The 140,707-nt window shown below is 50.6% G+C and overlaps 5 protein-coding genes across 7 annotated transcripts; 3 read left to right on the top strand and 2 right to left on the bottom strand.

Moving 5' to 3' along the window:
• The first annotated feature begins 13,292 nt into the window (after positions 1-13,292).
• On the top strand, positions 13,293-33,998 carry LOC132671917 (phospholipase A2 group V). 3 transcript variants are annotated; one of them, XM_081796451.1, is made up of 5 exons: positions 13,293-13,693; positions 27,941-27,990; positions 29,218-29,362; positions 32,660-32,766; positions 33,464-33,998. In XM_081796451.1, the coding sequence occupies exons 1-5, from the start codon at positions 13,644-13,646 to the stop codon at positions 33,586-33,588; spliced, it is 477 nt and encodes a 158-aa protein (XP_081652577.1). In that variant the 5' UTR covers positions 13,293-13,643; the 3' UTR covers positions 33,589-33,998. The 3 variants fall into 3 exon arrangements, with proteins under 3 accessions (XP_081652577.1, XP_078308418.1, XP_078308419.1); XM_078452292.2 differs by lacking the exon at positions 13,293-13,693 and adding an exon at positions 24,238-24,685; XM_078452293.2 differs by lacking the exon at positions 13,293-13,693 and adding an exon at positions 26,254-26,691.
• Positions 33,999-49,860: 15,862 nt separating this feature from the next.
• On the bottom strand, positions 49,861-57,123 carry LOC132672652 (group IID secretory phospholipase A2). Its single transcript, XM_060624881.3, has 4 exons — positions 56,994-57,123; positions 53,666-53,810; positions 52,876-52,982; positions 49,861-51,468 (listed from the first exon to the last, which is right to left on the bottom strand). The coding sequence occupies exons 1-4, from the start codon at positions 57,031-57,033 to the stop codon at positions 51,323-51,325; spliced, it is 438 nt and encodes a 145-aa protein (XP_060480864.1). The 5' UTR covers positions 57,034-57,123; the 3' UTR covers positions 49,861-51,322.
• A 15,871-nt stretch (positions 57,124-72,994) lies between these two features.
• PLA2G2F (phospholipase A2 group IIF) lies at positions 72,995-82,626 on the top strand. The gene is made up of 5 exons (XM_060627466.3): positions 72,995-73,257; positions 73,889-73,941; positions 76,542-76,686; positions 77,589-77,698; positions 79,750-82,626. The coding sequence occupies exons 1-5, from the start codon at positions 73,142-73,144 to the stop codon at positions 79,959-79,961; spliced, it is 636 nt and encodes a 211-aa protein (XP_060483449.1). The 5' UTR covers positions 72,995-73,141; the 3' UTR covers positions 79,962-82,626.
• A 14,765-nt stretch (positions 82,627-97,391) lies between these two features.
• On the bottom strand, positions 97,392-111,525 carry PLA2G2C (phospholipase A2 group IIC). Its single transcript, XM_060624606.3, has 4 exons — positions 111,371-111,525; positions 109,175-109,319; positions 107,404-107,507; positions 97,392-99,528 (listed from the first exon to the last, which is right to left on the bottom strand). The coding sequence occupies exons 1-4, from the start codon at positions 111,420-111,422 to the stop codon at positions 99,362-99,364; spliced, it is 468 nt and encodes a 155-aa protein (XP_060480589.1). The 5' UTR covers positions 111,423-111,525; the 3' UTR covers positions 97,392-99,361.
• Positions 111,526-117,521: 5,996 nt separating this feature from the next.
• Positions 117,522-128,167, top strand: UBXN10 (UBX domain protein 10). The gene is made up of 2 exons (XM_060622054.3): positions 117,522-118,360; positions 123,024-128,167. Exon 2 carries the CDS (start codon positions 123,039-123,041, stop codon positions 123,885-123,887), a length of 849 nt encoding a protein of 282 aa, XP_060478037.1. The 5' UTR covers positions 117,522-118,360; positions 123,024-123,038; the 3' UTR covers positions 123,888-128,167.
• The last annotated feature ends 12,540 nt before the right edge of the window (positions 128,168-140,707 follow it).

Genomic DNA, 140,707 nt, shown 5'->3' with positions numbered 1-140,707 from the left:
CATAGAAGGCATAGCTGAGCACGGCTTCCTTTCTGTTGCCAATCCGATCGTTTCCCAGTCAGCCTGGAAGGAAATGGCCTGGTGATGGGGCCAGGCGCCCCGTGTCCCCCCTCTCTGCCTCTCTCTGCTACTCCCCTTCTCTCGCCTCTCTCTTTCTCCTGCAGAGAGAGGGCCTGCTGCCCTGGGACAGGAAACTGGGGGGTGAGGGCGCATCCCTCCCTGGGCCAGAGCTCGCGTCAGCTCTCACCAAAGGCCGTGATCTCTGCCAACTGCAGGAGGGCGTTCGTGTTGGGAGTTCTGTGTGGGAGAAATGCAGATGCACAGGCCTAGACTCCTCTCCCAGGTGATGCACCTTCTGCCCCGGCACCTGCTCACCCGCTCGTCCTCAGCAAGCCTGGAGAAGGGCGTCCTCAAGGTTCCCAGTCCCAGGTGGGGTCCAGGGTGACCACCCTCGTTTCACACAGAGCACACGAGGAGCACGCACACGCCTGACCTCCGAGCCCTTCCCAGCTCTGTGGACCACCTCACACACGTGCAGGCCTCAGACCCATCGAGACACCCCCATCCCTCAACCCCATGATGCACCAGTGAGACCTCCGTGCTCTTCATCTGACTGAAGTCTCCAGAAGTTTCCGACCAGGTCATCCCAACAGACTGGGGGTTCCCTGAGGTCGTTGGTGACGTGTCCCCCACTAGACATATCGTACTTGTCCCCATGCTGGATTCCCTCCGCGGAGCTGGATCCCGGCTGTCTTTCTTCACAACTAAAGCAGCCCCCTTCCTGTGCAAGGCTCTCCGACCCCTCACACGTGTACCCACGCACAGACAGGCACACGCACACACCCACATACATACACATGCATACACAGGCTCTGGAGCTCACCCACTAGTGCAGACATGCTTTCCTACAACATGCCCACATGCGCACACGACACACGTGTGCACACACGGCCTCTGGCACACACCAAGTCGTGTGCACGCCTGCTCGCGCTCATGTGTGCCCGCATACGCCCGTGCACACCCACGCACAACACGGCCCCTCTCAAAGGCAGCCAGTGAACAGGGACTCATACTCCTGGCAGAGCACTAATTTCTGGGCACTGACCCTCGGAGGATGCCAGAGTTGGTATCCCCGAGCGACTGTCTCATTTATTCTGGACTGTCTCCCCTTAAATAGCTGCTTGGAGCTTGGGGGTTGGGGGAGGGGTAGAAGAATGGGGCCGGGGTGTGGCCAGTGGCTGCATGCCCTATATAATCCCCTTTTATTTATTTATCTTTTATTATTTTTTTTATAAATTCTTTTTTTTTTTTTAACGTTTATTTTTGAGACAGAGAGACACAGAGCATGAACAGGGGAGGGTCAGAGAGAGAGGGAGACACAGAATCGGAAACAGGCTCCAGGCTCTGAGCTGTCAGCACGGAGCCCGATGCGGGGCTTGAACTCACGGACCGCGAGATCATGACCCGAGCCGAAGTCGGACGCTTAACCGACTGAGCCACTCAGGTGCCCCTATAATCCCCTTTTATAATGCCCTAGACGGCTCCCATGTAATCCCCTTTCCTTCCCCCCATCAGCTGGCCGGGCAAAGATAAGACTGGAAGAATTTTGCGTGCCCTTAGCTGACACCAACATTGTAGATGATTTTAGACAGTTCTATGGCCCTCACTCCTGACTGAGTGAATTCCCATGAGCGGCTTGGGGTGCGACTGACCGGCATCTCCCTGCCAGCCCTGCCGGGAGAGCACAGGGGCCGGCTGCCTTTACGGGGCCACCAGGGCCATCGACTGAGTGAGGATCACTCTTTTCTTCTGCCGAATGTGGCACTTGGCAACGGGAAACAGGGCATTTAGCGCTCTTCATTTCATCCAGCGTTCACGCACAGGAAGTACAGACTAAGCCTCTACAAAGCTCCTGTAGGCGGGCACCCGTGTGCAGATGAAGCGGATGCTTTCCGGATGGTTTGCTCTTTCTTCTTCAGCCTTCAGGGACACGGTGGCTCCCGCTCTCGTTTCTAAAGCAAGTATCTTTTTTCCCCACCCTGCAATGCTTGCTAAGAATTCAGTTTCCGCGCCTTAAACAAACATTCCCTGATACCAGTCCCAAAACAGTCAGTGTGGCGGAGGCTATGGAGTTCACGGACACTCCGTCGGCTCCCCGCGTTCTCCAGGCCGCCCCGCCACAGGCCCAGAGACGGGTTCTGGCTGTCAGAGCCTGAGCCTCGGTGCTGACGGCCCCATCCAGGCTGAAACGTTGTAAAAACCGTGTGCAAGCAACGTCTCAGCCTTCTTCCGCCCCCGTGGCAGAAGCAGAAGAAGAAAGCAGCTTGGATCCCTGAGTCGCGGCCCGGAGGCACCTGTCCTGGAGAGTCCCCCAGACCCTCAGTGGTCTTGGTGTGAGCGACATGGAGACCTTTGCTATCACTGAGGCTGGTAGTGGGTGCAGGTAGGTACCTGCTGTGTGCCCATCTCAGCCTCTGAATAAAAAATGTGGGCTGGACCAGCCCTTGTGGTTCTTATTGTGATTGCAGGATGTCCTTTAGCAGGGTGGGGCGCCTGGGTGGCTCAGTCGGCTGAGCGTCCGCCTCTAGATTTCGGCTCAGGTCGCGATCTCACGGTTCGTGAGTTCGAGTCCCACGTCGGGCTCCGTGCTGGCAGTGAAGATCCTGTTTGGGGTTCTCTCCTTCTTCCTCTCTCTGCCCCTCCCCAGCTTGCTCTCTCTCTCTGTCTCAAAGTAAATAGATAAACCAAACAAAAGTGATGCCCTTCAGCAATAGCCATCAGGGAACTTTTTAAAAATAAAGGTTTATTACTTATAGGACCTGGGACTTACATAGCACACCTGGGGCCACACAGAGAGTGTGTATCAGCCTGGGGTTCTGCTTTTCTTGGAGTGGGAGCCCAGGGTTTTGCGGACTCACTCTATTGGTGAGCTTAAACCGTAAGAGGGGAAATTTAAAGAGCAGGAAGAGATCTGGGATCGTCACTCAAAAAGCCGTTTATTTTAGGCCCAAGTCAAGGTGCAAAGGTGATGGGCTGTCACTGGGCCTTCTGTTATGCATCTCAGCCTTTGGGACACCCTTGGTTGTACAGTTGGCCAAGTGTCTCCTCCCGGGGTATCCTGGTGGCCTCTGCCATCGCGTCCAGGCCCCGATACTCAAGGACTCTGGATACATCACATGTTGCCTCTCCTTTCCTTTATTTTTAGGATTTTTCCTAAGAATTCAGCGTCTGTGATTTGTCCTTCTGCCCTTCATCCAAGGACTACTTTAAGCATTTGGAGTACATCAGGGAAGAAAATAAACATCACTACCCACGTGGGGGTTCCACTGTAGGGGAGAGACAGACAATAAACACAAGATACCTTAAGTCGGTTATATAGCACGTTGGGTCATGATAATGCAGTGTGGCAAGAAGCCATAGGGATGGTCAAGGGGTAGCAGGAACGCAAGGTGAAGGGTAGGTGGCAATTTTATGTAGGACGGATGTGCTCCAAGGGGACGCGCTTTGAGCACGGTCAGCACTCAGGAAAGTCTTCGTAAATTATTAAGAATTAAAAGAGTCAGCTTACTTGGACGTGGTTGTTTTCAGTATCAGCCTTATGGCTGAAATTTTTCTACTAACCTTTGCTGTTTCCTGATGTTTCCTTTATGAGGAAAGATTACTCATCGTTCTTTCTCAGTGGTAAGAAAGGCTTTGATTTTGAAATACATTCGCACTTCCAGAAAAGTTACAGAAGCACAGGTCCCGTATACTCCTCCCCCAGCTCCCCTGAACCTGAACCTCCTACGTGGAGCCGTGGTTCAATAGGGAACCCAGGAAATGAACATTATTCATTAATCTATAGACCATTTTTGAATGCCACCCATTTTCCTGTTAATGTCTTGTTCGGGGTCCAAGGTCCGGTCCGGGTTCCATGCATGTGGTTTTCACGTTTACTTAGCATTCTCAAATCTGTGATAGCTGCATTTTTCTTTGCTTTTCTTGACCTTGAGGTTTTGAAGAATACCTCTCAGGTTTTGGTAGGATGTCCCTCAGTTTGGGTTTGGTCTGATGCTTTCTCACGACCACAATGAGATGATGCATTTTTGGCCTGAATATCACAGAAGGGGTATTGTGCCTTTCTCGGGGAATGTTATCAATGGCACATGACATTCGTCACCTCAATCGCCTGGTTAAGGTGGTGTCTACCAGGTTTCTCCACTGGAAAGTGACGATTTTTCTCTTAGTAACTAGCGGGTATCTTGTGGGGAGATACCTTGAGACTATGCAAATATCCTTTTCCTCATTATACATCCATTCACTAATGTTAGCATGAATCCATGGCTCTCGCCTGCAACAATTAATGCTGGTGTTTTTTACTCCTCTCATTCCTTCTACATTAGGAATTCAAATTCTGCTAGAGGCAAAGGGTTTTCCTTGTATTTCCGTATTTAATTATTTATACTATACGCACTCGTTATTTTCATCTCTGGGTTATAGTTTAATGCCGTCATTATTTATTCTTTCTCTTAAATTAGGCCATCTTGGCCACGGAGAGCACATTCAAGTTGACACCTATGTCTTTTTTGACGTGCCTTCATTATTTTTTTTCTTAGCACCTCCCTGGTTTCTCACACCACAAGGTATCCTAAGCTTGTCCTGTATTGTATCTTTCCAAGCTCCGGAATCAGCCATTTCTTCTAAGAGTCCTGGTTCTTTTCCTCTCTCTATCTCTGGGAATAGTATTTAAAAATGGACATTTGGGGAGCGCCTGGGTGGCTCAGTCGGTTGAGCATCCAACTTCGGCTCAGGTCATAATCTCGCGGTTTGTGAGTTCGAGCCCCGCGTCGGGCTCTGTGCTGACGGCTCAGAGCCTGGAGCCTGCTTCGGATTCTGTGTCTCCCTCTCTCTCTGCCCCTCCCCTGCTCATGCTCTGTCTCTCTCTCTCTCTCTCAAAATAATAAATATATTTTAAAAAAATTTTTAAAAAAAGAAAAAGAGTTTGGTTTCCTCACAACAAGTAGGTGCTCTGGTCTGTGTTGGCTGCCTAATCATTGTCTTAGTTGGCTTTCGGAATCTGTTCAGTTTCTGCAGCAAGATCTTCTTTGGCTCCAGGACAGAGCTGGGAGCTTCTCCAGCCAGATGTCCCCAAGGCCATCTGCGGTCAGGGGAGCCTGTAGCCAGAGTCAGGGGGAAGAAGGTGTCCTACCTGTGCCCAGTGTCCTGGGGTTTCCAGCCTGCCCAGGAGACGCTGCCGTCCCGGAACAGGATTCTCCCTGAGCTTTGAGATGTGAAGTCAGGCAGCCAGATGGCTCTAGCCTCGTGTGACTGCTGCTCGATGGACCAAAGGAGAGATGGGCATGGGGTGGGAGGGATACAGCCAGAAATTTGAAACCCTTGCTCTGGGAAAAGAAGAGGCAAAGCCCTGGTTTGGAATGAACACGCTCAGAATAAATGTAAAGAACGCAGGGCTGGAAGGGCCCTTAATGAGGATGGGGCTCCATCATCTTTTGCAGATGGGGCTCAGTCCCCTCCCGGTGGTCGCATTGTGCCACGCCTCTCTGGGAACACGGACTTTGCACAGTACAACCACCTGCCTCTCACGGGGTTTACCACCTGACTCAAGAGGCTCCTTCCAGTAAGTAGGGTGTGCTTACTAACCTCAAAGTAGCCATTGTCTGGGCAGCCCCAGTAGTGACGGTCAAAGCCTCTAGAATGCTATACGCACTTCCCTTGCACACACACACATATCTGGTGGCCCTATGGGCTGCCATTAGAGTGTTATTGACCTTTTGTTGAGTTTCACTGAGACATATGAACTTCTGATCTCAGCTGCCTCATTTAGTCGAAACAAAAAGTTCCAATGCCTTTGGAAACAGAAAATAGATGTGATTCAGAAAGAAAAGGGCAAGGAAAATGGCCTTTCAAAGATGGCTTTGGGGGCACCTGGGTGGTTCAGGTGGTTGAGCATCTGCCTCTTGACTTGGGCTCAGGTCATGATCCCAGGGATGTGGATCGAGCCCCAAGTCAGTCTCTGTGCTGCTTTGCTCCATGGAGCAAAGTGGATTCTCTCTCTCTCTCTCTCTCTCTCTCCCTCTCCCTCTCCCTCTCCCTCTCCCTCTCCCTCTCCCTCTCCCTCTCCTTCTCTGCCCCTCTACTCCACTTGTGCACTCTCTCTCTCTCAAATTAAAAAAAAAGATAGATTTAGAAGTTATCTTGGTAAACACTGATTAGCATTTCCATGAAATTAGATTTTTCTTCCCCCTCATTTAGAAAACAGAATATGGAGGGTGGAGACTGGGTTTTCTGGTCCTGTTAGGTTGTCTGTTTACATGTCCTACTACTCTTTTTTTTTTTTTTTTTTTAATTTTTCAAATGTTGATTTTTTTTTGAGACAGAGAGAGACAGCATGAGCGGGGGAGGGGCAGAGAGAGAGAGAGAGAGGGAGACACAGAATCCGAAGCAGGTTCCAGCCGTGTCCTGCTACTCTTGACCACATACCAGCAGCATCGGGCTCTCCCGGGAGCTTGTTAGAAATGTAAAATCTCAGGGCTCACCCCAGACCTGTGGAGCAAAGTCTGTATCTGTAACAAGGTCCCCGGGTCATTTGTACGCACGGAAAGATTTGAGAAGCACTGCCTTAGAGCACGAAAGCCGGTGAAACACAAAACAGGCTCTGAACGAAGAAAGAAAATAAAATCTTTACCATGCACGTGTTGTCGTCAGGAATATACGTCATCATGTAAACGCACTTACTGCAACAATGGTTCTTTCAAAGAACCAGTTTTGGATTTGGACAGAAGTTCCATATGCCTCCTCCCAAGGCGGGCGCGCACAGAGCTTTGCCTGTTATTAACATCTCTTATCAGTGTTGTATGCTTGTTACAGTCAATGAATCAATACTGATACATTATTATCAGAGCCCATAGTTTATGTTAGGAGCGACTCCTTGTGTTGTATATTCTATGGGTTTTGACAAATGCATTATGTCATGTCTCTACCATCACCATGTCTTACAAAATAGTCTCATGGCCCTAAAACCACCCCGCACCCCATGTTTCACCATCCGTTCTCCCCATCGCCATCTCCTGGCAACCGCTGATCTTTTTACTGTGCCCATTGTTTTCGCTTGTTCCAGAACGTCAGATCGTTGATATCATATGGCATGGCGACTTTTCAGACTGGTTTCTTTCATTTAGTGATCTGCCTTTAAGATTCTGCCATATGTCTTTTCGTGGTTTGACGATTCATGTCTTTTGTCGCTGAGTAATATCCCACTGTATGGATGTACCATAGTCTGTTTACCCAATTACTACAGAAGGACATCTTGGTGGCTTCCAGTTGTTAGCAATTACGAATCAAGCTGCTGTCAACATTTATGTGCAGGTTTTTATGTGGGCGTAAGTTTTCAACTCAATTGAGTAAATATTGGGTGCAATTGTCAGATCATATAGTAAGACGATATTTAGCTTCGTAAGGAATTTTGGAAGCCAAACTATCTCCCAAAGTGGTTTTACCGTTTTGCATTTCCACCATCCTCACCAGCATTTGGTGCTGTCAGTGTTTTGGATTTTAGCATTTTCATAGGTGCGTCGCATTGTTGTTGTTTTACTCTGTGTTTCCCTGGTGACACACGGTGTGGGGCATCTTTTCACCTGCTTATTGGCCATCTGTATATCTTCTCTGGTGAGCTGTCTGCTCAGATCTTTTGCCCATTTTGTAACTGAGCTGTTTGTTTCCTTACCGTTGAGTTTCAGGGGTTCTTTGTATATTTTGGATACAAGCCCTTTACCAGATACATGTCTTCTAAGTATTGTCTTCCGGGCTGTGGCTTGCGTCTTTCACAGAGCAGAAGTTTTCCATTTTAATAAAGTCCAGCTTAACAACTCCTTCCCATTTCCACATCCGGTGCTGTCATGTCGGTAGCTTGAAATCAGTTGTAGTGGGAACACTTACACTTGGGAACTGGCAAACCCTACAAAGGAAGTTTTGCTTTGCTTTTTCCCTGCACACGAGAGTTGGTTGTAGAACGTTTGCCGACAGACCACAGCCTCCTGCCGTCTACCAGATCGTCCCAGCTGCTGTTACTTTCCTAATGATTTGTTTATATGTACAAGTGTTTTTATTTTGTGTACATAGGTAAAATATTGGCATTTTCTCTTTCTTTTTTTTTTTCTTTTTGTTTAACTGCTCTTAATTCTCATCTGTTCCCCACTAACACAGGAGCAATGGTTATAGTCATTTCTTACCTGGGGATATTTTCATGCTAAATAATACAAATTGATTTTTAGCCTCAATTTTTACTGTGCTATTTATTTATAGATGATTTTGATACATATATTTTTTATTTTAGAGTGAGAGAGAGAGCGAGTGGGGGAGAGGGACAGAGGGAGGGAGGGAGGTAGAGAGAGGTAGAGAGAGAGGGTGGGGGAGAATCTCAAGCAGGATCCACACTCAGCGCAGAGCCTGCTGTGGGACTCAATCCCATGACCCTGGGATCATCACCTGAGTCGAAATCAAGAGTCGGATGCTTAACTGACTAGGCCCCCCAGGTACCCCATAAATGACTCTGATATTAATCATTAGACCAAGTTCTGACTGCTGATGCAGTGTCATCACAAATAATTCTTTGAGAAACAAGTTTGGATCTGAAATGAATAATCCCAAATAATTTAGTGAAACTGATTCAATAAAGGAGACGAGGAGCTTTTATAACTTCAGATAACTGATTTTTTGAACATATCTAAAGTCATTCAAAGTGTAAGTAACGATCATACTTGCGAACTTTTCAGGATTTACAGAACTAAGAGCAGTTTGACATGACAAACCTATGTTGCTTTGCTGCAAGCTGGGCGAAGTGCCTGTCTCATAGTAGGCGTTCAACAGATATATGTGAAAATAACAATGAAAGTCAGGAGTAAGACACAGACACTCGCTCTCACACCTGGAATTCATTATTTTACTAGACGTCTTAGTCAATGGAATAAGACAGTAAAAATAAATAGGTATAAAATTTAGGGAAAGAATACAAAATTATCACTTGCAGACACTTCAGATTTTCTTTGCAGAAAATCCAGGAGACAATTAGCATTATAAACCAAGAAAATTTGACAAAGTTACTAAATATAAGCACAACATACAAAAAAAACCCCACAAAACAAAGTCATACTCACACACCACCAAAAATCAGTTAGAAATTGTAAGGAAAAAATTCCATTCACAGTAAGAACAAAATATATAGGATTTGTAGGAAAAAAATTAAATATACGCAAAAGCCTTTTTGAAGGAAAATAATAAAACTTTATTGAAGGACATTTAAGAAGACCTAAATAGTAAGACCATATCACGTTCAGAGTTGGCAAGAGTAAATATCATTGAACTATCTACAAAATTCAACGTAATTCCAATAAAACCCCAATGGAAGTTGCCATGGAGCTTGAAAAAACTGCTCCTAAAATTCATGTGGAGGAGTAAGGGTTCAACCAAACCCTTTGGGAATAACCAAAACCTTTCTTCTTCTTCTTTTTTTTAATTAAGTAGGCTTCATACCCAATGTGGGGCTCGAACCCATGACCCTGAGATCAAGAGTCACATGCTCCACGGACTGAGCCAGCCAAGTGCCCTGAAAACATTTCTGAAGAAGGAAGAGGAGAGATTTTCTTTAGTATGTGTGAAGACGTAAATGGTCCTACTCATCAGGCAGAGTGATACTAGGGCATGTGTGCACAGGTAGATGAACATCTAGACCAAAGCCTAGGTGGAAGCTTATGTCCTAGAGGAAATATTAAAATCGGGGAGCAACTGGGTGGCTCAGTTGGTTAAGCCTCCGACTTCGGCTCGGGTCATGATCTCGCATCTGTGGGTTCAAGCCCCACGTTGGGCTCTCTGCTGACAGCTCAGAGCCTGAAACCTGCTTTGGATTCTGTGTCTCCCTCTCTGTCTGCTCCTCCCCCACTCATGCTCTGTCTGTCTGTCTCTCTCAAAAATGAATAAACATTAAAAAAAAATCAGAGGGGAAAGGTTGGATCATTCAACCAAAGGTGTTGAAATAATTGACCTTTATGGAGATACGAAATTAAATTCCCGCCTCATGTCATACTCACAAGCAAACCCCCGACAGAAGAAAATGCAGAGAACGATTCTTTTGGCCTCAGAGTCATGAAGGACTTTGTGAATGAGATACCAAAGCAGACCAATAACTTATTCCATGAGAGTCAAACGTTATTCTACTACACAAGATGCCGTAAATAAAGTTGAAAGACAGTTGGCACGCTGAGAGCATGTATTTGCAACATACGTCGCAAAAGATTGATGGCTTGCCAGTCTTCTGCTTCCTGGAGGCAGCTGATACGTACCCCTCCCACCGCCCCACTGCCCCCAAATAAAGCTGAGCAGAGGAAGGACAGGGGTGGAGCTGGGGGCAGATGGGGTCAGAAGTGACACAGATACAGGCAGACCATTCATGAAAGAGGAAGTCCAAATGGCCGCCAAGGAGATGGAAACTGCTCTAACGGCTGGGGAGTCAAAACATGTTACAAGGACAATGATGTACCATTTCATATTCATCAGATGGGGAAAATTTGACAAAGGTGACATTATCAAGCGTTGGCCATGGCGCTGCTCTGGCTTGTAAACTGGTACAACCATTAAGGACAGTGTTTTGGGATAACTAGGAAAGTTGAAAATGCCCTCCGTCATCACTAAACATGTTTAACCTGATAACCATGAGGAAACAACCAGACCGATCAAACCAAAATCAAGTTTTGCTTTCAAATGGCCTAGATTAAAAAAGATCAATCATTAAAAGACTAAAAAAAATGATTGAGTATACAATGGAATCCTACTTGGCAATGAGAAAGAATGAAATCCTGCCATTTGCAGCAACGTGGCTGGAACTGGAGGGTATTATGCTAAGTGAAATAAGTCAGTCAGAGAAAGACAGATACCGTATGTTTTCACTCATATGTGGAACTTGAGGAACTTAACAGAAGACCATGGGGGAGGGGAAGGGAAAAAATAGTTTCAAACAAAGAGGGAGGCAAACCGTAAGAGATTCTTAAATACAGAGAACAAACTGAGGGTTGATGGAGGGGTGGGGGAGAGGGGAAAATGGGTGATGGGCATTGAGGAGGGCACTTGTTGGGATGAGCACAAGGTGTTGTATGTAAGCGATGAATCATGGGATCCTAACCCCCAAAACCAAGAGCACACTGTCTACACTGTATTTTAGCCAACTTGACAATAAATCATGTTAAAAAAACAGATTGAGGAATTTGGGAGATTATTAAAAGAGATTTAAAAAAACACAGCAGATTACAACTAAATGCAATGCTTGATTCTTGTTTGGATTCTGGATGGAAAAAAGCAAAAAAAAAAAAAAAAGGATATAAAGGACATTATTTTGGCAATAGGGGGAAATGTAACATTAGATATTTATAATGTCCACTAGATAAAGTATTATTGTATCAATGCTGAATTTCTTGAGTGCCATAATTGTATTGGGTTATGTAAGAGAATGCCTTGTCCTTAGATGGTAGATGCTGAATTCTTCAGGGTAAAGTATCTGTAACTTATCCTCAAATGCCTTCGTGTGTGTGAAACAGAAGTAGAGCAATTGTAGCAAAATGTGAACAGTTGGCGAATCAAGGGGTTTATGGGGTGTTTACTGGATAGGTTTTTCAACTATCCTGTGGATTTCAAATTTTTCAAAGTAGAATTTTAGGAAAAAAGGTGAATACTCTATGACCCAACATTGCCATTTCAGTACATACCTGAGGAAAAATATCAGTTCTGGAAGGACCAATATGGATCCAGGGATCAAGCAAATTGTGGAATGTGAAGTATCATTCCATTTGTGGAGGGAAAGAAAGAAAGAAAGAAAGAAAGAAAGAAAGAAAGAAAGAAAAAGAAAGAAAGAAATTAAGAAAGAAAGAAAGAGAAAGAAAGAAAGAAGCAAAAGAAAGGAAGGAGGGAAGGAAGGAAGGTAGGAAGGAAGAAAAGAAAGAAAGAAAAAGAAAGAAAAAAGAAATAAAGAAAGGGAAAGAAAGAAAAGAAGAAAAGGAAAGGAGGGAGGGAAGGAAGGAAGAAAAGGAAGAAAGAAAGAAAGAAAAACACATTGTTTTGGATACATGTATGCAGCAGGAGCATAAACTCTGGACTGGATACACATCAATTTCAGAATCTGGTTACCTGTCGGCAGAGAAGGAGCAGGGGAGGAAGGATGGAGACAGGACCAGAGAAGGGGCAATGAGGAATTTCCACTTAATCCATAAGGCTTTAATTCTTAAACAAACAAACAAATAACTAAACAAACTAAAAACAAACAAACAACAAAGACCTGAAACCACCAGAAAAGCCAATGTAGACAAAAACAAACAGAAAGAAAAAGAAACATTATTCTTACTAGTGATTAGCTTGGGTGAATATGGGGAAGTTTCACTTTTGACTTTACGCGTTTCTAGATTGTTATTCTAATGATTTTTTCCCTCCTCTCTGAACGTGAGGGAACAAAGATTTAATGTCTGTGTTGTGTCAGGGACTAGAGCAGTCAAGCTGGGAGTTGCCAGTCTGAACGAACAGAGACCTTCTAGGCTCGCGGGAGCCTCTGGTTGGTTAGCTGTGACCTTGGCCACCTTCCTGGGCCCCCTGTCTGAGTAGCACTTTTCCCCATGGAGTTGATGTCCGTATAAATGGGGGAAATCACGGGCTGCGCTCAGCACAGTGCCTGGCACACAGTAAGCACCCCGTAAGCGTTAACACCACCGCTGTGACTGCAGTGGCTGCTTTTACTGTCATTCCCCGGCCCCCACTGGCCAGGGCAGGGTGTCCCTGTCCACACCGCTGCTCTGGGCTTGTCCATCCCTACACTCCCGCCCTGCTTTTGGTGGCCTGCTCGTTCCTGTGCTGTCTCCAGCATTAAACTCCGAGCAAGGAGTCCCCTGCCCACGTTCGTCTCTGAACCTGGCGGCCGGCACAGAGTAGGAACTCGGGAGATTATTTTGAAGTGCCAACACCACCGCATTTCTGGCCACCAGTCCCCTCTCTGAGAGCTCACTTCCAGTACGTTTGCTCTCCCGGTGGCTCTAGCACCTTCCACTCTACCCTGCTCCCCCCACCCCCATCTGTGTTCCTGGACATCCCATCCCCCGGCTCTGTGTTCGTGCCCCTGTCTCAGCCAAGACCGAGGACCCCAGATGATCCGATAGCCACGTTAGTTAGCAGACTGTCAGATCCCTAAGAGAGTTCTGAGCTCAGGGCCGAGGTGGAGGCAATTCCTCCAGGCTGGGGGTGGGGTGTGTGTGTGGGATTAGCAAAGGCCCTGTCAAGCCGGGTAAGGCTGCGACCTGGATCATTCCGGACTCTAAGCCACCCCCGCTGGAATTCTCTGGGTGACCGCCCAGGCCCCTCGGGTAGGACCGCCAGCCTCAGGCTCCGGGTTTTTGCTGGACTTCCTGCATCTGTGGAGGCAGTTGGGGGTGAGCAGGGGAATGTCCCGCTGGGTGCAGGTGCGAGTTTCTCTCAACACCCCCAGGCCTGTCTTCACTTGCTCCCACTCATGCCTTTAAGATTCTGGAGAGGAAGAGTCCAAGAGAAGAGTTGAAGAGTCAGCCTGTGGGCCTCAATGTTGTGGCTGGGGGCAGGGAGCCAGCAGAGCCGGGAGCCCGATGAGAGCAGGCCCGGCCGCAGGAGCAGGAGCGGAGGCCGGGCCGGGAAGGTCAGTGACAGGCGTGAGGCTGCCTATCCTGGGAGGGGCAGGCCAGGTAGTGGGAGAGACGGGAGAAGGTGGGGTCTGGAGAGCCCGGGGGCAGGGTGGCGGGGGAGGGGGGGGGGGTCTCTGGGGAGTATGGGCCAGGCACAGGCCCTGCTGGAGGAGTCTCCCTGGGGCTCTGGAGTCCCTTTCCCTTAAGGTGGCAAACCTGGTGAGCCGTGCGGTTCTTAAGGAGGCAAGGCCGCGCCTGTAGGTGTTTCAGGAGGGGGCGGGGAGAGGCTGGCTCTTGTCTCGCGGGGTCCAAGAGTGAATCTCGCAGACAACAGAGAATAAGCAAAGTGATAGAGTTTATTGAGACAAAGTATAAACCTCTCAAGAGGGAGACGGGTCCTGACGGGGTAGCCGCCAAGGACTTTTGTCCCTGACTTTTTATTGGGATCTTATCAGAAAGTTCGTGAGACTCCCTTCATGGCACCTAGCCCAGGCAGGTCTGGAACATGTTTATCTTTTCCCCACCCCCCCCAAACCCCTCCACTTCTTCAGCCTCCCCCTCACAGCTGTGTCCTGACTCCCCGAGGGTCCCTTATCTCTCCCTGCATAATGTTAACCCTTTCCCCAATCAAAGGGGGCCGAAGGTGACCCTGGAAAGTGGTCCCTGAAAATGGAGGCAAAGCCAGGCACGGGTATGAAGAGGACTCTGTGTTTATGTCCGTCTGAGGCTTTGCCTGAATTTCTTTTTTAACTTAGACCACAAGAAAATGTTCCTCTTTGGGAAAAAGAATCATCAACGGTTCCTTAACCTTTTCTGAGCATCCGCCGTATGTGGACACTTTGGTCCCCACGGGAGGAAAAACAGAGCTGGGAAGGTGCCATCCAGGCCCTTACAGGGAGACCTCTCTGGCCTCTTCCTCGGTCCCTCCGTAGCCCTCCTTGCCCCCCCCCCCCCCCCCCCCCGTGCCTGGCCCCCTCTCTCTGGAAGGCAGCTGACCTGTGGGCTGGATTTCTGTAGCCTTGGGAGGTCAGACCTGTCAGGTTCAACTCAGGGCTTTCCTGCCTAGCAGCTGTGTGATTTTTCTTTCCCTTCGGGCCTCGGTGTCCTAATCCGCAAGTGGCCTATGATGGCAGTGCCCACCTCGTAGGATCGCTTTAAGGGTGAAATGGGATAAGCCGCATGAAGAGCTTAGCGGGGTAACTGCACTTGGTAAGCCTTGGCCATTTGTATCAGTCATTCCGCAAACTTCCTTCTCGCAGACCCAGCCTGTGCCAGTGTGCTATACGTGCTGCAAGTGTAGATGTGAATAATGCATCCTCACGGACTCCCGGTCTACTTCGTTCATTCATCCAAGGGTTCACTTGAGTCAATAGATGTGTATTAAACCCTATGCTGGGCACCGGGCATGGCAAAATAAAAGACACAGTCCCTGTCCCCAAGCTGCTCGCAGTCTTGAGGGGGAGACACTGAGATAGAATCTGATTGTCCAGTGATGAGTGAGCACACAGGGGTTCTGGGGACAGAGGGGGGAACCTATCGGTCCGAGTGGGGTGGTGGGTTCACAAGAAGGCTTTTTGGCAAAGGAAGACTTAATTTCCTTATTGTTTCTCCAACTCACAGCCATGCTTCTACCCCAGGACCTTTGTATATGTTCTCCTTTCTGTCTGCGATGCTCCTCTCCAGGATGTCCCCGTGGCCTACTCCCTCACCTCCTCCATCGCTTTGCTCCAATGTCACCTCTGCAGGGGGGGCCTTTCCTGGCCATGCTGTTTGTTTGTCTTATTATTATAATTTTTAATGCTTATTTATTTTTGAGACAGAGAGATAGAGCATGACCGGGGGAGGGGCAGAGAGAGAGAGAGAGAAAGAGAGAGAGAGAGAGGAAGAGAGACACAGAATCGGAAGCAGGCTCCAGGCTCCAAGCTGTCAGCACAGAGCCTGACATGGGACTCGAACTCACGGACTGTGAGATCATGACCTGAGTGGAAGTTGGGCGCTTAACCGACTGAGCCACCCAGGCGCCCCCCTGGCCACCCTCACCATCAAGCTCCCTCTCCCATACACACACACAGCACTCCCAGCCCCCTTCCCCGCTTTATTGTCCTCTGGAGTGTTTATCACCACCTGCCAAACTGTATATTCTGTGCGGTATATTCGGCGAACAAAAAGCGTTCTTTCCAGGAATGCACTGGGGAGCAGGGGGGATAGATAAGGCAAGGCTGGAAAGGGTGGTGGTGGGGCCAGATCATGAAGGGCCACAGGTCTATGGGGGGAGACAGGCACCTGTGACTCTGGCAGCAGGTGATACGTGCTGACCTAGAGGTTAAGCAGATTGAACCAGGAGCAGAGGAGGAAGCCAGCAACTCTGGCTGTGCAAGGAGGGCACGCTTCCTCTTAGGCCCGGGGAAGGAGTTCAAATGTTATTCGAGGGTTATGGGCATTCCAAAGGCCTGTTCTCATCTTCCCCCATCCTAACAGACAGGCGCTGGATTCTCAACTCTGGGGTGCAGAGGACGATGGGCTAAGCTTTGCACTTGTTTCCTGTAGTGCCCAGCTGGAGCTCTGCCCACAGGAATTTCTCCAGCAATAGCTGCTGGGTTGGACTGGGATTGGTGAGAAGTAGAAGCGCCTGGAACCGTGAGTGTCGGGACCATGAGCCTAGAGCCTTGGGCGCCATGTTGGATCTTCCCAATCAGAGCCTGCTCTAGGGTTTCTCCAAAAAAAAAAAAAAGAAGTGAACTTACACCGTGGAAAAACAAGCAGGTTTTCGCAATGCAAAAAAACAAAAAAGACAGTGAGAAACAGAGACAGAAGGGAAGGCTAGCTCAAAGTATGTTTCTTGAGAATGAACAGTTTGATTGGTTTTTCAAAGATAAAACAAAGCAGGCATTCGCTCCCAGGTGAGTGTTTGAATCTGCATTTCCAGCAAAGGTTTTTGGTGGAAGACAGATGAGTCTTACTGAAGAGTAGCTGTTACACGTGCAGGAACAGACTGAGCCCACGATAAGACGACCTGTGTGTCCCTTTATTTCATTTATTTTTATTTTTTTCAATTTTATGACTTTTTAGAAGTTATTTTTAAACACTTATTTGTTTAAATTCAAGTTAGTTAACATACCTTCATTTTAGTTTTACTTAAGTAATCTCACCATCCCACGTGGGGCTTGAACTCACGACCCCGAGATCAAGAGTCGCACGCTCTTGCGACTGAGCCAGCCGGGCACCCCCCGTGTATATCAGTAGAGCAGGCTGCTGACTTCTAGAATAGCTGAGATCTGGTGAGGCTGGCTACTCCCTTAAGTCTTGGCTCATTCACATCCTCCCCACCCCCAATTATTCTTTATTCCACAGATAAATATCAAACACCAAATATGTATTAGGCTATGTGTTAGCTGCTGAAAATATGGGGAACAAGACTGATGAGTTTCCTGGCCTGTAGTGGAAGGGGCAGGAGACAGAAGTCCTAAACAAGTCAAGAAATACATGAAAGAGAGTCCAAAATGACGGTGTCACCGAGGGGAAAAGCAATGATAGGAGCTTAAGTGGAGGAGGACGAACTAGCCTAGGGAGGTGGTCAGGGAAGGCTTCCCGGAAGAGGTGGCATTTGTGCTGAGACCTGGAGCTAATGCTAATGAGAAGTATTAGTATTCTAGGCCGGGGAAGCAGCAAGTCCCAAAGCCCTAGGTAGCAAAGCTTGGCATGCTTTTAATGTGAACGTGACAGCACGCACTGTCGCAGAATGTCAGAGCGGCGGGTACCCTGGAGCCCATCCAGTCAACACCCCACTCAACTGATGTTGCTTTTTGCCACAGCCCTGAACACAACAGTGGAGTGAGTCAAGGTTGGGGGTGGGGAGACCCACGAGGCAGAGGGCATGGAATATTTGACAGCTCTCCCCATGTCGTAGAATGCTGAAGGGCTCCTGGCTTTTCTCTGCGTGGTTTTGGTTTTTTTTGTTTTTTTTGTTTTTTTTTGCAATTTTGCTAAATTGTCATTTTTTTTTTTTTACCCTTTTACAGGCTAGAACTTCCACTCCAAAATTGACTTAAGCTCACTTCATGTGCTGTTGACAGGTCCCTCGTGTTCCTTTTCCAGAGAGGTTGAGGGGGGAGTGGGGCATGCCCTACCTCTTCAGTCCCCACCTTCTGCACTATATTTGTTCCTAAAATGCAGTAAATAAAAAGTGCGTCCGGGGACAGGAAGCTCGCCTCCCTCAAGACTGCTCATTCTATTCCTGGGACACTTGGGCTGCTAGAAAAGACATCCTGGGCTTGAACCCAAATCTGCCTCCGTGGGGCCTCCTCGTCTGGTCCTGCCTCCACAATCGGGAGCCACACGGGACAAGTAGGGTGCTTTTCACCCTCGGCAGCCCTTCAGAAATTTGGAGACAGAGACTGGGTGCCCCCAGCCCCCTTCCAAACACCAGTCAGCCCCTGATCCCTCCATCAGACAGGCATCCTGTGACCCAGACACCCCCTAGTCTTCCAGAAAGGCTCTCAGAATGGGGGTCAGGACCAGACAGACCCCTCCCGATGAGTCTGGCCAGGAGCCCTTCTCGTGGGCATCACGCTCCTGCCATCACCGCCAAGACGGACGCTGCCTCTGTGATCTGAGTGATAGCGGGCTTGGGGTCACAGGTCCTTGCGGGTTTCTGTTCGGGGGGATGTGGGGGTAGGACTTCTTCATCTCTTATTGGTGACCTACTCCGCTGTGTCTCTTCATCCAGCCCCTCCACCATTCCTCCGCGCCTGCTAAACACGTAGAGAAAGTTCCTTTTCTGAGAAATGACGCGGGAGGCCCGCCCCACTCTCCTGGGAAAAATTGCAAACATTTGCTGAGCCCCTACCATGTGGCAACTCAATTCTGAACGTCTGCCACGGATCAGCCTAGAACAGAGAGACGAGGCAGGTAACATGGTTGTCCCCATTACTGAGGTTGGTAAACCGAGGCACAGAGCAGCTGAGAAACTCACCTAAGGTCACACGGCTAACAAGCGGTGGGTCCAGAATGTGGGCACGTGCCGCAGTCAGTGACATGCTTTTTTCTGCACAGCAACTGGCAGATGTTAAAAATCAGGGCTTTTCTCCCCGCCCTCCCCCCCCCCCCCCCCGGAGAGCCGGTGATTACATATTTACTCGAATCCCGCTGCCTAATGCCCTCAGACACCTCATCTCTTTGTAGTTCCCCGAACGAGCCATCGTGACACATGCCTGTGAGCCCTACATAGGCTGTTCCTTCCCCTCGGGATGCCCTTCCTCGCATCCTAGCCTGGTGAACTCTGATCCATTCCCCTGTTTCTTCCCCGATTTTTTTATTGTGGTAAAATACACACAACCTAAAATTTACCACCTTAACCGCATTAAATGTATAGTTCATCGGTGTGAAATACGTTTATAATGTTGTGGAACCACCACTATCATCCGTCTCCAGAACTCTTCTCATCTTGTAAAACTGAGAGTCTGTTCCCACTAAACGCTAACTCCCTATCCTCCCTCCTCTCCCCTGGCAACTCCCAATCCAACTGGCTGTTTCTATGACTATGACTACTCTTAAGTGTGTCCTACAAGTGGGATCGCACGTGTTTGTGCGCTTGTGACTGGCTTATGTCACTTTGCGTAACGTCCTCAAGGTTCAACCCTGTTGTAGCGTTTTGCAGAATTTCTTTCCTTTTTAAGGCCGAATAGTATTCCACTGAATGTATAGCCTGCATTTGCTTTATCCGTTCGCCTATTGGTAGATCCTTGAGTTGCTCCCATGTTCAGGCTATTGCGAATAATGCTGTTATCAACATGGGTGTGCAGGGACCTCTTTGGGGCCCTGTTTCAATCCTTTTGGGCACATACCCAAAGGTGGGATTGCTGGGTCATATGGTAATTCTACATTGAATTTTTTTAAAGTTTATGTATTTATTTTGAGAGAGAGAGGAGAGCAAGTGAGCGAGCATGGGAGGGGCAGAGAGAGAGAGGGAGAAAGAGAGTATGTGCACAGGAGGGGCAGAGAGAGGGAGAGAGAGAATCCCATTGTCAGAGCGCGGAGCCTGATGCAGGGCTTGAATTCATGAACCATGACCTCATGATTTGAGCCGAAATCAAGAGTCGGTCGCTTAAGCGACTGAGCCACCCAGGCACCCCCACGACTTGGAATGTTTTAAGGAACTGCCATAGTGTCTTCCACAGCAACTGTACCATTTTACGTTCCCACTGACAGTGCACGAGGGTTCCGATTTCTCCAACCTACTTTAAAAGATTCAGTACAGGTGACTTTTCTCCTAGGAAGCCCTCAGTGATCTCCATGTCCTGGGATCAGTGCCCCCAGTACTGAGCAACAACCAGGTGCTTTGCTTTGAGCTCAGCACTCAAAACACAAGTTTATACTAGAGATGATCTCTGCTCTTAAGGCTGTCACTGTCCCATTACTGAGGGGCGGGCTGAGAGGGTAGGACTCAAGCCCAGTTCTATCACAGGCCACTAGAGAGCCCTCCAGGCAGGGAGTAGCAGTGTGACAGGTGGGGATGGGACAGTAAGGAATGACGGAGACCAGGGCAAAGCTAAACACGTGTCCAGTTGATGGGGTCTGGCCATTGTGGGTGTGTGGGGATCCAGAGCCAAGATTGCCAGGACTTTTTTTTTTTTAAATTTTTTTTTAACATTTATTTTTGAGAGACAGACTGAGACAAAGTGAGAGTGGGGGAGAGGCAGAGAGAGAGGGAGACACAGCATCAGAAGCAGGCTCCAGGCTCTGAGCTGTCAGCACCGAGCCCGATGTGGGGCTTGAACCCACAGACCGTGAGATCATGACCTGAGTCGAAGTCGGACGCTTAACTGACTGAGCCACCCAGGCGCCCCAGGATTGCCAGGACTTTTAAAGAGAAGCTGGAAATCTGGATTTCTGTCCGAGATCTCTTAACACTTACAAATTAGCAACTAATTCTAACGTTTTGAAAGGCCATGTAGCACTTCCTAGCACTGCCTGTAGCCCTGGGCTGGAAGTTTATAACCACAGACTGGGTTCCTCCCATCAAGCAATTATCAGGAATTATGAGCTCTATATCTCAAGCTTTTACTTCTCCACCTTGTTTATAAGGAAATCACGTGACACCGGTCAGATGTCCTGTGAAAATCATGACCATTAAGTCTTTATTGGGGGGTCTACCCCTTTGTGTAGCGGCAAGAACGTGGACTGGGGTGATCGGCCAGGCTTTAGATTTTTGGGTCAGGCTTTTGTAAGCGACCTAACATCTGCCCCCCAGTTTCCTTCCTTACAGAATGGGGTCCTAATGCCCCATGAGATATTGTGGGGATTCAAGATCCCGAATGCTGAACCTGTCTTCTGCTCGTGGCACGGTGGATGTCCGCTGAGGATTGAGTTCCTCTCTCATTCTTTCCTTTCATTTCATTTTATTTTATTTTATTTTATTTTATTTTATTTTATCCTCTTCTCTTCTCTTCTATTTAGAGAGAGAGGGCACAAGTGAGCAAAGGGCAGAGAGAGAGAGAGAGTGGGGCTTGTGCTCACCAATGCAGGGCTCAAACTCATGAACTGTGAGATCATAAGCTGAGCCAAGGTGAGATGCTTCATGACCAAGCCACCCAGGCACCCCCTCCTCCCTTCCTGAGTGATCAGCCTCGAAACCCCCTCCTTCCGATTGGAAGTGCCGAAGTAGGCAACGTGTGTGATGAGTTCTGCAACACTCCAGAGACAGGCAGCCCTCCTATGGAAGGCGCAATCAGGTATGACTCCCTGGAGGAGGAGGAGGACTCAGTGTGGACCGTCTGCCAGTGAGCTCCGGGCCATCCTGCTCTATATGCCAGCCTCCTGGGAGGCAGCAAGCCCTCTGATGAGGCCGAGGGCGTCTCGGCAGCTCTGGTCTCAGGATGAGACCGTGTCCAAGGGTCTCTGGCTGCCCTCAGTGGGGCTTCAGCCCTGGGACGAGTCCGCACAAGATCGACAGAGCAGGTGCCAGAGAACAGGCATGTTTATGAGATGTTTAATTTATCCCACAGGTATTTATTTTCTTTTTTCTTTTTTTTTTTTCTGTAATTTATTGTCAAGTTAGCTAACATACAGTGCATGCAGTGTGCTCTTGACTTCGGGAGTAGATTCCCGCGATTCATCCCTTACATACAACACCCAGTGCTCATCCCAGCAGGTGCCCTCCTCAATGTCCACGACCCATTTCCCCCTCCCTCTAGACCCCCATCTACCCTCAGTTTGTTCTCTGTATTTAACCGTGTCTTATGGTTTGCCTCCCTCCCTCTCTGTTTGTAACTATTTTTTCCCTTTCCCCTCCCTCATGGTCTTCCGTTAAGTTTCTCAAGTTCCAGTCTCCGACTGACTTATTTTACTCAGCATAATACCCTCCAGTTCCATCCACGTTGCTGCAAATGGAAACGTCTTTTTCATTGCTGAGCAGTATTCCATTGTGTATATAAACCACATCTTCTTTATCCATTTATCAGTTGATGGACATTCGGGCCTCTTGCATACTTTGGCCATTGTTGATGGCACCGCTATAAACATCGGGGTGCATGTGCCCCTATCCCACAGATAATTCTTGAGGACCTACCAGGCGTCAGATGTTGCTCGAGGTGCTGGGGTCAGAAATGAATCAGAGAAGGATCCTGCCCTCAAGAGTCTTCCACTCGACAGGGAGTGGAAATGGTTGGGACGGAGACATCCGGATTTGAACCCAGTTCTGTCTGACTCGAAGCTCAGATCCTTCCAGCTGACGTTGTGCTTTCTCCTCATCCCCATACTTAATCGTTTGTTCAGGGAGTGTCACTGGGTCACAGCTAGAGCCAGACACTGCTCGGCTGGGCTAGCTCCTGGACATCTGCGGAGAAATAAGACCTAAATCCCTGAACATGGATGAGCTCACCCCAGGAGAGGTGCAGACAGAGCGGAGCAGACTCCGAGGGCAGATCCCTTGAAAACACCTGCATTTGGGGGGCTGAGCAGCAGAGGGCAGATGGCTGAGAGTGGCCCTCTTAAGGCCAGAGAGAGGGAGGGCTGGGGGGTGAAGCCCAAGCTTGGGCAACACCAGGCTTTGGGGGGATCCCTGGGAGCCGGCTCAGGGACACAGCAGAGGGTTCAGGCAGCAAAGCGTTCAGACAGAAGTGGGTGTTGAACCGGTGGAGGCTTCTCAGTCCAGAAATTTGGCTTTTTAAAAAAAATATTGATTTTTGAGACAGAGAGAGAGAAAGACAGAGCACGAGCAGGGGTGGGGCAGAGAGAGAGGGAGACACAGAATCCAAAGCAGGCTCCAGGCTCCGAGCTGTCAGCACAGAGCCCGACACGGGGCTCGAACCCGCGAACCAGAGATCATGACCTGAGCCGAAGTCAGAGGCTCAACCTACTGAGCCACCAGGCGCCCCTGGAAGTCTGGCTTTTAGAATGGAAAACAAAACTGGAGAGACAGGTCTGCAGAGGCAAGGGATGTTTTCCTCTCTCTTGCTTCATTGTGTTTGGTTTGGGATGGTGAGGCCCGGGAGTGTCGGTAGGAGGAGGAGGGAACAGGGGAGCTGTCACCCCCTGACATACTGGCCCGTATTTATTTGATGCCTTTGCTATCTGTTCCCTCAAGCCGAAGGGAAGCTTGTGGGGGCTGGGCCTCGGTCTTGTTCACCGTGACCCCCCCACCCCCCCGCCCAGGGCCTTGCACGTGGCAGATGGTCAGTAAGCACTTTCTTGCATTGAACTGGATTCATAGGGTTCCGCGGGGTGCCCAGCGGTTAGGTCTCGGGAAGACAAGGGCCCTGAGGCCTGGAAGGAGGGGCTTCTCTCTGACGCAGCCGTGAGCGGAGGAAGAAGATCAAAGAAGGCAAGAGCGACGAGACAAAGGAACTCACACTCACGTCTTCTCAGAAAAGTGTGTGCACATGGGTCAGGGACCGGGCGGGGGCACGGATTAACAGAAGTGAACAGAGCATAGTAACAGCTACCCATGTTCGTCCAGAACACTCTAGAAGGCTACTCATCATTTGCTTACCAGCATTATTTGGCCACTGCTCTGTTATAAATGCATCCATTCACTTTGTCATCCTAACAAGGACACTGAGGCAGGCCAATTACAGTTGGCCCGAAGCAGCTGTGGCTCGTAGTGGGGAAGCCAGGATTTGAACCCAGGACTTGAAGTTGCTCTAGAGTCTGTGATGCCAACCCGTGAGCCGCACACCTCCCTACCCGGCCTTGTTTTATGTAGCTGGTTCGCCACGAGCCTCTGGGGCGGCAGGGCGGCATTATTCTCATAGTTCACAGCAACAAACAGAGAGGTGTGGTGACCTGGCTGGAGCCACACAGCTACTGAGCGGCCGAGCGGGGACGCCAGCTTGCCCGTCTCTAACTGCAAGCCTGGAGGGTTCTCCTTCCCAGGGAGAAAGAATGTGGGAATCCCGTGCCAGTCGGAGTCAGGTGCCAACAGGGAGGTGCCAGCTGGGCTCGAGGGACATTTTCCAGCATCTCCAGAGTGTGGCTTTCACGGGCTCCTGGGTCTCCTCGGCTCAGGAACAGGGTGAGGGTTGGCAAGTCAGCAACAACAAGAAGAGGACGAGGGCAGAGTCTGGGAGGGGTGCCTCCTGGCTGCCACGGCCGTCCCTGAGTTGAGGCCCAGCGAGACGGGATGAAATGTGAACAGGGGCCGTGGGCTGGAGGACTCCATACAGACGCAGCGTGGAGGGCGGAGGGGAGGCTGCCCCGGGAGGGGGATTCCAGCCTCCCCGCCCCCCGTGGAGAAGCCTGGACCGTGGGCGGCCCAAGCCAGACCCTCTCCAGCGTCTCTCCTGAAAGCCACCGAGGCACTGTGAACCCTTCAGGAAATAGCTGCTTCTGAACAGAGACGGACCAAGCCCCCGGGGGTCATGAGGGGAGAGGCAGGCCCTTCTAGGTGAGCCATCAGGTCCCAGAGCCGCCCGGTCAGGAGCGTGGGAGGCTGGCAGAGAGGCCTTTAAAACCCGCAGGCCCAGCCCCTGCCCCTGCTGCAGGCCTGACACAGAGAGAAGGTCTCCCTGGTGAGGAATCTCATTCTGAGGGCTGCCTCGCTTGGGGTGGGGTGGGCAGGGCGTAGGGAGGGAGAGGGGCTGCGAGAGGAGGCCCCTGATCCCCCGGTGCCTCCCCCACAGACCCGGGGGAGGTCTCTCACGTGCCTGCTGTGCCATGGGGCTTGGTGCTGTCTGTCCTTTCTAGTTTGAGACCCGACTGGGGGGTCCGGGAGAATGGTGGCGGGGGGGGGGGGCTGCTGCGTGTGGACTTGAGGGTCCGTCCCTCCGGTGACCCGGCCACTCCTCGGCCCCCACATTTTCATGCCGCCGTTAGGCTGTCTGTTTCCACTTCCTCCACTTCTCATGACCTCAGCTACCACTTTCCTCCTAAATTATCTTGTGGCTGTGCTCATTTTCCTCTGTGGTCGCTGGATGGAAATAGCCGAGCCCACATCCTTCTCCTGGGGGGCGGCTCTGGGCTCCACCGATGGGCCACTTTCCCGGCCCCTGGGGCAGCTATTTCGAAGCTTCTGCCGCCTCTTTGTTGTATTCTTTCAGGCCCCTTTCCATGGGGTCTCGTGCTGTTCCGTGGCACCAACAGCCCTGGGCCCAGCTGCTCTAAAATGTGCCTGGGATTTTGATCTGATTCAGGTATATGGTGAGGCCGACAGATCAAGAGCTGGTTGCCATTTAAAAGCTAGTCTGGGGGCACCTGGGTGGCTCAGTCTGTTGAATGACTTTGATTTTGGCGCAGGTCATGATCCCAGGGGCGTGGGATCGAGCCTCACGTAGGGCTCTGAGCCGAGCGTGGAGTCTGCTTAAGATTCTCTCTCTCCCCCTTCTGTCCCTCTCCCTTACTTGTGCTCTTTCTCCCCCCCCCTCAAAAAAAAAAAAAAGTCTGTTATTTACAGTTTCTGAGAGCAGGAGACACACCACACCATGCGGGGCCACGTGGGGAAGCATCAGGGTTGATCAGGAGGCAGAAGAAATGAGAGAAAGCTCAGCCCAGAGCCTTTCTTGTGTTTTCCACGGGAAAGGCAAAGGAGGGCAGGGTAAACGCTGTGAGATTGGCCAGCCCGAATGGTTTCAGCAGACTCTGGGCTGCAGGGGTGCAGGGTTGGTCCCTAGCTATCTGCTTCTGGCCCTGGGGTGAAAAAGAGCAGAGGAAACGCTGGCTGGGAGCGGGAGAGTTAGACGGAGAGGTTGGGGTGTGAGTTTCAGACTGGCTGGTTTGCCTATGACAGCCATGCTCAAGAGGAGTTTTATGTTACCTCTAGGAATTAGCTGGTCCTGGGAGGGGCTGTCCGTTCCCAGCCCAGCAAGGTCCCCAGGACTTCAAACATCATCCAGTATGGAAAAGGAACACAGGGAAGGGTACAGAGTTGCTGCTTGGAGGCAGCGAAGCAGAGTAGATTCCTGGGCTGGAGTACTGGGCACATCCCCTTCCAGAGCCTCGGTTTCCCCACCTGTAAAACCAACAGCTGCTATCCCCTCGTCCAACAAATGACTGCTGATGGGACAGACATTGAGCCTGTAGGTTTCACAATAGCCACCTGCCGGGGAGCTCACCAGGCTTTTAAAGAGCAGCGGACAGAACCTGGCACACTGTGGGTGCCTGTGCGCGGAGACTGGCACCTTTCTCCTGTTGTGGCTCTGGGAAGCAGCTGAGGAAGACTGGTGTGGAAACGTAGAGTCCAGGGCCATTTTCCTTGACTGGTCAGAGCCCTCAGGGTGGAGGTCATGGGTGGACAGAACCCTCAGGAATGTTCTTGGAACTCAGAGGAGTTACCAGACAAAGGATAGCATGGAGAGGCCAGCCCAGTAGCCAGGAGCCCTGGGGAGCCACAGCTTGTGTGTACGGAACCAGGCCTTGACAGGTGTCAGGGGCTCGGGGCAGAGGACTGCACAAGGGACCACTGAGCTCAGGGGTCAGAGGCACCGAAGGGGAAGTCCTGACGGACCACAGGCCAGCTGAACAGCTGTGGATAAACAAGGACTTTGGGATCCGGAGTAGGAAGGGAAACAGCCAGCCGCCGGTAAGAAACCTTTGAGGCCAAGTTAGAATCAGGCACTGGCCCAAGACACATGGAATTTCCTCTGCCTTCTGGGTGTGACTTTTTGGGACTCAAGGCCAGTGATTCATGTGTTTGCCGGAGACAGGCGTGGGGAGGGAAGCTGGGGCCTCCAGCTCCATGGCTCAAAGTGGAGCTTGTCCCTCTAGGAAGGGAGGCTGTGCGATGCCGTGAGAGGTGCACAGGCGTGGGTTTGAGCCCTTCTTCCACTTCCTACCACCTGTGTGACTTCTGGCAAGTTCCATGAGCTCCCCGAGCCTCGATTTCTCCACTGGCAAAATGGAAACAGTGATACCTACCCTTCGGAGCTCTCACGGGTACCCAGGGTCCACTTATTCTTGAGGTAGGCACAGTGCCTGAGGTCCGTGGAAAGGTCTTCAGTTTAATTCTTTTAGAATCAGGAGGAAAAGAAACACTGGATATAATAATAACGAATATACAATCACGCATCCAGCCTGGATTGTATTTGCTTCCATACCAACGTAGTTGGAAAATATAACTTAAAAGAATTTTTTTTTTTTTTTGGAGGAAGGGCCCCATGAAGGCAAAAGTGCGGGGGACTCACAAAGCCATCACGAGGCCCTGAAAGCTGGCCCATGCTTCCTCCCTGAGCACTCACTCGGGGCCACACATTATTCTCAGTGTTGGGAAAGAGGGCAAAGCCGCCCCGCTTCTGCCCTCAGACACCAGCAGGGAAGACATCCTTGAACACCGGCAACCAAGCACCATGAGGGGACTTAACACCATCCGCTCCCCTCCGTCTCCCACCCCTGCATCATCACTGCCCTTGTCCAGGTTTTGGGTTTTTTTTTTTCTCCCTGCCCGGTCCTTGTGTCCTTCACCAAGGGCCATGTCCAGCCTGTGTCAATTCCTGCCCCTTCCTCGTGCCACCAAATCTCCATTTAAGAAATCTGCCGCCTATTTCTTCGGTTGCTTTTAGCCATTTTCTGCAGAGGGGGCAATTGCATTGGGGCATTTGTGGTGGGAAAGCCCTTTCCTGCCTCCTTTGGGGCCACACCCCACAAATGCTCTTCTGCCCCCAGGAGCCTCTGGGATCAACTCCTTGAGGTCTTTGTCTCTTTTCCGGCTGAGGCGGCCCCGTGTGCTGCCCAACAGGAGAGGTGGGGCCTGGTGGGGACCGAGGGGGGAGGTCTGAATGCATCGTGGGGGCATCTCCTGAGACGTGTGCCATTGCATGTGTTTTCTTTTCCAGAACCCCAGAGATGAAAGGCCTTCTCACACTGGCTTGGTTCCTGGCTTGTAGTAAGTGCTGGCCCCATGACCTCTGAACCTGTGACCTTCCACCCTTAGGAATAATAGGGTAGTGGAGAGGAGGCCAGTCTTTGAGGTCATAGAGACTCGAGTTTGAACATCAGCTCTGCACTTACTGTATACTCGTCTGCAAGAGCCTTTTCCTCTCCAAGCCTCTGTTTCTTCCTCTGTGACATGGGATGATATTCAGCCGACTGGTGGGGGCTACTGTAGCATGATTCTAGGTGGTGATGCGTAAAGGTTGTGCTATGTGGACAATACGTGGCTTGCAAATGTGGGAGGCGTATTTTTTTTTTTAACGTTGGTCCAAAACAAAAGAAAATAAAGCCCAAATGAAAACAAGACCCTTATATAACAACTCCATCCCGTGGTTTCTGGGTCATTCTCTGCTGACGCCGGCCTGGGTTTTATGCACGCCCCACCTGCTGTCCCCTCCCAGCTGGAGGTGACCGCACAGCACAGGGGAGTCCCATAACCATGTCCACAGCCCCTGCCAGGCTGTCCTAATCTTTGACATCTTGCCAGATCCCTGGAGACCGAGGGAGGGCGGGAGGCCTAAAGCAGAGAGGGGAGGCCTCTGGTTCACTGTGAAACCCGAACCTTTCCCTCCAAACTACTGTTTCCCAATCCATAAGGCGAGGGAGCTGGCTTCAATGATCTCGGAGGATCCCACCCTGCTCTAAGGTTCTGTGCCTTACGTTCCAAATGGTGTTCTTTGCGGGGAGGGAGGTGTGCATCGGCAGGAGACACGGGAAGCACCTGTCTTCCCGCTTCGTACAGATACCATATTAATTACACCAGATATCTCTTAGTCACTCACTGTGTGTCTGCCACTGTGCTCATAACTTACATCCTTTCTCTCATTTGAATCCTCAGGATGACTCCAAAAGGTAGGCGTTTGCTTTAGTGTCCCCCTCCCCCCCGCAAATTTGCACACATGGAAGCTGAGGCTCGGAGAGATTAAGTGACACACTCAACATCACGCTGCGAGTGGCAGAGGCAGGATTGGAACTCACGTTTCCCATTCTCCAAGTCCAGACTTTTAGCTCTAGTACTTGACCTCCCCTTTCCTGTTCCTGTCTCACTAACAGGGAGAAGGAGAAGGAGATGCCTGGGTCCCCCCCAGTCCTAGGGCAGGACAAGGGGCGGGAGTCTGCAGGGCGAGCGGGCCTGGGGCAAGCGTGATGTGTTCACCTGGGGCTGGGGGCTGCCTTCCAGGTGTGCCTGCTGTGCCAGGGGGCTTGCTGGACCTCAAGTCCATGATTGAGAAGGTGACCGGAAAGAACGCCCTTACGAACTACGGCTTCTACGGCTGTTACTGTGGTTGGGGCGGTCGGGGGACCCCCAAGGATGGCACCGATTGGTGAGCTGGTTCTCATAATTCTCCTCTACACTTAAGCTCTACACCCCAAGTATCTCACTTAATTCCACGTCAGTTCTGGAAGATGAGTATTGAAGCACCATTTTGTTTTTCTTTTTTAACTTTAATGATTACATTTTTTAAATGATCTATTTATTTTTTAATTTACATCCAGGTTAGTTAGCATACAGTGCAATGATGATTTCAGGAGTAGATTCCTAATGTCCCTTACCCACTTAGCCCATCCCCCCTCCCTCAACCCCTCCAGTAACCCTCTGTTTGTTCTATTTAAGAGTCTCTTATGTTTTGTCCCCTCCCTGTTTTTATATTATTTTTGTTTCCCTTCCCTTATGTTCATCCGTTTTGTCTCTTAAAGTCCTCATATGAGTGAAGTCATATGATTTTTGTTTCTCTGACTGACTAATTTCGCTTAGCATAATACCCTCCATTTTCATCCACGTAGTTGCAAATGGCAAGATTTCATTCTTTTTGATTGCCGAGTGATACTCCATTGTATATATATCCCACATCTTCTTTATCCATTCATCCATTGATGGACGTTTGGGCTCCTTCCATACTTTGGCTATTGTTGATAGTGCTGCTATAAACATGGGGGTGCATGTGTCCCTTCGAAACAGCACACCTGCATCCTGTGGATAAATGCCTAGTAGTGCAATTGCTGGGTCGCTAGGTAGCTCTATTTTTAATTTTTTGAGGAACCTCCATACTGTCTTCCAGAGCAGCTGCACCAGTTTGCATTCCCACCAGCAGTTGAAACACCATTTTATAGGTGAGAAAGCTCCGTCTCAGAGAGGTTAACGGACTTGCTCGAGATACATCTAGTAATGTGTCACACATCTTGGAGACCTAGTCAGTTGGTCTATTGCTACATAACGTATCACCCTAAAATGTAGTGGCTTAAAGTGACCATGACGATTTATTTTGCTAAGAATCTGCCATTTGGGCTGGGCTTGGCAGGATGGCTTGTCTCAGCTCCACCCGGCCTCAGCTTGGGCAGCTCAGATGAGGCAGGACGATCCAGTTTCTGGATGGCTCCCTCCCATGGCTGGCATGCTATGGCTGGCTGCTGGCTGGGAGCTCAGCTGAGGCTGTGGGCCGGGGGCCTCCGCTCCTCTCACTTAGGCCTCTCCAAGGCTGTTTGGACTTCCCCACACAGCACAGTGACTGTTGGGTTCCAAGAGTGAGTGTCCCAAGACTGCAAGACAATAGGGTCTAGCCTCAGAAATTCTGTGGTATCAGTTGGTGGAGGCAATCTCAAAGACTCTCAGAGGGAGGAGAACTGGATTCCACTTCTCGATTGGGAAGTGTCAAAGTTCTAGAACTTTGAACGTGAGATAGAGAGATTGTTCTTTGGAAAATTCCAAGACACTTGGACCTGGATCATGGAAGGAGGCCATGAGGCAAATGGATGGCAGATGGTTGGAGCCAAGTTTCCCACTGCTGGAGGGGGAGTTCCCTCCCTGTGGTGACAGATTAGAGGTGGAGATGTCAGGACAAACTCCTGTTTGGCTTAATACAGATGCAGGTGGTTCCGCACAGAAATATGTACTGATGTGTGTACAAACGTGGGTTAATGTAGACATGTATTTTTTGCTCTGTCAGCTGGGAGGACCCAAAAGAAACATCCCACTAGCAATAGGCAACTTTTTAAAAAAGTTTATTTATTTTGAGAGAGACAAAGAGTGCAGGAAATCAGAGAGAAAGGTAGAGAATCCCAAGCAGGCTCCATGCTGTCAGCACAGAGCCCGATGTGGGGCTTGAACTCACGAACCGTGAGATCATGACCTGAGCCAAAACCAAGAGTTGGATGCTTAATTGACTGAGCCACCCAGGCGCCCCAATAAGCAAATTCCTATGCCCAGACTTGGTCTCTAATACCATTCTTAAAAAAAAAAAAAAAAAAAAAAAAAGAACTGGGGCGCCTGGGTGGTTCCATCGGTTAAGCGTCCAACTTCGGCTCAGGTCATGATCTCGAAGTTCGTGAGTTTGAGCCCCATGTCGGGCTCTGTGCTGACAGCTCAGGGCCTGGAGCCTGTTTTAGATTCTGTGTCTCTCTCTCTCTCTGTCCCTCCCCCTCTTGTGCTCTGTCTCTCAAAAATAAATGTAAAAAAAAAATTAAAAAAAAAACAACAAGACTCCTTGGAGACATGGCTGATTGTAAGACAAGGGCAGGAAATATACAGGATGAGCCTGGAGTCTCGTGTAAGGGCGAAAGTTAAGGAAGTGTTTAAAGAGAGCTACCTCCCACAATGCTAGGGATATATGTCAGGGAGCACAGGAGCTGACGGAAAGGACTCCCAACGGCCAAAGCTGGAATAATTAGACCATAGCCCCAGTCTTATCATAAGAACATCAGACAAATCCCATACAGGGGCATCCTACAAAACACCTGCCCAGTATGCCTCAAAACTGTCAAGGTCACCAAAAGCAAGGGAAGTGTGAGAAGCTGTCCCAGCCAAGAGGAGCCTAAGGACACGTGACAATGAAATGTAATGTGGGCATTAGGTAAATAGGCAGGAATGGAAATAGGACGTTAGGTAAATTAGGTAAAAAGTAAGGAAATCTAAATAAACGATGGAGTTTTTACAATTGATGAATCGATAAGGATGTATTATGATTTAGCGAATTAGCCTTTGAGTCAACGACGTCCATACTGGTTTGTTAACCGTAACAAGTGTATTGTACTAATAATATAAGATGTTAATGATAGGGGACGTTGGATGTGGGGCAAAAGGGAACACTGTACGACCTTCTCTATTTTTCCGTAAGTCAATTTTAAAAAACCGCAATCCGCCACACCCAACACACCAGAAGTTTATTGTTTGCTCATGTAAGAGTTCCATGTGAATCACATGTTACTTCCGGGACCCCCGGCTCCTTCCATCTTGTGGCTCTGCCTTCCCCTGTGGCCTCAGAGTCCTCTGCGGGGTCATCTCCATCCAGCTGAGAGATGGGAGAGAGAGAGAGAAAGAGGAGGACAGTGTGGGAGAGTTTCACGGGTAGGCCGGGAAGTGGTGTCCATGGCTTCTGCCCACGATCCCCTGGCCGGAATCTAACTGTGTGGCCACACCTACTTGCAGGGGAGGCTGGGAGATGTAGTCTCACCGTGAGCCTTGGAGGAAAAAGTGGGCCAGTGAACCGCTAGCCGGTGGCAGGCAGTCCCAGAGGAAGAGCAGAGAAGTACTCGGCCTCATCCCTAGATTCTTTCTTTGCCAGACCACACCCACCCAGCAGTGCTGTGCTCCGTCCGCTCGGGTTCTAGGTCCCTTGCATTGACAGGTGCTGCTGGGTGCATGATCACTGCTACGGGCGGCTGGAGGAGAAAGGCTGCCACATCCGGACACAGTCATACAAATACAGATTTGCACGGGGACTGGTCACCTGCGGTAAGGCTGGGGCTTCCCCTTTAGGCCACTGACAGAGCCTGGGTCTTTTCTGGCTCTGCGTTCAGCTGCCCCTAGAGGCCAGCCAGCCTGTAGCTTGGAGGGCGGAGCTGGGGACAAGAAGGGTAGGATTGCTGCAGTGAGGACCTCTGGGTAAGGGCTGAAACATCTCAGACTGAGCATTCACTAGGTGCCGAATGCTTTGCATGCTTCCTTTTTCTTGCGCCCCAAATGCCTTTTGGAGTGCGTTCAGTCTTCAGTCCCATTTTACACGTGAGGAAACTGAAACTCAAAAGGCTTGCCAGGGCACGCAGCTGGAGTTGGGATTCAAGCTCAGGTCCATCTGAGTTCAAAGCTAAGTCTGAGGGTGGTGTCTCCTCCAGAGCAGGGGCTGCCTCCACCGTCAGAATGGGAACTCTTAAGGGGAGAGACCGTGTCTCTACCGTCAGACTGGGAGCTCCCAGAGGGCAGGGGCTGTGTCTCCCTGGGCTGAAACCTCACCCTAGGCATCAGCTATGCCTCTTCCATCAGATCACACGTTCCCCAGTGTAGACGCTGTGCCTCCCTCATCAGACTGAGAGCTTGCTGGGGCAGGAAGCAGACTGGGGGGGCAGCTCAGGCTGGAAGCAAGCCCAGGAGGCAGCGTAGGTAGGGCCCACGTCTTCCCTTCCTCATTCTGCGTTTGGCGTCCTGTTTGCAGAGCTCGGGCCCCTCTGCCAAGTGCAGCTCTGTGCCTGTGACCAGAAGCTCGTCTACTGCCTGAAGAGGAATCTGAGGAGCTATAATCCTCGTTACCGATACTTTCCCAACATCCTCTGCTTCTAGTGGCCCTCAGTGAGCTCCTTGCTCCCTTCTCCTCCCACACGGAGCTCACCGACTCCCCTGGGTTCCCGAGAGAGGCTCGCAGTCCTGGACCTCCTTCTCTCTCCATGGTCCACGGGGCTTGGTGGAGCCCCACGGCCACACTCCACACTCCAGAGAGTCCCAGGAGAATGACTCTGGTCCCAGGACCCCGCAAGGTCCACTTGTGAGGTGGGCTCGCCCCAAGCTCCAGGCCGGCTGTCTTCCCGCTTGCCCTGAAGACAGCGCCCCTTCTCCAGGAAGATACATTTACTTTGCAGTTTCTGTAGTCGGACTATGACTACCACCCTCTAGAGAATTTTTACTCAAGGTAGAAGCAAAATTGACCCCCTAATTCTGCCATAGAGATGTTTGAAAACATTATTCTTTACAAAGATTTTTTAATGTTTGTTTATTTGGGGGGGTCGGGAGAGAGAGAGAGAGAATGAGCGGGAGACGGGGAGAGAGAGAAAAAGAGGGAGACACAGAATCCAAAGCAGGCTCCAGGCTCCGAGCTCTCAGCACAAAGCCCAACGCGGGGCTCGAACTCACAAACCACGAGATCATGACCTAAGCCAAAGTCGGATGCTTAACCAACTGAGCCACGCAGGCACCCCTAAATAAAATTTATTCTTAAGACAAATTAAACCACATGGGCATTTTCCTCTGCCCTGGAAACTCTCTGCCGCTGGGACACTCAACTCAAAGTTCACCACAGACTCTCAGGAACAGAAGGTTTTCTGGGATAAGATCCAAGCCTTTTTTGGGGTTCATCTCGTTAAACCTTGGGGTTCCTCCCTGGCCAAGCACTGGGTGTCTGTTTTCCTTGAGGAGGTGGGGAAAAGATAACTGGCGATCATGCCAGGCCAGAGAGGGCCACATGCAAATCGCAGCATTGGCTTCTCCAGCTGTGTGGTCTCAGGCTTGTTACCGAACCTCTCTGATTTCTAGCTTCTCTTAAAAAAACAAAACAACAACAACAACAACAACAACCAAAACAACTATCACATTTCTTGCGACGTAAAGTGGGAATCCCAAGGCCACTTTGAGCCTCAGCGGGAATGCTGAGGTTCTGGGATTTCACAGAGCAGGGCATTTAAAAAAATAGAGTTCAGCGGAAGGGCTTATTTTTACCAAGTGAGGATTCTAAAAAACCCACCTCATCTATCGGTTCATAAAAGGAAGGGCATCTGATACCGAGACTGCAGGAAGACAGGACACATTCCAAAGCAAAGGACAGTCCTTTCCAAGAAAGGACTTTTGGCTTCCTTATGCGGACAAACCCCAAAATAACCGCATGATATAATGGGATCTGTATTTTAAAAGCTCCAGTGCTGAACATTTTCAAGACAAAATTTAATTTTATGAGATGACTCTGAATGTCCCAGTGTCTTAGAGACATTTGACACGGACCCGGGTCTGTAGTTGACAGCGTTATACAGAATGGGGCTCAAATGACCAATTTACTCATCAGACTTTTTGATCGAAACTGTTTCCCAAATCCAATTTTAAATGGGTGTGTAGGATATTTGGAACTTTGCTTTAATGCCGTTTCTCTCCAACTGCGGTATCCTGGATGACGGAGAAGGGACCCCAGCCCCAGCTTCTCCCGTCTCCCATCAGGGTCAGGTGACAGGAAGGACTTGTCTTGCCACTAAGTTGTGCAAGACGGGCTGTGCACAGGCTGTTATCACTGGGCATCCTTGCTCAGAGTACCGGCTTCAGACAGGCGAGGCAGGCATTTGTGGACAAGGGCTGCTGTGAGGTTATGAAAGCAGCACCACGGGCTGAGATGGGCTTGAGCTGGAAGGGCCCCTCGGGGCGAGGGGGGGACTTTTATTTATCTACCAGGAAATGGAGGTCCAGAGAGGTTAGGAGACTTTCCCAAAGTCACACAGCACATCAACAGCAGAACTTAGAGTTAGACCTCAGATCCTGGTTCTAAACCCTGGGCTCTGATCACTATCCGGCCATCTTCAGCTCCAGCCCAGAGAGAGAGAAAACGGAATCTGGGGCAATTCAAGGACTCATCCACATTGGGTTCTTGGGAGGATCTTCTGGATTCCACGTTCTTTTTTTGTTTGTTTGTTTTTAAGTTTTTTTTTTTTTTAACGTTTGCTTATTTTTGAGAGAGAGAGAGATCGAGTAAGGGAGGGGCAGAGAGGGAGACACAGAATCCGAAGCAGGCTCCAGGCTCTGAGCTGTCGGCACAGAGCCCCATGCGGGGCTCAAACCCATGAGCTGTGAGATCATGACCTGAGCCGAAGTCGGACGCTCAACCGATGGAACGACCCAGGCGCCCCACGAGGGCCTTGAATAACAGAGGCCATCCCTGACTTGTTAGTCTGGTTGGGGCTCTGGCTTCATCCTCTGTAGAGGGGGACCCCATGAGGTCCTCCATCGTGGTGGCCCTGGACCCACTCTTACTACGTGGGCAGCTCTGGGGAAAAGATGAAATCCAGGGGTCGCTGAAACCTAGGAGGAGGCTTTGACTCTTATTTGACTATCTCTTGCATGACAAGCAAACCTTCAAGGAGGTCATCTCTCAAAGTTGCCATCGTCCCCTGAGGGGTGGACCGTCCTAGAACTGTACCGTGTCCCTTAGCTTTGCTGAACCTACGTTGCCCAGAAACGCTATCCTCACAGAATTCCGGATTCGTGCGGGTCCCTGGGGACGTTCTGCGTGAGATGTGGAGGCAGCCGTGGCACAGAGGTGGTAGGGTTTTTATGAGCGGAGTCGGAATCGGAGCGTGAGACGCTGTCACAGCTGACACGTGTTGTCCCCTATCTGTTGGCTCACCGCGTCGGGGTCGGGAGACTCTGGGGTGGCAGCAACTCCCGGCCCTGCCGGGTCACCAGCTTCAGCTTCTGTCCTTGGAGGTGGCGAGATGGCGAAGGGTGTTCTGGGCTGTCCTCATGGGTTCATCCTTGCTGGTCCAGTTTGCCCTGTCACTTGGGCCGCAGAACTTCAGGCGGCGGCACCAGCAGAAAAAGAAACCGCCTTTTACAGACTGTTTTACTGGCTCTCACGATCATGGGAGTCAACCCCCTGTGAAAAGTCCTTTATTTTATCTGTTGGTGCCTCCTGGCAGTTCTGAGGCTCCAATCAAGCCCTGGTGGATACAGCAGGCTTCCTGGTACCTAACAACCTGCTTGGCACGTAGCAGGTGCTTCGCAAGTGTCTGTTGAATGAATGAACCACTGGACGAACTGGGGAATGAACGAGACGCGGTCCCTGCCCTTAAGGTGTTCATGGACCAGGGTGGAGACAGAGAGAACTGAGGACCTGGGCAGGCGGTACAGTGGTGGGAGCATTTTGACCTCTCTGGTGGCACAGCCTGGACAGGTGTGGCTCACCTCCTGGTCACTCAGTCCCTGATGCCTCCCCGGTCGGGGCTTGTGCTGAGCGAGGGGACAGGCTGTTCCTCCACGCTGGGGCGGTGTCCTTAGGGGGCCATTGGAGAGAACTCAGTGCCCTAGCAGTGGGTGTGGACTTCCTGCAGTTGCTCCCGAAATGAGGTCCCAGCCTGTCCTGTGTGTCAAGAGCCTGATCAGACGCAAGTCAACTCCTGACCCCACTTGCACACCTGCTTCTGGACTTGCTCCCGGGACCCGTGCCAGCTGGGGAAGGTAACTGGAGTGCTCGCCTCTGGTGCGTCCCACTCAGGTGGCAAAAGCCTTCCTTGGGAGCCTCAGAAATCCTGCCACCTCTTGGAGGTCTCTCAGGATGGTGACAGAATCCCCTTTCCCGCTGAATTCGGAAAGCCCACGACTACAGCATAAGTAAAGCCCCCGCGGAGGTTTGCTGCTATCAGTCAGGGCTCCCCAATCATCTTTTCTTGCACCACTCCGTTCCTCTAAGGCCTTCAGTGGCTCCCCATTGCCTCTTCAGCCTGACGTTTAAGGTCTTTCCACTGCTGGCTGCACGGCCCTTCCATTTGGATCTCCCAATCATTCTCTTCTTCCCCAACGCTCCACTCCTCCCATTTCACCCTGTGTGTTCCACGCTGCCTCCGTTCTCTCTGTTTCTTCCCTTCTGGGCTGTGGCCCCCTCTCCTTACCTGTGAGTTGCTTTTTTTCTCTTATTGGTAATAATAATCGTAAAAGCTACCCCTTGCCGATTGCCTGCCACGTGCCGGGGACTTTCATACGGGTTATGTCACTTCATCCTCCCAACAACCTGATGGGCAGATGTAATTATCCCGCTTAACGGGTGAGTAACCTGAGGCTGAGTGTATAACCTGGGCCACACAACCAGAGAGAGGCAGAGTGGGGATTGGAGCCTGGGACGTGCAGATCCGGGGCCTGACCTCACCGGGGGCAGGTCTGTGCCTCACTGCGGCCAGCACCCCATACCTTGCTTGGCACACGGGGTCTGGCACAGAGGGGGTGCTCAGTAGACGTCCACCGACCAGGTCAGACCCCCTGCACCCAGAGACACCCAGAAGGCAGGGCTCACATCTGCATCTCAGGAACCCCACCGAGAAGTTGGAGTTAGGAACGCAATACAGAAACCTGGTTTTGGGGGAGGCTGGCCACGGAGATTCCCACAGGCTCAGTGAGAGCCAACAACCACAGCCGTGACCTAGAGGCACTTTGTGCTTTGCATGTGTCCCAAACGCTCTGAGAAGCACAGGATTAGACCCTGTCTAGCTGGTGGGGTCTCAAACCGTCCAAATACCTCCTCCACACTCAGTGGGGTTAACGTTCTATCAATCTGAATTTAATTTGGGGTAACGAGAAGAATCGGGAACCAGACACTGGGTTCTAGTTCTGACTTTGGATGAGTCTTGGGTGGTCTCGGGCAGACCCCTTCCCCTTCTTGACCTCAGCTTTCCCATTTTATAAGAGCAGGTGGGTTTTTTTGTTTGTTTGTTTATGTTTATGTTTGAGAGCGAGAGAGAGAGCAAGTGAGCAGGGGAGGGGCAGATACAGAGGGAGACAGAGGATCTGAAGCAGGCTCTGTGCTGATAGACGGCAGACTGATGTGGGGCTCGAACTCACAATGGTGAGATCACCACCTAAGCCAAAGGCAGCTGCCCAACTGACTGAGCCACCCAGGCGCCCCTATAAGAGCAGGCCTGACAGATAATTTAAACCGTAGCCCTGGTCCATTAGTGGATGATGAAATCAGTCCGGAGGGTTGCATCTGGTGCGTGTGCGTGTGTGCGTGTGTGCGTGTGTGCTTGTGCGTGTGTGTGTGCGTGTGCTTCTTGATGCATGTGTGACTATATCACAAGTGGTAAAGTGCTGCTTCAGCCAATTGTCCTCTGTTGTGGTGTGTGTGTGCGTGGGGGGGGGGGGTGTTGACTGGGTACAGGTGTAAATGTTATTACATTCTATGAGTTGCCATCAAAAGGATTTGAGAAACCCTTGTGCACATGACCTCTCAGGGCCTGCCTGGGACTGAAGCTGCCGGCATCTGTCTTAGCCTTAATTGCACAAACCCCTAAAGGCGCCCCTGGGGCCCGGTGCCCTGGACCACCTCATCCTTCTCCTCAGGCATTAGATCAGAACTGGGCTTCTTCTGGTCATGGATGTCCAAGCCTGTGATGGCATCAGTCCCTGAACATTCTGGAACCACCCAGCGGAGGAACTGGTCATAAACACAGGTGTTTGGCTCCTCACTGGGAAACAGAGAGCCAAGCCATGAGTTTAAATAAATCTTGGGGAGCCAGTGTTTAAGGGCTTTGGCCCAGACGGTGGCTCAGGAGGTATCTCTGTGTATTTCCTCGCCATGTGACCTCAGGCCTGTGACTCCAATTCTCTAAGCCTCAGTTTCCTCAGCTGCCAAACAGGCTAATAACACCTTCCTGCATAGGCTGTTGGGAATATTTGATGACATGATGCACATAAATTAGCCGGTGTGGTGCCTGACAAACAGTAGGCACTCAATAATGGCACCAATTATGGGAGAGGACCCCCAAACCCAAGCCCGAGAGTTTGACTCCAACCGGTTGGCTCTAAGCACAAACCCTATGGGTTAAGGTTGGCGACCAGGGCAGAAGGTGGCCCCAGGCTGCCCCTTACCACATTGGACGTGGCTGTCGGTGACGCTGTGGTTGTAGTGACCCCGTGGGGAGCACCACTGGTCGAGCTCTCAGGCGGGAGTAGCTGCGGTTGTAGGTGAGGCAGCGCCTGTAGGGAGCTCCACACTGGGCCTGGAGCAAGCAGGACCTGCAACCAGTCAGAGACCTCGAGTTTCTGCACTTCCAGCCTTTGCTGGATCATAACTTCCGGTCCGGGGACCAGAAAGCTGTATTTGCTTTATTTATTTATTTATTTATTTAAATGTTTTATTTATTTTTGAGAGAGAGAGAGAGAGAGAAAGACCGCGTGGGCGCGCGGGGGCACGCGCGCGCGCACACACACACACACACACAGACACACACGAGTGGGGGAGGGGCAGAGAAAGAGGGAGACACAGAATCTCAAGCAGGTTCCAGGCTCTGAACTGTCAGCACAGAGCCCGACACGAGGCTTGAACTCATGAACCGTAAGATCATGACCTGAGCCAAAGTCAGGCGCTTAACCGACCGAGCCATCCAGGCGCCCCCAGAAAACTAGATTTGTAAACAAGCTCTCGGGGTGAGGCAGAAAGCAGTAAGGTGTGGGGACACCAGGAGGCTGCATCGGTCACAAAAGATGAGCAGAGCTTACTTGATATACTCACATATACCCTTGGGTATAGCTTGTCAACATCCACAGACTCAGACGACCTGTGTTCCTGGCCCTAATTTTATACATCTCTAAATTTGGGACGGTGCCTCCGCGGTAAAGGTGTAGGGGGTGTGCCCTCCTAATAAACACGGATTTATATATTTCCATCCTCTTCACAAAACCTATGTACATTTTATAACTTTCCCTTTTAATGAAAACATTTGTTTGAAACATTTGTCATTTTTTACTATAGAACATTTTCTTACAATGTGTTATCTCTCCACCATTTAAACCCAGTACAACCCCTGTAACTTTGTTACCAATATAGGCTCTCCTTAACCAAACTTTACCCAGGCTCCTCTAAGCCTCGGTTTGACTGGGCCCTGTCCCTGACTCTTGTCCCCAAGAGCAAGAATCAGTTTAGGGAGGATCATTAGAACATGGCTAAGTCTTTAGTGTTCTACTTTCCAGATATCACAAGCTGCTTTTTCTTGTCTTGAAAGTTGTCTGTACTCATGACAATTTAGTAGACTATACTTTCGTAAACAGAAATGATATATTTATGTTTTCTCCTTACCCGCTCCCTTCAAAATTCAGAAACTTTTCTTGAGTATTCTTATTTCCATGGCAATATAATGATTTGCCTGAGTTTCATAAGCATCAGTCCTCCTTGTAACAGATCATCAGTGGAAATTTTGGCTATATAACCGGGACTCTGATGGGCATGTCATATTTGAGAATGATGTGCATAGAATCAGATATGACAAGACAGTTTTAAGAACCTAAGGTTGAATTTATGGAGCCAATGCTCATAAAGCTGTCTTGAAAAAAACTGGTTTGGTACCTGGATTTACTGGGATCCTAGCCTTACAGGTAAGGAAGATCACTTCCTGTCAGCCCCAGGGATCTTAGGGTATCTTGGGGACCTTGAGAAGAGAGGGATTCGCCCAAAACTATGGATACCGAAGACAAAGTCTGGTGGTGAGCTCCTGGCTTGGCTTCCTAGCTTCCAGAGGCTTCTATGTGTCTAAACTGATATTCCTCATGAAAGGTTCCAGGACAGCAAACTCAGAAAGTCCCATGTGGTCAATCACCATTTTTTGCTGCTCTTATGTAAATAACCATGCCAAATCTAATGAGGCCAGAATAATTTTGTAAACAAGAACAATCATGCTTTGATTATCTTTGGTCAAAATGGGGTGTAACCGTAGAAAGAAATTTCGTGTTTTAATGGAAAACTACAGCCCACCCTTGGGGGTTCTCCACTATGTGACTCTAATTCCCCAGATTCAAGTTTCCCATTGTTCTCCCACCTTCCTGCCCCGGCATCACGGAGAACTCAAACTGCCATTTTCCCTGATGTCCCGTCAACAGAAGCTGGGTGAATTGATATAAACTTCAGAGAAGTCACAATAGATGGTGTCTGGGCAAACTTCACGCCTGCTGTTGTGCCAGCTGCTCTGAGAGTTTACTGGAGCCCCCGAGGCCATCACCAACGACACTGGAAGTGAGAGCCGGGAAGTTTGTTGGGTTGACCTTGCTGTCCTCACTCCATCATGAACACACTTCCAGCCCAACATCTAGAAATCTTCCAGCTGGCTGCCTTCTGATCTCAGAAACTGGGTTCTCAACTACTAAGCTTTCTCTTCTTATAATTTTCATAGAAATTGCTCCCATTTAATACCAGACTGCTCACACCATCCAGCAAATAGCCTCTATGACCAAGTTCTAGCCGATGGGTTCACCGATCCTTCACGAACAAAAGGAGACCAAACAACAAAGTGACTCATGCAGTTCAGAGGAAAGAATCTCTTCTTGAACAGGAAGAGGGGCCAGATAACTTCACTCCTTGACCAAATTTAGTCAGGCTCCTCTGAGACCTTTTTTGCCTCGCTCTCATTCTCAGGAGCAAGAATCTTGTTAAGTAAGTTTAGCCAGAACCCTCACCCTCAATATCTGATCGCCTTGATATCTTATCAAATTTCTCACCACCCCCCCCCCCCCATCATCCTGCAGGTGATGTCTGATCACCCGGGCCTGCCCTCAGCAAGAATCCTATTGGGTCAGTTTAGCCAGAATCCCCCCTCGCCTCCTGATGGACCCTCTTAGCGATTCCACCCCCACCTGCTCCTTGACTGTACATCCCCACATGTCCGTACTGTATTCTGAACTGACCCCAGCCCAGATCTTGTCTCCCATTGGAACCGTTCCTGGTTAGAATCTGCCTTTACCCCTCTAAACACTGCCCAGCTCTGGCTTTCCTTTGACTTTACCCTTTTCTGGAAGATTCCTGGTTATTGTGTGAATTCCTCTGCACTGACTCTCCCACTCAACTTCAGTGCCCCATCCCTTTTCCAGCAAGGAGCTGGGGAGAATGGGAGACGGATCTTCTAGAAAGAAAAGTCACATCTCAAACTCATCCATCTGTCAATACCAAAATGATAGATTCTGGGAATTGGCAAAGAACTCATTTATCAAGTCGGAGAACCCCTGAGGTAGAGAATCAGGAAATTGTTTGGTTGCCATGCCCAAAATCTCTTTGAGTCATCGATTCTAAACAGCTGATTTAATAAATCTGGAATGTTGCACGATCGGTTTCCTATAAATCATAGTGAGCCAACTGTCAGACGCTGAGATTACTCAGGTTTCAAATAAACTTGTTGGTTGTAAACCTTAAACCTCTTATTATCTTCTCCAAGGATCTCTTTATCTAGAGACAGTTGTGTTATCATACTGAGCTTCCAATCAACATTCAAAGTTTTAGCTTACAGACTTCCTTTCTTGTTTTGTAGTTTTATTTATTTATTTTGAGAGAGACGGGGGAGTGTGAGCGGGGGAGGGGCAGAGAGAGAGAGGGAGAGAGAATCCCAAGCAGGCTTTGTGCTGTCAGCGCAGAGCCCAACGTGGGGCTCGAACTCGCAAGCCATGAGATCATGACCTGAGCTGAAATTGAGATTTGGACACTCAACCGACTGAGCCACCCAGGCACCCCCAGACTTCCTTTATATGTAGAATATTCTAGACTTTTTAATATTTAATGCTTTTCAAAGTGTTGCCAAATCCACGATCCAGAATAGGCTCAAAACATCCCATTTTACAGAGTGGGAAACAGAGACAGAGAGAAAGGTGTCCTGTTGGAGGCCCCACCCAAGTTAGTGGTGCCGCGACTTGAACCAGCTTCTCGGATCCTGAAGTTTGGGCGAGCCCCCCCCACCCCATGGCAACGGGGACCTCTTGAGGGCTGGGATTGGAACTTCTTTATGAGCCCCACTGACTCGCTTAATGCCTGATGTGATAGAGCAGATCCCAGTGTGGACTGTGTCCTAAGCGTGCTTCACCTCTTCATTCAGTTTCCACTGAATCCTCGTAAATGCACAAAGGAAGTACTATGAACACCCCATCCTGTGCGTGGAGATACTGAGGCACAAAGAGGCCAAGGAGCTTGCCCAGGAACCCCAGCTGGTAAGCAGAGCACAAAGGGATGAACCCCACCCTCTTTGCCCAGGAAAAGTGTGCTGAATCAATATGGCTGGTCCCTGCTCAAGATGATGCCCAGGCAAGGTTTCAGTTCAGACCTTGGCCAGCCTGCCTGCTGTCCCAGGAGGGGAGAGTTGCCAGTCACTGGCACCCATAGGCTGCCGGGGCCCCGCAAGCCCCAACGACAGTCATTGGTGAGGTGGCTGAGGAGGGGTCGCTTCCCCACAGCCCGCTGGCTAATGCCCTATATAGAGCTCCAACCAGCAGGCCTAGCTGAGGACAAGCCCTGGGGAGAAGGAAAGAAATGTCCACAACCTACCAATGTTGCTAACATTCCTTCAACAATGAGCAGGAACAACAACTGCTATGTGTTCCATGGGCTGGTCTCTACATGCCGGACAGGGTGCAAAGTGGCTTCCGGGGGTCTGTCATTTACCCCACAACACCTCATGTGGACAGTATGATAATTCCCATTTTATAGGTAAAGAAACAGGCTCCAAGAGGTTTGGTGACTTGTGCCTAAGATCCTACATCTCAGAGTGAGGAGACCCTAGAGCTGGCAGACCTTGTGTGTGGGACCCTGAGTCCATACTCTTGACTACTTAACTATGTTAGAGCATTTCTCCTGCTACCTTTTTCCATTTAACATGAGCTTTTTCACCCTGACCACTCTGGTGTCAATGGGGACTTGCCGGCCAATGTTGGTGAAGAAAACATTTCCCCTACCCTTTTAGGTTTTTCTCATGGGGGCCTGCAAATTAAACCAACAAAAGACCGGTTAACAGGAAAAAAGGTGCATGATATTTATTAATATTGACATGCATAGGAGTTCCCAGAAAAGAAAACTCAAAGAAGTTAGACTCAGAGGATTCCTTTTTAGCAAAGAAAAAAAGGTTTGGACTTCACGGGACGTAATAGTAAGTTGGGGGGAGATGACCAGACGCTATATGGAGGAACTAATGGAAGAAAGGCTATTTTAGAAAAGTCTGTTTATGCAAATCAATCTTGGTGGTGACTTCCCAGCTTTGATGATAAGAGCTGCTCTTCTCTCCAAGTAGGAGGGTTGGGGGCACCTTCCTCACAGGGAAATTTGTGTCCTGCTTTTAAGCAGATAAGGGACTGGCAGAGAACTCTTTCTGCATCTGTCAATTCTTAATTGCCTTCAGCTCAAAATAATTCTTATGCAAAGGGGCATATTCTGAACCCGTTTGAGGCCCCGGGACAAGAGAGCGATGGAAGCCGGCCTAGTGTGGGGGTCTCCCAGGCCAGTCCAGCCACACCATGACCACCTGCCCCTGGGCTCTGCCTGTGCTCCCCCAGAGCAGTCCCTGTGTTCTGCCTCCCTGGTCTCCAGGACCTTCTACAGCATCGCCCAGCTGGTGTCTCCCGCCCCACCCCCACCCACCTGGCTTGGGACTCCCCAAAGAGGACAAACTGTGCTGCTCACAGACTGCCTGACTTGTTCTCTCTCCAGCTCCTGCCAGTTCTTCAGAATGCATCAAGGCGAAGGTGGTCTCTGTGTGGAGGCTGGGCGTCCTCAGCACCTCTCCCGTGCGTGCCTAGTTCACCCAACTATTGACTGTGCACTTTTTCTCTCCAATAAGAGTTTAAAATTGTTTTTTAATTAATTTATTTATTTTGAGAGAGAGAGAGAGAGAGAGAGCAAGGGAGGGGCAGAGAGAGAGGGAGACACAGGATCCCAAGCAGGCTCTGTGCCCTCACGGCAGAGCCCCACCCCGGGCTCGATCTCAGGACCATGAGAACATGACCTGAACCGAAATCGAGAATCGGATGTTTACCCGACTGAGCCACCCAGGCACCCTTCCAATAAGAGTTTTATTTTCATGGTCACCGTCTGTTGATGACAAGTAATACTGGCTTTCCTTATACCAGAGTGGAATTAATTTCCTTCTCAGATAAATTTACTTAGGTTAGGAAAGGTTAAAAAACAAAGTAAATTGAAATATTAAACCAAGTGTCTGGAAGGAGGTGTGTCAAAGGCTGGGTTTGGGAAGCATAAGCCTCGCCATTATCCTATCTGGCAGTTTGGAGTAAACTCAGCAGAAAGAACGGTGCTTGCAAGGAGTCTGATCTAGCAGGTGGGACTTCAGGGGTGCCTGGGTGGCCTAGTCGGGTGAGCGTCCCACTCTTGATCTCGGCTCAGGTCATGATCTCACGACTGGTTTGTGAGTTCGAGCCCCACACCAGGCTCTGCACTGACAGCCCAAAGCCTGCTTGGGATTCTCTCTCTTTCCCTCTCTCTCTGCCCCACCCCTGCTCACTCACCCTCTCTCAAAATAAATAAAAATAAAAACTTAAAAAAAAAAAAAATAGAAGGTGGGTCTCCAATCTTTCAGCCCAGTGAGTTGCGCTGGCCCAGGATCGTTGGTTTATCAGGCTGGTCAGCCCTACGGTGGGACATGGGGACAGACGACCTGCATCCTTTTTGGAGTATGATCCTGAGCCAGAGACATCAGAATCTCCAGCAGCCCTGGTTAAAAATACAGGTTCCGTGGGGCGCCTGGGTGGCTCAGTCGGTTAAGCGTCCGACTTCGGCTCGGGTCATGATCTTACAGTCTGTGAGTTCGAGCCCCTCGTCGGGCTCTGTGCTGACAGCTCAGAGCCTGGAGCCAGTTTCAGATTCTGTGTCTCCCTCTCTCTGACCCTCCCCCGTTCATGCTCTGTCTCTCTCTGTCTCAAAAATAAATAAACGTTAAAAAAAAAATTAAAAAAAACATACAGGTTCCTGGGCCCCATCCTAGACTTGCAGAATCAGACCTTCTGGGGGTGGGGCCCAAGAACCTGCATTCTGAACACTCTCTGTGGGCGAGATATTTTACTTCTCAGAGCCTGTTTTCCTCCCCTGGAAAAGAAGGCCAGAAGCCCCACCTGGCAGGGGCACCTGTAATGAGGTGTAAATGAGAGAATGTATTAGCAGGTTCTTAGGAACTCCAAGCCAGCCAGGGAAGGGGCTCCAGAAGAGGCAGCCCACCTCCAGAAGGATCTTTGACCCCAGGGTCTCCTGGGAGTGGGGGAGTGTTCTTGGCAGAGGGAGGGGGACTGATTTCTGATAATTCTGAGGGAGGGGTTTTCCAATCTAAGGTCAACAAATGGCTGGATGAGTAAGTGATTAAGAAAACCAGCAGAAAAGGGGAGCAGAGAATGAAAACAAGGCAGGGAGACTATCAGGGTGGGAGGTGGTTGCTTTAGGTTGGGAGGGCAGGGACCTTTCTCTGAGGGAGTGACTGCCAGCTGAGCTCTGGATGACAGAAGGAGCCAGTCTTGCTAAGAGCTGGGGAAGAAGGCAGTCCTTCCAGGAGAGACCCCCAAAGCGAATGAGGCTTGGCCAGGAACCTAAAGCAGAGACAGAGAAAGGAATCTTTCTCTGACATGCTTCGCGTTTTCACAAACTATTTTAAAATCTCTTCTCTTTTTTTTCCCTCTAAGTTTATTTATTTTGAGAGAGTACAAGTGGGGGAGGGAAAGGGAGAGAGAATCCCAAGCAGGTTCTGCACTGTCAGCACAGAGCCCGACGCAGGGCTCGAACCCACAAACTGTGAGATCATGACCTGAACCGAAGTGGGATGTTTAACTGACTGAGCCACCCAGGGACCCCTAAAATCTCTTCTTTATTTCACCTGGGAAAAAAATAGAGGAGCCCCCCGCCCCCCAAGCTCTAGAGCCAGCCAGGCCCTCACTCCCATGTGTCTGGGCTGCCTGGGTGAGGTAGGCTCTAGACCTGACTTCAGTAGTGAGCAAGGATGCTGTGCACCCCAAGCCAACAACCCCCAACCCCCCTCCAGGGGGCACTGGCACAGGAAGCAGGGTGCAGAGGGGAGACAGGAGCCCCGGCCCCACCTGCACATCCCAGAGACAGGGAGGAGCTTGGGTATTTGGATAGAGGCTCCTGCTGGAAAAACAGGCAGAGTCGTGGAGAAAACAGCTGCCCATCGTGCCCCTGGGCTGGGCCCCCACCCACTGGAGGTGGCACCCTGGGTCTGGGTGGCCTGGGGGTCGGATCAGTGGGTGGTGGGATTAAGCACTCCCAATGGGAGGGCAGTATCTGAGTGTCACTGTTACTGTTGGTACAATTATCACTCACCAGCCCTCTCCCCAGGCTTCCTGCCTTGCCACCATCACCCTCACCTCCTCATCCCAGGGTGTGGCTCCTCCCCACCTAGGGCACCCAGGGCTGAGTCACCAAGCGTCCCAGTAAAGAGTGTGGGAGGTAGGGTGAGACGCGGCCCTGGAGCCAGAGAGGACTGGGTTCGAGTCCCGGCCCTGCCACTTATCAGCCAGTGACTCACCCTTCAGTTTCAGTTTCTGCACCTGGAAAATGCAGGTGACAATGCCCATGCCCCAGGGAGTTGAGGGAAGTGGGTGAGTGGGCACCACATGTGTTCAATGTCAGGTCTTGATGTTGGCTCCCCCTCCGCCCCACTCTGGGTTGTCCCTCTGTGATTCTGACCCTGGAGGGAACAGGAAGCACAGTGACTGTGTCCTCCTGTCTGCCTCCTACACCCAGGGCTGCTGGACAAATGCAGGTGGAGAACAGAAGCTGCTTGTGAGTCTCTCCTTCCTTTGTGCCTCTTACCCAATTCCGGGGATTGGAAATTGGCCCAGAATGAGAACCCACAGGGTGGGGGGTGGGGAGTCTTGCCTTACTCTGGGGACTCAGTCCTGCTGCCCTGAGACCCCATCTGTCCATCCCACCTCTTGGTTCAAGGTCCCAGGTCTTTACCAACCTGGGATTCATTCATTCATTCATTCATTCACTCATTCATTCATAACAAATGACTGTTGATCACCTGCTCTGGGACCACCAGGCCCTGTGCTAGGTGCTGAGCTCACACAGGGACAGCCCCATTCCTGACCCAGCCCTAGACTTGCCCACCCAACACTATGCTATTGACAACCCTAACAGCTCCCATTCTAGTGGCTATGTGACACTCGGGGGACGTTAACCCTGTCTCCTCTCAAGGGTACATAAATCCTGAGGAATCTAAACCGACCAGACTAATCCCATCACCTTGAGCCACTATGGCTTAGGGTGGCCAGTCCTGCTGGGAAAGTCTGCCGGGTGGTGGCGGTAAGGTTCATTGACAACAGACACGAAAGGGACAGCATATTCTCTGCTGGATGTCCTTGTGTCCAGGCATGAGGTCTGGACCACCGCTGCTGTTCTGAGCCACCCAGGGGGCAAAGCAACACAGTGAGAGTGGCCAGAGCAAGAAAGAAACCAGGTACTGAAGACATTACCAAGCCACTAAAGAGCCACCTTGCCCCTGGACTTCTTGTCATGTGAGGTCGTAAATGCCCTCATTGTTGAAGTTCATCGAGGCATAGGAAGCTTCCTGACCAGTACAAATGGGATGGGGAACCAGGGAGCGGGGTGGGGGAGTCTGGGCTGGAACCCGGCTGTGGGACCTCAGAGGTTGCTGTCTGTATTCTGAACCTCAGGTTGTAAAATGGGGATAATAATGGAAAATAACGCCCATCCTTTGCCAACACTGACGCTGTCACTATCACAGGGGCTCGGATCGACAAGGGGGGTCGCCAGCTCTTGAACAAAAGAACATTGCGAGTCAGGATCTAATGAAAAGGGCTGCACAGTCATGTAGACGGTGGAGAGGGGAGCTGGGTGGAAAGAAGGGGGACGTCGGTTAACATTTAAAGAGGCGTTACCGTGTGCCAGGGACCGTGCTCACCATTCATATGCATTAATCTAGTTTAATATGCTGACCTCTGACCTCATCTTATTTCCTCCTTAATTTAGCTCTACTTTGCATGTGAGGAAACCGGGATTCTGGAGGCGAGTCAGTGGTTATAACTGGAATTTGAACCCAGTGCCCATGGTTCCTAATTCCTATTACCCAGCCTCACATGAGACACTGAGCTTCATGTCGAAGGAAAATTGATCCGTCAAGCTGTTTCACTTATGTGTGTCACGGCTGGAGAATGTGGGTGGCTCCAGCCCTGTTGCTGGAGACACAGCTAATCACATACAAATGACAGATCGTGGATCCTTATATGAAGAAGGCCATCCATCCATCCATCCATCCATCCATCCATCCGTCTGTCCCAAGTCAGTTTCCCCAGAAAGCCGAGCCTGAGACAGGATTCTTGTGCAAGTGAGTGATTTACTGAGGGCCTGTTCTCAAGAGAAACCTGTAAGGCAACAAGGGGAACAGGCCAGGCCAGGGTACAAAGCTAAGCAAAGAGGTGTTCCAGACATCTGGCCTCAGCCGGATCCCACGAGGAGCTCTGGGGCATGCAGGTGGTCCTGCACAGAGGCGGGGTCGGGCAATGACACCCATCTGGCATCACACTCTCTAGTCACTGGTTAGAGGTGGGAAGGGCGTGAGGGGTGGTAGCTCCCAGCAGACAGGTAGGAGAAGGAGACAGATGTGAGCACAGAGCAGCCAAACATCTGGCTTAGCTGGGGGTTGGGAGCCTGGGCCGGGAGGGCATGTGGGTGAGGCACCAATAACACCTGCCATGACCTCCATCCATCCGTGATGGGCTCATTGGTCCATAAGCATTAATTGAGCACCTATTATGTCGGGGAGCAGAGGAAACAAAGATGACAGACATAGCCTCCGTCCTCCAGGAGCTCCAGTCTGGTTGGAGGGGTTCAGAAAAACCCAGATATTATATATCACTCAAGGTAAAGCTTGGTAAATTGCAGCCCCGTAAAGTGCTATGCGGGTTTGGAGGAGGGAGTGAGCCCTTGGAGCCGGGGAGGAGTCAGCCAGGGGACACTTCCGTCCCCAGTAGCCCTTGGACCCCGAGGAGCCTAGATGGGGATCAGCCACCTGGGGACAGCAGGTGGAGCATTCCGCAGAGGTCCCAGCCTGCGCAAGCACCTGGAAACAGGAAAGGACATGTGTGTGCAGACCTAGGCCTGGAACAAGAGGACCGGGTGGCTTCAGCAGGCCCTTTGCTCGAAAGGGATCCGGGGAGCCCCTTCTTGGTCCCGGGCACTGCTTTGGGCACAGGGATGCAACTGAATCCAAGATAGTCATGCGTCCTGCCCACGAGGACCTCCCAGCCTAGTTGGGGAGGGTGACGTATGCCAGAGAGCACAGGTCCCAAACTCCTCGACAGGCCCTCTCCCGGGGTGGTGGAGGGCTCTGGCGTTTTAAGACGTAGAGCCATGTGGACAGAAGGATCAACACTACCCTTTAGGCCACCCGGCTGCAGCTCGGACAGTGTGTCAGAGCGGGTAGGACTCAGACAGGAGGCCCGGTGGGTGGCAATGGCAGAGGGAACCTGCCACACCACGGTCCCCAAACCCCCACCCCTGACACCCGCCGCTTCGGCCCCAACACCATCCCCCAGGCGCCTCCTGGACGCGGCTTTTCCTCCGATCTTAATCCATCCTTGGAAGAGACAGCTGCCAACTTGGTCGGGAAGGTTTCGAGGGTCCAGGAGCAAGGTGGTGGGTGGGGCTAGGTTGAGACCCTCCCAGCCTGGTGCAGGGCGTTAGATACTGAGGGATGTCAGCAGTCCCACGGGACTTGCAGCGCTCAAGATGCTGAGGAACGGGGCAGGGGGCGAGGGACGGCCGGGAGGGCTCCTCCTAGCACGTAGGGGTCTGGCCTCTGCAGTGGGGCCGCCAGTAGTGACGCAGGTGTCTCTTGTAAGTCTCCAGGTTCCGCTTCAGGCAGAAAGCAACCTCCTTGTCGCAGGCACACAGCTGCTGCTCACACCAGCTGCCCTTGTCGGCTGTGGGGTGGAGGAGACGGGAGCTCAGTGTCTGTCCCTTCCCGAGGCAGAGGCGGGCGTGGGTCTAGGGTCCCTGCGGGGAGTTTCTGGAGGCCGCGCAGGGGTCGCTCAGCTTTAGTGTCCCATTCCCAGCCGCTTCCTAGGCGCGTGACCTTGGGCACAAACCGTGACCTCCCTGAGCTCCGTCACTCCATTAGTTATTCATTCATCCCTTTCATAAGCGATTGAGCGCCCAGCCGGTGGCAGGGCCCTGGAGGGACAGGACTGACCAGAATGGACACAAGGGGTTCACATTCCTGGGGGAGGGGGCAGCAGCAGGTATTAGAGGACCACAGAAAGGAATAATACATACTGTTCCTCTCGGAAGTAAGAAATGCTGCAGGGGCTCCAAGATGGCAAAGTAGGGGGATCGGACTCAGTGTCAGGAGCCATTTGAACTGAGATTGGAAGGGTCTGATCCCTGGGGAAAGCCAGGGTGGAAGGTGGCGGAGAGTGGGGGGGTGGGGCGTGTCCCAGGCCGATGGAACTGTACTCGCCGAGACAGAGGCCAAAGGGACCTTGGCGAACCAGTGTCATTATCTGTGCATGGGGGTGAGGGTAGGAGCTGCCTTGGGGCTGCTGGGAGTATTAGAGAAGGCAGAGCACTCAGGACACAGTAGGTGCTCAATAAATGTTGGCTATGATTGTTGTTGTTATTATTAAGACTTTAATGAGCGGGGACTCTGGTGTGATGAGCCCACGTGATTCCCAGCTCAGAGCGGCCGCCTCCCTCCAGGCGTGGACCCAGGGGTGGGGGTGGGGGGACCTGAAGTCTAGCCCAGGCTCTGTCACCTGCAGCAGGGTGACCCTGGGCCAGCACCTCTTCGCTCTGGTCTCACTTTCCTTGTGTGTAAATGGAGATCATCAGGGTGGCGCAGCTCCTGGCCGGGTTGCTCTGTCAACTCGCGATAACGACGTCAGTTGTAACAATGACATCAGTAGTCCGCGTGATTTATCGCGCACGCGCTGGGCAGCAGGCATGTGCGAGGCTCATTCTGTCTGCTGTCATTTTAGTTCTTGAGTTAAGTTTAGGGGGTAGCACACTGTTATCCGGAGTTTACAGAGGCGAATACTGACGTTCAGAGAGGTCACGCAATGTGTTCAAGGTCACACAGCTGGTTGATAGCGGCTCTGGGATCCCAGCTGAGACCTGCCAGCCTTCCAAATCCTAAAGGGGTCAAAGCCCTCATTGGACCTCTCCATACTCCCACCCCCGTTCCCCCACAGCCCAGCTACTATCACTGGACACATGAGAAAAACAGAGAGGGCGAGCAACTTGTGCCTTGTCACACAGCACACGAAGGCAGTTAAGTGCCAGAACTCCCTTCCTCAGCCTCTGACTCCAGCCCCGAGGCCCCGGGCACTCACAGCACTGGATGTCCCCCTGGGAAAAGGTGTAGTCATAGTTGTCTGTGTGGATACGGCATCGGTGCTGCCTCAGGTGAGCGTAGCAACAGTCATGGTTCTGACAGCACCTGGAGGGAGAGGACAGGGAACAGGACAGGCAGGGAACACAGCTGCCCCAAGAGTAGAAACCGAGTGCCCACCCAGGAAGAGTCAAGGCCTGCAGGGCTCCAGTCTTTATGACCACACAAGCTGACACTTAGTGGGTGCTTTCTAGGCACCAGGCATTTGTTTTATCCATGAATATTCTCTTAATCTCCGCCACCACCCTACGACAGAGGCACTGGTACAATGCCCATTTCACAGATGAGGAATCAGACTCAGGGAGGTCAAGCCACATGCCCAAGGTCACACAGCCTGTAAGTGGTGGGTCAGGGAAGTGACGCCCGGCCTGGATGGCTCTGGTCTCTCCTAGTTGATTCCTGGGGTTGTAGTGAAGCTTGAAGGAGATAATGGCAAAAAGAGGTAGGCATTTAAAAAAAAAAAAAAAAAACCAAACCAGCAGGGAGTGTGCGTGGGTGTTATCACTAGATCAGGGCTTGGAAGTACAAGGGGGGCCTTCAGAGACTCTGCAGAACCAGCTAGACGGCAAGGTCCAGGAAGGCTGGAGCCGTACCCGGCCTCAGCAGGGCTCCCAGAGCATGGCATAAAACGAAGTTGCAGAATGAATGCGTGAGGGAGCAGGAAAGGGGAGAGTCCCGGGGTGGGGGCAGGACAGGATTGCCACCCGCAGTCCTGTCTGGGAAGGGATTACCAGTCCGAGGCATCTTTGGGTTGGCCTTTGCCACCAGGTCCGCAGTGGCAGCCATAGGGCCAATAGGAGAAGATGGGTGTTTTTCTGGTCACTTGTTTGATCATCTTGTTCAGGTTCAAGATCCCGCCCTGGGTTGGAATCACACCTGCCAAAGAGCCCGGTAACAAGGAGAGGATATGAACGTCAGAGGAAGCCGGTGGGACACACGCCTGGCCCTTCTGCCCTGCTGGACCGAACCAGTGACATTGGATGAGAAAATGACAGGGGCGCCTGGGCGGCTCAGTCGGTTAAGCGGCCGACTTCAACTCAGGTCATGATCTCGCGGTCTGTGAGTTCGAGCCCCCCGTCGGGCTCTGTGCTGACGGCTCAGAGCCTGGAGCCTGTTTCAGATTCTGTGTCTCCCTCTCTCTGACCCTCCCCTGTTCGTGCTCTGTCTCTCCCTGTCTCAAAAATAAATGAAACTTAAAAAAAAAATAAAGAAAATAAGAAAAAGAAAAAAGAAAATGACAACAACCACTAGGTTTATTAAAAATATGGTGATGGTGGGGTGCCTGGGTGGCTCAGTCGGTTTAGCGTCCGAATCTCGGTTTCGGCTTAGGTCATGATCTCGCAGTTTGTGGGTTTGAGCCCCGAGTTGGGCTCTGTGCCGACAGGGCAAAGCCTGCTTGGGATTCTCTCTCCCCCTCTCTCTGCCCCTCCCCTGCTCGTGCTCTCTCTCTCTCAAAATAAACAAATAAACTTAAAAAAAAATATATATATATATACATATATATAAAATATAGTGATAACGAGGGCTTATTATGGGTCTTTTCATGTAGTAATTTATTGACTCTGTTCAACCCATGAGATAAATACTGTTTTTTTTCAATAAATAATTTTGGTATATTCTAGATGCACAGAAAAGTTGCAAAGAGCTACAGAGTGTTCTTATACACGCCTCACCCAGCACCCAGTTTCCTCTGATGTTATTATCAGCTTACATAATAATGGTGGATTTACAGGAACTGAGAAAGTGGCGTTGGTACAATGAGAACTACCTTTAATGCCCATTTTACAGATGAGCAGATTGAGGCTTAGTACCTTGCCCAGGTCACAGTGGCCGGTACATGGAGGAGCCAGCACTGAAACCCAGGGCAGTTTGGTTCCAGTCACTGAGTTCCCCATTCTGTAACAGGAAGACACCCTCCTCTCCGCACCCGCCCCTGCCCCGCACGTCCCTTCCAGAAAGCCGCACACTAACGCCCTCTCAAGGCTCACCTGGGAAGGCAATATGATTTAGAGATTAATGATTTTCACGGATATTTTTCATTTTAGTTCTAATTGCTGCTGGTTAGAATTGACCGCAAGGGGATTTTATTTTACTGGGGGAGACAAATGCATTATGTTGAGACAGGAGGAATAAAATACATTAAGTCGAAGGATTCAGGGGAGAGCCTGGGGAGGGGGGGGAACAGACGAGCTAAGGAGACTGAGGTATACATGTGTGCAACCTCGAGAGACAATTCAAGAAGACAGATGGGGCCGGGTCTCAGGGGGACCGGGCCCAGTGCACCCCTTCGAACGACCTCATTATGGACCTCCCCTCCATTCCCTGCTAAATGGTGCTATAATGAAAGCTGTGCGTGCAAATGAAGTAAATAATAAAGTGGGGGGGCAAACCCTAAGTTGGGGGAGGTAGAGGTGGGAAGAGGGGGTTTGGGAGGGGCTGGCGCAGTGGGCCAAGGGCGAGATCCCAAACCAGCTGCCTTGGGTTGCAGCCAAAGTGACTGGTGGGTATCTGGTCTATGCAGACCTGCTGTGTCCCCAGCGTGTCCCTCAATGCGCAGGAATCCACGTTGCCACTCCTGTCTGACATGGTGGCTCTGGCTGTACAAATGTTTAAGAGAAACCGCGTTAAGCTTTGGCGGAGCCAATGACTGATCTCGGGCCCACTGGAATCCCGGATGCCGTGCTAAGGAACCTGGAGGCAAACCGTTGCAAGGTGAGTGGCCACCCACCTTGTGGGCCAGCAGGGACCTGGCTTCAGAATCTTGCCTTTCTGGTGTCCCTCATCCCTCTTTCTGCCCTAAGCCTGGCCCTTTCCACATCAGCTTAGGAATAAACAAATAAACTCACGCCGGAATGGTGCATTTCTCCCATGCCAGGCCAGCAGTACATTTAGCTTTGATTCAGAAAGCTTTTGGATGGTAGTCTCATTGCTTCTGTAAGTGAGGCGGGCCCAGCCCGGAGACATGGCGGGACCCAATTTGCGGTTACGAGATCTTTGGCGAACTGGCTTAGCTTGTCAGGAATTCCTGTCCTGGTAGCTCTTTCTATCCTTAGCTGCCACCAAGAGGGCTGGCCCCTTTTCCCCCAGGAGTGAGCATGGCTAACGCCTCATCATGCACGCTCTGCGTGTTAAGCTGTTGCTTGCTTGCTGTTACTTACACCTGCTAAACATTTTGGATACATTTTCTCATTAGAGACCCAACAACCTTACAAAGAGGGTGCCATTATGTCCATTTTGCAGGTGAGGACATAGAGAGGTAAGGCGACGTGGCCAAGGTCAGACTGCCAGGAGACAGTGGGCCAACAGTTGAATGCGGGTTCATCTGTACATTTTGCCTCTACAGTGCATTGTTTCTTTATGTCGGACAGATGAGTTTCTGTAGCTTGATTGCAATTTTCCTAACGGTTTTCGCTGTAACCCTGGAGATGTGTTCCTCTAAAAACTTTGGGAGTCCCAGGATAACAGAAATCCACATTTTAAAGCACAAATCCTCTCCAACGCTACATACGTTGAGATGGTTCGAGAAACAAATACACCCAATTTGCTGGCAGCCACATTTTTACATTTGCTCTGCTGAAGATCGAATGGAAACCTCCCCCCATCTGCCACCACAGTCAACAGAGCCCTCTTCCCAGGTTCAAGGGAGACGATGAACGTGAAAGACAGGCACAGAGTGCTGTGCGTAAGCGAAACATTGCTATTATCTGGTCAAAGAGACAGAGGGAAGCAGGGTGGCCTGGGGAGATCCCTTTCTATAATTTGTGTCCAAAGGGCCCCAGGTGTCTGCTCACCTGGCCCCAGTGTCTGAGTCCCCAGCTGCTTGTCCTCACAGCAGACCAGAGTCACGCTGCACAGCGTGATAGCCCAGAGCTCCCTGGCCGAAGCCAGCATTCTAGGGGACCAGCCGCTGCTGCTGGCTCCTGGCAGGGATGGAAGGGTTGGGGACTGTGGGGGGGGACCAGGGCAGTGGGGATCAGAGCAGAGGACCAGTCTAGGAAAGAGATATCACCTAGTCATACCCCACCTTCCCTTCCCAGCTGTGGGTCCTGCCCTACTCACCAGCAAACACCAGCAGCGTGCACAGCAGGGCAAGTTTCATGGTCCCCGCACAGAGCAGTGGAAGCAGCTACTGGAAGTCCCCTTCCATGCAGGCAGCCTCTTAAATCAGGGTACCTGCCCCCGCCCCCCAGCCGAGCCCACCCGCGGCCCTCCCAGCTCTGGCTCTGGTGTATGCTCTTTCTGTTTCCTCTTTCTGGCCATGGGGAATATTATTTTTATTTTTAAGATCTGTTTTTTTTTTTTTTTTAAATCTGGGTTGCAAAAGGAACACATTCAGTGTAGGAGGTTTGAAAATCAAAGACAATAAAAAATTTTTAAATCATTTATGAATCCATTAAGCACCATTCACTTTTTTTGATTGAAATACATTTGACGTAAATCATTGTGTAAATTGAAGGTGTGCAACATGTTGAGTTGATACACTTATATATTATACCATGACTGCCAGTGTGGCCACAATTAGTACCTCTATCGAGCACATCACACAATTGTGATTTCTTTTTAGTGGCTGGAATGAAGGTCTAATGTCTTAGCAAGTTTGATACTTACAATGCAATATTGTTGTCTGTATTCGCTAGGCTGTGCATTAAATCCCCAGGACCTGTAAACAATATCTGTCCTATTTCCACTCTTCTCTGTCCCCTGGTGACTACCATTTTACTGTTTTTATGAGTTTGGCTTTTTTAAACTCCCCATATAAGTGAGATTATACAGTATTTGTCTTTGACTTCTCTCACTTAGCATAATGTCCATCTGTGTTGTCACAAATAGAGGCATGTCCTGTTCGTGGCTAAATAATATTCCATTTTAACATATACACCACATCTTCCTTATCTGTTCATCCACAGAGAGGGACTTGGGTTGTTTCCACCCTTAACATTCTGGCGTATCCTCTTCTGGTTCTATTGCTGTATGCACTTCTCCACACTTTTCACTGACCAAATTAGAAAAATGTTACAAGTAATGCTTTGTAGTCTGTCTTTTCACTTATCCCTATACGTTGAACATATTTCTATGTCATTAAGTATTTTTCTGCAGTAACAGTTTGCAAGGCGACTTCGCATTCTTTTATACATCTATGCTGCTTACTTAACGAATCCCCTTTTGATGGGCATATAGGTTGCTTCCAATAAATTTTTTATTGTTCTAGTCCATACAGTAGTGGTACAGTGAAAGAAATCCTTGACGCTAAATCTCAGTTTGTGTTCAGAATTCTTTCTGTACGACCTATTCCTTAAGTGAACTCTAGAGCCAAAGCACATGCACGATTTGAAGGCAACTGATGTGTGTTGACAACTCACTGTGCACGTCTGCCCCAGTTGGTGTATGAGTATCCTACTGAGGCAGATGGTGTGGACCCAGCCTAAGTAGGGTGGAGGTTTTGGTGACAGGACACACAGGCATTATAGAGACGATCTCCCACAAACGCTCCACTGGTAACCTTTCAAGATTTAAGGGAGGGTCCAATGGTGGCAAAAATTGGTCTTCTCCCATGCCCCTTGGGTGGCTGTCTGAGGACACAGAGCACAGATGGACTTCTTTGCTACCAGTTCACCCAAAAAAGTGTGCCAGCAAGAGTCACTGCTGAGAGTTCTTTCTCTCAACTCTACTTTTTCCTTTGTTCCTTGACTCAGTCACCAACTGACCACCTCGTCTGGGAGAAAACAGTCTGTACGCAAAATAATTAGCCAGCAAGCAAGCTATGTACGTCTCTGGCATATTCATTGACATGCCTCCCTCGTGCATGTTGCAATGGTCATTCCCTTACGCTCTTCCCAATGTGGGATCTCACTGTACAGGCTTCCAGATCTGGGCTCCTGATGGGGCATGTGGGTACCTCCCTGAGCCCCAGCTTCCCCTGATCTGGTTATCATTTGGGCAGGAGCAAAAGTAGCCAGGACCACAGGCCCTTTGTTGATTCCAGAAGGTTTTTTCCCTAACAGGAGAGAAGAGACACTATTGATGCCATGAAAAGGCCTCAGAACCGGCTGTCCCAGACGCCTCCTGAGGCCCCAGGGCACACCTGAAAGGCTACGTGTGGGGCCAGAGGACCTGCTTCAAACTCTGGCCCCTTCTCTTACTAGCTGTGGGACCCTGGGCCAATCACTCCCCTTCCATGGGCCTTGCTTTCCTCATTTGCAGATAAGGACAATATGGGGATGAGAGTCCCTCCCCCCTCTGACTGTTGTGGGGTTTAGAGGCTGCATGCATTCAGCACACTGTACCAAGTCCCACCCATGGAAAGAAAGCCACCACAGCGACCCCAGTGAGGGCCGTGTTGCATTCCGTGGAGGAGGAGAGGGTGGGAGGTGGTGTCCATACCCAGACCTCCCGGGCTAAGGCTGGCCTCCCTGGTGTTCCCGCTGCTTCTTCGCTTAGAGCAAGTTGCTCAACATCGTGTCTTCAACTTCCTCATGTGTAAATGGGGCGATGACAGTCCCCACTTCGTAGGCCTGTTGCGGGGATTTTTAAACAACATGGCGGGCGAACAGGACTTGGTCTGTAGCCAGAGATTAACAGACGGTAGGTATGGTTATTCCCACCATCATCGTCTTCACTGGCATGATCCCTGCTTAGGAGGACAAGAAAATATCTAGACTTTCCATCTGTATTGGCAAACCTGCTGTAGTCCTATCTACTGTTCCTTCCATAGGAGTGGTTTTTTCTTTCTCTAGAAATTTTGGTTTTTAAAAAAATATCTCCTATGTTTCTCTTCACCCTGCTCAAGCTTTCTTCTATCTTTTTTTTTTAATGTTTTTATTTATTTTTGAGACAGAGAGAGACAGAGCATGAGCAGGGAGGAGCAGAGAGAGAGGGAGACACAGAATCCATAGCAGGCTCCAGGCTCTGAGCTGTCAGCACAGACCCCGACGCGGGGCTCAAACTCACAGACCATGGGATCATGACCTGAGCTGAAGCCGGATGCTTAACCGACTGAGCCACCCAGACGCCCCAAGCTTTCTTCTATCTTAAACACACAATATAGTTATCGTGTTTTAATGGCTTTCTCTACTAATTCTATCACTTGGGTCATTTCTGGGGCTGTTTCTATCGATTGCTTTTTTGCTGATGGTGACTTCTGGGTCATTCCTGCTCATTATTATAGATAACACTGGGATGATAAAGCCTCGTCTATGTTTAAAGAGCGGTTTCTTGAAAATAGATGTCCAGAGGTGAAATTGCTGGGTTGGAACAGAGAAAGGTTTCAAGCCTCTTCCACTCTGTGAGGTCTGTAGGAATTTAGAACCTCTCTGGTCTCTGCTTCCAGCAGCACATATGAGTTCCCGTTAGGCCTGGTCACTCTTTGGGACTCGTCAGCGAGCCTGTGTGCTTTTTTACTTGCCTGGAAATGGCAAGAAAAACATTTGATGTTAGGCCACAATCCATCGAGGTCTCCAGGTGGAGGGTGCAAAGGAGCACGAGGGGCTTAGATGCTGGAGGGCAGTTTCTGTTAGGAATAGTTACCCCTGGCTAAGCCTGTACCAACCTAGACACTGGGTTGTTGTCTCCCTTAATTTTCACAGCCACACTATGAAGAAGATACTTTTATTTCCATTTTATTTATTTTTTAAAATGTTTATTTTGAGGCAGGGAGGGACAGAGAGAGAGAGAGAGAGAGAGGGAGGGAGAGACAGAGAATCCCAAGCAGGCTCCTTACTGCCAGCGCAGAGCCCAGCTCGGGTCTCAATCCCATAAACCACGAGATCAGGACCTGAGCCAAAATCAAGAGTCAGACGCTTAACCGACTGAGCCACCCAGGTGCCGCCCTGCTACTCCCATTTTACAGGTGCAGAAAGTGGGGGCTCAGAGAGGATAGAAACTTGCCCAGGGTCGCACAGCAGGTACGCGGTAGAATTTGGGTTTGAACACGGATCTGCCAGAGCCACGTTTACTCTGTGCTGCGCACTGCTCTAAGTGGTTCACACATGGTAACGTAAGGCAGGTCCTGCCCTGACCCCCATGGTACAGATGAGTCATTGCGCCGAGGGGCTCGGCCATACTTTCTTGCCCTCCGAATACAGATGAAGGTGGAAATGAGGAGAGCTAGCAGAGCCTGGAAACCTGATGCCTCAACCTCCCTGCAGAAGAGAAGAAAGTGGACCCCCATCTCCTAAGAGGTACCCCCGTGGGGTAGAGCGTGTCCTTCCAGCCAGTGATAGAGTCCTCCCCTACCCGTCCCTCCCTGCAAAGCCCCATTCACTGGGACGGTCCTGTGGCCTGGATCCCACGCATGGGGACCTGCACAGGATATTAGGAAGCTCAGAGTCCCCGAAGGTTTGCAGGCAGAGGCTGAAGTAGCAAAGGTGGCTTCCCCAGAGGCTCTGATACTCTGCGCAGGCAGGGGGTGAGAAGGGAGGGAGAGACCGAGCTTCCTTCATGGGAGAGTGACCACTTTCACCAGCCAGGACTGAGGGGCGTGGAGACTGGGAGCCATTCCCAAGAGGGCTGAGGGTCGTGCTTATGCTGTTCTTTTGGCTGGGTGTGGGTTATATTGGTATGTTCACATTGTGAACATTCATTCAACAGCAATCCACTTTCGATGTGTGTATTTCCCTGTATATATGTTATGCTTCAATATATTTGAGAGATGATGATGATGATGATGGTGATAAAATTAAATGGCCTCAAACTTCAGCAGGGAGTACATCAGGTATCTTTTAGATAATCCGGTATCTTCTAGATTATCCAGTATTCTTCTAGATTATCTGATATTCTGGATTATCAAGTGTCCTCTAGATTATCAGGTATCTTTAGATTATCAGATACCTTCTAGATTATCAGCTACCTCCTATATTATCAGCTACCTTCTAGATTATCCAATATTCTTCTAGATTGTTTGATATCTTCCAGATCATCAGGTATCTTCTAGAGTATCAGCTATCTTCTGGATTATCTGATATTCTTCTAGATTATCCAATATCTTCTAGATTATCAGGTATCGTCCAGATTATGGGCTGAGGTTGTGCAGTAGAAAGAAAACCCCAGTTTTGTATCAGCCAGACGTGGCTTCAAATTCTGTCTCAGCAATGGCATTACCTTGATTCCACTACTTTACCTCTCTGAGCCTCAGGTTTCAAATCTGAAAAATGGGGCCAATGACGCATCCCCTGCCGGCTTGCTGTCATGAGTACAAATGGAATGATGGGGGTCACAGGCACACAGTTGGTGATCAGTAAATGTATGGCACCAAGTGCCCCCTCCTCCCAGGAGGAAAGAGTCTAAACTTCTGACCAAAGCGAGGGGCTAGGCAAACTGACCTCCCCACAAGACTCAGGCCCAGAGTCTCTTGTCTCTAAATGATGTAGAGTTGGTGACACACGGGAGGGGGATTTCCACTTTGGCCTCTCAGTTCATTCAGAGTGACCTACACTTGGACTAGTGGCCGCAGAATGTACTTTCAGAATCACTCAAAATCCCCACAGCCAGGAAGCTTTGTGGTGGTCATTGCTGGAAGGTTCCTCCATTCTCAGACTGGGCCCAGCACCTGCTGACTTCCTCAAGGGCCACAATCAGGCTGGGAGGCGGCAGAGTCTGGGTGTTCAGAAAGAACCGGGGTCAGTCAGGCCTGCTGTGGATCCGGACATCCCGTCTGCTTCCTCATCTGTTAATGAGAATGAGGAAAATGAGAATGCCCCTCATCGGGGTTTTAGTGAGGATTCCCAGACACGGGGCATATATGCAGTGCTTGGCTCGCACACTCTAAGCACTCAATAGTGGTAGTTAGTGTTGTTATTAACATTAGCTTATGGGAGGCAAATGCCACACTTCCAAGAAATCCCACAGGAAGCCAGCAAATGATTCCACACAACAGGCATTTGCTGAGCACCTACTATGTGCCAGCCACCAGCAGGCCCAGCGCACTGTGTAGTGTGCAGACAGGAAGGAGTGAGGCAGGTCCCCGCTAGGGACTTATGATGTGCCTAGAGCAACCAGCCACTTTTGAGCTGGTTGGAACCCAGGCTGTGTAGAACCCCTGGCGGGCGGCCCCCATCTGGCGGGTGGGCGTGGGGGCCTCGCATGAATCTGCATGAGTTGATTTGCAGGGAGGTGGGCTGATCCTCCTGAAGAGTTGGAACAGGGAGATGACCGTGGACACCAAGATATATGTAGGGTGGATTTTGCCAAAGCCCCGTGGAGAGGACCATGTGGAAGCCCCAGGCATAGGTTATGGTCCCCAGGCAGGGCACAGGGGACACAGGGGAGAAACACGATACAGTTTGGGGCTGGAGGCATGGCCCCTGCTCTGCACAGGGCACAGTGTGGCCCTGAGGCTGGAAGGCAGGGCGGCCCCTCAGGGCAACCGAGAGCCTGCAGCTTTGGGGTGCTGAGGCCTCCACGAACAGCCGTGGTGGTCACATGGGGGAGCAGAGGAGAGCCACCCAACCTGTGGTACTTTGCTACGGCAGCCTGAGCAAAATAACACAGGTGTTAGGAGGGCCCAGAGAGGGCCACCTGGGTGGCTCAGTCGGTTAAGCATCTGACTTCCGCTCGGGTCACGATCTCACAGCTCGTGGGTTCAAGCCCTGGGTCAGGCTCTGTGCGGAGCCTGCTTGGAATTCTCTAGAATTCTCTCTCTTTGCCCCTCTCTGACTCGCACTTTCTCTCTCTCTCTCAAAATAAATAAATAAATTTAAAAAAGAGAGAGAGAGAGAGAGAGAGCCCAGAGAAAATAATAGGTGCACAGGCAGGCTCCCTGGAGGAGGTGAGCAGCTGCCCTCTTTCTTCTGCTTGCCTCCCCCAGTGTTCACACACACCATGCTTGCAGTACAGGGATCCGATGTGAGGGACTGGCCTGGTCCTGGGGGACGCTGTCTGTAGACGGGCCTTCCGTGACTCACCAGGCTGAGACACAAGGCTTTGCATGCAGCTCCCGGCCTCCGTTTCCACCTCCATAAAATGGGAACAATGCCCTTCGACACCTCACTCCACAGTCAACTGCTTAATGATTAGGAATGATTTGGCAAACCAATCATTACAGATATGTATATATAAACATTTTTGTTCTAAAAGTAGAAGCAATATGTTTTTCTCATAAACGTCTTTTGTTTCTCTTCAAATCAACTTTACCGAGGTACGATTTACATAAAACAAAATGTACTAATAAAATGTTTCAAGTTCAGCGAGTTTTTAAAAAATTTTTCTTAATGTTTCTATATTTTTGAAAGAGACAGAGAAACACAAAGTATGAGCCGGGTAGAGGCAGAGAGAAAGAGACACACACACACTGAATCGGAAGCAGGCTCCAGGCTCCAAGCTGTTAGCACAGAGCCCATATGGGGCTTGAACTCACTAAGCATGAGATCATGACCTGAGCCAAAGTCAGAGGCTCAACCGACTGAGCCACCCAGGCCCCCCACTGAGCACCTTTTCAATATGCTAATTTGTCAACCAATATCTTCCTTGGTGAAGTCTGTACAAATCTTCTACTTGTTAAAAAAAAATTGTATTATTGAGTTTTGAGAGCTCTTTACATATTTTGGATACAAGTCCCTTATCAGATATTTGCAAATATTTACTTCTGGTCTGTGATTTGTCTTTGCATTATCTTAACGGACTCTTTTAAAAAGCAGAAATTTAGGGGCGCCTGGGTGGCTCAGTCGGTTAAGCGGCCGACTTCGGCTCAGGTCATGATTTCACGGTCCGTGAGTTCGAGCCCCTCGTCGGGCTCTGTGCTGACAGCTCAGAGCCTGGAGCCTGTTTCAGATTCTGTGTCTCCCTCTCTCTGACCCTCCCCCGTTCATGCTCTGTCTCTCTCTGTCTCAAAAATAAATAAACGTTAAAAAATTTAAAAAAAAAAAGCAGAAATTTAATTTTCATGAAGTTCAATTTATTGTGTTTTTCTCCTATCTATTGTGCTTTTTTTTGTGCTGTACAAAGAACTCTGACTTATCTGACACAAAGATTTTCTCCTGTATGTTCTTCTAACAATTTTAGAAGCTTAAGTTTTACAACTAGGTCTATGATGCATTTTTTTTAATATTTATTTTTTAAATTTTGGTAAAATATACAAAACTGACATTTACTATCCTCATACCATTTTTGAACTCCCTGTCCTTTCCTCTTCCCAGTCCCTGGCCTCTAACATCCTGCTCTCTGTCTCTATGAATCTGACTACTCTAGGTACCCCGTATAAGTAGAATCATACAGTATTTGTCGTTTTTAGGACTGCCTCATTTTACCTAACATCATGTCCTCAAGGTTTATTCAGATGGCATGTATCAGAATTTCCTTCCCTTTTTAAAAGCTGAATAATATGATTCACTAAAAAAAATAGCTTTATTGAAATATAATTTGCATACCATACCATTCATTTATTTCAAGTGTATAATTCAATGTGGGGTTTTTTTTGTGTGTGTATATTCACAGTTATGCAGCCATCACTGCTACCTAATTTTCCACACCCTCCAAAGAAATTCTACTCCTTTGCAGTCACTCCCCAACCCACCCTGTCACACACTCCCTCCCCCCAGCCCTAGGCAGACACTAATCTACTTTCTGTCTCTATAGATTGGCCTATTCTGGGCATTTCATGTAACTGGAATCATATCATATGTGGCCTTTTGTAACTGGCTTCTTTAATTTCACATAATGTTTTCAAGGTTCATCCATGTTATAACATGGATCAATATTTTACTCCTTTTAATTGCTGAATAATATTCCATAATATAGACATGCCACATTTTACGTGTCTGTTCATCAGCCGATGGACATTTGGGGTTTTTTTCCTACTTTTTGGTTATTACAGATAATGCTGCTGTGAACATCTGTGTGCAATTTGTGTGTGTGGGCGTATGTTGTCATCTCTCCTGGGTATATACCAAGGAATGGGACTGCTTGGTCACGTGGGAACTCCATGTTTAGTACTCTGAGGAACTACCAAAGAATTTCCCAAAGTGGCTGCACGGTTTCACATTCCCACAAGCAATGTATGTGGGTTCCAATTTCTCTACACCCTCAACAATGCATTTTATTTGTCTTTTTTTTTAAGTTTGTCTATTTATTTTGAGAGCGAGTGAGAGTGAATGAGTGAGTGGGGGAGGAGCAGAGAGAAAGGGAGGGAGAGAGAGAATCCCAAGCAGGCTCCCTGCTCTAAGGGCTCCGTCCATGAACCTGTGAGATCACGACCTGAGCTGAAATCAAGAGCAGAACTGAGCCACCCAGGTGCCCCTTTGTCTTTTTAATTATAGCCATCTTAGTGGACATGAAATAGTGTCACATTCTGGTTTTTATTTGCATTTCCCTACTGACTAATGATGTTGAGCATCTTTTCATGGGATAATTGGCCATTTATTAATCTTCCCTGGAGAAATGTCTATTCAAATCCTTTGCCTATTTTCAAATTTGGCTGTTATCTTTTTATTGTTGAGTTGTAAGAGTTCTTTATATATTCTGGACACAAGTCCCTTATTAGACATATGATGTGCACATATTTTCTCCCATTCTTTGGGTTGTCCTTTTACTTCTTTGTGGTATGGTTTGCAGGAAAAAGTTTTAAATGTTAATTAAGTTCAGTGTATCTTTTTTTTTTTTTCACTTGTGCTTTTGCTGTAATATCTAAAACAACACCACATAACCCGAAGTCACAAAGGTTTAATCCTATGTTTTCTTCTAAGGAGTTTTATAGTTTTAACCATTCTTTTTAGATCTATCCATTTGGAGTTAACTTCTGTGTATGGTGTGAGGAAAGGACCCAACTCCATTCTTTTGCATGTGAATATCCAGTTGTCTCAGCACCATCTGCAGAAGAGTTTCCTTATTGAATTGTTTTGGCACCTCATTGGACTATGATCCATTCCAATAAGTTTTTGTATATGATGAGAGGTATGGATGGAAGGTCTTTTTTTTTTTCCTTTCTCTTTACTTCTCCCTCCCTCTCTTCCTCCCACTCTCCCTCTTTTCCTTCCTTCCTTTCTTCTTTCTTTCTCTCATTGATAGTCAATTGTTCTAGCATCATTGTTGAAAATCTATTCTTCCTCCATGGAATTACCTTTTCATCTTTGTCAAAATAAAATTTCCATAAATATGTAGGTCTAATTCTGGATCATCTGTTTTGTTCCATTGGTCTCTTTGTCTATCTTTATACCACTACACACTGTCTTGATTATAGTAATGCTATAAGCCTTAAAATCAGATAATGTAAGTCCAGCAAATTTGTTCTTCTTTTTGAAGTTGATTTGATATTCTAGTTTTTTTTTCATTTCCATATGGATTTTAGGATCAGCCTACCAATTGCTTTTTAAAAAAATTTTTTTTAAATGTTTATTTATTTTGAGATAGAGTATGAGAGGGGGATGGGCAGAGAGAGAGAAGACACAGTATCTGAAGTAGGCTACAGGCTCTGAGCTGTTGGCACAAAGCCTGATGCAGGGCTCAAACCAACGTGAGATCATGATGTGAGCCAAAGTCAGAGGCTTAACTGACTGAGCTATCCAGGTGCCCCATAGCATGTCAATTTCTATAAGAAAAGTCTATAGGATTTTAATTGGGAGTGTATTGACTCTATAGAGCAACTGGGGAGAACCGACATCTTTAATAACATGCAATCCTCTGGTTCATGAACATGGTATATCCCTGCATTTACTTTGGTCTTCCTTGATTTCCCTGAACATTGTTTTACCATTTTCTGTATACATGTCTTCCATATATTTTGTCAAAATTATTCCTAAATATTTCATATTTGGGGATATTATCATAAATGTTTTTTAATTTCCAGTTATTCATTGTTAATATATAGAAGTACAATTAATTTTCTTATATTTTCATCTTCTATTATGTAATCTGCTGAACTCATTTATTAGTTTTAGTACCTTTTTGAAAATTCTATGGTATTTTTTACGTGGATGACGATGTTTATGCCAGTAGAGACAATCTTACTTCTTCCTTTCCAATATGAATGCCTTTTATTTGTTTTCTTGCCTGGCTAAAATCACCAGTACATGGTTGAGTAGAAGTGGTGACAGTAGATATCCTTGCTTTGTTCCTAATCTTAGGGGGAAAAGCAGTTATTCACTATTAACTATGATGTTAGCTGCAAGGTTTTTGTAGATGTTCTCTTTCAAGTTAACAAATTTCTCTTCTATTTCAGTTTGTTGACAGCTTTTTTTTTTTTTTAAATCAGGAATGGATGTCAGATTTTGTCAAATGGGCAATTTCTTTGCATTTAATTTTTTTTTTCTTTTTTCAACGTTTTTTATTTATTTTTGGGACAGAGAGAGACAGAGCATGAAGGGGGGAGGGGCAGAGAGAGAGGGAGACACAGAATTGGAAACAGGCTCCAGGCTCCGAGCCATCAGCCCAGAGCCTGACGCGGGGCTCGAACTCACGGACCGCGAGATCGTGACCTGGCTGAAGTCGGACGCTTAACCGACTGCGCCACCCAGGCGCCCCTCTTTGCATTTATTAAGAAGATCATAGGGGCACCCGGGTGGCTCAGTTGGTTGAGTGCCTGACTTTGGCTCAGGTCATGATCTTGAGGTTCATGGGTTCGAGCCCTGTGTCAGGCTCTGTGCTGCCAGCATAGAGCCTGGAGCCTGCTTCAAATTCTGTGTCTCCTTCTCTCTCTGCTCCTCCCCGACTCATGCTCTGTCTCTCTCTCCTTCAAAAATAATAAATAAAAAAACATTTTAAAAAATTGAAAAAAAAAGATCATATAGTTTTTCTTCTTTAGTCTGTTAATATGGTCTACTATGTTGATTTTTAATGTAAAATCAACATTTCATTTCTGGGATAAACCCCACTTGCTCATGCTATATTTTCCTTTTTTATAATGTTAGGCTCTTAGCTAACATTTTTTTCTTTTTCATTAGCATGTTAAAATTTTTTTTTAATGTTTATTCATTTTTGAGAGAGAGAGACAGAGTGTGAGTGGGGCAGAAAGAGAGGGAGACAAAGAATCTGAAGCAGGCTCCAGGCTCTGAGCTGTCAGCACAGAGCCCGACGCGGGGCTTGAACCCATGAACCGGGAGATCATGGCCTGAGCTGAAGTTGGATGCTTAACCGCTTAACTTACTGAGCCAACTGAGTCACCCAGGTGCCCTTTCATTAGCATGTTTAAACTTGATTACAACTGGTATTAATGTGTAGTTTTGTTCCTGCTATATTCTTCCCTTTACATCAAGAAATTTCTCACTGTTGAGGCACCTGGGTGGCTCAGTAGGTTGAGCATCCAACTCTTAATTCTGGCTCAGGTCATGATCTCATGGTTTTGTGAGTTCAAGCCCTGCATTGGGCTCTATGCATTGACTGCAGAGCCTGTTTGGGATTCTCCCTCCCCCTCTCTCTCTCTCTCTCCCTGCCCTTCCCCTGCTCACATTCTCTCTGTCTCTTCCAAAAATAAATAAATAAACTTAAAAAAATTTTTTTCTCATTGTTGCTACTGAGTCCCCATAACAGTTATTGACCGCTGTAGACACCCTTTTCTGTTACCTCCATCTTCTTGCCCATAGTTTCCTCAATATTTGGAGGATCTCACACATTTTAGAGTATCTCTTTCAAATAAATGTAAAGAAATACTGCGTCACATTCTTGGGAGCCTCGGTTGTTTATAATCTTATGTAACATTTTGTTAAGAGTTTCTGCATCTATGTTTATGAAGGATATTAATCTGTAGTTTTATTTTCTTGTAATGTCTTTATCTGGTTCTGATATCAGAATAATGGTGAGTTAAGTAGAAGCATTTCCTCCACTCTAATTTTCTGGAAGAATTTATTAATAATTGGTGTTATGAGCTGAATTGTGTCCTCCCATTCATATGTTGAAGCTAACCCCCAGTATCTTAGAAAGGGGCTGTATTTGGAGATACGACTTTGAAGGGGTGATTAAGTTAAGATGAGATCATTAGGGTGGTCCCTAATCCAACTGGACTGGCATCTTTGTAAGAAGAGGAAATTTGGACACACAAAGAGACCAGAGGGATGTACATGTAGAGAGAAAAGACCTTGTGAGGGCCCAGAAAGAAGATGGCTATCTGTAAGTCAAGGAGAGAGACCCTCAGAAAGAAACCAGTCCTCCCAATGCCTTGATTTTGGATTTCAACCTCCAGAGCTATGAGAAGGTAAATTTCTGTTTCTCAGAAATTTAAGCCACTCAGCCCATAGTAGTTTGCTATGGTAGCTCTATCAGTCTAATACAACTGGTATCATTTCCTTAAGTATTTGGTCAAATTTACCAGTGAAGTCATCGGAATCTGGAGTTTATTTATGAAAATGTTTTTAATCTACATACTCACTTTCTTTAATAGATATAGGACTATTTCCAGTTGTATGAGCTTGTGACTTTCAAGGAAATTGGCTGTTCCATCTTGGTTATTGAATATATTGTCTTACATTCATCTTAATAAAAAAAATGCAAGAAAATATAACTACCAGTGACCCTACTGTCTAAAATTAGCCATTACTCCTGTTTTGCTATTTACTTTTCCGGATGATTTTTATACATGTGCACACCAATTTCCTTACTTCCCCCTGTCCCCCACTGCCATATTTTACAAAATTGCTATTACCCTTAATGTCCAGGGGTTTTGTTTTTTATATCATCAGATCTTTGAAGACATGATTATGGATGGATGCTTAATAATTTGCTTAACTCATCCCCTAACTTATGTGGCCTCTGATTGTGGAGGGAGCATCGCAGAGAATGCCGTAGTCAGCACCTTTCGCATCTGTCGCTGAGAACAACTCAGGTGTGCATCTTGGTTTACAGGCTTAGAAGTGGAATTACTGGGTCTGCCAGTTTATTATTGACTTCTCGTGTTGAACAACCTGTGCTGGAGGGGAGGTGGGGGAGGGAAGAGCCCGTCTCCTCCCCCCCCCCCCCCCCCCCCCGTTCTCTAGTCTCTGGAGAACAGCCTGACCAGCACAGCCGGTGGGGCATGAGATGAGAAAATGGCAAAAAGGCAGTTCAGGGGGTCTCAGGGGTCCCCCACCCTGGCTGTGGCCTCTTGGCATAGATTGGCAGGGTGGAGGCTGTATCTTCCGTGTGTGGACTATACCTTACTTTTTGGTTCTTCCTCTTTTGGACTGAGTGATATCATTAAGAGGTGTTGGCACAAATCAAAGCAACAACTGAAGCCATGCTTTGTGCAGACGTGTGAAGACAGAGACCAGCCTCATCCTCCTTTCTCTCTTGGTCCTCAAGGAGCTCCCTGTCTGCTGGGGTGGATACAGCCTCCACTCCACAGGGAACCCCCAGGTTTTGGGATAAAATTATAGGGTTTTTTTTTCTCTGGGATTCCCAGTCTGAGTGAAGTATCAAGATTGACAAAAGCAGATACCTACAAAGGAATGGAGAAGCAAGTGTCCCTTCGTGCCTCCTGTGCAGGGATGGGGTGGGGTGGTTGTAGGGTAACTTCTTGGGAAAGAGGAGGCCCTGGTTCCATAGAGAGGAAGTTGGGACAGGAAAGGTGGAGGCTGGGAGAAGGCGGAATGACGGGCACTTGGTTTGGTAGAGCGGGAAGAGGAAGTTGGATGGGCCCAGGGTAGGAAGAGAAACCTCAGGGCATTACTTCTGTCCCTTGTCAGCAAGTCTGGGGACACCGGGCAGATGTGAAGGTGGGGTGTTGTTTGGGGTTAATGTCCAAGAGTGCTCTTCTCTCCCCTTCCCTGTTTCTCCTCAGGGCTAGAGAACAGGCTTCTGCTCTGCAGCAGTCAGATCTTTAACTGGGCACTTGCCACGGGCCCAGATGACTCAACAGGGTCATCTGTTAGCAAGATCCTTGCTCCGTGAAGCCTGGTTGTATCCATTCTACAGCTGAGAACTCCGAGGCCAGGCGAGGGCTCTCTCCAGCCGGGATCTCAGAGCCAAGAAGCAGGGGTGCTGGGGTGGGACCCCCTATTGGTACAATTGCCCAAACCTCCAGGGGCTCAGGGGCCTCAGCCCCAATCTGCTTCTCTCCTGTCCATCTCCACCCCCCTCCAATGCCACCCCCACAAGAGGAACATGGCAGCGACTCGCAGGCCACCAGACTTTCAACCAGAGACGGCTACGCGCCCCAAGGTTACGTCTAGAAATGTCTGGAGACATTTCTGGTTGTTCCACCTAGGCAAGGTTAGTGGAGAGGAGTGTGGGGAGGGGACCCCGACCCCCGCCACAGAGAGGTGCCGGGCTGCACACCACAGTGGCGCTGTGGCAGAGAGGTCCTGCTCCAGGGTCAGATGAGCTCGCCCTTTCAGATGTGAGCTGGGCGCCTCCTCCAGTCTTAGCCAGGTGTGGACACCGACGTGCTTGCAGATGTGGGTAGAGAGTTCTCTGCAGACTCTGGACAATGGTCCTTCCAGCTCTGGGAGGCCCTGGGCATATCCACACAGAGAGCTCCCGACAAAGACTTTCTCTTTGACCAAACCCTGCTCGGGCTTCACTTGAGCTCTTTTTCAAGAGGTGTGGGCTTTCGGACTCCTCGTCTATCTCTGCGCTGTCCTGTTCTCTGCAAGAACCTCGCTCAGCCAGCTCAGCCAGGAACCGTCACCCTCCATGTGTGATCGCCCCTGATGTCTGATGGGGTTCCTCTGCCCCTGCCACCCCCCTCCCCCATGATGTCTGGCCTGCCTTCTGCCAGAGTCCTGCTAGGTGGCTTTAGCCAGAATCCTCTTACCACAGCCCCCACATAGTAATTTTCCATCTGTGGACCCCCGTCCTGCTCCTTGGCTACAAACTCCCCTTTCCTTTGTTGTGTCTGGCGTTGAGCACAGCCTCTGTCCCCCACTGCAAAACTCCGCTGTAGAGGTCCCACGCCTCTCCGATGCCCCCTTGAGTCAAGCCCACAGCGCTGTTCAGTTACAAATGTGACTGAATAATGTTTTGTTTCACATCCTTTTGGGTGGGAACAGAGAGAAACCTTTGGGCGAACTTCCTTTCAGATGTACAGGGAAGGGCCAGCTCTTGGTCAGGTGTGGAAACCCCCACCTGCACATGCGCCCGAGGGCGGGAACTGGACGGGGAGGCTGTGGGCAGGGCGGTAGCTGTGGGAGGGAGGGGGTGGAGCCTCCTTTTTCTAGGGCGTGTGTCACCTGCCTCCCGCCCAGGGGCATTGCCCTGGCGCTACCCTGCCCGCGTGCGTGTGGCAGTGTGACACTGGGGCCTGCTCCCCGGAGCCTTCAGAGCGATCACGGACCTTACGAGCCCTATGTTGCTGGACCCCCAGAACACAGAACATGGCGGATGGGGCACAGGCCAACCCCAAAGTGTTGAGGAAGAAGGTGCTGGTTAGGCACCCCTCCAGGTGGAGGGGCCCAAGTCTCAGGGCCTCTTTTCCTTGGAGAACCTCGAGGTATGTGCCTGCTACCCTGGGATAGAATCCTCCACAGAGAGGAGCAGGGATGGGCTGGGGGAACTGGCTCCTAGAATCCGTGTCTCCAGAAAAAAGAGCTCTAAGTCTCTGAGTGAAGGCTGAGATATGTCAGTACATTTTCAGCACCAGAAGACTTTAGAGATCACCCAGTCAATCCTCATGAGGTACTTGAGGCCCAGAGAGGCTATGGGATCTACCTGAGGTCACACGGCATTTTGGCAGAAGAGCCGGGACTAGAACCTGGGGACCCAGGTCTCTTGGCTCCAAGTGCAAGACCCAGCCACCGGGTTGGGTCATGTGACTTCCTGGAGTGCCTATGGAAGGGGGGTTCGTTCTGATCTGTGACAGTGGCCCGACCCCATGAGGCGGTGAGCTTCCTGTCTCAGAAGCCTGCTCGGGGTAAAAGGGGGAAGGAGGCTCCCGGTGCCTCCTGGCTCTGCCATCCAGGGGACGGTCCGTTCAGGGGGTGGGGAGCAGGCGGGAGGAGCTCATCCCAGACCTGTGGCAGCAGGAGCGGGGGCCCGGGGGGATGACATTGTCGGGGCCTCAGAAGGGAGCTGTGGGAGCCTGGAAGGGACGGGCTCAGGGCTTGGATGTTCTCCTCTCTCAGGTCCAGCTTGGGTATGAAGAAATTCTTCACCATGGTCGTCCTGGCCGGCAGCGGTGAGTAAAGGCTCTGGGGAGACTCCTCTCTCTCCCCCCCTCCCCCACTTGCTCCTGTGACCTTGGGCCCCTAGGTTCTCCATCCACTGACTGGCTCTCTCTGGGCCCCTGCTTCCCAGCTCGGGCCCCTGTCAGGCCCTCACTGACCTGGGGCTGTTTGCCGACTATAAACACACCAAGGGCCGTGGGCATTTACGAGCCTCCCAGGCGGCAGGGCCCCGGGCTGAGCAAGCATCGTAAAATGGTAGTGTTTGCTGGGCGTCTGGCCGCCCCCGGGAAAACCTGGGTGTTTGTGTAAATAAGAGTATTTGTGTACATGTGTACCTAAGACAAGAGCTAATGGGTTTGGGTGTGGATATACACATGTATCTGTGTGTGGGGGGGGGTTGTGTCTCAGCACAGTGATGTCTGTGTGTCCTCCACACGTCAAAAAATGTGTAAGTGTGTACTAACTGCAGGTGCACGTGCGTGTGTGTGTGTGTGTGTGTGTGTGTGTACCAGGGCCGTCTGTGTGAGTGTGCGAGAAGTTGGCAAGGAAGGTCTGGGGGCTCCTTTCCCAGGGCTGGTGCTCCCGGGGAACACCGGTCGGGGACAGCTGAGGCTCCTGACACAGATGTGACCCCATCACACATCCAGGTGTTCTGGCGGCAGGTGCCTCCGGGAGGTGGAAGCTGGGCTAGAGGTGTCACTGACTCTTCATCCGGCCCGTTGCATATCACCAGAGTGCAGCCTGCTCTGGGGCAAAGAAAGAACCGCTGGGCACAAAATAAGGGTTAAACGTGGCCAGAGGTGACAACGGTTGGCTGACCTGACCGCTGAAGTGAGTGTTGAGACAGCAAGCTTCTGAGTTCCGCCCGAACTGCTGGCCGCTAAGGCGTCTGCCCGACTCGCTTTCTTCTGCTTGGAGTGCGAGTGTGGACGTGGCCTCGGCTCCCTGGGTTCCCCGTGGGCGCCGCACGCGTGAGTGTGGTTCCACTGGCGGGTGTGTGGTGTGCGGGCGTGCGAGGCCTCTGTGGGCGAGTGTGTGTCCCCGTGTGTGAGTGTGGAGGGCTCGCGTGGTAACATCCCACCCTGCGTGCAGCTGCTGGTCAGAGGGCCCTGGTGGGGGAAGCTGTCCCCCAGGGGAAACACCTGCAGAGCTGGGCTGCGGGAGGCCAGAGCTCACAGAGGGTGCTCCCTCCTCACAGCCTCTGCTCACAGTGCCCAGCAGGAGAGCAGCGTCGTCCCCGTCCCCGTCCCCGTCCCCGGTTTGACAGTTGAGGTCAAGGAGCTTATGCAACCTGCCCGCGTGGTCATCGCAGGCCTCGTGGAGAGACCTGTTTGCGGACCCAGGGCTGTCTGCGTTTGACTCCCAAGGTCTGATTCCAGATCTGACTCCCAAGCTGCTTGACATTTCCCTCTGGCCGCAGGACCCAGCACAGGGTGGGGGAAGGGTCGGGGGACACACCTAAGGTCCCCTTTGTCCTACTCCCACCGACGGCCCTCACGTCCCTTGTGCAGCTCAGGGATGGGCTTGGGTCCACTGGACACAGGGTCCTCCCTCTCCCTGCCTCAGACCCCACCTGAGACATGTGCCTCTCTCTCCATCATCCTCTTAGAGTCGCCTGTCATTTGTCCCACCTCCTTCCCTGTTGCCTCTCTCATTTGCTCCTTATTTTCTGTAATGATGAAAGTCACAAAGCCAATAAACGGGAAGGCTCAGGTGGAGCGGGATTCCCAAGGCCCATTAAGTGGGGCTAGAGCGGCTCTCCCGTGTGCGGGTTGGCCTCACCCAGTACGGACTGGAGCCCCAGGCTCCGGAGTGACTCAGCCGGGAGCCAGGAGCAGATGTAGAGTCAGCACAGGCCGGGGTGAAGAGGCAGGGAGGAGGGGAGAGGAGGGTATGTCACTGGGGCAGACCCACCTGGCAGGTGTGCAGAGGCTGCTGATTTTGCTGGTGTGGGAAGGGGGTCATTGACCTATTGCTTCCGGTGAGACATGGCCAAAGGGAAAGGGTGTGTGTGTGTGTGTGTGTGTGTGTGTGTGTGTCTGTCTTCGCCGAATGACCAGACCACCGCATTGTCTCTGGATTCATCGTGAGATGCCCGAGCCCCAGGACCGTGCTGGGGACACTGAGTTCCTACTGGGGGCAGAGGAGCCAGACCAAGCCCAGGACCCAGAATCAAACCCCTGTGTTCACAAGAGCACGTGGCATTTGTGAAGCCCCTTACGGTGGACCGGTCACTTGGGGCCTCACTGCCTGGGTGCAAATTCCACCCCTAACACTTTTTTGATGATGTTCTTGGGGAAGTTACTTGGGTAAGCTCTGGGATTCAGTCTTCTCATCTGTAAAGTGGGGGCAACAACAGCACTCCATGAGTTAATGCCTGGAAGGGGCTCAGGACAGCACCTGGCACAGAGAAGCCCTCAGTAAATACTAATAGCTATTTCCTTCTAAGGGCCGTCAGACATCATGGCTTTTTATACATTGCTTCCTTCCTCCCTCTCTGCCCACCCTCTCTCCTCCTTTCCCTGGCCTTGGGGTGTGGGGGGGACAGTCAGACAGGAGGGGGCCCCCCACCAGGTAGGGAGCTCACAGCACCCCCTTGGTTCTCTTGCAGTCCTGCCCACGGCCCGCAGCAGCCTGCTTAACCTGAAGTCCATGGTGGAAACCATCACGGGGAGGAGTGCCATCTTGTCCTTCGTGGGCTACGGCTGCTACTGTGGACTAGGAGGGCACGGGCTGCCCATGGATGAGGTGGACTGGTAGGTTCCGGAGTGCCTGGGCCACTGTCAGGCCTGGGAGGGGGGCAGTGAGGGTCAGACTGGTCTCCATTTCTGAGACATGGGAGAGGGTCCTTTCCCCAAAGGATGAGGCTGGTTCAATGAGTTTGTGACCAAGAGCCTGACCTTGACCCATATCCTCCTCTACTATCTTGGGTGGTTTCTACTGTGCATCTCCAAGTCTTGGGCTTGGAGGCGTTTGAACTCCCAGTCTCGCCAAGAAGGAAACTTTGACCTGCCCCCACACACGTGAGAGCAACAGACGCACAGCTCATGCTCAATACAAGCAAGGGCTGTGACCCCTCTCACTCCCATCACCCTAGAGGCCCTGATGGAGGGCTGCGTTTCTTCCATCAGACTGAAGACTGAAGCCATGGCTTAACTTTCTGCTCCTATCTCCCCCAAAGCAGCCAGCGTTAAGTCTGGTAACCCGGGGGGCTTAATAAATGCATGTTAACTAATTGCCTTCCTCCACCAGAGGGGATGGGGATGGCCACACTACACTTGCTTCCTGTCTCCCACCACCAATGCCCACTCAACCCTCCAGACTTTTGTCTCTCCCTGGCCATCGTGCCCAGCCGGGCATGGCCTCCTCATAGGCTCAGGCTCCTTTGACACCAACTTAGTCCTAACCCTCCTTCCCATCCTGACCACATCATCGGACAGCCTGACGCCTCCTGCCTCCTGCCTCCTGCGGCCAGGGCTCCAAGGGGGAAAGCTGGGCTCTCCCTGGCTATGTGACCTCAGACGAGTAACTGCCCCTCTCTGGGCCTCAGTCTGAAGGTCTGATCCACGAGGAACTGAAACAGACGACTGGGGTCTCTGCCGGTGGGAGATGGGCCAAGCTTGGCTATGTGGGCCTGCTGTCCTCTACCTGCCCCTAGGTGCTGCCACGCCCATGACTGCTGCTACCAGAAGCTCTTCGACCTGGGCTGCCACCCCTATGTGGACCACTATGAATACACCATTGAGAACAATACTTCCATCATCTGCAGTGAGTCCCTCCCCTGCCGTTCCTCCCTCCCCCACCCAGGAGAAGGGCTTAGACTGCCAGTGCCCCCAGGCTGCTCGGGGGGCCCGTGCACGGGGTTGCCAGGTGAAATACAGGATGCCCACTTACGTTTGCATTTCAGGTAAACGAAACATGTTTTCACATAAGTATATCCTGAATATTGCACGAGACATACTCATACTAAAAATTAAATGCTAGCATAAAAACAATGACTATTGTCATGAAAATAAGAATTAGCATAAGTATATCCCATGTAGTACTGGGACATACTTATACTAGAATATTTACTGTTTGAAACTCAAATTAGCCAGGCCTCTTGTTTTTGTTTGTTTGTTTGTTAACTCTGAGAACCCTAGCCGTGGCCCTAGCACGTCTCTCTGATGTGCTCTGATCCCCCCAAGCCCGAATCAGCAGGCTGCTGCCTTAGTTCTTGATTCTTAAGCTTCGGAGGGCTTAGGGAGTGGTTCCGATTCAGTGGGCCTGGGTGAGGGCCCAGGAATCTGTTTTTAACCAGATCATCAGGCGATGGGAAGACTTGGTGACACATGGGTCTGGGTTTAAACCTGGATTCTGCCAGCATCTCCTGCGGTGTAACCCTATATAGGGTGCTTCCCTACCTGGCCTCAGTCTCCCCGTGGATATATGGAAGGGTTTGGATCAGAGCAGACATGTTCCCTTCTAGTTCTGTCCTTGGGACCCTACCAGAAGGTGGCCTCATCCCAAGACCCTCAGTGTTTCTAGGAATTCAAGCTATGGGAACCAGGCCCTGTGGGGTTACCATGGACGCTCTGGGCCATTCCTCAACTGAGAGGTGCGGATCCACGTTAATGGCCCAGGTGTCCCCGTGTGCCTCCTCTTAGGTGGCGGGTGTCCCCTGGCCCAGTCCCACGGGCAGCCCCTGGCTCCCTTTGTTTCCTTGTCTTCACCAGGTTCTGTTCACTACCCCTCACTAAAAGCAAGCAAGCCCAGCTTTGCAAAAAAAGAAAAAAAAAATCCCAAGTCTTCTGTTCTCTGGGGAAGAGTCCTGGTGGTGAACTGGGTGCATCTGGGGCCCCCTGGGAACCCAGGGCACTGTGGTTCACATATTCTGCTGTTCAAACGTGGGGTGGAGGGGCTGGCTTGGGAGAGGAGGTGTCCCCTCATTAATGCATTTCGAGGATCCTCAAAGGGCAGTGAGCGAACCCAAGTGGGGGTTTTCACATTGGGTTCTGGGGGTTCCTGGACTCAGGTGATGGGTGGGGGTGTTCCTGAGTGGTCCAGCTGGTCCCATTAACCCATTTCACAGCTTAAGTGGCTTCTCTTTTGGCCGCTTGATATGTTGGCCTTCTGCAAAGAGTTTCATTTGAGAGAAAGTATTCTGCTGATAGAAAGTTTGAAAAGTCTGCCGACCACCGAGCTAGTGAGCGGTTCTCAGAGGGTGTTCCCTGAATCTGCAGTATCGGCATCCCCTAGGAATTTACTAGCAATGCAGATTAGCAGGCCCCACCCAGACCTACTGAATCTGAAGCTGTGGTCCTGGGGCCCAGCCGTCTTTGTCTCAGCAAGCCACCCAGTGGCTCCTAATGAGGCCCCTAAGGTTGACAGCTATCAGGGTAGACGATTTTGGGCAGCTTCAGCACTCGCTCGTGGGAAAGGCCCTGAGCTAAGCTCTTAGGAGTCCTTCCTCAGTGGCTCCTCACCACGAGCTCCCTCCAGGGTGGGTGTCCCGCGATTCTGTGATGGAAGGGGGAGGCCTAGGGTGGGGAGTCCCCGACACCCGAGTGTCTATCTCGGGTCCACCTTGGGTTTGCTGTGTGACCTAGGTAAACTCGTCCCCGGGGCCTCCGTTTCCCCAACTATAAGACGACAGGTTGGACTTCCGGGGTCTTCTGATGGAAACATGCTCCAGAGCCACCCGGATGACGGATCATGCCAACTGCAGGGCCCGGCCCAGAGCTTCTGAGCCTGCAGGCCTGGGGCGAACTGCCAGCACGTTAGTGCTGCCCACCAGGGGACCATATTCCGAGACCCACCAGAACCTCTCCCCCGCGTAGGTGAGCTCAACGAGACCGAGTGTGACAAGCAGACCTGTGAGTGTGACAAGAACGTGGTTCTGTGCCTCCGGAACCAGACATACAATGAGAAGCATCGCAACTACCTCAACATCTACTGTCAGGGCCCCACGCCCAACTGCAGCATCTACGAGCCGCCCCTGGAGGAGGCGGCCTACAGGCACATCTCCCCCACTGCCCCTGCACCTCCCTAGTGCCCCCCGGGGCTGACGGGCAAGAGGGATGGAGGTTCTGGCTCTGGGGACCAGACAGGCAGACCAGGTGGAGATGGGGGAAGACTGAGAGCCCAGGGCTTTCTGGCTGCTTCCTCCCTGGAACTCTCCAGGGGACTGGCCCCAGAGGACTCAGGGAGGCCTGGGTCCTGACTGTGGCTCCCAGGCCCCTCCAGCCCAGCACTGGGCGTGGCCATGTCCTACCGCTGATCCCAGACTTGGCAGGAAACATGTAGCCTGTTGGGGTCTCTCTTGAGTGTGGAGGGCAAGGCCTGAGGAAAAGAGGTGGCTCCTCTGAGTGGTCTCTGCCACGGGCCCCAGCCTGACTTCCTCGGCTTGACCGTCAAGGTTAGAGACCAAGATCCTGAGCTGCCAGTACAGCCCCAGAGCTTGTTGTGTCCTCAGACAGGTTCCCAGACAGAGTGCTGGTCCCGAAGCCTGGGTTCTGGGGGCCTCTTGGCTGCCCCTAGGGGACAACCCTGGGCGCTCCTTGCTTTGAGGGCCTAGTGGCTCTCTAGAGCCCCCTTAAGGGCAGGGTGGCCCATGAGTCCAGGCCCAGACATCACAGGAGGGCCACAGGGCTAGTGTCTCAGCCACAAGGTCTGGCCTCAGATCAGGCTCCGGGGCGCTGACAGAACCCCCATGCCCAGTGGCACTCCCTTAGGTGCATGGGGACCAAGACAGGGCCACAAATATGTCTCCAGCACCCTCACGTCTCCCCCTACCTCCCTGCTAACCCGGCCCAGCCATACGGCACTGCTCTGAGGTGCACCGGACCCCACCCCCGTGCCTCTCCTCCTGCACCAGCCGGGCCGGTGGGTGGGAGGACCCCAGACCCCTCTCTGCCTGCCAAGGAGACACAAGGCTGCACTCTGGTCTCAGAAGCCCTGTCAGTGGGGAGGAGGCCAAGGGCTGGGACCCACCTCCCTGAAGGGGTAAGAAAGGCAGGAGGGTCCAGGTCCAGGCAGGAGGCTTGGAGAAGATTCCAGAAGGCAGTGGGGAGGGAACTGCATGAAGACAGAAGGGAGGGGAGACGGTGGGAGAGAAGCGGGACAAGGCGAGACGCCCAGACCAGAGGGGTCTCCGCAGGAGAAGTGGGGTGAAGGAGCCTTGGGGTGCAGGGACCCCCTTGGGCCCAGGTTCCTGTTGAGGGTTGTGGGCAGAGATGGAAGAGAGTCAGCCCCCGCGGGGCCAGCTTCCTGACTCTGTGCCAGCACTGCTCTCTCTCCAGGTGCACCTGCCCCTTTCCTGCCTTGCCTCACCTCTCGACCTCAAGGTCAGCGGCCTCCAAGTAGCCAGCGTGCCCTGCCTCACCCCGAGGACACACTGACACAGCGCTGAGACCCGCCCAGACACCCTCAGCCATCAGGAAGTTTGGCCCGCCCTGCGAGGGGCCTGTAGATCTACTGTCACTAGGGCCAGTCATGAAAGGCGGAGGCAGCAGAGGAGTCGGGGTGGGGAGAGAACATCTCCCCCCTGAATAGCAGGACTGGGAAGAAGCCTCACCTTGCTGCAGCTTCTAGAATGCTAGCCCTGGGGACTGAGGATGAATTTGGTGGTTGGAGTCAGCTGTCACTATGTGTGAGAGAAGGCCCTTCCAACCATTCACCTCCTTCTGGACCTGGTGTGGTGGTTGTGGTCCCCAGTGTGTCTCATCACTCATATCTTTCTTTTTTTTTAATGCTTTATTTATTTTTGAGAGAGAGACAGAGACAGAGACAGAGACAGAGAGACAGAGTGTGAGCAGGGGAGGGGCAGAGAGAGAGGGAGACACAGAATCCGAAGGAGGTTCCAGGCTCCGAGCTGTCAGCCCAGAGTCCGACGAGGGGCTCGAACTCACGAGTCATGAGATCATGACCTGAGCCAAAGTTGGCCGTTTAACCGACTGAGCCACCCAGGCACCTGCTGACATCTTCTTCTACCCTGGCTAACTAACTAACCTCTCCTGGCCATCTTGGGCTGGTCCCTTATCTCTGAGCTGAAGCCCCCCTAAGCCAGGGTGGAGCCAGGATGGGGCAGCCACAGTCCACTAGAAGATGGGGTCTGCAGAGGCCCCGGCCCCTCACCTGTGGGAGCCCAGGTTTCTGCCTGCGCCCCTCTACCTTGCACACACCTCCATTCCAGAGAGTCTGGGCCAGTGTGTTGGGATGAGATTCTGCGGCCGAGGAGTCTCGCCTCCCCCTGCCCCCCTCACCTTGCCCCAACCTGTCCAAGATGCTGCGACCCCAGAGGTCCTCCACAGGACTTGGTGCCCCATCGTCAATCTCATAAAGGCCTCCTGCCTCAGCTCCCTCTTGTTGGTCCTCCTTGGCCGGGCGTCAGGGGAGGGCACAGAGACTCCCTCCAGGGTCTCCAGCTCAGGGGGAAGCAGAATCCCTTCCTGCCCCCCACCTGGGCAAAGTGGCCCTGCTCCAGCAGAGAGACAAGCATCAGGAAAGTGGTGTGGGTCAGCAGATGGACAATGATAACTGTTAGGCTGGGTGGGTGCTTGTCAGGCATCAATCTCCACCCCAGCCTTTTCTGTTGAACATCCGAGGCCCGGAGAGGAACAGGAACTTGCCCAGAGTGACACAGGTTGTAAGTGATGGGGCTGTGTCTGAATCCTCAGCATCTGACTTGTAACTATTCCTCCTTGCACCTTTTTTTTTTTTTAATTTTTAAAATGTTTTTATTTATTTTTGAGGCAGAGAGAGACAGAGCATGAGCAGGGGAGGGGAAGAGAGAAAGGGAGACACAGAATCCGAAACAGGCTCCAGGCTCTGAGCTGTCAGCCCAGAGCCCGACATGGGGCTCAAACTCACGAACCATGAGATCTTGACCTGAGCTGAAGTCAGACGCTCAACCAACTGAGCCACCCAGGCACCCCATCTCCTTGCACCTTCTTAACGATGATGCGGGTGCAGCTGGAGACAGTGGGACCAGTGACCGAGAATCCAGCAGGCACCATGTCCTGGTCTTACCACGTTCTCTGACTTATGTCCCTTCTCTGTTGTGGGCATCAGTTTCCCCATGTGTAGAGGGACCAGAATAGCTGTTTCAGGTGCTCCCCAAAGCCATGTGCTTTCCTGGACACATCTGGGATGATCCCTGGGACTCTGCTCCCCCTCCCCACCTCAATCTTCAATTAAGCAGCTCTGCTTTTCCTGTATTATTTACTGAGCTTTCACCTGAGCTACTGTAAGAAGAAAAGACATTCTTCAGTAATTTTTTTAAAAAGCTTGAAAACTCTGGGACAAGATCATCCATTGGTTCATTCATTCAATGGACCTATACTGATGGTCTTCTATGGACCAGGCATGGTGCAGGGGGTTTGGTGGGGATACCTTTAATCAGACACAGACTCTACCTGCAGGAATCCCTTAGGCTGGTAGGGGGAGGCAGACATGTGATAACCTTGACATATGGTGCCAAGCAGTGTCATGGGGAGCACGGAGGATGAAGCCCCAAGTGTGTCCTTGGTAGTCCTGAAAGGGCCCCCAAGGGGATAAGGTGTGGGGCTGGGATGGCCTGTTCAAGGTCCTTGGAGGTGGAGAAGAGGGGCGGGTCACATGTTTTGAGGAGGGGGCCCTTGCTTCCGTAATCTGGGTGGCTCTTTGCTTCTTCAGGACTCCTTCCAAGTTAATGAGATCTTTTAGGCTAAGCCTTGAGGAAGGATTGTACTTGGCTTCCACTGGTCTGGAGCTGCCATTGACAAAGACTCTGTCTTTGACCAAACTTTAGTTAGGATCCTCTGAGACCTTTCCCAACCAGGCTTACACCTTAGGGTTTCCGCATCCATCTGAGCACTGCCCAGTTTTAGCAAGAATCCCCTCCTGCCCTCAATATCTGGTCAAGTTCGTCACCCTCCACCATTTCCCAGGTGGTTCCTGATCACCCGGGCCTGCCTTTAGCAAGAATCTTGTTAGGGTCAGTTTAACAAGAATCATCCAACCCTCTTAGCAATCTTCCATCCACCAGCTCCCCTCCCCGCTCCTTGGCTATAAACCCTCACCTAAGAAAAGTGAGGATTCATAACTGTATTCAGAATTGAGCCCAGTTCTATCCTGGCCCCTGCTGTGATCATTCTTGAATAAAACCTGTTTTTACCACTTAAACTGCTGCCTGGGTCTTGTTTTCTAATAGCCACGGTGCTATGACTTGCACGAGATCAGATTCATCATTGGACCCTGGTCGTTTCACCCCGGGACCCCAGGTGGACATCTGGGAGCCTTTGTCTTCAGTCCTGAGTGATTGACCGGGGATCTCTTGTGAGCCCAACTCCTGAGTCAGCGCTCCAGGTAAATGTCCACTGAAGTACAGCAAAGACAAGGCTTTGGTTCTTAAGGTTCCGAGTTTGCTCTGTGAAGCTGGATGACAGTACTTTGTTTGACAGATACCTACCGGGCTCAAAGTCTTTCTTCCTGGCTTTCTTTTGAGTGGGGATTCCCTCCCTGACTCCCGAGACTGGAATATCTTTCCTGGCTCTTTGGGAAGCCTCTCTATTCTATTTGATCCTGCTTCTTCCAAGGAAACTTCTCAGTCGCCTGAAGCCCCTCATTCCAAACCTCTGCCGAATTTGTGACTTCACTGCTCCCTCTAAGACCTCGCTTCTCCCTTCTCCCCTCCTACAGCCTTTGATTCTCCCTTCAGGTAGGTCCCTTGAATCTGCTGATGGGACCCCTTCAAACCTCTGCCTCCTCCCTCCCTCTGTCTCCTTTTGCCAGAATTTTCCCCTGCCTATTCCACTCCTTTGGGCATTTGAATATTCAGCTCCCTTCCCCCATCGTGGGTTCTCAAGGGACTCTCAAGCAACTACTTGAAACTAAGAAGGAAAATGCTCTTTGGAAATAGTTGGGATATTTTATCCACTTATGGCCTTTGGAGACATCCAGGTGGCTGCTGATGTCCCCTCAATGTCTCCCCTAAAATATATTCCATGGCCTCCTGAGAAGTACACATCAGGGCAACTGAAAAGCTTAAAAGTCTCCTCCACAAACATTGGTAAAAAGCTTCAGCTCTCATTGAATAAACAACCTTAACGTCCCATCTGCCAGAAACCCAATTCAGATAAAAAATATAAAATGGAGGGGCTCCTGGGTGGCTTAGTTGGTTGAGAGTCCGACTTCGGCTCAGGTCATGATCTCACAATTCGTGGTTTCGAGCCCCACATAGGGCTCTGTGCTGACAGCTCAGGGCCTGGAGCCTGCTTCGGATTCTGTGTCTCCCTCTCTCCCTGCTCCTCCCCTGCTCACACTCTGTCTCTCTCTCAAAAATAAATAAAGTTATATATATATATTATATTTTATATATTTATATTTATATATTTTATATTTATTTATATTTATTTATATTTATATTTTATATTTATATATATATTTATATATTTATATTTATATATTTTATATTTATTTATATTTATATTTTATATATATATTATATTATATTTTATATATATATTATAATTTATATTTTATATATATATAATTTTATATATATATATTTATATATATTTTTATATTTATTTATATTTATTTATATTTATATTTTATATTTATATATATTTATATATTTATATTTATATATTTTATATTTATTTATATTTATATTTTATATATATATATTATATTATATATTATATATATTATAATTTATATTTTATATATATATAATTATATATATATTTATATATATTTTTATTTATATATATAATATATATTATATATATATAATTTATATATTATATTATATTTTATATATATTATATTTTATATATTTATATTTATATATTTTATATTTATTTATATTTATATTTTATATTTATATATATATTTATATATTTATATTTATATATTTTATATTTATTTATATTTATATTTTATATATATATATATATATATATATATATATATATAAAACTTTATTTATTTTTGAGAGAGAGACAGAGTGTGAGCAGGGGAGGAGCAGAGAGAGAGGGAGACACAGAATCCGAAGCAGGCTCCAGGCCCTGAGCTGTCAGCACAGAGCCCTATGTGGGGCTCGAAACCACGAATTGTGAGATCATGACCTGAGCCGAAGTCGGACTCTCAACAAACTAAGCCACCCAGGAGCTTATATGTATATAAGCTTACATATATACATATATACATATACATATATACATATATATGTATAGCTTATTATATATGTATAATATATATTATATATATAATATAATATATATTATATTATATATATTATATTATATATATTATATTATATATATTATATTATATATATAATATATATAATATATATTATATTATATAATTATATATATATTATATATATTTAATATATATATTATATATATATTATATATATATAATATATATTATATATATTATATAATATATATAATTATATTATATAATATATATAATATATTAATATTAATATTAATAATATTATATATTATATATATTATATATAATATATATTATATAATATATATATTATATATATAATTAATATATATATTATATATATAATATATATTATATAATATTATATAATATATATAATTATATATATAATATATATAATTATATATATAATATATATAATATATTAATATTAATATATTATATATATTATATATGGAATAAAGAGGAGATCTAACTATTTTATATCAACCAGGGAGTTTGCGTCACTATGTTTTACTGATTCATGGCTAAAATTTTAGAGTGAAACCCAGAAGATCTGTGTGTCATGTCAGTTTGTGTGTGTGTGATGTGGTATTTTTCTACTCAAGATGGCATTATCAAATTAATTTATGAAATCCCTTAATGGAGTTCTATTCAAAATGGCTTAGATATAAATCAGCACTTCTATAAATTAAGTATTCTGGGGTGCTTGGGTGGCTCAGTCGGTTAAGTGTCCAGCTCTTGATTTTGGCTCAGGGTTCCTGAGTTCGAGCCCTGCATCTGGCTCTGTGCTGACGGCTTGGAGCCAGCTTCAGATCCTCTGTCCCCCTCTCTGTCTGTCCCTCCCCATCTCACGCTCTCCCTCTCTTTCTCAAAAATAGATAAATATTAAAAAATACATATTCCTAGAGGGACACCTGGTTGGCTCAGTTGGTAGAGTATGTTACTCTTGATCTTGGGGTTGTGAATTCAAGCCCCACGTTGGGTGTAGAAACTACTTAAAGAAAACCAAACCATTAAAATGAAATTAAGTATTCCTAAAACACCCCGAAATATAGAAACTAACCCACATATTTTTCAAGCTCATATGATTTGAACAAATCTTTTTTTAAAGTTTATTAATTTAAGTATTTATTTATTATTTTTTAAATATAATTTATCGTCAAATTGGCTAACATACAGTGTGTAAAATATGCACTTGGTTTTGGGGGTAGATTTCCATGGTTCATCACTTACATACAACACCCTGTGATTATCTCAACTTGGGTCTAGCAGTTAAATAAGGGACTGTCATACCTACTAGATGTTCAAGATTATACAAATTATAAATTGAACCTAAGAACAAATGTATAAGTAAACGCGCTGTCAAGATGAATTGCTTCATATCCATTACTTCATGTAGATCAAGCATAGCAGTAAAAGAAAACTTGCGTCTTTAACTTTTTTAGGCTTTTGTTTTTATGATCCTTGTCTAGCTTGCATGGGCTGTCAAAATAGTTAACAGGGAAATAGCTCGAAATGCTAGCTAGTTTTGCATAATGTTAGAATATGCCCACCTAAAAACAGTGTCCAGATTTTTTTTTTTAGTAGTTTGCAATCTTAAGAGTTATGCTAAATTAAATTAAGCAGCAGGTATTCATTAAATACCTAAATGATTTCTCAGCCAGATAAACCACGAAGACGTTATTTACTAAACACAAGTTTTGGCTCATATATTTTGGCTTTTTATTTTTATCTGGTATAAAGAAAATATCTTTGAGTCCATTAATAAACATGAAAGGTCATACTAGAAGAAGCAAATGTTTCTAGAAATTGTAAGACGGTATATTCACAAAGTTTACTGACTTAATAGAATGTTGCTCTATAGCAAATGGTAAGCAGTTGTCTATTTCCTTGTTTTTACTGGAACTTAAGATTACTAACAGTTAAGAATTTGAATCAATATCTATAAATGACTGATAGAAATTTCTAGGAATAATAAGGGTGAAGAAAAAAACTATATAAAATATGGAAGAATGTGGGATATATTTCTGTTAAGGAAAAAGGAGAGAAATTCTCTCTTCAATGTACAAACTGTTCAGAGATTGCTTGAAAGTTGTTCTAGAATGAGAAAGAGGAAAATATAGGACAAAAACAAACAAAACAAAACAAAAAACAAAACATTTGAGTGACTACAGAAAGTTGTGGAGGGTTTGTGGAAAAGGAATTTAATGTGTGGTCAAGCTGGCTTAGATTGAACTGATTTATTTATAAGGCTTTAAAAATGAGACTCATAGTACAGATGCAGAATTAGAATTTGGCTTTCTTTCTTTTGAAACAACAATGTTTTCTTGGATTATCGGTCTGATCTCTGTTAAGATACTACAGAAGATTTTTCTTCTCCTTTTAGGTAAAGCTACCTAGGACACAAAGGTTTTGTTTTATCAGAATCATTTCGTGGGCTTACACTAACCATGTCATGTTATTGATTATTGAAGAGAATATAGGCTTCTCACTTTTAAAAAAGCTAGGTTTTTTTTTTGTTTTGTGTTGTGTTGTTTTTACGTGGTTGACAATTTTGTCTTCCCCCAAAATCAACTCCTAAATGAAATCTTGATCTTAAACTGACCTCGAACTGGGTCCCTGGAAAATCTCCAAGGATTTGATGTTTCCCCTTGTAAAAAGACAGATGTGGAAAATAATTTGGTTTCCTTGACATGTTGAATTGTACAGCAGGCATTGTCAAATCAGAAGTGCTTTAACCAGAGTGCTTGGGTGGCTCTGTGGTTAACCATCGGACTCTTGATCTCACAGTTTATGGGATCAAGCCCCACGTCAGGCTCTGCACTAACAGCCAGAGCCTGCTTGGAATTCTCTCTCTTCCTCTCTCTCTGCCCCTTCCCTGCTCACACTCTCATGCCTGCGTTCATGCTCTTTCTCTCTCAAAATAAATAAACATTAAAAAGATATTTCAGAAATTTCATGAAGTACATGAAAATTTGTCAGTGCTTTGCTGCTTATGAGATGTCCTGGCATAACATCATCCATCATCATTCTAGTTATTATCTTCTTGTGTCCTATGGCCCAGAGAAAAGTACATTCCTTTGTCAGTTAATTGCATTATAATGAACTCTCATCAGATCTTTAACAGTGGCCATTTTAAGCCTTTTGTCATTTACAGAGAGTAAGTTTTTCTCTGATGCTTTCTTGAAAGCTCACACAATCAGCTGGCAGGCAAAATCTTCATTAGTGAGAGCTCCTTCAGAAACTCTTGGAAGAGACTAGGACAGGTTTTCTGGGAAACAGGCTTCTGATGACATCGAATAACTTTTAGATCACATCACTGATCTGAGTAAGGGTTTCCAGAACTAGCGGAGAAGTTAATGAGTTCATCAAATTGTTAACACAAGATCAAGGAGAACAAGAATTAATTACATGGGACTGAATTAACCATTGAAGGAAGATTTCAGTTTTCTCTTAGAACAGTACTGTTTTGTTTTGTTTTTTAATGTTCTACTTTTCTAGATTTAAAGAACTCATTTCCCTCTTATTTCAAGCTATCTATAAGTCATGGCAATTTAGTGCATGGTAATTTTGCAAACAGAAACAACATGTATCTTTTCTCCCTACCTGATCCCTCGAGAATATAGAAACTCGTATTGAGTATTCTTATTTTTGTGGCAATATAATTATTTGCATAAGTTCAGTAGGAATCAGTTTCCTTATGATGGAACATCATTGGAAACTGGCTATATTCCCAAGGCCTTGGCTGGAATGTCATATTTGAGAATTAGGTGCATGAAACACAATGTAAGCAGCTAGAGTTGATTTATGGAGCCAATGCTTACAAAGCTCTCCTGGAAAAACGAGCCTTGTACCTGGCTTTACAGGCTCCCAGCATTGAGGGGGGAAGGAGGGTCACTTCCTTGCCACCCAGGAATCTTGGAATATATTTGAGACCTTGAGAGGAGTGGAATTCACCCAAATCTGTAGGTATTGCCAGAAAAGTCTGGCTGTGAGTTCTTAGCTTTGCTTCCTAGCCTTGAGAAGCTTTTAAAGGTCTAGTCTGAGATTCCCTTATGAAAGATTCCAACAAAGCAAAGTCAAAAAGGCCTATGTGGTCAATTGCCACTCTTGCTGCCCTTGCATGAAAACTCATGCCAAATCTAATGGGATCAGACATATTGTGTGAACAGGAATCAAAAAGAAGGGTGACTATAGTGATGGGTTTTCAATGTTTCACTGGGAAACCATGGCACATACTTGTGGGTTATTAAATTATAGTTCTGTTCATTGCCTTTGAGTTGTTTTTACCCCCCCCCCCCCCTTGGTGAAACTCCATTTTTCTGTCTACTTTGTTACCTACCTGTAAGCCGGGCTGGATCCTGCCAAGTACATATTCTGTCAATTTTTCTAGTTTCCTCTGAGATCTAACCACAACTCTCCAAACTGACATTTCTTGCTGACCTGGAGTCACTGAGAACTAAACCCCATGCCCAGATTGGGGTACTTATTGGGAGTAATCTAGAGAGGCCCTGTGAGCAGAGGCTGGACGCTTCCATGTTCTTCTGGAAGAAATAGGTGTGACCGGAACACTGATGAGCACGCCATCACCAGTGACATTCCAGCCACAAACCAGGAAGTCCTTGGGATTGCCTCTGTTGTCCTCACTTCAACCATCTGAAGATGCTCCAGGTTCAGCATCTAGAAATCTCGACCAGCTGCTTTCTGGATGTAGAGATGGGGTTTCGTCTCCTCCGGCCATTTGGTTTTCTTTGATGTGCATAGAAATCTCCCTCATTTAAATGGCTGGTACTTTGCAGGGTCTAGCAAACATCCACTAAGACCAAGTCTAACAGATGGTTCTGCTGGTCACTTCTGAGCAAAGAGACTGATGAGAAACGGACTCATGCTGTTCAGAAAGGAGAATGTCTTTTCTTTCCTTGAACAAAAATGGGGACTGATCAAGACCCTCTCCTTGACCAGACCTTAGTCAGGGTCCTCTGAGACCTCTCCTCAACTTGACCTTTGGGCTTCTGAGTCCATCTCCTGCACTGCCACCATGTAGCAAGAACTCTGCTGTGTCGGGGCGCCTGGGTGGCTCAGTTGGTTAAGCGTCCGACTTCAGCTCACGTCATGATCTCTAAGTCCATGGGTTAGAGCCCCGCGTTGGGCTCTGTGCTGACAGCTCGGAGACTGGAGCCTGCTTCGGATTCTGTGTCTCCCTCTCTCTCTGCCCCTACCCTGCTCATGGTCTGTCTCTCTCTGTCTCAAAAATTAAAAAAAAAAAAGAACTCTGCTGTGTCACTTTAGCAAGAACCCCCACCCAACCCTCAATATCTGGTCAAATTCCTCACCCTCCCCTCCACCCCCCCACCCCCCTGCCCAGGTGATGTCTGGTCACCAGGCCTGCCTTCAGCAAGAACCCGTTAGGTCACTTTAGCAAGAACCCCTCCACCATCTTAACAATTCTCCATCCACTGAACCCCCAACCCCCCGACCCTGTCCTTGGCTGTACATCCCGACTTTCCTTTGTTGGCTTCAGCGGAGCCCAGTTCTATACTGAGCTCTCTTTCCCCTTATTGCGATAGTTCTTGAAGGAAGTCTGTTTTCACTTGAACTTCTCTCCAGTTCTGATTTTCCACATCAGCATCTCTGCCCAGATCTAGGTCAGAATTCTGCATTTTCCGGAAGCACTGCTCCCCCTACCCCATTCTTCAGAGCCCTCCAGGGAGGGGTTGCCGACTCTTTTCTAGACCTCGAGTGACACCTAGTGGTCATTCTAGGTCACTGCCCATGCCGCACTCCACACCCCCTGCCCCTCTGCTAAGGGACCCAGACCAGCGATGCCCAGGAGGGCACAGGACATGCTCAGCATCACTCTGCCATCCTTTAGTGCCATCAATGCCATCTCCCACAAAGAGCAGACTGGGGGCATCCCTGGCTCTGCCACTCACAGGCCACATGGCCCTGAGCGCATCACCTCCCAACACACACACACATACACACACACACACACACACACACAGCTTCCATTTCTCTTTCCTGTAAAATGCGGATCATGATGAAGAGCACATTGTAGGGTTTGAGGATGAAATGAGGCCACGGATGCACCAGCACAGGGCCTGGCGTGGGGAATGGAAACTGCCAGCACTGGTGACTGGTGCCCTTGGCTGGTGGGTGAGACCAAAAGTCCTTGGGGCCAGATGGGCAAAAAGCAGTAAGTAGAAGGAAGAAGGAGCTAGTGAACATTCATGGGGGACATCCTCCCCAAAATGGAAACCTGGCCAAAGTGAAGCGGTGGCTTAGCAAGAAAATCTGGCTCCCTGTTTATGGGTGTGAGGTGGGGAGGGAGAGAGGCAGAGAGGGAGGAGGGGACAGAGGCAGTAGGAAGGTTCTGGGTAGCACTTCTAACCCCAAACCCACATCCAGGCACCTGGCACCTGCCCAGCCTTGGTCTCAGCGGGGCCTGGGAGCCGCCACCCCTGCATGCCCAGGACCGGACTGTGCATGCAGACAGGCGGCCCTTTCCTCCCCAGGGGTTGGCACAGCAGCACTGGCTGTCTGTTACCCAGCTGTGGCTTTCTAACAAGAAGCTGATGCCACCAACGGTGACAACAAGCCAAGTTCAGGACGTGGAGGCTCATAGGCGCCGGGCCCTGCCGACAGCCACACGGCTGGAACACCCACCTCTGCCTGGGCAGGCTGTCCAGGCTCTCAGGATGTCAGGGCCCAGTATGGAGAGTGGGGGTTTATTAAGCACTTACTGTATGCCAAGCACTGTGCTTAGAGCTTTGTGTGTGCTATCTCATTCAATCCTCTGAGCTACCCTGTGGGGTGGGGGCCGGTAATAGCTTTGCTTATAAAAGGAGAGGTTCAAGGTCATGCAGAGGAAGCAGGGTTTGAACCCTGACTTCGGAGCAGCATCCGGGCAGCCCCCTCCTCTTGAGAACTGGAATGGGAAATAAGAGATTTGAATCAGAAAACATGGGTTCGAGCTCCAGCCTACCTGCCCTCTTGGAAGTTCTGTTGTAGTCTGTGAAATGGGGATGAATAACTCCTGGGACCCCTCTGATGACCAGTAAGACAATGGACGAGAGGCAGGCACCTGTGACTTCGGCCCAGATCATGATCTCTCAGTTCGTGAGTTTGAGCCCTGAGTCAGGCTCTGTGCTGACAGCTCGGAGCCTGGAGCCTGCTTCGGATCCTGTGTCTCCCTCTCTCTCTGCCCTTCCCCCCGCTCACACTCTGTCTCTCTCTCTCAAAAATAAATAAACATTAAAAAAAATTTTAAATAAGACAGTGGATGAGAAAGAGCCTCTGGAAGGGGCAGATGTACCCTAATTTGGGTTTTCGATACCCTGAGGAAATCAGACCCAGAAAGAAGAGGGTCTTGTGTGAGGGTGAGGTCATCCTTCCTCCAGCTTCCTTCCAGTTCCCTAGACGGGAACTTTCTCTCCAGCCTCATGGTTCGCTGTCCCCCTCGTCTCCCCCACCCCCGGCCTCCTCCAGCTTCATGCCTGCTCTGCACTTACCTCTGCTCCCGTCCTCCCAGCACCAGCCTCCCTCCTGGCCTCTGCTCAGACGGGTCCCTCTGCCTGGAGCCCCCTCCCCTCCTCCCTGCCTTGCCTGGCTAACTCCCACTTCTGGTAGGTCCAAAGGCTTCACTGACCAGCCGGTCTGGATGGGGTGCCCCCAGGTGTGCCTGAATCTGGGCTCCCCGCCCCTCACTGTCCTCTTATCACCCGTGTGACCCCATCTGGGCTGTGAGAGCTCATTGAGGAGAAACTCCTCCTACTCCAACAGGATCCACAGTGCTCAGCCCAGTCTCCCACGCTGGATATCCGTGCAGGGGATGAAAGAATGAATGAAACTGCACGACAAACCAGAACCCAGGCCTCCCTCTAGGGCAAGTACTTAACCCCTTGCAGCAGCCTCCTTGGCTACTGCCCCTCCTCTAAGTTGCTCCAGTTCTGGATTCCTTCTGGGACAAGCCTACTGAGGGGAGCCTTCGGCTGGAGGGGAGGGGACGGAATCTGGCTGCACTGGGCTCAAGTCCCCTGCTCTGGACCTGTTAGCTGTGTGGTCTTGAGACAAATTGGAGTTTTGCACAGCAGCTGCCTGAAGTTGCGTCGGGTGTTCTGTGTTTGAGGGTAGCTACCCGGAGACTGCTTGGGCGGGCAGGGGGGCGCATTCTCCCCACTCAGGGTCCCGGGGCTTGGGCCATGCCCCTGCTTCGTTCTCCCAGCTAGATGTGACTCCACTTCCCAGGGAGCTCAGTAGTGCCTGACCCATCCCAGCCGGGGCACTCGCTGACCCAGAAACCCAGTCACCTCGCTCGCCACCCGGCCCGCTGCCCCCCTCTAAGACCTACAGCCACGCCCACGCGGCCATATGCCTCACTCTCCACATCTGCTCGTCCCTATGCCTTTCACAGTTTCACAGACACCCCAGGAGCGGGAATGGGGGACAGTGACTCCACAGACTCAGCCCACACGCGCACAGTGGGCCCAAAGCAGTGACAGCTTCTCCCCAGTAGGGCACGGAGCCCAACGCCTGCCCAAGGCGGAGAGTGTGTCCCCTACCCCACCTCCCTCACCGGCTGACAGCTTCACCAGACAACAAGAGACAGCCAGGGAAAAGCTATAGAGAGCTGTTGTAAAAATACAACTACATTCAGAGCCTGTCCCCTTCGAGGCGGGGCGCTCCCTCCAACAGGGCCAAGTGGCTAAGGGAAGGAATGTCACTGAACCCTTGCCAGCTCCACGTGTGCCCTCCCTGTTGCCACCTGCCACAGTCTCAGGCGTCTAGGTTGCCCATGAGGACTCTGGGGCTCAAGATGCTTGAGCTGCCGAGGTTCATGCAGGGGGGCGGAAGTGGTTTGGGTTGCAGAGAACGTGGGGACCCCCGTTACTCCCAGGGTTGGGCCCGGACTTCTCAGGGGGACCATAAGGCTCGCCTTAGCCCAGCCCTCCCACCTCCTCACTTTCGTTGGCTCTGGAAAACCACTCCCCACATTCCACGCTCCCCACTCTGAGAGACTTGTAATTCCTTTGCATTCCACATTCTTTCTTGACCACTTGTCCCTCTCAACATAGACATCAATGATTAAAAAAAAAAAAAAGAACAAAGATTCTTGCCCTCATGAGCTTCCATTCTAGCGGGGCGGACAAACAAGCATAGGAGACTGTGTGGTGCACTGAGTAACAGAGAAGAGGACTGGAAGGGCAGGGCAAGGGAGATGAGAAATGCCAATGGGGAGTGGGAGGTATTAGACTGGGTGGTTGGCGTCAGCTTTATGAAGAAGGTAGGATTCCAGCAAAGTTGGGGGAGATAGGGAGGGAGCTGTATGGGAAGCAACTTCCAGGCAGAGGGCAGAGTCCTCGGGAGGGAGGGTGATGAGTGTGTTCAAGGAACAGCATGGAGGCCAGAGTAGTTCACGTGGTGTGGGGAGAGAGTATAGGCGGTGAGTCAAGAAGTAGGGGGCGTGGGGACCTCCCGAGCACCGGGAGGACGTTGGCTCTTGGAGGGAAATGAGAAGCCACTGGAGGACGTGAGTAGGGCAGGGACATGGCCAGAGGCCAGGCTCTGTGCAGACCAGCTGCTGTGTGAAGAGATCCCAGAGGCCAAGGGTGGAGGCAGAGAGAATGAGGAAGAGCATTTGCCATGGCCCAGGTAATGTTCGCCCAGACCAACATGGCAGCCGTGAAGGTGGTGGGAAGTGGTCAGATGCTAGATGTTTCCTCTCTCGTTTTATGTTTTTTTTAATGTGTGCATTTTACTAAGTATTTTATAAATACATACAGAGTCTAGGTTTATTTTGAAAGGAGAGCCAACAGATTGGATGTGGGATGTGAGATATGAGAGAAAGAATTTGACATGCAGATTTTTGGCCTGTGCGGGGCGGGGGGTTGGGGGGGCCCGAGATGGAGGAGGGGCCCCTCCGCGGAGATGGGGAGAGGCAGGTGGCAGAGGCGCTCGCTTGCACGCATGTTGATTACCTGCCATCCATCTGCCCGGAGTTCCTCTTCATGTCTCGGCTTGCAGATGAGATGTCAGACCCCCAGCGTTCCCCTGGGAAGCCTGGCCTGGCCTCCCCGGATGGTGTCCTTGCACCCCGCGCTGACCCCGTTCCAACATTCCCCAGCCTGCTTTGTGATTGTCTGTTGACTTGTGTTCCCCTGATCTGAGAGCCACTTGGAGTCTGACGCATCTTTCCTTCTCTGCTCTTAGCACAGGGCCTGGCTTGGAGTAGGCCCTGAGAGTGTACTTGTTGATGGGTGAGTGATTGTCCTTCCAAGAGAGCAGGCTTTCCCGGTGAAAGTCAATGACATCCCTTTGCAGTCGCACCTTGCGCCTCTCAGAACTGAGTGGGGCTTGGATGCCAGCACAGGCCCATTCCCTCGATTTTAGACATTAGGAGTCATGCCCAGGGAGAAGAAGGCAGCCTGGATCTCTCACTGGATCCCCCGTGCCCCATGCTGAAGGCAGCCTTGGCTCTCTTCCTCCTCCGTGGCACATGGCTAGATACATCTAGAGTCCTGAGCTGGCCTCTGCTGTGGCCAGAACCCCTCTAGGAGGGGAGGGGCCTGGCTTGGACCCGGCCCCACTAGTTGCACACCCGCCCTTCTGCAACCACCTCCCTTTAAGTTGACCAATGCCCGTCAATCTCAAGCTCCTCTTGTTGCAATCACTACAGCACGTGCAGGGAAGGAAAGAAGGAAGGAAGGAAGGAAGGAAGGAAGGAAGGAAGGGGGGGAGGGAAAGAGGGAGGAAGGAAGGGAGGGATGAAGGGAGAAAGGAAGGCAGAAAGGAGGGAGGAAGGAAGGAAGGGAGGAGGGAGAGAGGAAGGGAGGGAGGGAGGGAGGAAGGGAAGAAGGAAGGAAGGAAGGAAGGAAGGGATGAAGGGAGAAAGGAAGGAAGGGAGGGAAGAAGGAAGGGAGGAAGGGAGGAGGGAGGAGGGAGGGAGGAAGGGAGGAAGGGAAGAAGGAAGGAAGGAAGGAAGGAAGGAAGGAAGGAAGGGAGGGAGGAGGGAGGGAGGAAGGGAAGGATGAAGGGAGGAAGGAAGGAAGGGAGGGAGGAAGGAAGGAAGGGAGGAGGGAGGGAGGAAGGGAAGAAGGAAGGAAGGAAGGAAGGAAGGAAGGAAGGCAGGGATGAAGGGAGAAAGGAAGGAAGGGAGGGAAGAAAGAAGGGAGGAAGGGAGGAGGGAGGAGGGAGGGAGGAAGGGAGGAAGGGAAGAAGGAAGGAAGGAAAGAAGGAAGGAAGGAAGGAAGGAAGGAAGGAAGGGAGGAGGGAGGGAGGAAGGGAGTAAGGGAAGAAGGAAGGAAGGAAGGAAGGAAGGAAGGAAGGAAGGAAGGAAGGGGGGAGGAAGGAAGGAAGGGAGGAGGGAGGGAGGAAGGGAAGAAGGAAGGAAGGAAGGGAGAGAGGAGGGAGGGAGGGAGGAAGGAAAGGCAGACGAATTTACCACTGGACTCTGCCAGCTGAGCAAAGCAGAGCCCAGGAGCCATGGCTCCCAGACCCTCTGCTGACCACCTGCCCGTGGCTTCCCTTTCTGTCCTCACATCAGTGACAGCATCACCCAATCCAGATTGTAAGTGTCTGAACTTGAACTTCTAAAAGCTGCTATGGCTCTCGAAGTTCTCCCCAGGATATTCAGACCTGATGTGGTTTGTTTTCTTTAAATCTCTGAATCGTTACTGCCTAGCACTGTGTCTGACACGTAGTGGGGGCTCAATAAACGTCTGTTGGATGACTGTGTGATTACAGCCCTTTGTGCGTTCGTCTTTATTATATTTGATCACAGCCTTTCTCCTCCCAGACCTACAAGGTGAGGGGCAGGGGCCACGTGCACAACGTTTTGTGGCCTCCCCGTGCAGCGCAGTGCGGAGAACTGGTCACAGTTCTCAGCGAGCCGTGAACGAAGACTGGCGAGTACTAACTGTATAACAGACCACACCACAACTGAGTGACTTAAAACGGCAGCCTTTATGCAGCTCACAGTTCGGCAATCGGCCACTTAGCCTGGGGTCAGCTGGGCGGTTGCCTTGGTTCCAGCTAGCTTCTCTCGTGGGTCATGGTCGGCAATGAGTGGGCGTGCCTGACCTTGGCTGGGTGCTTTTACACGTCTGAGGTCTGAGCTGAGACAGCCGGACTGACACTCTCGCCCCCGTCTGCCAGCGGGCCAGCCCAGGCTTGTTCTCAGCAGCGCCAGATGTCCTGAGACCTGGGCTGAGGCCTGGGCTCGGGAACTGGCAGACCGACCATTCATACGTTCCACTACGTTCCGTCGACCAAAGTAATTCACGAGGTCAGCGCAGAGTTTAGATTCAACCACTGGGAGGAGCAGACTCTACTTCCTGATGGGAAACGCCGAGCGTTCCTTTCACGAGAGGCGAGGATACAGAGAGGCATAGCCTCCAGAGAGGACAACTGTGCGGCTGATTTTGCAACCTACCACGCCACGTGGGCGTGACAAAGAACAGAATCCGCCCACATCAGGTGACTTTGGTGTTCGTTAGCATCGAAGTCTGATATCTCCAGGGCCTCCTGAACTCAGATGGAAATTTCGGGTCCCTCTGACGCACTCTTCCGAGGCCATCTTTCTCCAATTTTTTGACGTCTTCCTGGCCCCGACATCCACGTGGAGTGGATGTGGCTGTTCTCACGCTCCGTCTCTTGAGAGGTGAAAGTGGCCTTAATTTTTGCCACCGGAGGGATTTCAGAGAGCAGAACCCAAGCAAATGAGAAAAAAGTCCAAAGCATGCTTCTCGGATCCTTGGCTGGATCCCTGTTTTGCAGGGTCCCTGCTCTGTCCCCGGCTGGATCTGGGTCGTGTGCCCCATTCCCAAGTCTGCCCTGCATCCTGATTTTGGGGTGGGGGCGGAGGGGGAGTTTAGGGCAGATCCTGAGTCCTCTGCCCTCCTGGGAATTCCCAGATGGGGGTTGGGAACGTCTCTCTACCCTGTCACCTTGCTGTACTGCTTCTTAGCACTTACTACCAGCAGAAAGCATCATTTATTTGTGTACATGTGAACGGGCAGTCTCCCTCCCTCGCGTGCCAGGGTCTTATCTTTTCCATTGCTGGTCTGCAGCCCTCTGGTGTCGAGTGACGAAGGAGTACCCTAGGCCCTGTGCTGAATGGTGGCTGCAGCCACCATTGGAGCCTGTTGGGGACGGCATGAGAAGGCTTCCCGGGAGGGTGACTCCGGAACACATGCTGACCGGCCAGGGGCCTGTGGCTGCCTAGCACTGGAGTTTACGCCTCCCACAGTGGGGCCGGGTGGAGAACTGCTTGAAGGTTTTCTCGTAGGTGGGCAGGCTCTCTCTGAAGCAGTACGCAGACTCCTTGTCACACTCGCATGCCCGCAGCCCACAGAGACAGCTGACGCCGGGACTGAGGGCACATGTACCTGCAGAGAGACAGAGAGCCACCGGGGCGGGGGGGGGGGGGTTCCGTTTGGTCCTAAGGTTGGGGAGAACAGGGGGCTTGCTACAAGGGGTCGGGGGTTGAAAATAGGGAAGAAACGGGGAGTCCTTTTCTTTCGTCCTTTCCCTGTGTCCCCAGTCACACCTGGACATGCCACGAGGACGGGAGGGAAGAGAAGCCTGGAAGGAAATGAGGAGGGCAGGGGGAGGGGGCTGCACGGAGGGGCGCCCTGAGTTAGCGCGCAGGCCAAGGGCACGGGACCCCCTCTCTCAGGACTCACTATGTCCAGCTGCTTGCTGGCCATCTCTCTCGGACGCCTTAGGCATCTCCAACTTAAGACGTTCAAAAAGGAACACTTGAAGTAGCATTCCCCCCACCCACCAACCCGGCCTTCACCCACGCTCAAAGCTCGCAGACGGCACCACCTCCCACTCGAGCCAGAAAGCGAGCAGCAGCCTGGGCTCCCCCCACCCGCCTTCCAACTTTTCACATCCTGTCCACAGCCAGCGCCGCTGATTTCTCTGTTTAAAATACTTCGCTCTCCGCCCTCTTGTCTCCACCTTCTTGGCCGCTACCCCCCTCCCCCCGTCCCTATCACCACCTTCCTCCCTAATGGGAAGAAACAAACAGGGACTTTCTTAAACTGCAGCCTGGATCAGGGCCACTCTCCTGCTTCAAGCCCCTGGATTTCCTAGTATTTGGGGAAGGACGTCCAAATCCTCACCGGGGTCTCCAGGGCAGCCTTGCTATGATCCGGCCTCCCCAACTGGTCCGTCGCCATTGCCTTTTGCTCTGCTCCAGGCACACTGGCCACTTTGTCACAGGTCTGGCTCGGTCTTGTCCTGGGACTCTGCTCTCACCGTTCTCCTTGTCTAAAACACTTCTCACCAGGATCTCATCATTTGGGATGAGATGTCCCCTCCTCAGACAGGCTCTCCCTGACCCCTGATCAGGAGCCCCCCTCCCGCGCATCCCCGTTTATTGCCTTCATCGTGCTTTGCACAACCCGCACATCTCTTGAGTATTCACTTGCTTCCGTCTATCCCTCCTCAACGGAGTGTGAGCTCTGTGAAGCTGGGGCTTTGCCCGTCTCGTCCGTCACAGTATGCCCAGCATGCGGAGCAAATGCTCCTTACGTCATAGGTGCTCAACCGACAGTCCCTGATAAGCGAATGAAGCCCCTCCGGGCCTTTGGGATTGAGTGTCTGCCCTTTGGCCGAGCTACCACTAGATGGGGATCTTTTATTTAGTTACTGGAGCTGAAGAGTGTGTGTGTGTGTGTGTGTGTGTGTGTGTGTGTGTGTATGTGTGTGTGTGTGAGTGTGTGTGTGTGTGTGTGTGTGGTTGTGGCTTCCCCTTTCTAGAGAACTGCACCCCAGTTCCCTGTTTACAGGGAGAGTGGTTTGGCTGCAGCATGCACGGAGTGCTCCCTACGAGCTTTTCTGGTGATGGCAGTGGTGCATCCGGGAAGAAGAGCCCTTTGAAGTTGGATCCAGTGCTGACTGTCCTCTGTTTGTTTGCCTTTCTCCCTCCAAAGTCCAACTCCTGCAGCAAGCTGTCCTCCCACGTCTCCCTGGAGACTTGATTTCTCAAGGCACGTCGACACCCACCCCATGCTTCAGCTGCGCCCTCCACTCACCCACTGGAAATGGGCCAGGAATGCTCGCGCCCCTGGCTCTGGGCTCCCGCCGCTCCCATCCTCCCTGACACCTGGGTCACCTTTGCCCTCGTGTTCCCCCTTTCCATCTGTGAGCATCCTCCAGGATCCTCCAGGCCCCAGCTCCCCCGGGAGCCCCTCCCAAGCCACGCCCCATCCCCTCTGGGTCTCTCGCCTCTACTGCCTCGCGCATGCCCCTTGCTTCCCTCCCAGGTGGCCGCCACAGTCTGCAGGGGCCAAGGGTCCGCCACTTGGTCTCGTGGCTGGTGTTCTCAGGGTGCAGGGCCCTGCCCCCTTCAGCCTGGCTCTCCTCCGGAAAGGGCCTGGCACCCTGTGCTGTCACTCACCCCGGCGCTGTCTTTCTGGAAGCCTGAATTGAGACACCTTTCTCACTCTGCCTTGGCCTCCTGGTTATCTCTGTCTTCTGTTCCTCTCTTCTTCTTTACCGTCTCACTTCTCCACACCTCCTTTGTCTTTTCACTCACTTTCCCGTCCCTTTCTCACTTTGTCCTGTCCTTGCCGATGCACGGAGTAGGACCCTCTCCTGACGCGCAGTGTGACCTCTGATGCTCCCCCGGGCCCCAGGCCTGCTGGAACTGATCCCAAGCAGGGGTCGACGGCATGGACTCTCATTCCTGGGGCATCCCACAGCCGTGGCAGGACCAGGCCTGTTAAGACCCGGAAGGAGAGGCAGCCCCAAGGCGAGAAATGCCCTGTTTGCAAGCCATCTTTTCAAAAGACAAACCCGAATCTGTTCCTGCATCTCCTAGTTTGCTAGCAGGGAAACTGAGGCATGAGAGAGGAACATGGCTTCAGGGCATTCTTATTCCACAACAGACTCCCATAAATAGGATGAAGCAGGACGCTCCACATCGCTGCCCTCCGTGAACTCAGCCTCCTGCCGAGGCCGCCACCTGCCTGCGTCCCAGGCCTCCTCCCTGCTCTCCAAATTCTCTCCCTGAGTCTCTGGTTCGATCTCAGGGCCTTCAATACCGATCACAGTGCCGATGACTCTCGGGTTCTCTTCCCAGCCCAGTGTCCCCCCTGAGCTCAATACTCCAATGTGCTCGGGTCCACCCGACTTCCCTCGCTGGTGGGTATCTGATTCGCATCTTGAACTCCTTGCTGTGTTCTCACAGCTGTTTCTTCCCCATTTGCAGAAGCTCAATAGACGACACTTTACGTGTGGCCGCCCCGGCCCAGAACCTTGGATTCAGTCTCTTTTTCCTTCCCACCCCACATCCAGCCCATCAGCAGGCCCTGACAATTTACCTCCGTGACGCACAGCATCTGACACTTCTCCCCTCCACTTTACTATCCGTGGTAGCTTCTCCCCGGTGCTCCTGAAGCAGCTCACTGACACCACCCCACCTTTCCTCCCTTGCTCCCCAACCACCCCGGACAGTGGTCAGAGTGATCTTTCTAGAGCAACATTAGAGCTATCATTTCCCGCTTCAAATGCTCTGGCAGCCTCCCCTGCCACTGGAGGAGGCGGTGAGCTCCTTCCCTGTCTGCCCCTCCCCCAAGCCCCACGAAGGAACCCGTTCCCCTGTGCGACACCAGCCCCGGCCGTCTGCCGCCTCTGCTCCTGCCACACTAGCCAAAGGCCACCTGGAGTAGCCAGCCTTCCCTCCTTCTGTTGTCATCATTCTGTAGCCTGTCACCTTGTCATAGCACTGGTCAACACCTGAGTGTACTTTGCTTCTGAATATTTTGTGAGCTGGACTCCTCCCAGAAGGCAGGCTCTTTCTGCCCAGGGAGTTTGTGTTTTCATCGTACGTCTTCAGCTCTGAACATGCAATGAACACTCCATCGCTATGTGCTACAGCTTGCCTGCCTGGACGCTCACGGTCTGTGGGTCAGGGAAAGGGTCCCTGTCCCAGGACCCGGGACGCCCGGTTCTCGGGCCAGACCCACCACCTGTGTGCGCTTTAGAACCTCAGGCAAGTTGCGTGTCCCCAAGCCTGTGTCCTCCGCTTTCAAATCAGGAAACAGATACTTATGTTAACTATCTCATGAGGTTTTCGTTCATTCACTCATCAAACCGACAGGTCCTGAGTTCTTAACATGTGCCTGGCTTTTGGCTAGGACCTGGGGGTACAGGTCTGAGCAAGCAGACCCCACATCACTTAGCTCCAAGGGCGTCCCTCTCTATGGGTTCCATTGAGGATGAGTGCCCCCACGCCCCCACAGGACAGGCTTGTTCCTTGCTCTCCGGAACTCACATTTGGGTTGGCGGGAGAGGGGAAGCCTAAGTAAACAAGGTAATTTCAGGTGGAGACCAATGCTAGGAGAGGAAAAGGGGTGATGTGTCAGGGATGGAAGTGTTGTGAGGGATCAATTCAGCAGTGATGGAGAAAGATCTTTGCAAACTGCAAATTCCAGTGGTTCTCATGTTCACCTTCCCTCTTTGGCAGAGGGAGAAGGGCGGAGGCTCCGACATGCCTCCGGCTGGAACCTGGCTGGCCTCCCACGGCCCCTGCACAAGCCACACAAGCATGTGTGGGTGGAGGAGGGGGCGCCTCCGCGGGCTAATCTTAAAGTCCCTTGCAAATTCCAAGTGCTTATGTAAGCCCTTTCAAAGGAGGGATAATGACCTCCCTGGTTGCCTGAGGGCAGCCTTCCCCACCTGGCAAATTGGCCCCAGGGCTTGGGTTCCAGGCCTTTCTCTGCACGGATCTTCCGGTGACATTTAAAGACACGGACAGGCCAAGTTGTTTTTCTCCTTTCCCCTTCCCTGCTCACCAACTACATCCCAGATCAGCCCTTGGTTGCTAGGCAACCCGGGACCAGTCTCCGGTACAGGATTTCAGAACTTGGAGGCTGGGGGGAGGGGAGGGGCATTAACCCTTGCAAGGCAGCTCTTTGAACTGCAGCGTAACCCGGAGTGGGGGGAGAGCTTTTCTTCTCTAGGGAGTTAATGACGTTAGCGCAAGGGGATGCAGGTGCAGAGGAAATGCTTCAGAGCAACCTCCTAACAGTGATGAAGAAAATCCCAGTGCTTTTCCACCAAAGCGAAGGGGAAAAGAAAACTTTGATGCAAAAAGAAGTCTCAGCTTCTAAAAGGAAAGGCACTAACTAAGCACCTGCTATGGGTCAGCCCCTTCAGCGGGGTTACTTTAGCAACCTTAGGAAGGGCAGGCTCTTATCCCCATTTTACAGACGAGGAGACTGAGGCCCAGGGTGGTTGTGTAATTACCCAGCTAGAAGGAGTGCAGCTGGGGTTCAGACCCAGCTCTGCCAGACCCCGAAGTATGTGCTCTCTCTGGGCCTCTTAGCAGGGTCCATAACGCTAGAACAGAAAGATCTGGGGCGTTATAGATGAGCCGAGACCATCTGCCTTTCTCTGCCCCCTCACGAGCATGCTGCCCACAGGACAACAAGACTTGCATCTGTGTGAGCCCTCCAACCAAGTGTGTCCCCGCCGCCACCCTCCTGGCAGCCCCATGCTGCTGGGGAGGGCAGTGTAAGGCAGGGACGCTGGTTCTGGGAGCAGACGGCCTAGGTCGGGATCGTGACTCTTCTTTTCCTGGCTGCGTGACCTCGGCCATCTCCGCTAACCTCTCTGAGCCTCAGGGTCCTTCCTGATAATCATGCCCACCCCAGGGGTGTATCACAGGGGTCCAAGGTGCGGTATGTAATGCACATGTCACAGATGCTCAGAGACCGCAGCTGCTGCTATTATACCTATTTCATGGATAAAGAAACTGAGGCCCAGAAAACTCAGGCCAAGCAGTGTGTTCCAGAGCACTGGAAAGGCTCCAGACACATGCGTGTTAATGTTGCCTGTTACTTGGATCACACTCTTGCCCTCTCTGGGCCTTAGTCTCCCTGTCACTACCATAAGGTGTGGGTCTAGAGGGTCTCTAAGGGCGCTTTCAGCTCTGGAGCGTGCCAGGAGAGCAGGACCCAAGGCTGCCTTGCTCTGCGCCCGGCCCCCACACAGCGCTGGCCTTGGAGGGGCACCCAGCAGGCGCTCAAGCAATGCTGGGCAAGTAAGTGAATGTACCTGTGTCTGGTTTGTGGGCTCAGCACGTATCAGCAGCAGACCCGGGATCAGAACCCAGATCACTCAGCTCCCGGCCCCACTCTTGGGAGCAGGGGCTTGGCAAGGTGGGGTGGGGAGGACAGCGGGTCAACCTGGCACTCACCGGCTGGGTCAGCTGAGGCGGGGGATACTGATGTCCCCCCATCCCACCCCAGTGCTAACTCCCTAAGCGGGGCTCTGGACTGCGGGGGCCCTGCTCAAGCTTCAGGAGCCGCTAACTGCCTGGCGGCATCTCTGGAAAGCACAGCCCAGACCCTAAACTTCCCAGCCCAGTGCCCAGTCCCTGCCCACACCGCCTACCGCGGCCCAGCATGTGCCAAGCAGATGTTCCTGTGTGCCACCTCGGGGGAAGGGGCTCCGGGCTCTCCCCCAGGTCACTCTTCTCCGTCTCCTGGGCTCCCAGGCTGCGGCTCTGGCCTCACGGGGGAGGGGGAAGAGAGGTGCTAAAGAAGATGCTAAAAAAAAAAAAAAAGAACGCAGCAGCAGCAGGTGCAAAGGGCTGAGGCTTCCTCCAGGGCTGCGACCACAGCGCGCACAGGCTGCACCTGCTGAAAATCCACTTCCCTCCTCAGGGCATCTTTTCCCTTCTTTCCTGGTATTTGCACTTTATGGGGGCATCAGAAGACAGAGCTCTTCAAATGTCTTTCCTCTAAAAGGGAGAACTTTTCAACCACTTTAAGATAACACTTGACATGACAGATATTATGATCAAGACGAAAAGAGATGAGAAGGAACCATATGAAAGCAGGACCATGTGCCAGGCTGAGAAGAGTCAGGGGCACCTTTTCTGTGTGTGCCCCCCTACAGCCAATGGCCAGGCTTGTCCCGCCCCCAATCCCACCAAGTGGGGCCCAGAGGGGTGGGGAGAGGTGGTCAGAAACTCTGTCCCTCCCTCCGAGGGCATCGTGAGCCAAAGCAAACAACACTTCCAGGGCAATCTCCTCCAGCCCCCTCTCCTTGCCCCTCCACTAGGTCCTGACCCTGTCCCATCTCCTGTACGTGGCCTTGGGGACCTCCCAGAAGAGACACTGCTTTAGGTGTGAGCACAGTCATGGCCAGAGAGCTCCAACACAGAAGTCTCCTTGAGCTCATGCTGGAAAGAGGGTTCTCCCCATCAACAGTGTGTCTGGGGCCAGAGGCTGTGAAGGCTGAGAAACAGACCAGGCTGTATCTGGCCTCAGATGGCAGGGATCTGAGCCACCAGCAGCCTCCCATGGCTCAGGTCTCACCACTGGACCAGGGAGACCGTGTAGCTGTATTGCTCGGTCAATCTGGGTGTGTCCTGAGCTGGGGCCCTGGGTTGGGGGGGGGGGTGCTGGGGAGCCCTAGGGTCTAGGCGCTGAGCACCCTCTCTAAGGGGGAGATGAAGGGAAGGGAGGTGGTGGTTCCCCGACCTCGGGAGGAGACAGGTGGACTTCAACACACAGCTGAGCACGAATACACACGGGGAGGAAAGCAGTTCATGCAACTCCACAAGGCGGGGTAGGAGGCCAGTCGCCCTAAGGGGCACTCAAACCACTGGTTCCACCAGAATGAACGGCATTCGCGAGAAGGCTACAGCCCAGTGACTTCAAATGGGCTTGCTCTTCAAACTTGCCCTACACAAACCCCACACCCCGGTAGCCCCAGAACATGCCCCGGGATATTAGGGGCCACGCCCCACGTGCGGGACACTCGGTACTTGCCCACCCTTGTCCTTTGCTCTCCTCCCTGAATGGCCTCAACGACATGTGAGTTCTCTTCCCCGTCCCCCTCCTATTTACTTTTGTGTCCCCCGTGGCACCTACTAGTGCTTGGCGTGGAGTCGCCCTTAACAAATATTTGTTCAACTGAAAGACAGCCGAGCTGCTTTGTTAACACAAGACAGACATAAGAAGGAATGTTCTCAACAGCAACAGTTGCCAGGCGAAGCTGCAAGATTCCATGTCGTCTCAAGTCAGCCACTATTTATTGAGCAGGTACTATACCCCAGGCACCTGCTCCATGCTCCCAGAGGATGCTGGACGGGAGAGACCAGAGACCAAGCAAAGACTCCCGAGAAGCTTTGACTCCTAGAATGGTCACTTTCCGTCTCAAAGCACTCTTCTGCCGGGAGGCAGACATTAGGAAAGGCCCAGGTTCAAAGCCATTTCCCTACAGAGAAGGCTACTCACAGGCCACAGACCCATTGGCGATGTGGAACTGGTAGCTGTTCAGCACAGGCTGGCAGCCGAATCGCTTCAGCTTCTCATAGCAGCAGTCATGTGCCAGGCAGCATCTGGGGGCCAGAGCAGAGGAGAGGTGAGGGGCTTCCCTGGCGGGGGGGCCCTGGGGAATCAGCGGGAAGACCATAGGTGGAAACTGGAAAGTACTCCCCTGCCTCCTCCCCTGCGTGAGAAGGCGTTGAAGGGTAAGGAGGTAAGTTCCTGAAAATATTAAAACTACAAAAATAACTACTAACATCTATGAGCTCTTTCTGGCACCTTCTGCTATCCCATTAGCTCCTCAGCATAACCCTGTGAAGGGTGATCATTGTCCCCATTTCATAGAGGAGGTGACAGAATTCCAAGAGGGGAATTTCCCAAAACTGTACAGCTGGCAAATGATAGACACGGGGCTCAAATCTAGGTCCGTGTGGCTCAGTCATTCATGTAATGACTTTTTCCTGAGCATCTACCATGTGCCAAGCTCTGTGACAGTCCCTGAGGAGACAGGTGTCAGCAAAAACACCCATAACTCTTTAGTCCTTGTTCTCACCGTGCTGAGAGCGGCCGGGGACAGGAAGGGAGAAGATCCACAAAGAGAAAACAGCTCGGCATGCCTCAACCAGAGCATGAGGGGCGGGAAAGCAGAGACCGGGGACTGGATTCTAAGACACAGAAAAGAAGATGCTCTGGGCCAGACGCTTCGGTCCTTCCTCTCGCCACCCCCACCTGCAAGTGGGCTCTCTGCTGTTTGTCGTCGTTGTCTAACGGTGGTAAAATTCTCGCCAGCCTTTGGTCTCGGAAGGGGAGGCACAGAGTGTCAAAGAGCCGGGACTTTGAACCAGGCAAGTTCTTGTTCAAATCCTGACCTAGCCACTCAGGGGCTGCTGTGTCTTCGGCTTTGCCACGTTGGTTTAGTGGGTGCTCACAGTCGCCATCTGTAGGATGCAAACGTTCACACTGCCTTGGCCACTGGATGCAAGGCTTAAAGGTAGGCCCTGTGTGCGAATCACCAATCCCCGTGCTCGGCCCATGATGGGCACTTCATCGGTGTCAGTGCCCCCGCAGGGCTCTGGGGTCCCTCCAGCTGGACTATTCCATGCCCGGCCCGGAGGACTCAAGCTCCAGGAGCGACATTTGAGGCCCCGCTGCAGGGACGTATTTATCCACGTGGGGTTGAAAGTGGCAAGAAACACCTCGCTTCTTATTTCTTCAGACACACGACGTGCAAACTATCCTGGTTCCTGTCTCCCCGTACCCTCTCCAGGTCACCCCAACCTCCGCTTTTTCTTGGGGCTCGCGCTCCCCACCCCCACGCCGAGGAGTAGGCCTGGCAGCCACGTTGGGCCATGTGGCCTCGCCCAGATGGACAACTTTTGCAAACTGGGCCACTGGGATTCTCTCTCCCCGAATGTGGAATTAGGCCCGGGAGACAGCAGGGCAGTCTTGCTGTGCTCTAAGCCTAAAAAACTGGGTTGCTGAGAGAAGACCATGTTTGCCGTGACGTCTGAGAACTGAAAACGTTTCTGGAGCTCTGGGCAGGACTGACTAGATAATTTTCGAGGTCTGGTGCAAAACGGGAATCCAGGGCACGTTGTTCAGACACGAGGATTTCAAGATGGCGGCTACAGGACAGCCAACCATCCATGGGCTTCTGTTACTTACAACACAAGCGTCCTAACCTCCTGCCTCCCTTCGGGCACCGGTTTCAGTGCAAATCCAATGAGCTCTTTGGACTCACCTGTCAGTGTCATCCACGGGGGTCCCTTTGCCCCCAAGGCCACAGTAGCAGCCATATCCGTAATATGAGAAGAAGGCGCTCCGCCCCGTGATGTACTTGACCATCCTCTGAAACTGCCAGAAGCTGCTGTGGGCAGGGGCCATCACTGGAGGGCAGGAAGTAAGAAAGAAGGCGGGGTGCAGTGAGAACAATACCAGTAACTAGAGGGCTTGCATCCGGGACCTCAGGAGACCCCCAAACATGCTGCCTGAGCATGGCTGGGATCACCAGCCCCTGTCGTGGGGAAGACAATCTGGCTGGAACACTGTGTCCCATGGCCAGTTTCTTGCTAGTCCGGGATGAGAACCCAGCTTCCACGATGTTCAGGACAATACTGTCAACTAGGTCTTCCCCCCACCCCCTACCCCCAGCGGAAAAAACCAAACAAACCCCAAATCCACCACCCTAGGCAGAAACACCCTTAGGTCTAATGCAACATTAACGGGAAAAGTTCAAAGCTAGAGACACCAGTTTCTCCAAATATCATCAGGCATTTACAATCTCGCAGGAGAAACAAAATACTTGAGAGGCAGAAAAGATGCCCTCAGTCTATTTTTTTTTTAATGGCAAATACACATGGACCCAGCAATTTTTTGCTTCTACAGAATGTTTACAAAAGTGGGGAAAGAATATATATATTCTGGGGGATGTTTGCTGCAGCGCGTCCCCTGTGGTATGAAAAAAATTGAACACCACCTACATATCCACTGACGGGGGAGATGTCTTGAAAACATCTACTTTTAATAGCAATATCTCCGGGCAGTGAGATTGAGGAAGTAGGCGGAGAAAAAGATAGGCACTGTTTATATACTTTTATGCTGTCTTTTTTTTTTTATAATGAGCATGTATTACTTTTGTATTAAAATGTTCAAAATGTGTGTGTGGAAAAGCCTAGAAGGTTGTATATCAAACTCTTAAGAGTGGTTAGTTACATCTGGGTGTAGGAGAAGGACTGGAGTCTGGAAGGGATGCGATGTGGCTTCTTTTTAAATGTTTATTTACTTTTGAGAGGGAGGGAGGGGCGGGGTGGGGGACAGAGGATCCGAAGCGGGTTCTGAACTGACAGCAGTGAGCCGGATGCGGGGCTCGAACTTGAGAACCGTGAGATCATGACCTGAGCCAAAGCTGGACACTTAACTAACTGAGCCGCCTAGGCGCCCCAAGAAGTGGCTTCATCTTGGTATTCTACACTCACTCATTTTACTTCTTAATTACCTGCATATATTAATTTTGCCATACAATAACATAAAAACATGAACTTGAAGAAAACGGAGATGGAGATGCAGGGTTTTGGGAAGCGTTCACAGGAGACTTCCTGTGGTTTTGTTGTCCCAAAGCAGAAGCACTGCGGAGGGGGTAGGAAGCTCCTGTGGTCAGGGGTGCCTCAGGCGCTGATGGGGTGGGGGACACCAAGGAGGGAACTGGTTTTCCCTGCGTGGGCCCCCCCACCCCCCACCATGGTCTTGAAAACAGCAAATTCCACCACTGACTGAGGGAAAATGGGAACTCCATTTTTGACATCTTTCGACTTAGGGACCCGAAAGCTACACTGTTGAAGCAGCAAAACGGATTTGGAGACATCTCTACTAATCAAACTAACCAGAGCAGAGTCAAAGAATTTTCCAACAACTGTTTCCAACACTGTTTCCTGTGAAGCTCTTTTTCACTTTGCGGAGTTGTGTTATCTGATCTCCTGGTAGCAATGACCTATAATCACCCATGATTCCATAAGTCACCACAAGAGAGCCTTTCTGATGAGAACTAATTGTCCCTAAACTAGCTAGATACAGGTCTGCGTTTTTGTTCTGGCATCTACAAGACTTTAAATAAAGGCAACTGGCATCCAAAGGAAAATAAAAAAGGGTCCCAGAGGGGGCGTGTGGTAAAACAGTAGTCAAAGGCCCTTTTTCAAGCAAATAGTTAGCAACTTTTGATTTTCTAGAAGTTTTGTGAGGTCCTAAGGCTGGGACCACCCCCTTTTGTAGAAGAAACAGAAGCAGAAGGAGTTTGGTGGGAACCTATCCCGCTCCTGAGTCTCTTCTGAATGACACCTGATTTCCCCTCACCCGATGCCACCTCAGGAGGGACCACCCCAAGACACAGACACCCAGACACGAGGACAGCACCCCGGAGCTCTCCCAGCTCCTTACTACTTACGGCAGGAGGCAAAGACCACGAGAACCCCAATGGCCTTCATTCCCGAGGACATCTGGGGGTCGGAGGCACCACAGTCACACCTTCCTCTGCTCACGAGGAGTTTGCCAGATGAACTCCTGAACGTGACCAAGAAGAGGGGAGGCCATGTGGGTGCGAAACCCCAATCACAGCGCAGGGCTCAGAGCAAAAGGATTTTTTTTTTTTTTGGCAACCTCATCTCCCCACCCCACCCCCCCGCTTCTCTTTTTGATATTGAGAAGTCAGCATTTCCTCTGTTCCCAAGTTTAAAGTCATATTTAGGGTCCATGATGGAAATCCAGTGCCAGGAAGTCTAGCCGCATTTGCATGGTGCCCCCTTCCCCCCAGCCCGTGTCTGCCTTCCTTGAGACTCAGGGATCTTATTCGTGAACTTAGCCCCTCGGAACCTCGGCTGCCCCTCCTACAGAGTGAGTGTCAGGTACCTATCAGTAATTTGAAACGTTTATTAAGAAGTTACTAAATGCCAGCTGCTGTTTTCTATAAGGTCTTCATGGTGTTTCATTATTTGATCCCCACAACTTGAGAGTCTCTGTGATTGTTGCAGAGATGGAGAAACAGAGTCAGAACAGTTTCCTCGAGCCCAGACAGCCCCCAGTGTCACATACTTGCGGGGCCCTACGCACACAAAGCAAATAAACCCACTTAGCGCAGTCAAATGCCAGGATGGCGAAACACACCCCTCTTGTTACTATGAGCAACGGTGAGGGTGCCTATCTGTGGCCCATTTCCCACAGGACAACAGAGGAGGACGTGGGCTCAGGGTCCCCCGTCATTCTGTGGAGCCCCCACTGCTCAGTCAACAGCTCTCTTTAAATACCCATGGTCTTTCTCATTAGAAATCAGGCTAAATCTGATACTTGGAGGATGAACAATAGCTCCGTTGAGCCCAGAGAATTTGGCAGGTTCTTTGGTTAGATTTACTCTTTGTGACCAAGTTTCCCAGGAAAACTTCAAAGTGAGCGTCCTCCTGCAGAGCCCTGGCGGGGGAGGGGTCATCAGGCGCCTTTGCTACTTTTGACCCTCTTTGGCAAGATTCTGGTGGATGCTGGAAGGCCTGGCCCTGACCAGCCCTGGTCCCAGCCGGCCTCTGTTTCAAGTGCTGCATGGATGTTTTTAAATTAGGTTCCATCTCTACAGTCTGGCTCCCTTTCCTCCTCTGAGTCTGCAAAAATAACCGTGCGAGGGTTTAGTCCATGAAGAAGGCACGCACGTCTTTTACACGAGCAGGTGATGATGCTTTGGAGAGACAAAGAAAGAGACCTGGATGCATTACCGACAGTGAAATCAGTGTCTGTGTGTCAACTCCTCCTTCCCTCCAATCTTGCCCTGTTCACTTCCCGACACGTGTCTTTCTTGGGAGCCTCCTGGGAATGCACTTCTCTGTCGCAGAGTCTGTGTCCAGGGACGCCAGTCTAAGCCCATGGAGAGTGAGAAGCAGTGAGCCCAGCTCCAAAAGGAGGAGTTTGAGGGGGCCTTGAACTTCCTTAAATTTGCATTCTGCTCCTATTTGCTCCTCATACAACCCTACCAGAAACAGCCTCTCGCTTTCTCACTTGGTAGCTGTGGAGAGCAAGCGCTCAGAGACAAGTGACACACAGCTGCCAAGTGGCAGGACCAGGACTTCACCTCTGGTCCCAACCTCCAAATCCAGTGCTCTTTCCACCTCACCAGGCTCGCGGCCTAGAGCTCTCGCCCGTGTGGCATTTTGAGGGTTACAGGGCATTTTCACAGACACCCGCCTTCACGGCCGTGACTTGGGCAAGACGGCCATGGTTCTCTCCTTTGGACTGATTATTTGCAGGTGCTTTGGATTGTGCCGAACTAAAACCAAGAGCACAGGGCCAGAGGCCCAGGGACTTGATGGAGGGTGAGAACACAGGAGAGGGCCTGTCAGGGACTCCAGTGCCAGCCTCTAGGACAGCAGCCGGCAAGCTGGTGGGTCTCTGTGAGCTATGCTCTCAGACCCGTCAACTCGTCTTACGTAGACAGTGATGAAACATGGCTCGGCTTTTTTCCCCCATGGAGACAATAAGGAGGAAGGAACCTGCACATTGCATAAGTCAAAGATCATTCCATTTTGCTCCCCTCTTTGTCCCTGGTGCCTGACTGGCCCGCACAGGCCCCAGTGCACACTAGTACTGACGGTGAGGATGGTAACATTTGTGTCACACTTATTCTCCCCCCTGCGTGGCTTCTGAGCACTTCATGTCTATTTACCCATTAAGTCCTCATGTCCCCCGGCTGGAGAAGTGTTGCCATGACCCTCCTTGTGCGGATAAGGAGACCAGGCACGGATAGATGGGAAGTAAACAAGCATTTAAGGAATGAATGAATGAATGAATGATCAGAGTCTGATCATGCTTCGAGTTACAGACACGGAAGCAAAACTACAACCTGCTGAGGGCCAGCACAGGGCTAAAGCATGGGTTGTGGACTATCTCCTAAAATCCTCTTTCAGCACTCCCGATGAGGCTTAGAAGATCAACCCCAGTTTTTCCACCAGGGAATAGAGCCCGGCGAAGGTATCGGGCCCCGCAAATTGAGAGAGCCGGGACTCACCCCAGGTGTGTCCACTCCAAAGGCGGCGTCCCTAACACTTAGCTGTTCTCCTGTTTCCCTGTGGGTCCTCGAGCTAAGGGCTGTACGTACCCAAAACACAGAGGAGAAAACAAAACTAAAACGACCCGAGTGTCCAAGCAGCTGCCACAAACGATCTTATTTTAGACACCATTCCAGCAAAAGGTGTCAGCTTCTGTTTTCTCAGACCCAGCAGTTGAACGGGAAGGGAGTTACAGCAGCGGCCGTTACTGGCAAGGCAAGGGAGAGAGAGGAATGATCACAACGATAAATGACCAGGCCTACGAACCCAGGGCCATTGAGTGTAGGGACAGACGGCTCTAGCCGCATCAACACTAGTGCACCTGAAGTAGTTATTGGCTTCCGGTCGCCAAGAAAAGGCTGCATCGTGGAAGGGACCGTGAAGGTGCAGAGCAAAGAACTCGAGATTCTAGGTCAGAGAAGGGGGTCGGAGCAAGCCTCCACCACTCCCTAGCAGAGCCCTTTAAGCTCCTGGAACCTTGGCTTCATTATCTGTGAGGTGGAGACAATGACCTTGGCCTCCCGCGGACTGCCAGCAAGCTTCAACAAGCTCCTGAAGTTGAAAGCCCTTGGTCAACAGTAGCCAAGGTGAGTTACCGTGTTTGATATTTTCTGCTCAAGAAGACTGGGGAGTAGGCGCATTTATGGATGTTTTCCGATAATATGCGGCACTTCCAGAGGTAAATTTCATTACCTGGAAACTTCCCTCTTGCAGGTCCCCCTGGGAAGCTGGTGCATCAGGAGGCAAGCTCTCTCCACCAGAGCATGCACTCAGTCCTCCTTCTGCTTAAAGATTATCCACAGTCTCAATCAACACATCTGATGAGATTGAGGGCAGAATAGGACACTGGGTATAGACTCCAGAATCTAGAAGTTGCTAGTTCAAAAAGAGGCCAAGTGCTCTTTGGGGACAAGCTGCTGAGAAACTGAAGCTCCTGGCTTCAGCCCAGCCCCTGGGGCAGGTCATTTAGACTTCAAACCACATATCCCTGGGGAACACCAAATGGCAGCTAGCTGGGTCTCTCGGTGGAAAAGCCACTGTGGAATCAGCAGTGCCTCTTCATTAATTTTATTCTCATTTGCTGAGCGCCTACCATGAAGCAGGCACTGTGTGGGCAAAGCAGGGGACTCAGACACAGGCAAGTTCCTGCCCTCAAGTAGCTCATAACCTACGGAAGGAGAGGCACCCTGTAGGATGAAACCAACATGATAATGAGCGTTAACCCTCACCAAGCACTCAAAACGTGCCCAGCACTGTGCTAAGACTTTTACATGTATTATCTGATTTCACCCCCACCACAATCCCATTCTTATGCCCTACATTCTGTAGAGGTAGAAACCGAGGTCCAGAGCAGTGTAATCAGCTACCCAAGGGGTGGAGCAGGGATTCAAACTCAAGCCTTGACTCCGGGGGCCATGCCTGCAACCTCACGACCAGCACAATAGGTGGGTACAGGTAAAGGTGCCATGCGGGAATGCCAGGGTGGGGGTGGGGCACAGGGTGGGCTTTGGAATCAGCTGGTTTAGGGTTTGGAAAGTGCTCTGCCACTCATTAACTTGAAGGATCCTGAGGGTCAGTTTTCTATGGCACAGGAGGCCAATGATGCCTTTCTGGACGAGAGCACTGAAAGAGGAGCTTGCCTGGGGAGGGTGCATGGTGCCATCTTGGGCATGTTCCATTGGACCAGAAGGGATCAGCAAAAGCCCATGAGGTTTGGGGGTGGGAAGGAGGTGGTCACGAAAGGCCTTCATGGAAGAGGTGACTTAACATTGAAGGATGGATAAATTTGGATTAACTTCAAGGAAGGAAGCAGATGGCGCAGGCATGACCCTAGAGAGAAAAGGCTGAAGGTCCATTTGGGGAACAAGCTGGGGAGAAAGGAAACCGTGGCTGGGAAGGAGGATGAGTCCACATTTAATTTTTCAGGGCAGAGACCTCTGGCCACGTTTACTGAGAATCCATTCGTGTGCCAGAGACCAGACATTATAGGGTTTGTCCTTTGAAGACAGGCTCTTTAAAGAAAGAGAAGACACAGAAGTAGCCAAGCCAGCAATCTCTTTAAAGAGCTGGAAGGCACAGCAATTGGCTGGTTGGTTTCCTTTCCTTCCCTCCAGCCTCCCCTGGCACCGTGCGTTACATGGCCCCAGGGAGCAAAGGGCACATACCACTAAATACTAAGCAGCCCCTGGGCATAGGCAACATTTTACTGGGTACTGGGACACACACACACACACACACACAAACACACATAGGGGGTGAGAAGCCAATCTGACTTTCCAAAAGATTGCATAATTCTTAGGTGATATTAAAATAGCTGATGAAGGATCTACTTTAATCTTTTTTGGGTGGGCGTTGAAGGCCTTAAGAGCATTGCTTAGATATTTCTGACAGAATCATTTACAAGAACTAAGCCACCAGCCGGAAGCTTCAAAGCCAACAGCTCGTAAAACCGCCACCTCCTGCACCTTCTTGGGGCCTCAGACGCCACCCTGGCTGTGGGGGGTAGGGGGAGGGGGTGACCCTAGCAGGAGGCCTGCCCACCAGCAGCTCCCACAGATCAGGTGCTGCTTTTCTGAGAAGGGAAGAGACATCACTGCTGAAATGATTCCCCCACCCCCACCCCCCACTTCCCAGATGATCCATCGCCCCCCCCCCCCCCAGGCCCAAAGAACTTCCTGTCTGCGACAATCATTTGGCACATAATCATGTCCAGCCTGTACCCACTCTTCCATTCTTGGCTCAAATTGTATTGAAAATAATCTTATTTGTAACTTTGGGTGTGTGACATGCCCCCCCCCCGCCCCCCTCCACCACCACCAAATTGTGAATATCTTGCAGGAGGGCCAGAGTTGGACCCTATTGCAATCCTGTGTCCATGCGTCCAGGATGGACAAGATAGTACATATTTGGCCACAATGCCAGGTAATAAGTCCTAATTCTTTCCTCTGGTAATCTGGTTCTTAGATGTCGATTAACATTATCTGCCAACAACAGAGTCACTAAGTTATTCATCTGTATGTTCCAAGAGTCTAGTGCTGTGCCTGGCAGGCAGGCAATAGACCGGTAAGAACCTTTTCTAAAGCTATCTTAAGTCCATTTTGGAAGCAAGTCTTCATCCGACAAGTTGGGGTCTGAAGGGTAAGTGGGCATTAGGGAAAAAGAGGGAGGAAGCAAAGTTCGGGGAGGGTGGGGAAGAATCTTCCAGACCTAGGGGACAGCGGGAGCAAAGGCCTGGAGTGAGGGGAGGATGTGTACGTGTGTGGCCCTGTGGCAGGGAATGGGCTTCAGGGCCGTCTGCAGGAGCTGGAGGTCTTGGACAGAGTCAGAGGACAGGTCTCCTCCCATTGGAGAAGGAGGGAGGAAGGAAAGCAGGCGAGTGTGTAATCTGATGTCAGAGGACCAAGAAGGCTTCCATAGGATGGCTTCTACTTTGTCTCTGAGGAGGGAAGGATTCTTCTGAGTGGGAGGAGGGCAGGGGAGAGGGGAGAGGTTTCAGGAGAGAGGACAAGGTTTGCAATAACCCGGGAGGAGAAAGGAGACACAACTGAACTGGGGGGAGTTGGAAGGATTTCTGAGTAGGGGTTGAGGGTCCGGTAGAGGTTGGAGACCACACGTTTCCATTAGGGCAACGTCTGTGATGGGTCAAGGATTCGTCAGCACCCTGGTAGAGGTGGACTGATGGAGTTTCAGCAGATGGGAGGGATGAAGAGACCAGTGGGACAAGGGCAGGGGCGATAATGGCCCAGGTAAAGGACCATGGATGGGCTGGACAGAGTAGGGCAGAAGCAGGTTGGTCTGCAGGGGGAAAGCCCAGAAGGCAATGGACTGGAGTTTCCAGACAAACGTGGTAGGCTAGCCTGGAGTTGCTGGAGGTATTGGGGTGGTGGTTGGGGTGGGGGTCATCGTAGCAGGGGCAGATGTGGTTGATAACAAGGGTCCAGATGCCGCGGGGAATGGGGATGCTCATGTGGAAATGGGGGTCACGGAAGTGGTGCTGAAGGAATTGCACTGAGGACACACAAGGCAGACAAGTGGCCCAACTCAACAGGTGCCCTAAAAGCAGCCACGGAGGTTCTAGGGCTCCCAGGAATCAGTCCAGCAGCTTCTCCCCAACCGGGGTCACAGAGAGGGTGGGGGCCTGCCCCGAAGCCAGCAGGCAGACCGCTCTCCTGCCCGGCGCCCGCAGGCCAGGGGTCACCTCCCCCAGGAGAGGAGCCAGGAGGCCCCCCAACCGCGCGACCCGCCGCCCAACCGGAAGCACGTGGCCCCCTCCGGCGCGGTTGCCGGGGAGACACCGGCTGTTTACCAGCGGGACGCGGCCAGGCGACCGAGGCGGATGGACCAGCGGCGAGGTGAGCGTGCCCGCGCCGGCGACGAGGCGGGCCTCCCCGGCCCCGACCCTGCGGCGACCCGGCGGCGCCCTCGCCCTCGGGGGAACAAGACGGGCCCGGGGAGAAGCGGCCACCCCCCCGGGGGCCAAGCCAGCCCGGCCCAGCTCACCGTTGCTGGAATGGGACAACTCCCGGGAAAGCGCGGGCCGTGCCCTCCTGTCTGGGCAGTACGGACGGGGACGCAGACCCACAGGGACACACGGAGAGACCGGAACCAGATCAGAGCCTCCCCCAGACCCAAGGCACCTCTCACTTTCTAGACGGTCTTGCTTCCTTGCCCCTCCCCCAAATGCCTGCTTCTGCCGTTCCAGTTTGTTTTCTTCTAGAGCTGCCAGTACTTGGAAATAATTGAGCTCTCCTCCTCCACCTACCCCCTCCCCACACTGCTGTTGCAACCATCGGCACTGCCTTTTCCAAACCTTTGATCACTTGGTGGCTCCTGGTCCAGTTTCTCCACTCCCCCTTTTAAACAAGGCACTGTGCGTGGGACGGTCCATTCTGATCATTCTGTCGGGGGGTAGAAGTGGAAATAGTACCAGAGTTTTGTCCTGCTCAGGCCAACCCCTGTCTCCTGTTAGTTCTTCTGAGCACTTTTCATCCTGCAAGTCCCGCCAGGGAGGGCTGGGGGTTGGCAGGGGATACTATTAACTGATAAACATTTTTAAAAGACCAATTCAAATGTATGTATCCTTGATGGATATGAGCAGATGGTATGTGGGTGGTTATATTTTATTGCCTTTACTGTGGGTTTCGATTTGGGTATTGAGTGATAGGAGGTGGTCTGACCCTGTGATGCGAGGCGGGCTCCCTTGGAAAGCAGGAATATGGCCTCCGCCTTTCCCATCACACGTTCTTTGTTTCCCGTTGATTTGGCGATTAATCTCAAGGAATGGGCGCCTGCTCTTTGGCAATTCCCTGGAAACAGTTATCAGTGTTTGTTTTCCTGACTCCTCGCTGACCTCTGGGGCGCAGCTATTCTGTTTAAGTAAACAGGCCACTTGCCTATTCAGCTGGCAGCTTGACGGATGCCTACGCCTAGATCTTGTCAAATCACTTTGTGGTTGAGAATCTGCCAGGACTAGAGGTGGGGAAAGGAGCTGAGCAGGCGTAATGACGGGGGCTGCACAAACCTTCCCGGACTGAGGGGGGTGGGCAGAGCCCCGGACTGTGGCACAAAGTGTGGGAACAAAGGCAAGGTTGGACCAGGTCCCCAAACACCTGTTTCCCCCACTTTCCTTCTCCATGGGGTAGATGCTGGGGAGAGTTGGTGTTCCCTCCATGTAACAGATGGTCCCTGCACTCGGGAGGAGGCAGTGGGTTATGAAAGCAGGTTCGATGGAACGGTTTTACCTGAAGGAGGTGTTAGTCTCTAAATAACCATGAGTGGGCTTATAGGAATTAGTCATAATTGAGGTTTTTCTCTGAGATAGCTCGCAGTCATGTTATCTTATGACCAGGGTGTCTTGAATATGACACCCCCCCCCCCACCAAACATGGATAATTATATAGTACCAAAAGGTATAGAAAGTGCATGCACATACTTAAGTTTAACTGTTAAAAATAATCCAGCAAGGAGCCTGGGAGAACACATGACTTTTCCTCATCAAAGTTGTTAAGGAAGAGGTTTCTAAGTTACCAAACTTACTGACAGTTAAACCTTCCTGAGGCATGTGTGGGAGTGAGAAGCCAAGTCTGTGATAATTCTGTAGAAGCTGTGGCAAATTAATAGCCACTCCTCGAGGGGGGAGGGTGGGCCGAGAAGGGGAGTTGGTTCCTCGCTGGAGTTTATCTCAGGCAGAACAGTTGGACAGTTATGACCCCCTCTGTCATCCTGAGTTCAAGTGCAGAGCTGCTTAATTACAAGGGAAAGACTTCAGAACTAAGCGAATGGGTGGGGGGTGGGGGTGGTGGTGGAGGGAGGGACCACACACGCTTCACAGTTGATCAGAAAATAGATTAAATTAACAAGGAGATGGGCAGGCTTTTTTGGTGCCGGGGAGAAGGTTCCTGAACTCCCGGCAGCCAGATTGGGTGTGAAAACCTAGCTAGAAGTGTGGAGAGACCCAGTCTGTGGATAGACTAGAACAAACACAGAGGCCTTTACATTAAGAGAGAGAGGGCAGATTTTGAACTGAGTAGAGCTTCAGGAATATACAGGAAGACTGTGTTTTGTCTGGTTTTGGTTTTGCCGGAGAGGGAGAGGATTCTTTCTAAAATTTGGCAATATTGGTAACATGCACAGAACGGTAATGTTAGAATGGAAAACTGCGGGGTGGGCATTGCATCGTTCAGGATCGTGTGACGAAGGTAGCTCTGAGTGAGTTTGAGCTAAGGATGCAATTAGAGTGTGGAATCAGAAGGCATGTATTAGAAAGGCATTATTTTGCATTTTTTGAGGCAAGTTCGTAGGCGGCAGCTCATTGAAATCAACCTTCCAGTATTTCTGGGCGGTGGGCAGGGCGGGTGTGGGTTCCATGATCTGCCCAGTGGGTTAGAGGTGACTAGGAGTAGAACCACCAAGGTCCCCCTGGGGGAAAAGCTCTGAAGCAACAGGTAAGGCATTTGGACCTAAAATAAGAGAAAGCATTGGACAGACAGAAAACCAAAAACACAAGCAAAAGAACCTTCCTACCTAGTAAGCCTTTACCGTGCATACGCCAAGCCTGGTGCCTACAGCCATGGTTACATTATCTCATATTACTGTCATCGTGTTGTAGATAAAGGGACTGATGTTAGAGGTATTTACACAATGTCTTCAAACTCAGATGGCGAATTCTATGGATTAGGAAAGAGATGTATCGGAAAGGGAGAATGTCTGTCCCCTGGCTACACAGCTAACTCTGCAGAGCCTGAAATAGAACCCAGGTCTTACTGTACCAGGTCCTGTGTCCTTTGCATCCAAACACGTTGCTTCTTGGGGACCGTGAGGCCCTGGGAAGTTACCGGACGGTCTTTAGAGGGTGGAGAGAGACCTGGTCAGCCTGTGGGCACAGAACAGCAGTGTGGTTGGTGGTGGTCAGGATTCGGAGGGAGGAGGGGAGTCTGAGACATCCAAGTGTCCTGGGAAGGACGTAACCAGGTGGTGGTAACTGTGTTAATGAAGGGGCCGCCAAGATGGTGAGGAAGGACACCTGACCTGGCAATTCGGGCCCGCACACAGAAATGCCCGTGCCTCCGGGGAACCCGCCTTCTGTGTGGTTTCGCTAAGCACTCACGAGCACCCCTAGCGGGAGACCCAGACACTGAGGCCCTCAAAGTGTTACAAGGTAGCTGGGAAGACAGAAGGCGAAGCCTGGTCCTCCAGAACAGGACCAGGTGTCACAAGACCTGGGTTCTATTTCAGGCTCTGCTTTGTGACCCTAGGGCAATTGCTCTGCCTTTCTGGCTCATGCACCTGTAGAATTCGCAAGTGCCCAGAGTCCCCTGGGGAGTTGGTCTAGGACAGGGCTTGGTAAATGATGGCCCGCGAGCCAGATCTGGCCCGCCGTCTGTTTTTGTGTGGCTCACGAGCCGAGAATAGGTTTTATACTTTGAAGTGATTGAAAAAACTAAACCAAGAAGAATATCCTGTGCCCCATGAAAATTATATGAAATTCTAAGTTCAGCGTCCATAAATGAAGTTTTATGGGAACAGAGCCACGCCCATTCATTTACATCCTCTCTGTGGTGGCTGTCCCACTAAGAGGGCAGAGTTGCATAGTTGTGACAGACCCTATGGTGGGCAACACTGAAAATATTGGCTGTTTGGACATTTACAGAAAAGGTTTGCTGACCTCTGGTCTAGAACCCACGTACCTCCCTGTGAATTCTAGCCGATGGGTGGATCAGCAAGGCGGGGGGGGTTCGGGGGCGGGGGGTGCTGGGGGGGGTGGGTGGGAGCACTGTTCTTCCTTTTCCCTCCCCTCTCCCTCCCCACCTGGTGACAAAGTGAGGGCAGTGGAGGGAGGATTTTTTTTTACATTGATTTGTGCACAGCCACCTGGCAAGGTTGAAAGAAAAGGCAAAAGGAAGGAAACTGAAGTAAGGTCAAGCTGTGGGTAGACAGGAAAAAAGTCAGGACTACGGGAGCAAGGGGAAACGGGTCAGTGGCTAAAATGGCAAGGTTGAGTCATTGGAACACAGATCACGTGGCCCCCAAAGCTGAAAACATTTCCCAAACAAGTTAGCCAGCCCTGCTGTAGATTGTGACATGACCTGTTGCTTCTCATCAGTCTGGTCTCTCAGCTTAAAGTCCACACCCCCCCCCACCCCCAACCCCATAAGAATAAGAATTCGTCTCCCACCCTAGTCACCGTCTAGTGCACACTTGTTTATTTTCTTCACGGCAACTATTACTCATTGAAAATATCTATTTACTTGTGGGCTCAACACCTGTCTTCCGTCACTCTTGGTTCACTGATTTTTTTTTTCCAAGTAATTGAAATGAATGAATGAATGAATGAATGAATTGCAGCCAGCGCCCCTCTTCCCATGCGAGAAATCCAGAGGGAAGCCGCTAACTCCCAGCCAGTTGGCACTAATTCTGGCACCCGGGGGAAGGGGGTGGTGGTGTGAATGGCTTGGATCGGGGAGCCCCAGGAAGTTTCATCCACGGCTTCTCTTTTCTTTTCTCCTGCTTCCTTAGGGGTCTTGAGAAGCAATGGCCACGGAAGCCCCGGTGAACATAACTCCCCCTGAACGCAACGCTGTTGGCCGCACAGCAGCTGACAGCTTCATCTGGCAGCCAGACTCCATAAACATGCACCTCACCAGGCCCAAATCCGCCAAGGGACGGACGCGGCCGAGTCGGCACAGACCGCAGGACGCGGCGCTGTGCTCTCACCGCGCGCCGGCTTCTCTGCCTCCAGCCATTCGCTGTGAGTCGCCAAGCAGCCAGAAGCCAGGAGCCTGTGCACCCAAATCTCCAAACCCGGGAGCTCCCGATGAGATCCCTGAGCTGCTGCAACAGGTGCCCCTGGGGGCTTCCTCTTCCCTCAATAAATACCCAGTCCTTCCTTCCATCCACAGGAAGACGCTGGAGGAGGGGGCCGTGGAGACTGTCACTCGAAAGGCCAGCTCCCTGCAGCTGAGCAACACCCAGGCTCTGTACCGAGAGGAGGAGACCGGCACTATGAAGACAAGTGAAGAAGGTCCCAGAGCTCCATCTTGTTCCCCAGAGAGGAAAGCCATTGGCCGAGCCAGGACACAGGCCTCCTCCGGGGCTGGAGACCTGAAGGAGCCATCAGAAGGGGAGCCACGGCTGCTGCTTGCGGTCAGGTCGCCGTCGGGCCGAAGGTTCGTTCGCTATTTCCGGCCAACTGATGACTTATCCAGCGTTGTGGCCGTGGCTGAACACGAGGACCAGGCTGCCTACCACCACTGCAGCATTGAAACGATGGAGGTGCCCCGGAGACGTTTCTCTGACCTCACCAAGTCTCTGCAGGAGTGCAGGATCCCCCACAAGTCGGTGCTGGGCATCTCACAGGAAGAAGGGGAGGAGTGGCCCTGAGCCCACAGCCACCCAGCTGGGGCCCTGGGGCTCTGAGTAACGGGCACGCTTGGGTGCTGTGACCTCCCAGGCAGCTCGGTTCCAAGTGCCACGTGAACCTGTTGCCGCTGTGATCGTTGGGGCTCCCTCTCCACGGCATCTCCTTTGGAAGCAGCGAAATTTGTACATGCACCCGGGGCACTGAGAAGGTTCTCCTCCAGTTCTTCGATCCTTCTCACCCCTGGAGTGAACCGGCAGGTTGCCAGGGACGTTCCTGAAACTGCTGTGACCAGGCCTCCTCCTCCCCAGAGTTCTGGGTCCTTTCAGGAGCACCTGCCTGCCTTCCCAACGAACCCTCCCTCTCTTGAAGCCAGTGGTTTGCCTTTCTGTATTTGATGCAGGATTAAACACTTCCCAGAGAGGCTTCTAGCCTGGTAAATAACCAGGGCTCAGGAAATGTCGAAGTGGCATTTGTATTTCTTGCAAGCATCTTTAAGAAACTGGCAGTTGACGCTATCTTAGAAGCAGCAACTGTGCTGGGATCGGGTGGCTAGAGTTTCTTGGGGATTACTGTTTGTGTGATGTGGCTTCAGAGGAAAGACTTGCTAATACAAATCCCCCAACACATCGGCATTTCTGAAATAGTCTTGGAGCTAGAAAGTAAATTGCGTCCACAACCATGGATTAGCTCAGTAGCTACTTTTAAATAGAGACTAAGTAGGTTTGCAAATATTGGTAACTACTCTATGTATGCAAAACTCTTCCCAAACAGAAAGGCCAGTGTAATCTGATTGCCCTTTCAGATTTCCCTTTCTGATTTCCCTTTTTGTCACTCGCGGTATCTTTTGTTTTTAAATCATATAAATCTACAAGTCTGTGCATGTTTGCGCTGAAGGCCCCCTTGGCTTATCTGGGTGGGGATACAGATTTTTATCTCCCGGGTGTCTCATCTACTTCAAACATGGAGACTCCCTAGAGCGAGGACAGCGGTGCCCCTGTTCTGTGATCTGGTAACCTCCAGGGGACAAGGGTGCCTCGGGCAGGTGTCACTGTATTGCACCTGTTGCGAGAGACCACGTGCCTAAGGGTCTGTCTGATTGGCATGAAGTGCATCTGAATGCCTCAGCCCGTAGCTGTGCTCTAGAGCATAGAGCGTTGGTTTTCCAACTCTCGAGTGGTAACGCGGACAATTTGCCAAAGTTCTCTTGTATTGGGAGCTTAGCGAGACTTCCACCTCTCATCTGGATCCTCTTTACGGCCAAATCACCCCTCAGAGCAGGGAAACATGTCCCTCAAGAGCTCAGCCATCATGAAGCCCCGAGTACCGATGTGCTCCCTCTGCTCCTGGGTCCACAGAGAAGGCAGGAGTTTTAGAAGCATATCAGTGTTTCGGCCTCAGCAACAAGTGCATCTTGTGCCTAGATAAGGAATGTGGCTGGATTCGTTACTTCCAGCAAATCGCTACTCAGCCACGGAGATTAGCACCAACGCCGTTTCCTCTCAAGAAGGCTCACCTTGTCCTAACTGCATCCCACACCACCCAGATCACTGGAGAGTGGGTTATTTCTGAACACGGGGTAAAATTTCCCAATCCCGTCTCGGCTGCAAAGGTCAGCTGGGGCTTTCAGGGCCTTGGGCAGGCCCACGCAACTGGTCCCCTCTCCCAATCACCGACCGTGGCAGAAGGGACTGGTGGCTCAAGCCTGGTACTCACAGTACAAGAAAGTATGGGACTTTCACCTCCCACCCAGGACTCAGGCACATATCTGCCTCTGATCTAGGAGGCTGGGAGAAGAGCCTCCCACAAAATCACACCTACTCTGTGTGTAAGAATAAAATCCCACCCACCTGGGACTCGGTAATTTCTCCAGGCAGGAAATCTTTGGAAAACTTCAGTGAAACGGAGCATGCTCGAGGGAGTTAGAATCTTCTGCACTTAGGGGTGTGCTGCTATTTAGCTAGAATTTGGGGGTGGCAAAAACAAAGTGGAAGGCATGAAACAGAAATATTTTAGGGTATTTTAGGACATGTGAATAAAGCTAGATCTGAGACACCTTAATCAACTTTTTTTTTTTTTTTTGGACGAAAGGCTACAATAAAAATCGATTTGTGTGAAACTGAGTCAGCAGAGAAGCGTATCTTGTTTTAGCACAGGACTTTGGCTACCACGCTGTAGCGGACAGAGGGGTTCGTTAACCTGAGCTTCTTGGGAAACCACTGGGTTCCGCTGTGAAATCCACGTCCTCGCCCCCAGGCACCCTGGGTGCCCGCCCTTCCTGTAGCCTTTCCTTTCCGTTTATATGATCTAGCACTAAGCTTCGTATGAGAAGTCTTCCTGAACTTCTCCTACAAATCATTCCAAGTACTCTCCTCTTGAGGCTGGCAAGAGCAGACACTGTATCAGAATTTCAGCGTGGTGGTTCTGCCGATGGCACTGCCACTTGGGCACCCTGGCCTAGTGGGCTAAACTGGGTCCAGCGCCCTACTCCTGGTGGCTTGGTGCTTTGGGTGACCACTTTGTGGTCACAGACCTCACTCATTGGTTTAACCAGTGGTCACTGAGGACCTACCTTGTGCCAACACTTGGGTGACAGGCATTAGGTGCCCTACCAAGAGAGCATTGGCAAGGAAATGTGGAACTGCCTCTGACTCTCAACTCCAGCCCAACCCGGCTGAAGTTGCTGGCTGTTAGCTTTCCCCGTGAAAGACCCTGGAGTGAGGACCAGACCAGGTGTTGCTGTCTCTTCGCCACCTCGTGGAAGTGCAAAGGGAAGTCCTCCCCACCTTTCTGGTCATGGCACCAGCAAGTCTGGTCATCAGGGACATGAGCTTTGCATAGGACAAAGCTTCAGGGCCAGTTTTCCCAGCGTTTCTCCTGATGTAGTCCAAGAGGTAAATCAGTCCTGGCAGCAGAAGGAACAGCAGGAGAAATAAGTGACTCATCATTTAGAGTCCAAAAAATTTTCACCAACAGATGGCAGGTGGTTTTAACACAACAGTCCTCGCCCTGAAAGTACCTGGGGATCTGGCCAACAGCCGGCAAGCCAGGGCAGTCCTGATGAAGAGATATGTACATGAGCATGACTACGGGCCGGCAGTCACCCCAGAGATCCCACACAAAACACTCCACAAAAAGGTTGACACCAGCCTTGTGGTTTCCATTCCAATGAAAAACCGTGACGTCTAAGGATAGATCACTATCCCCGCCATGCGGTACAGAAGTGGGCATTCCAGGAACTAAGCTTTGCTTTCATCCGTGCTCTTGCCACGACCTCCAGTGGGTTTCTGGAGTCAAATGAAGCCATGCTGCCCCAAGAGGCAAAAAAGTTCCCATTTCCAGTTTTTTTAAGGTCTTCACAAGAAGTTAAGATAAAAAGATGCACAGCTTCCCATAGTTTGAGGTGTGTTTTAGATGAGTGTTTTAGATGGCAAGGTGATCCACGTTCCTACCTTTTAAACAGAACTGCGAAGAAAACTAGATGATTCTACTTTAGCCTGAGTTTGGAGTCCGTCTGAGAAGCAGACAGGAACATCTGTTTCCGTAGTCCACTAAGCAGTACCCCGCCAGGAAGTGAAAAGTTTGGAGCCCGTTCACCCTCGCCCAGAGCCTGAACCAACCCAAACCCAGCGAAGGTCAGAGGCCACCGCGGAGGAGTTGGCAGAATCCAAGCGGAGCCGACTTCGGGTGACTCACTAACACACAAGACGGCAACTCACATTATAAAAATAAAATTGGGTGTTTTGTTTTGCGTCTACACTGGTGATGTGACATTTTCCTTTCCCGATTAGGGCAGTTTCTGGCAGCCCCTTCTGACGTCCGTCTGTGTTCCTCTACCTTCAAACCGTAGAGGAAGCAGCGGTGCTCCTGAACAATTTATGTGGAAGATCAAGTCTCTGGAGGTATTTTTGGATGCACTTGAATCTTATACGAGGAGGTTGAACAACAGATGAGACATGCCGGTGGGTGCAGTCAAGCAAGCCTGGCTCCAAAGGTCTGCTGTACTCTGGGGAGCACTGTGGCTCTGTGTTAGGAGCAGACTGCAGGGGCTAGGGTGGAAGAGGGGACACCATCTATGGCCGTGGACAGGCACCAGGGGAGAGATGATGTTGACTTGGGCCAGAACAGTAGCCACAGATGTCACCAGAGGTGTCAGATTCTGGACACATAGCAGTTAAGGGGGGGAGAAAAGGGCAAGATAGTTTGGCAGGTCAGGATTTACCCAAGTGGATGTCACTTGACCATGTCACCACTGTGGACTGTTCCTGCAAAAAAAAAAAAAAAACAAAAAAAATAAAAACAAGCAAACAAACATGTCAGCAACAAACACATGGCAGGCAGGGATAAACCCTGACCAGCGGCAATGTTCATAGGAAGGAAGTGCATGAACGCTTTGGGATAAAATGTACGGAGAATCCCAAAGCCATTAACTGCTTTAATTGAGACGGGAGGCAACGAAAAATGTCACTATTTCACTTAATGCGTAGGTTCAACAAAATCAGTTCATTACCATCTGACCCTCAGGACCTGATTACTGACCAAGGTTACTTAAGAAATCCTTGCGGGGCGCCTGGGTGGTTCAGTCGGTTAAGCGTCCGACTTCAGCTCAGGTCACGATCTCGCAGTTTGTGAGTTCGAGCCCCGCATCGGGCTCTGGGCTGATGGCTCAGAGCCTGGAGCCTGTTTCCGATTCTGTGTCTCCCTCTCTCTCTGCCCCTCCCCCGTTCATGCTCTGTCTCTCTCTGTCTCAAAAATAAATAAACGTTAAAAAAAAAAAAAAAAAAAAAAAATAGAAAAGAAATCCTTGCTCCAGGGGCGCCTGGGTGGCTCAGTCGGTTGGGCGACCGACTTCGGCTCAGGTCATGATCTCACAGTCCGTGAGTTTGAGCCCCATGTCGGGCTCTGTGCCGACAGCTCGGAGCCTGTAGTCTGCTTCGGATTCGGTGTCTCTGCTCTCTCTCTACCCCTCCCCTGCTCATGCTCTGAGTCTCTCTGTCTCTCAATAATAAATAAACATTAAAAAAAAAAAAACTTAAAAAAAAAAGGAAAGAAATCCTTGCTCCAGTTAACAGATTGTTCACATGCCCCTTCTCCCTTTCTGCTGCCTCGATTCCGTTCATTCAAATCCAGCAGCTGATTGGAGATGCATCTTTTCTTAGGAGGGCAAATAAAACCACTGTCCTTTGACCTAATTAACAAAGCTTCCCAATTTCATGAGTTTCACGCCCCCCCTGTTCTTTACAACAAGAAGACCTGTGCGGCGGGGCCTTGGTCCTCTCTATGACCGGCTGAGAACTGCACCTTCTGACATCTGCCCCCTTAACAGAGAGGTAGGGGTCACGGCTCTGCTCTGATGGACACCCCGGGTCGGCTCGAGCCCCAGCCTCCTGTCGACCAGAGTGGCCGGCCACCTGCAGACAAACTGTGGGAGAGTGGTGGTAACTTTCGTTCTCCCAACTGGGAGGTTCAGCCTGGGAATCACCTGCCGCCCCCATTCCAGCCCTGTCCCCAGCCTTGGGGTGCTACAGGGTCAGCCTAGCCCAGACTTATGGGAACCCTGACTCAGAGCCTCTGGATCTAGACTCTACAGAGCGTTTATTAGTTTCCCCAACCCGACCTGGGCCTTGTTTCTTCTTCTTCCTTTTTTTTAATGTGTGCTCTTTAAACTTATTTATTTATTTTGAGAGAGAGAGAGAATACAAGTGGGGGAGGGCCAGAGAGAGAGGGAAAGAGACAGAGAATCCCAAGCAGGCTCTGCACTGACAGCACAGAGCCCAATACGGGGCTCGAACTCATGAACCGTGAGATCATGACCTGTGCCAAAGTCCGACGCTTAACCCATTGAGCCACCCGGGGCCCAGCCTTGCTCTATGCCTTCTTAACAGAGTTCCCCTCAGGCTCTCATCTCATTCAAGTCATCTGTGACAGTTTCACTCAACAAATACATATTAAGAACCTCTATGCCAGGTACCTGTTAGGGCTATCAATGAACAGAGCAGACCAAAAATCCCTGCCCTTAGGGAGGTTACATTCTCACGTGGGGAGACAGAAAAAGAACAATAAGCATCACAAATAATACAGTGTGATAGAAAGGAATATATGTGATGGAAAATGGAAAAACAGCAGGCTAAGGGGGATCTGGAGAGCATGGGGTGCGTGTGTGGAGGATGAGACATCATATGGTGGTCAAGGCAGACGGAATGGACACGAGCATCTGGGCGGAGAGCTTGAAGGAGGTGAGGGGGTAGTGAGACCGGTGGGGGAAGCCTGTCCCTGGCAGAGGGGATGCAGAGGTCAGAAGGAGCGAGTACATCCAGCCTCTTAGTACCTTCCAGGCAGGACGGCTGGAGTGAGGGAGGGTAGAGCCATCAGACACCAGGGTGGGGAGACAGATCACACGGGACCTGCCGTCACTGGACATAAAGGGAAACCACTGCGGGGCGCTGAGCAGAGGAGTCGTACCTGACATGTGTGTTCCGATCAGAGATCTGGCTGCCGTGCTGAAAACAGGCAAAGTTCCAAGATGGAGACCCAAGTAGAAGCTATGATATCCATAATCCAAGTAAGAGATGGAGACCAGAGTGGTGGCCACAGCTGTCATGAGAAGCGGTCAGCTTCTGGGGATATCCTCCATTTACTATTTTAAAAAGTAGTACTCACTTTCATTGTAAAAACAGTATTAAAGTAAATGCTAACCCATAACTTGCTTCACCATCATCGTTGATCAATTTTCCAGGCAGGAGAGGCTCACTCTTACGGAATCCATTGTGCTCTGTCCCCAAAACAAAACATGTGCCTTTTTAAAAAAATTTTTTAATGTTTATTTATTTTTGAGAGAGAGCGAGACAGAGTGTGAGCAGAGGAGGAACAGAGAGAGACAGAAGGAGACACAGAATCTGAAACAGGCTCCAGGCTCTGAACTGTCAGCACAGAGCCGGATGCGGGGCTCAAACTCATGAACTGTGAGATCATGACCAGAACCAAAGGTGGACACTTAACCGACTGAGCCACCCACGTGCCCCTGCCTTTTTTTTTTTTAAGGAAAACTTAGGGGCGCCTGGTGGCTCAGTCAGTTGGGCAACTGACTTCAGATCTGGTCATGATCTCACAGTTCATGGGTTCGAGCCCCGCGCTGGGCTCTATGCTGACAGCTCAGAGCCTGGAGCCTGTTTCGGATTCTGTGTCTCCCTCTACATTCTGCCCCTCCCCCACTCACACTCTGTCTCTCTCTCTCTCTCTCTCTCAAAAATAAACATTTTTTAAAAAAGGAAAACTTAGAAAATATAGAAAAGATTGAAGAGGAAAATAAAAATCATCCATAATCCTTTCAGTCAGACATAATTGTTATTAATATCTTGACATATGTTATTTCTTTCTTAAAGATTAAATCGTTTTGCACATTACTGTCTTGCCAGTAGGCACACACGTGCATTTAACATTTGCCATCCTAACAAACACAGTGGTTTAGATCTTTTCTTTCCAAATTTCTCCAGTCCTCGTGATTATTTTAAGGCTGAGTAATATTCCAACGTGTTGATGTACTGTAATTTCTTAAACTATTTCCCTTTTTCTGGAACATGTCTGTGTTTCTAGATTTTGCTATAGAAGTCAATGCTTGAATCTTCATTTATGCAGCTTTGTGCATCTTTGAATGATTTCTTTAGGACAATTTCCAGAAATAAGATTGGTAGGTCAAATTGTGTAAAAAAACAAACTAACTTGTGGATTTTGCTTTGCTTTTCAAAGAATTATATAGCAAGCATCTCAAGTCCCAATGCAGCGTTGACAATTGCTAGGCTACTGCTTTTGATAGAATTTTCCTTACTTTTGTTGGTTGAGAATAAAAACGAAGTTTTTTTTCTAATTTTGCATGTCTTTTATTGCTATTAAATATTAAAATGTTTACATGTCTTTCAGCCTATTTTTAATGTTAAAGTAAAAAGCCTAAGGTACAGTTCATTTGCTGTCATAATCCGGGGCACTCCACGTCAATAAAAGCCAAAGCACGTGGAGATTGATGGAGGGTGGAGAGATAAATTTCTTCGTTCTTACTAGTGGGAAGAGTCATGTGAGTAATAATAATAAAAAAATACCATGTGTGGTAAGTATTACACCAGTCTTTTATCTCATTTGGCAATAGTCTGAAACCAACTGGCGGAAAAGAGTCGTAATGATTTACAACAAGTAGTCTGGGAAGAATATTAGAATGCTTAGCCTCACAGGAGCCTGGTCAAAGCCATGAGCATTCAGTCTGAGGACCCGGGCTACCAAGCCACTGTCTCCTAATGCCTTTTCATTTGGGTTTTAGAAGAAGGCAGGAGAGATGTAAGAGGCAGACCGAGGCAAAGGCCAGTCTGTGAGTGCAGGGAATCTGTCCACTCTACCGAGAGCGTTTGCCTCCACTGCCATTTATACTGGAAAGGGGACCACTGAGGAGACACCCCTGGGAATTTCTGAAATGCTCTTGAACTGCGTCCTCGCTGTCCAGGCTGTGCTATGCTGTTCAGATCATTCCCCACCGGGCCGGGCCAGCCAAGGCGTCTGGTATCAACCAGTCTGGATTCCTCAGTCCCATCCTCTAGAAAGTCAAGGTATGAGCCACAGACGCCTGTTCATGAGAGAAGAAATGAACACACGCATTCACAGTCAAACCTGGAGGCCATCCCTTCATTTTCAGGCAGAGGAGGGTGTCAGATAGGACAGGACAGGTGCAGATGGCAGAAAAGCATCGGGCAAAGGCAGACCATCACCAACAGACCTGTGACTCCGCGTGGCCAGAAATGCCTCTCAAACTGCCTTTGAACACTAAGACGGTGTCTAATAGGCAAACACTGAATAATAGATTTAAATTCTTTTTTAAATAGGCTCCACACCCAACGCAGAGCCCAGCATGGGAGTTGAACTCATCACCTTGAGATCAAGACCTGAGCTGAGATCAAGAGTTGGACGCTTAACTGATAGAGCCACCCAGGTGCCCCCGAGTAACAGATTTTTAAAAGGGGTGCCTCAGCATTCAAAAGCCTCTGAAGCTTTTTAAAAAGATCTACTTTAGATCTTCGGAATTAAAGTCTCTGGGGTTGGAGCCTGGGAACCACGGGTTTAGAACGCCCCCACTTCCTCGCCTCCCCCAGGGGATGTTAAGGGTCAGCCGGGCTGAGAACTGCTGGGCTGGGCTAGGTCAGTTCAAGGTCCCTTCCAACACCTGTGGTCTATGAGTCTCTTCCCCTGTCTCACTGGGCCAGACCAGTGACTGGCCTCTGAACCTGAGACCCGCTCTCAAATCTCTGCTGGGGCTTCCTCCTCACGGGCCCTGCTTGTCAGGACCCACCTGGTTCCAGGGTGAGCCCCAGCTTCTGAGGAAGTCCTCTCTCTGTGCTCTGAGCTTCCCCAGCTCATTATCCCCCTCTGGTTCTCACAGAAGAAACAGTCCTACGTGGAGGACAAAGAGCACAGGACCTGGTACCCAAAGTCCCGTGTTCTACTGAGTGGGCCGTACTTTGCCTCAGCCTTCCCACCCACAAATGGAAACACTTGCTTCCGAGGGGCTGTTGTCAAGAATCAGCTGAAGTCATGTTTACTGAGCATGTCTGGCATCTGCAAAAATATGTATAAATATAACTACCCATCTTCTATTGCTATTCTTTCTCTCTTCATTTGTTCCCCCATTTACTGAGCAGCTGCTTTGGGCCAGGGCCTGGGGGACCAAGAATGAGCATGTGCTCACTGGGCCCCAGGAGCCCCTGTCCAGCGGGGAGAGGCAGATCATACCCAGAGAACTATAATATGGCGGGATTAGTGCTACTGTCTAAACAGTGCCTGGCACATGGTAGGTGCTCAGTGAGTGTTTGTGGAGCTAACGGATGCACTAGATGTTAAGGGATCGCAGACTAAGGATGGGGGAAGGTTCTGGAAAGAGACATGGGAGCCAAGACTCAGAGGGCCGAGGAGGAGAGAGGCAGCCAAGGAAGGAGCAGTATCCTAGAAGCAGCGCACAGCTGGCCTTTTTCCAAGCCGCAAGGCCTTTGGACATCGGCGTGACTCCTTCATCCTCTGGCTGCTCTGGGCGCCGAGCAATGGGCCCCCCACACGTGGCAGGTGCCGACCTCCCCCAAATGAAAAATATCCCGCTTTCAAAACAAAACCACTAATTAGCATCAAAGGCATAAAACTAACTTGAGTCATTTGGGTCACCCAAGCCCCTCGGCCAGCTCACAGCGACGGGTCCCACAACGAGGCCGTCCCCGGTGAACTTGGCTCAGTGTCACAAGTGCTCCATGTGGCGCTGGCAGACAGAGATTGGTTCAGTCGGTCAACTTGGTCCTCGTATTGCAGAACACATGTCTCCTTGCCTTCATTAAGATAATATTCTCTTAGCAGGGAGGGCTGTGGAGGCAGGTAGGCTCCTGTTCTCGAAATATTTTACATTCTCACGAAAACAGAGGCCCGGTCTGCGGCTGAGACGGCCACCATTTAAGTAATCAGATTCTCTACTGGCCCTTGCTCAGGCCTCTTTCGGGGACTCCGCTTCTGAATGAAAATACCATGACCTGGACTCAGAGAGTCGACCCGAGACAGAGCTGTAACCCTGATGACTTTGGGGTTTCCCCCCCACCCCGATCCCTGTCCTTGAATATATCCAAGAAGAGAAATGGGGCCTTGGGCCCCGGGTGGTTTACACATTCCCTGTTTGAAGACAGAGGCCAGGCAATCTCTCAGCACCCTTTCAATTCTCTGACTCCACTGCGCACCAGGGGTTGGGTCTTTATTTCTTGTAACTGGAGATTTTGCTAAAAGCAAGTGCGGCTGCCAAGCTGTAGGCATGAACAAGGGTCCTTTCTGCAAGAATCTCAGATCTGATGTTTAAGTCCGATCATTGCCGTCGAGCCCTCTGACGTGGCCAGCTACCCAGCCTGAATGGGACTGCGTTTCTGTGCCATTTGCCCCTGGGGCCAGGGGAGCAAGCCAGGCACACAGATGGCCTGACCAAGCCCCAGAATCTTTGCGGTACGAGTCTTCTCTCTTTCTCTCTCTTATTTTTTTAATGTTTATTTATTTATTTTTGAGAGAGAGAGAGAGAGAGAGAGAGTGGGGGAGGGGCAGAGAGAGAGGGAGACACAGAATCCGAAGCAGGCTCCAGGCTCCAGGCAGCACAGAGCCTGACGCGGGGCTCGAACGCAAGAGCCGTGAGATCATGACCTGAGCCGAAGTCAGCCGCTCAACCGACTGAGCCACCCAGGCGCCCCCGGGTACGAGTCTTCTCTTATTTAATGCATAGCCTGTGGCCAAACTGATGTTACAACAGGAGAGGTGGCTGTATGGGCGGGCGGGTGCGTGTGCATAGGATACTTTCTCAGCCTGAAGGAGATCACAGAATTAGGAAGTATTTAGCTCAAAATTCATAGAGAATGATCCGCCTCTATACAAGCTTATTCATCTCTCTCTCCTCTTCCTCCCTCCCCACCCAATGCTGTTCAATCTCTACCCTATTAACCTGACTTTACTCTTTATTTTTTATGATTACCTGAATTTGTCTTATTTATGGATTTGTTTGTTAGCTGTTTTCCCAACCCCGGTACGAGGTCTGGGACCTTGCCTGTCTGTGCCTCTGGTCCCCACTGTCTGGCTGCTAAACACATATTAAATACGTGAATGGATGTTCCATGCCCAGAGCACACCCTTGGCCCTTTGGGGTTTGGCCTCCTGAAAATGGCGACCGGAAGGTGCATTGTCTAAGAGGAAGTGGAGTCCCCAGCTTCCTGGGAATATCTTCTGTGCGCCAGTTCTGCTGACTTAACCTCAAACAAGCAGGGATAATCTGAGCCATGTACAGTTAGTTAAGCTGCTGGGGCAAAATGAGCTGTGTTGAAGCACATGTCCCCTGGGGCCAGATCACCTGGGCTCAATCTGAAGCCTCCCATCTGCCAGCCAGGTCGCCCTCTGTGCCTCAGTTTCCCAGAGTTTTTAGTTAGGGTAGTTAGTGTCCTAAGCTCCCAGGGTGGTGAGAATGAAGCGCCTAGAATTGAATGTGGCACCCGGTGACCCTTGTCAACAGCAAGAAACACGGGTGGAGAGTCTCTGGCCTGAGCTGAAATGCCATCTTGGAGCCAGAGGGTACACTCCCGAGCAGGGCTCTCAGTCCATCCCCAGGGGTCTGCTTGTCCCCCTCCCATGGTGCCCCCTCTCAGTCCCACCCTGCAGACCCTTCTGCCACTCCATGGGCACCACCTAGCGGGGCCAGTCCCGGGCCAGGCCACACCCAGTGACTAAATCAAGCAGACACTTGGGCATTGACCGGAAATGTATAGCAAAGGCCCCACCTCTGCAAATCCTACTGGAACACCGTGGGAGTTGACATCCATGGATCCCCTTGCTACGAAGTGTCTGTGGGCAGATGCTTTCCCTGGGCAGCAAAATTAAGAGGAGAAGGAGAGCATTTCGCTCCTGCCCTCCCCCCCTGGCCTGACCCCTCTCTGTGCCACGGCTGAGAATTTATCTTCTGTGGCTGCTGCCCAGCCCGGGGCGAGCTGCCAGCTGAAGGGGGGCGTGGACGGAGGATGGAACTGACTTGTGTTTCGTGTCTACTAAGAAGTTCACAGGCAGACCACCCCTCCCCCCGGTCTTCAAGATGTTCCTCCACACCAGGCATGTGACGACCAGGCAAGTGGAGGTTCAGAAAGGAAGAGTGACCTTCCAGCACGCGGGTGTCTGATGCTCAGTGACGACCAGCACGGGGGTGGCAGACGTGTGGGTGGGCTCTGGGGAGAGGGGACCCTGGTCTCTAATCTGTGTAGGAAGAAACACCTTCTGCGGTCTTACTGCCAGCTGGGAACCCCTTGCTGGAGTTCAGAGACCATTTCCATTTCCGGGTATTTCTCCATTTTGTGATTGCAGCAATGATGAATGGCATTTAAGATCTCCTCATCAATTCCCCAATTTCCATGGCTAGGATGATTTCTGGTGCCAAGGTTCACGATGTCTCCCAAAGAGGCTGAAACAGAGAGCACGTGCCAGATCTGGAAGAAGGTTCTCCACGGCCAGCCTCCACCAGTCCTGTAGCACCCCAGTCCTGTGCAGAAATGCTGGTCGTGCGGAGCGGGAGGGGCAGCTCCTGAGTGAATAACCGAAAACATATGTGCCTTCACCAGGCAGGAGGTTCCTGCTCCCCAAGGAGTGTGGACCTCTGCTTGAAAAAGTCAGGGAGGGCCACACAGAGGCGCGCCCCCTGCAGCTGAGTCTTGAATGATTCCGGCAGAGAAGCAGGTAGGGAACAGCCTCAGGCAGTGGGAAGGGCCTGTGCTGAAGTTTGGAGTCGGGGAAAGGGCCTGCCCTGCTGTGAAGGAATTGCACAGTGACTGGAGTGTCCTTCTGGGACAGTGTCTGATGAGGTCATTGTAAAGGACCCTGCAGGTCACGCTAAGGAGTGTGGACTGGACCACACTCCGGGCAAAGGAGAGCCTGTCCTTTAAAACAGGGGTGTATCGTGTCCCAGACCAGAAGCCAGTTCTGGAAAGGCCTCTTGGTGGTTGTATGGAGGGTGGCGAGGAGAAGACAGACCGGAAGCAGGAACATCGGCTTGGGAGGCCTGAGCTAAGGCTGTGGCAGCATAAAGCATGGCCTCACTCCAAACCACGAGGCAGCTCCTAAGTTTCTTTATAAAGGGCAGTGTGGGGCTTTTTGCATTTACAATCATGCTGGTGGGTCAGCATCGCTGTCTTAGCACAGCCCAGATTGTCAGCTTGCACGGAGAAGAGGTGGGGGCCTCAGTGGAACTAACAAGAACTTGGACCTTGGCCAGCGGCAACCTCTCCACCCCACCCCCCCACCCCTGCAGCCCGGATTTCTCTACCATTGTCCCTTGTGATGAGCCTGAGTGCAGGGAGGCCTTCTTCCATTGCCATGGGGGCAGCCATCCCCCCAGACCTCTGCCTCTGTTCCACCGTTCACAGAAAGAGACACATCCCCTCTACTGCTGATATTGCAAATAACACAGGCAACGAATACCCTCAACAGGTGCGGTGTGCCAGGCGTGCTGAAGCACAAGCTTTCTTTATTTTTTTAATGTTTATTTATTTTTGAGAGGGGGGAAGGGCAGAGAGAGAAGGAGACACAGACTCGGAAGCAGGCTCCAGGCTCTGAGCTGTCAGCACAGAGCCCGATGTGAGGCTTGAACCCATGAACCGTGAGATCATGAGCTGAGCCAAAGTCGGTTGGTTAACTGACTGAGCCACCCAGGCACCCTGCTGAATCACAAGCTTTCTGTGAAGTCCTTCTTTCAACCTCATGACAATCCTAGCGGGGTGGCGGTGGGTGGGGGGAGCTCTGGAAGGGTAAGCAAATGCCAGAATGACAGAAGGGTCCTTGCAGAGAAGGGATGAACGGTGCAGAATCATCTGAACCCTGAAATCCCAAACCAGCTGCTCTATTTTGATAACGGAGAACATCATGTAGAGAAATCTCTTCTTCCTCCCCACCTCTCTCACCCCTCCACGTCCCACCAGAAATCAGGGTGGTTTTTCTTTTTGGAAGGCTGCTGATAAATGCTCTTTATTTATCAAAATGTCTGCTGAGTATTTATCACACTGAAAAATAAAAGTGGTCTTTCTTTGGGGATTCTCATTTCTACTCAACCTGAGAAATGACTCTAACGTTGAATGAGGTGGTCTGTGGCTTTTACAATGTGCTTATCAGTTACACTCCTCATCCATAGTTTTAAAAAGACATTAAACTCGGGGCGTCTGGGCAGCTCCGTGGGTTAAGCGTCAGACTTCAGCTCAGGTCATGATCTTGCGGTCTGTGAGTTCGAGCCCCGCGTCGGGCTCTGTGCTGACAGCTCAGAGCCGGGAGCCTGCTTCGGATTCTGTGTCTCCCTCTCTCGCTGCCCCTCCCCCACTCATGCTCTGTCTCTCTCTGTCTCAAAAATAAATAAACATTAGAATAAATAAATAGACATCGGTGAATTCCTTGCCCCCTAACATCTACCCCCCTCTCTAAGGAGGCCCTGGAGAGTGCCTTGGAAGTGAACTGGCTCATGCCAAGCATTTACTGCACGAGACAATATTTGGGTGGGGGGGGCAGGTGTGAGCTACAGGAAGTCCAACCAGTTGGAGATGAGTCCATGTAGGATTCTACTGTTATTAACTTAGGAAGACCACTCCGCTGGCAAAGTTAACTAGGAGCAGAAGGATTCTGAACAACTGCTTTTGCGAACTTTCTTGTGTACCATTTTAAGAAATGCTGCAGTGGCTCACTGTGAGCAGGTGTCTCCACGGGCAGATTTGTGTTGCTAAGTTGGGGAAGGAGAACAGTTCTTTGTTCTTCTACGAGAAGGCCAACAGAAAGTCCAGCCGTCGCTAGGGCCGTAAGCCAGAGAGCTGCCCTGTGCAGTGCCTGAGAAAGAGAGGATCTTGAGGGTTGGTAATAGCTGCACGTGATCTAGAGGCCAAGGGTGTCAGTGAGGAAAACAGCCTCAGTGCAAAGCTGCACGAGAGTGGGGACCAGAGAGGACAGCCTCTGAAGCCGTTGACATATGGCAGCTGTGGCTTCCCCGAGAAGCCATGGATATTTCAGAGATGCAGTTTCCCCTCTGGCCTTGAAGCAGAGTCAGGAACTGCCGAGAAAAATGCCCATCAGAGTTCGGTGGCTCTGGCCTCTGAAGGAAAGCGGTTATCCGTGGGCCACAGACCTCTCCCAGTGTATCAAGATCAGCCTCCACGAGTTACTGGTAAACCTGAAGAATTGCCTAGAATGAGGTTAACGAGAGATAGGAGAAACGTGCTGTCATAAGTACTACCACCTTGCCTGACCCAGGGCTCTCAGAAGACACCCCAACTCGCTACGGTGTGGCAGAAGGACCCTTGGCCTCAGCACTGGGAGACTCCCCCACACCCCAGGTCTGACTCACATACCAGCTCAGCAAAAGCATGCCCGGAGCCTTTGTGAACCTCCATCTCCTCTACCCAGTAGAGATGATGTGAACACTTACCCTGCCCACTTTCCAGAATGGGTCTGAGGAATCAAAGAGCTAGTAAACGCAGAAGCACTTTGTACACGGAAAAAGCCTATGCCCACGCAGGGTTAGGAGGTTAAATGTCTCAGTGACCCTACCCACCTAAGCCTCTGCATATGGACACCGAAGGGCTTATGGGACTGGATTTTACACCCAACTGGATCTGAACCCCAGAGTCTCCTGTTTCTGCTTCACCAAATCCCTGCCAGAATAATCCTCAAACCTTGGGTGTTGGTGTTAATTTTAGGGTTCTCCAACTGGTAAACCTTTACAGCACCATAGATGTTAAAAGATATGCTCTCCAAAACAAACACAAAAGGATCCACCACAATTGTGCCAGAAAACATCCAGTGTTGGTAGAATATGGGAGTACAATATGGGCACCCTGTCCAGACCTAGTTTATAAAGCAAAACCTAGCCCTCTCTCATGATCATCAACTAGAAGGTCAAGGTTTAGAAGGCCCCTGAGCCATTTTCTTTTGGAGAGGAAGTAGAAGGCAAGACCAGCTGTCTCAGAGACCAAGGGGGAATTTCAAGGCAACCAGGTGGTCATCAGCCCAAATATAGAAAGAAAACCTTTACCTAGATTCTGCTTCCAGAAGGGATTCACATTTTGCACTTGTAAAACTATTTCCTGGCTGAGAGCTGACCTACATGGCCGTCCCTTCTCACATTGGTAATTGTTAACCACGGGGCGCCTGTTCTTTGGCCCCCATCCTTTCTCTGGCTTTCAGCCTGTTAATTGGTTTCCAGTGGTTCTGTTGCACCAACTGTACTGAATACCTCCCTGTGATCTGTTCACTGGCTTCCTTGAGCATGCTTAGGGGTGTAACAGAT

Source organism: Panthera onca, chromosome C1 (genome assembly GCF_046562875.1).
Source record: "Panthera onca isolate mPanOnc1 chromosome C1, mPanOnc1 haplotype 2, whole genome shotgun sequence".
In the NCBI taxonomy this organism is placed as follows: domain Eukaryota; kingdom Metazoa; phylum Chordata; class Mammalia; order Carnivora; family Felidae; genus Panthera; species Panthera onca.
The sequence above is the reverse complement of the archived record's forward strand: the minus strand, read 5'-3'. Positions and strand labels throughout refer to the sequence as shown.

Coding starts and splice junctions, on each gene's coding strand:
- LOC132671917 (XM_081796451.1), top strand. CDS start 13,644: ATGAGAGCAGGCCCGGCCGCAGGAGCAGGAGCGGAGGCCGGGCCGGGA. Junction 13,694..27,940: donor GCGGAGGCCGGGCCGGGAAG/GTCAGTGACAGG, acceptor TTTCTTTTCCAG/AACCCCAGAGATGAAAGGCC. Junction 32,767..33,463: donor ACGGGGACTGGTCACCTGCG/GTAAGGCTGGGG, acceptor TCCTGTTTGCAG/AGCTCGGGCCCCTCTGCCAA.
- LOC132672652 (XM_060624881.3), bottom strand. CDS start 57,033: ATGAAACTTGCCCTGCTGTGCACGCTGCTGGTGTTTGCTG. Junction 53,811..56,993: donor CACGCTGCTGGTGTTTGCTG/GTGAGTAGGGCA, acceptor GCTCTTTGGCAG/GTGTGATTCCAACCCAGGGC. Junction 51,469..52,875: donor CCAGGGGGACATCCAGTGCT/GTGAGTGCCCGG, acceptor TCCACCCCACAG/CCGACAAGGGCAGCTGGTGT.
- PLA2G2F (XM_060627466.3), top strand. CDS start 73,142: ATGGCGGATGGGGCACAGGCCAACCCCAAAGTGTTGAGGAAGAAGGTG. Junction 73,258..73,888: donor TTTCCTTGGAGAACCTCGAG/GTATGTGCCTGC, acceptor CTCCTCTCTCAG/GTCCAGCTTGGGTATGAAGA. Junction 76,687..77,588: donor CCCATGGATGAGGTGGACTG/GTAGGTTCCGGA, acceptor ACCTGCCCCTAG/GTGCTGCCACGCCCATGACT.
- PLA2G2C (XM_060624606.3), bottom strand. CDS start 111,422: ATGTCCTCGGGAATGAAGGCCATTGGGGTTCTCGTGGTCTTTGCCTCC. Junction 107,508..109,174: donor CCCGTGGATGACACTGACAG/GTGAGTCCAAAG, acceptor TCTGGCCCCCAG/ATGCTGCCTGGCACATGACT. Junction 99,529..107,403: donor CGCCAATGGGTCTGTGGCCT/GTGAGTAGCCTT, acceptor GTCTCTCTGCAG/GTACATGTGCCCTCAGTCCC.
- UBXN10 (XM_060622054.3), top strand. CDS start 123,039: ATGGCCACGGAAGCCCCGGTGAACATAACTCCCCCTGAACGCAACGCT.